This window comes from Triturus cristatus, chromosome 3_1 (genome assembly GCF_964204655.1).
Source record: "Triturus cristatus chromosome 3_1, aTriCri1.1, whole genome shotgun sequence".
NCBI classification, from domain to species: Eukaryota; Metazoa; Chordata; class Amphibia; order Caudata; family Salamandridae; genus Triturus; species Triturus cristatus.
Window position 1 is genome coordinate 556,631,473 of NC_140583.1, and position 144,179 is coordinate 556,775,651.

Sequence of the window (144,179 nt, forward strand, 5' to 3'; positions counted from 1 at the left end):
CTGACGTCATCTTGATGTAATCAAAACTGTAATGCCTAGAGAATTTCCTTTAGAAATTACATATATGAGAGGGTCTTATTTGCATCACAATTATGGTTAGTGCTCTAAAAAACTAAAATGAGGACATATTTTCTGAGTTTTCAAATAGCGAAAAAGAACTTTTAAATTATTTGTAATCTTAGTTTTTTTATCCAGTTGACCACTTGATTAAATGTTGCATCCAAGGGGAGAGGGTATGGTGTTACTTCCAGAGCTGCAGACTTTGCAACTGGGGAACCAGGTTGGAGTTTCTGCTTCAGCTCAACATTCTGTGATTCTGGTCAAATCACTTAATCTCCCCATGTCTACAACCAAAATTAATTTGATCTTGTGTGATGTAACCGATGCTCACGTAAAGCACTCCAATACCTGACAAGTCTGCACTATATAAAACTGCAAATACACAAAAAATAAGTGTTTTGCACACTTCTGTCATTGAGCTACATTTGGGCTACATCTGGGTGATATTTGGGCTACATTTGGGCTACATTTGGGCTCTTTTGTCTCTGGTGGCCATTTTAGGAGATTTATTTGTTATGAAGTTTCCTAATTTCCTCATTTACTGCAGTCTCCTCAGTAGGAAATGCTTTCAGTTTTTTACTTTGATTCCATCAAGAAGGTATTCAGATATGTCACACATTTGCCATAAATTCTGAATGTTAGCACTCTAGTTGCTCATTAGATCACTGTAGTACAGCTACTGCTCACCACGGAAGTCTGCTGCTAGTATTAGAAGTGCATGTTTCAGTCTGCATATCAGAATTTTTTATTGAAATAGAAGAGGATTTGAGAAGTCACTCAAAATGTGCCCTAATTTTTCTTTCTTCAGCACTAATCATAATTTCTATGGCAAAATGAACCCCCTCATTGTGTTCCTTTTTAAATTAAATGTTTTAAGTGTTACCAGTTTATTCCAATCAAGATGGCTTCAGGTGTGCCATACTTTTGTCATAAGTAAGACAGTAAGCGCTCTAGTTGTTCTTAAGAACACTCTGGGACATTCTGTCATTGGGCTATACTTGGGCTACATCTGGGTGATATTTGGGCTACATTTGGGCTCTTTTGTCTCTGGTGGCCATCTTGGGAGATTTATTTGTTATGAAGTTTCCTAATTTCCTCATTTACTACAGTCTCCTCAGTAGGAAATACTTTCAGTTTTTCACTTTGATTCCATCAAGAAGACATTCAGATGTGTCACACATTTTCCATAAATTCTGAATGTTAGCACTCTAGTTGCTCATTAGATCACTGTAGTAAAGCTACTGCTCAGCAGGCAAGTCTGCTGCTGGTATTCAAAGTGCATGTTTCAGTCTGCATGTCAGAATTTTTGTATGAAATTAAAGAGGATTTCAGAAGTCAAAAGGTGCCCTAGTTTTTCTTTCTGCAGCACTAATCATAATTTATATGGCAAAATGAACGCCCTCATTTTGTTCCTTTGTAAATTAAATGTTTTAAGTGTTACCACTTTATTCCAATCAAGATGGCTTCAGGTGTGCCATACTTTTGTCATAAGTAAGACTGTTGGCGCTCAAAGTAAAAAACTGAAAGTATTTCCTACTGAGGAGACTGCAGTAAATGAGGAAATTAGGAAAGTTCATAACAAATAAATCTCCCAAGATGGCTACCAGAGACAAAAGAGCCCAAATGTAGCCCAAATATCACCCAGATGTATCCCAAGTATAGCCCAATGATAGAATGTCCCAGAGTGTTCTAACGAACAACTAGAGCGCTAACAGTTTTACTTATGACAAATGTATGGCACACCTGAAGCCATCTTGATTGGGATAAAGTGGTAACACTTAAAACATTTAATTTACAAAGGAACAAAATGAGGGGGTTCATTTTGCCATAAAAACTATGATTAGTGCCGCAGAAAGAACTATTAGGGCACTTTTCGACTTCTCAAATCCTCTTCTATTTCATAAAAAAAATCTGACATGCAGACTGAAACATGCACTTTAAATACCAGCAGCAGACTTGCCTGGTGAGCAGTAGCTTTACTACAGTGATCTAATGAGCAACTAGAGTGCTAACATTCAGAATTGATGGCAAATGTGTGACACATCTGAATGCCTTCTTGATGGAACCAAACTAAAAAACTGAAAGTATTTCCTACTGAGGAGACTGCAGTAAATGAGGAAATTAGGAAACTTCATAACAAATAAATCTCCCAAGATGGCAACCAGAGACAAAAGAGCCCAAATGCAGCCCAAATATCACCCAGATGTAGCCCAAGTATAGCCCAATGACAGAATGTCCCAGAGTGTTCTTAAGAACAACTAGAGCGCTTACTGTCTTACTTATGACAAAAGTATGGCACACCTGAAGCCATCTTGATTGGAATAAACTGGTAACACTTAAAACATTTAATTTAAAAAGGAACACAATGAGGGGGTTCATTTTGCCATAGAAGTTATGATTGGTGCAGAAGAAAGAAAAATGAGGGCACATTTTGAGTGACTTCTCAAATCCTCTTCTATTTCAATAAAAAATTCTGATATGCAGACTGAAACATGCACTTTTAATACCAGCAGCAGACTTCCGTGGTGAGCAGTAGCTTTACTACAGTGATCTAATGAGCAACTAGAGTGCTAACATTCAGAATTTATGGCAAATGTGTGACACATCTTAATGCCTTCTTGATGGAACCAAAGTAAAAAACTGAAAGTATTTCCTACTGAGGAGACTGCAGTAAATGAGGAAATTAGGAAACTTCATAACAAATAAATCTCCCAAGATGGCCACCAGAGACAAAAGAGCCCAAATGCAGCACAAATATCACCTAGATGTAGCCCAATGACAGAAGTGTGCAAAACACTTATTTTTCGTGTATTTGCAGTTTTACATAGTGCAGACTTGTCAGGTATTGGAGTGCTTTACATGAGCATTGGTTACATCACACAAGATCAAATTCATTTTGTTGTAGACATGGGGAGATTAAGTGATTTGAACAGAATCACAGAATGTTGAGCTGAAGCAGAAACTCCAACCTGGTTCCCCAGTTGCAAAGTCTGCAGCTCTGGAAGTAACACCACATCCTCTCCCCTAAGTGCGACATTTAATCAAGTGGTCAACTGGATAAAAAAAACATCAAAGATTACAAATAATTTAAAAGTTCCTTGTCGCTATTTGAAAACTCAGAAAATATGTCCTCATTTTAGTTTTTTAGAGCACTAACCATAATTTTGATGCAAATAAGACCCTCTCATATATGTAATTTCTAAAGGAAATGCTCTAGGTATTACAGTTTTGATTACATCAAGATGACGTCAGGCGTTCCACACTTTTGTAATAAATATAGAATGTTAGCAATCTAGTTGTTCATTGGGATACTGTTGAGAGGCAGAGGCCAGGAGCACGGACTCTGAAAATCGAAGGCAGGTAGGAGAGTGCAGAGGCAACAATTTGACCACATTGGGCAGGCAGGAAGGGCAGTGGCAGCACAACAGACTATGGTGGGCAGTGAAAAGGGGGGCAAGGGCAACAAACCAACAATACAGGACTGGAAAGAGAGGCTGTGGCAATATAATAGACCATTGTGGGCAGAAGGAAGAGGCAGTGGTAGTACAACCATACATGCCAACAGACCCATTTCAGCCAAGAAACGTCCAATGTTTTAAAGCTCAAATGAGCTTTATTTGATCTGTCTCCTGTCTACAATCTCCTCTTTTTCAATGTAACTCAAAGGGGAAAATCAATACCCCAGTTTTTTTTCAAAATCTCCCTCTTACCAAGTTCAAAATGTTAGCAAGTATGGTACATTGGATCATGGTAGGCAGGAGGATTTGGGGTAGGGACATGGACTCGGATAACAGAGGACAGGAGGGACATGGAGAGGTGCACCAAACTGACCCTACAGGGCAGGCATCAGGGTTTGCAGCAGCACAATACACCACACAGGGCATGCGGGACGAGAGTGCAGCACAACAATCCATAGAAAGCAATAGGGAGGGGACAGGACCATACACATCGACAACAGAGAACAGAGGGGAAAGAGGCAATGGTAGCTAGCTGACCATAATGGACAGACAGGAGAGAAAGCTGCAGCATAACAGACCATAAAGGGAAGGAGGGACGGATCAGGGGCATTACAATGGAACAGACAAGCCAGGGGTGAGGGAATAGGGGTCTGCACATGGAAACAGAGGGCTGGGTGAAAGGGGGCAGGGCAGGAGCAGCAAGATGACCATGGAGGTCAGGCAGGATGGGCACTAGAAACAAGAGACACCATGGAGAGCAACAATGAGACTATGATGGCATACACACAGACCATGGAGGGAAGGTGGGAGGGGATCAGTGGCAGCTAGCTGACCACACAGGGAAGGTGGGAGGGGCCATGGCAGCACAGATGACTATGTATGGCAAGCGGGAGGGTTAGTGGTAGCACAATGGCTATGATGGGCAAGAAGGAGGGTGCAGGGGCATGCACAAAGGACCATGGAGGATAGAAAGGAGGGTCAGGAGCGGGGCACAGACAAGAGAGTTCAGGGGAAGGGGCCTCACAACAGACCGCGTGGGGCAGGCAGGAGGAGCAGTTGCAGCACAACAGACCAGGGAGGGCAGAAGGGTGTGGCAGTAAAATGGACCATGGAGGACAGGAGGAAGGGGATAGGGGCATGGCATGTGGACAGGCAGGGTGGAGGTGGCTGGGACAGGTTACAGTCATCTGACAATACTAGGCAGGTGGGAGGGGAGTGGCAGCTCAACAGAACACTCAGACTAGATAGGAGTGGTAGGTCCAGTGAACATGGTGGGCAAAAAGGATGGAGCAGGGGCATGCACAAAGACATCGGAGGGCAGGGGGAAGGAGAAAAGGGGCAGCAAGCTAAGCACAGAGGCTAAGCAGGAGGTCAATGATGGGCCATAGAATTGGGCAATGAAGGGCTGGAGGAGTGGACTGGTACATCATGCTAAATGGAGGGCAGTGGCAGCACATCAGACCATACATGGCAGGAGGGAGGAGGCTAGTCCATGGATTCAGACAACAGAGGATAGGGAGGAGGTGGATGGGGCAGCAAGCTAATTGTTCAGAGAAGGTGGGTATTGGGAATGTTATTGTTTTTAAAATGTGTGTCTGTGCGAACTACTTAAAATATGAACAAGTATGCAGCATAATCTCACTTTTATTCAGGAAGAATAGGACGTCTGTGACTGTGACTCCGGGCTCACTTGGCACAAACACCCCCTGACCCTCCACCCCCCATCGCAAAATGTAATGCCTGTGAAAAGGGTAGGTGGACGCAGTGTTATATAGAACATAGTCCTGAGAGCACGATTGAAAATGAAAACTAGCTATAGTATATGATATAAACTATGCACCAAAAAGTGTGATAAAAGATGAACCGGGGCGTGAAAGATAATATGCAATACATTGTGCGCAATGACAGATTCATTGGAGAGCGCGCGATAGCACAGGCACTAGCGCGTGCTATGCGATATGCGCCTTGGAGTGTAATATGCACAGGGCAGTGTTGTGTAACCTAACTAGTCTCTAAAGTTGTAATATAAAATATGTGCTGGGGAGTGTAACGTTGCATATGCACTGTGACAAAGATATGGATCCCAGATTGTAATATGTATGGCATAGTGCTGTGCGTTATAACATAGGCATCAAGGAAGGCACGTTAGATTGGGCATAGGCACTCGGCAGGCACTGGTGGGTGTAACACAGCATTGGGCTCAGCCAGGAGCACGCTGAGACTCTCAAGTGAGGTTCGTCTCCTTTCCAGAGAGTAAAATAAAAGTATTACACATCTGGCGGTGGATGTGTGTTTTATTAACCTTGAGGGGGGTTTCTTGCATAGTTTGGACACATTTTTGTCGAATCCCCTTTGAATGGCTTGGTGTGCGTGTGTATTAAATGTGCCCGTCAATAGCTACCCTTGTTTGTATAAATAAACGACAAGGGTGTCTACTTGGAGAGTACCCACCGGCGGGGGCGCCGGGATTAGGCACGGTAGGGCATCAGACACGTCAGAGCTTCACTAGCGGTGTAAATACATTCCATGTGGATTCATTGAATGCATAGTCGCCTTTTAATAAATATCACGCAAATCGTCATGGTGATAGGTACATACGGTTTGTCCAGCATGTCCTAGGTGTTTCTATAAACATTTTTTTTTTTAAATAATAAAAAACAAAGGCCGGCCCCGGGGGATGGGGTCCCCAGTGCCATATGTGGCCTGAGGAGGCAGGCAACGCAGTCCTCCTTCTAAAGAATGTAGTTTTTTAAAAAAGGCCATGACCCGGTGGTTGGGGTCCCCGGGGCAGATTAAGGCCTTGGGAGGGCCAAATTAATTTTTTTCAACAAAAGAAATTAGGGTGCAGGCCCTGGGGATGGGGACCCCAGGGCAAATAAATTAGAAAAAGAAGGGGGGCCACACAGCCCTCCTTTAAAAAAAATAAAATAAATAAAAGACCGGCATCGCGCCGGAGGCCACGCCCCCTCCTTGCAGCACTCTGCAAACGCGCCCCCTGGCCAGTTATAAGTTGGGGAATTAAGTCCCCTTCAATACTGAGGGTCCCTGAGGGCCAACTAGCCCAAGAGGTATCTCCAGTATGCGCCAGGGAGCTGCGTTGCAGACAGGTGTTCTGAGGCCACGCCCCTTTTTACACCTCTATACAACGCAGCTCTGTGGTGCTTACTGGAGGTACCTAGTGGGCTAGTTTGACCCTAGGGACCCTTAGGATTCAAGGGGACTTAATCTCTCAACTTAGAAAGGCCACAGGGCGCATTTACACTGTGGTGAAGGGAGGGGACGGGGCCTGAGGTGACGTGTGCAAACGCGCCCTTTGGTGCGTTTTAAGTTGGGGAAATAATTCCCTTTCAATCCTGAGGTACCCTGGGGGCCAACTAGCTCACCAGGTGCTTCCTGTAAGCGCCACTGCGCTGTGTTGCTCAGAGCTGGTCTAGGCCGTAACCCTTTTTACATCTCTCTGCAACGCAACTCTGTGGCGCTTACTGGAGGTACCTAGTGGTCTAGTTGGACCCTAGGGACCCTCAGGATTCAAGGGCACTTAATCGCCCAACTTAAAACAGCCACAGGGCGTGTTTACACAGTGGGGAAGGGAGGGGACGGAGCCTGAGGTGACGTGTGCAAACGCGCCCTGTGGCGCGTTTTAAGAGGTAGTGTTAATCCCCAGCCCTATTATATACTAGGGGCTTACCTAGGAGGTCATGCTAATCACAGGGGGACCCCAATGCATAGTGTTCCCTAGTGTATGTAGGTGTTTTCACTGTATTCTGAGTGTCTTTTAACATAGCACTGGCTCTAGGACTGGTTAGTCAGACTCAGTTACCACCAGTATCCGTCTGAAAAAGTTGAGGGTACAGGATGATTTTGCAACAAGGCTTCTTTCTGCTCTTCTGTTTGTTCTTTCTGCACGTTATCCTTCTTCCTGCACTTTTCTTTGTCTTTGAGGACTTCTGTTGCTTCTTTCTGCATTTCTATTTTTTCGTTCTGTGCGTTTTTTCTTCTTTCTTCACATGTCCTATCTCTGTAGGCATAGTTAGAAATTAGCATTTAGAAAACCTTTGAAACTCACTGAAAAAACCATAGGTTTCAGGCACGTTATAGTTAGGAATTAGCATTTAAAAAACCTTAGAAATTCACGGACAAAAACATAGGTTTCAGGGGCGTTATAGTTAGCTGGACTTTTCACTCGTACAAAACCATTAAAATTCCCCTGTTATAGTTAGTTCAGCTAACTATAACTCACGCGCCCGCAATGCACTGCTGATGACGTCACATATTACATCACTCATGACATGGTCAGTGACATCACTCATGACATCACTGATGACATCTCAAATGACATCACTGATGACATCACTGATGACATCATCCTTGTGATAGAGTGGCAGACCTCCTCTCCCCCTAATATAACCTTTGATACACACATTCAAAAATAGAAACTACAATTTTCAAAACAATAGACATACCAATACCAGTTACAACAATCTATTCAGTAATTCTAAGATCCACATACACATCCACTCATTCATCAACAGTCCTATACATTCACTCATACATGTACTCACTCATCATATGTACTCATACACCTATACATCCTGTTACACAGCGCCACTCATCCATAGAGTTACTCACACACATAGTCATTCATGCTAATAAAGAATCAAACATCCATTTACTTGCATATACAGTTATACACACACCACCACACTTACTTCTAGAGAAACTTACACATACTTAGTCTCTTAAACAATCACTTATAGAAACACATACTTATTCATACAGGAACTCTTTCAATCTCTCACTCTCACATATACTCACTTATATACACCAAAAGTCACATATACTAGCTTAAAAAAAGACACTATTGAGACAGTCATTCACTCACTAACACACTCATGCACACACTCATCCACCCATACAGTCCTGCACACATGCTGTCTTCAACACATTCAAACAGTGAGTCACTCATTCATGCACCTATGCACTACGTAATACCCCCCACCGAACCATACAGACACTCAGACACTCATACTGATACTCAAAAAACCAACTAATAACCTATATAGACACTCATGTAGCTACTCACCAACCCATGCAGCTACTTATACACAAAGTGAGAGACTGATACAGATATTTACATATTTAAACAAGCCATGTATTCACTAATAAACACTTAATCAGTCAGTTATACAATCAATTTTTTCAAAAACAAATCATCCATTTAGACACTTATATACCCATTTATTCTTCCATCGACCTTGAGATATACATATATAAAACATATGTAATTTTCAGAAAAACACACATTCACTGGATGATGTCATCAGTGATGTCACCATGAGTGATGTCATGAGTGATGTCACTGACCATGTCATGAGTGATGTAATATGTGACGTCATCAGAAGTGCATTGCGGGCGCGCGAGTTATAGTTAGCTGAACTAACTATAACGGGGGAATTTCAATGGTTTTGTACGAGTGAAAAGTCCAGCTAACTATAACGCCCCTGAAACCTATGTTTTTTTCAGTGAATTTCTAAGGTTTTTTAAATGCTAAGTCCTTACTATAACGTGCCTGAAACCTATGGTTTTTTCAGTGACTATATATATATATATATATATATATATATATATGTATTTTCACTGAAATAAACAAAGGTTACAGAGATATTATAGTTAGGAAAAAGAATTTAAAAAACATAGAAATTGACTGAAAGAAACAAAGATTAAAGGGATGTTGTAGTTAGACTCAGATTTCACTCATACAAAAAATAGAACTTTAGCAGTTATTATTACCTGAGCAAACTATAACGTATGCGCCCGCAATGCACTGCTTATGACCTCACATATTACATCTCTAATGACATGGCCAGTGACATCATTGATGACATCTCAAATGACATCACTGATGACCTCATCCCGTGAATGTAAGTGCTTTTTAAATCTTTTTAGAGACTTACACGCATATACTAAGCTACAGAGTAAGTTAAATTACTATTCTTTGTGTGCTGGTAATTAGACATACTATTTCTAACATATATCATCTGAGTGGCTGTGTGACTGTCTCTATCAGTGTGTAAATGAATGTCTGAGAGGCTGTGAGGGTGTGAGTGGCTGTATGGGTGTGTTAGTGGATATTTGAGTAGCTGTCTAGATGAGTGAGTAGCTGTATTGGAGATTGAATGGGTGTGTGAGTGGCTGTATGGGTAATTAGTGGCTTTGTGAATGCTGCATAGGTGTGTGAGGGGGTGTGTGAATGGCCGTTTCGGTGATTAAGTAGTTGTGTAGTGAGGGAGTGGTATGTTAGTGGCTGCATGGGTGAGTGAGTAGCTGTTTGTGTGTGTGTGTGTGTACAGGTAAGTGAGTGGCTGAATTTGAGAGTGATTGTCTGTATGAGTAGTTGTAAGGGTGAGTGAGTGGGTGTGTGAGTGGTTGCATGGATGTGTAAATGAGCATGTAAGTGGTTCTGTGGATATGTGAGTGGTTGTATGGGTGAGTGAGTGGCTGCATCAGGGGTTTTATAGGAAAGTGAATGGGTATGTGAGTAGCTATATTGGTGAGTGAGTGGCAGAGGTGAGTGATTGTATGGTTGAGTGTGTGGGTATGCATGTGTGTACCTGTATGGGGGTGAGTGGCTGTGTGAGTTTATATAAGGGTGATTTAATGGCTGTGTTAGTGATGTAACTGTATAAGAGTGAGCGTGTACATGCCTGTATGACTTGATGTGTGAGTAGCTGTATTGGTGAGTGAGTGGGTGCATGAGTGGTTGTATGGGTGAGTTATTGGGTGTGTGAGTGGCTGTATGAGTGAGTGGATGGCTCTATGGATGAGTGGTTGGTTGTGTGAATATTGGTATAGGTCTATGAAGGGGTATGTGACAGGTTTTGTGGGAGTGGGCATACGAGAGGTTCTATTGGGTGACAGTGGGTGTGTGAGTGGAACTGTGGATGATGTCATCAGTGATGTCATTTGAGATATCTTCAGTGATGACAAATACCATGTCATGAGTGATGTAATATGTGAGGTCATAAGTAGTGCATTGCAGGGACATACGTTGGAGTTAGCTCAGGTAACAGTAAGTGCTGAATTTCTATGGTTTTGTAAGAGTTAAATCTTAGACTAACTATAACATCTCTATAACCTTTGTTTTTTCATTGAATTTCAATGGTTTTTGAAATTCTATTTCCTTACTATAATGTCCCTGTAACGTTTGTTTTTTTAAAGTGAAATTTTACGTTTTTTTAAATTTTATTTCCTAACAGTGACCTGTAACCATTGAGAGTAAGTGTGTGAGTGAGTGCACGAGTGTCTCAGTGGGTGAGTGAGTGCATGAGTGTCTCAATAGCTGTGTGGATGGGTGTGCGAGTATCTGTGTGGACCTAGGAGTGGCTGCATAAGTGTCTCACTGGGTGTATGAGTGGGTTACGTGAGTGCCTGAGGGGGACAGTGAATGGGTGGATGAGTGTCTGATTGGGTCTGTGAGTGGATCTGAGCGTGTCTAAGTAGGTTTGCGAGTGCCTCCATGTGTGTGTGGCTCAATCTATTAGTGAGTGTATGAGTGTCAAAGTGGGTCTATAGCTGGGTGTGTGAGTCTCTGAATGGGTCTGTGAGTTGGTATGTAAGTGTCTGAGTGGACCTGTGAGTTGGTACATGAAATTTCCGAGTAGGTCTGTGACTGGGTGTGACAGTGTATGAGCTGGTCTGTGAGTAGCTACATGAGTGTCTGGACTGTGAGCAGGTGTACTTATCTGAGTGGGTCTGTGAGTGGGTAAATGAGTGTCTGAATGGGTCTGTCAGTGGCTGTGAGAGTATCTGCGTGTCTCTTTGAGTGGGTGAATGAGTGCCTGAGTGGGTTTGTGAGAGGGAGTGAGTGTCTGAATGCATGAGTCTATGAGGGGGTCTATGAGTACATGTGAGAAAGTCTCAGTAGATGTGAGTGGGTTTGCGAGTGTCTGAGTGGGTCTTTGAGTGGGCGTATCAGTGCGGTTCTGTCAGTGGTTGTGTGAGTGCCTAAATGTGTGAGTGAGTGTCTACGTGTCTGTGTGGGTGTGTCAGTAGCTGTGTCAGTGACTGGGCCACAACAGAGCTGCACCTACCTCTTTATCCAAAAAGATCTCCAGTAAGCCCCACACAATGGGATTGCTGAGAGGTGGACGCAGGCCATGGACCCTTTCTCCACCATTCTGCAAACATGCCTCCTGGTGCACTGCTGCTTGGGGGATAAAGTCCACTTTAGTCCTGAGGCCCTCTGGACTAAAACGGACTTCATCACCCAAATAGTAGGTGGGGGTGACGTGAGTTCATTTGGAGAGGTCCAGGAAGAGTCTGGCTGCAGGATTGTGTATGGTCTGGAGTCTACTGAAGACCTGGGTGGAGATGCCGGCATAGAGGGCCTAAAGGATCTTCTCTAAATCAGTCTCTTTTAAAATACTTAACGTAGCAAAATATTTAGTTTATGAAGTGATTACTCTCTCATACTGTACTTGAGTTCCAATCTTTTTACCACTTACTGATGTAAATTTTAACTGCTCACTATTGACACCTTAGGCACCCTCCTCCGATTTGGCCAAATCGTGTGCTAATGCAGAATCACTTTTTGTACTTTTTCTTCAGCTTTCATTTTATGCTACATCTGAATCAGCCTAAATCGAAGAAATAATACCCGAAGCATACTTTTCAGAAGAGGCCCAGCATGGCTCTGTTCACATACGCAGGACTTTAAGTGTTCCAAAAGGCAAATGTGTCGCTGGGTTGTGAAGGACTCCTGATGAACCTTCTCCATCCCAGTCATGCAATATACAAGCGCTTGCTGCACACAGTCTCCTCTTAAAAGCTCATACAGGGCAGAAAGAAAAGAAGGCATCCTCGTGCCAACCTTTTGGATAGCTCAGATTCAACTGATGGCCTTATGTCTTTCTTTCCTTGGAAATAGAAAAATGCAGTACATCTGGCATGCCATGCCAGCTCACTGGGGGCAATGGGACAAACCACCCAAAATGGGGGACAGACGCAAGAAAACAGGATGGTTACTACCCCGTACAAAATTGCAATGGTCCTTGTGTCTAGTAGAGTATTTCTGTGTGTTTTACTTCACATAAGTTCTCTTGTCAGAAAGCGTCTCACAGCAGAAACGTAACGGACTCCCCTTAGCCTTGGCTTGTGTTTGCTTAGCTGGACTACGCTATCTTTTTAATAGTCCGCGTGCTTCACGCATTTGTGCAGCTGACTGAAGTTTAAAAATTGACAAAAAACAAGTGCAATCGTTTTGGAGAGATGTTTTGCTTTTTTGCAGTTTTAAATAGTGCAAACGCAACTTGAAGGTATTGAAGCCCTTTACATGAACACCAGTTACATTTCACAAGATCACATTCATTATCTAGATGCTTGGAGACTAGTGATTTGACTTGAATCATAGGATTTTCTGGGGTATAACACAAGCCTGTGCAGCCGTGTAGCCCAAGCAAAGCCGCACACCCCCAGCCCTTCAGAGGCTTCCAATGCCTTCAGGGGGGACCCATTCTACCCGACTCCAATACATATTTCGGTCATGGAAGCCTTAGGGGGCCCTCTTCACATTCTGTAGGGGGGCCCCATTTAAACTTACTCCACTGTGTCACAGCACTTCTTTGATGTATATGATTTGCACTTTCTTTTTAACAATGTGCTACTTCAGTACTAGACTTTTATTTCTGTATGTCATCATGTAAATACCCCAAAACTCTGAATGAGCACTTAAGTAGTTATTCATTCACCCAGTGGTCCACTTTTCTCTCACAGCTGGTGCACCTCTGTGGTGGCTCGATGTCTCTTATTTTACGCTCCTTTCTCTTTCTTCCTTGCCGCAGTCATAGCTACTGCTTACTGCTATTGTATTTACCACTGCAGGGAAATTTGTACCAGCATTGGCAATACCAATGGTAGTGACCAACCACTGTCAAATGCCATTTTTGACTTCCAAGATGGCTTTCTTTGGGGGTTCAGCCTTATCGCACCCAGAATTACTGTTACTGCGGGTATCGGTAATTATGAAATACAAATTTACTGCACTATTATAACATTTGCATTAAGGAAGTGAGACATATTGGGGTTATTGGTGTAACAGACACAAATTCCGCGATTATTTACTGAATTTCGGGCAGTATTGCGGAGACAAGTGCCTGCCATGATTCACCAGATGCAGTGGGGCATATTCAAAAGAAAATGTCAGAGCACAGAGCTGCACCAAATTTGGCAGTGCCGCGCTCGGACATTTTCAAAATGCAGGGAAGCGCCATATTCACAAGAATACAGTGAACCCCTGTGTTCCCCTAGCACTGGTGCAAAAAAAGCTGCCTAGCACCAGCGCAAGCACCCTGCCCCTGCAGGGACGATTCCTTATGTGCAGGAAGGGACACCTTCCTGCACATAAACAACCATTAATGCCGATTTACACCTTCTATGTGGGGTGCAGATTTGCAGCACACATGGAAAGAGTAACAAATGATGAGAAATTATTAACTTTTACTTGTTGCGCCATTCTAGCGCCTGGTATACCATGGTGTTAGATTTTGGTGATGCTTCAACCTTGTAAATCTTGAGCAGCGTCAAAAAGCATTGGGTGTTGTGGTGGAACGCTTACAGTAACACCCATTGCACACCCCTTCACCATAGAGGACTGTGACGGAAAAGGGTATATTTACAAGGTGACTTAAGCCACACTAATTGGCTTAGCGCCATCTTGTAAATATGGGAAAGGGTGCTGCGCCTCCAGGAGCGTCAAAAAAATTGTCACTCAGGTAGCGCTGAGGGGATGTAAATATGCCCTTGTGTGTTCTCGGAAAATGGGCAGGGGTGAAATGGCAGGTTTGGGATGGGACATTTGAGTCTATAATCCGTTTGAACAAAATGTTAATAGGTCACGGCACTCCATAAAAGTGTCATTTGATAAGCTAACTTCCTCAGACCATCTGTTCGAAGATAATAAATATGGCATCAACTGAATAGAAAGTTAAACAGGTTTTCATCACTTGAAATTCAAGCTTTTACAAAGCGTTGCATTGCTCGAAAGTTCTGCTTTAATAGTTTCGCGTTCCTGACTCCGTAAGAGGGGCTTATTGCATTAAGAGTAAGAGGTAAAAACAGTTAAAATATTTCAAAACTACTACTATGTTTCAAATTTGACTGCGAAAATCTTGCAGTCCAAACACATTCTAAAACAGTTATGAAATAAGTAATATGAGAATATTGAACATATTTCTACTCGCATAATATTAAGAATTATGGAGTATATTCTTTTTGCAAGAGCGCCGCCATCATTCACTCAGTACTGCAACCACCAGATGCTGCTACACCAGTTTCCGTGCAGCTAACAGCTAGTGAGCATGGAATGCTACATTCACGCAAGGAATTCTAATTTAGTCGCACATTTTTCCAAACACTCCATAAAACATGTTTGTATGCAAATGCTGATACGCTAGCGAAAGCATCCCACCTGTTTTCTACTTTATAAAGATGGCATGCTGCGTCAATCCTGCCTGGAATGTGAACCGTTTGACCTGTAGATCACAGGCGGATCTCACTAGCTAGCACTTAACTCACTTGAGGAAGGTCAAAGTATATCATATATAGACTGGACACAGTCCAATTAACTAAATTAGAAGTGCTAAAGTATTTCAAGCTATATGGCACATTTCTATGTGCTTATTTAATGTCGGTAAAGCTATTGAAGGGATGACTTTTTTTAAAATACAAGTTTAGGTACGATTTTGAATAGTTTCTACATTCTATTACCTAAAATAAAAAATTCAAGTCACGGCTGGTTGCATATTGTCTCGTCTCTGTTCAATCGAGTTGCAAGCATATTTAAGAATCCCTGTTTGATGATCTCCATAAACCATAATGAAAAAAAAGCACAGCACGCAGGCCACAAGCCGCAGAACTGTCATGCTGACAGGGTAGGTTGAACAGAAAGCAAACATCGCTTGACACATGCACACCAGGTCACTCTCAGCCTCCAGTAGATCGCATTTCACTCCGAGGGAAGCGAGCCTGCTGTCTGGAAAAGAACGTCTTACTCCGCAGTTACCAAAGTGTTCCTTTCCCTGGGGAGCAGCTTCTTTATGCAACATTATTTATTGCTGTTATTTATTGCTGTCTTCAGTCTTTCATTGCAAAGCGATGCTTGTCATGTTTGTGTGCCTGTGCCATTCTAACAATCCGCTTTGAAATAAGGGTTGACAAAGCAGATACGTTACGGTTGCCGAATCTGGCAAAGACCAACATGACTGGACTGTAAGGTCACACACTGATGGTACTCGTTTTATTTCGTATTCTAGACATGAAGGGTGAGTCATAAAAATAAAAAAATTAATAACCATAATAATAATAAATAACGAGTCTGAGACCACATCTAACCTTAGCACCGCCATTACCACCACTGCCCATGTCAAGCGCCTCCCTGGACACCACACACAGCCTTCGGGTCTCTCACTATCCCCTCCCCCGAGTTGCTTGGTTGGGGGATCAAGGTTGTGTGAAGTGGCATTTTATATTTTAAATCACGATTTTGAATGTTGTTCTGCTGATTCACATGACAGACTAAACCATGACACATCTGACAAACTTGAAGCAAAATAGTCTGTCTCCCTTCATGCAAAGTGAGCAAAATCCAGCATGATGGATCAATGCCGGAACTGACCTTTCTGAGTGGTGGAGTGTAATAGTTGATCGGAATTGCAGCTCGCAGGCAAAGTGAACACACAGATAATACTAGTACTTTCATGGTGCGCCAAGCATGCTTTACCAATCCATGAAGTTTTCCAGGTCACACAAAACGAGGATCATTTTGTGAAAACAGTTGCAAAATGGTGCATTTAGCAGCACAATTTCCCTGCTAAAATGTCTAAAAAGACACAGGTCATATAAGCGGTTCAGAAAATTCACTTTCATAAGGCTTAGCATGTACTATAGCATGCATCTATAATCTCAATCATATAAATTGTGTAAAGAAAACTTGGCAGGACCCAGGTGGAAAATTGAAAACATACATAAATCTTGTGATATTTGGCGGTACAACAAAGCAAAGTCACACAGGTGTACAGGTTCATACCGTAGATACCATGGTCAGGTTATGGAGACCCTAAAAGTTCAAATGGCAGAGGGCACCAACCTTGCAAACTAATATCTTATGCAGCAGTATATAACTGTTCTAAGTATATATTTGGAAATACAATGTATTTTCCCTTAACCCTCAATTTTAAATGAACGCAGATTTTGAAGTCAAATGAACTTTTTTCTTTCTGTTCAAATGCATAAAGATCCCCCCAAATAAATACTTTTTTTTCGTGAAATGCAAACTTTTCATATTTAGTAAATGAACGGTTGCTCCTCAACTATTTATCCTGTTTGTCGCATATTCACACATACTACGGCCAAACATGGATAGTTGCTACCTGCATTCCCTCTGTTGAGGAAAAAATGTTCCTCACATGATGATGGACGGGTACCCTTGTCCTGAGTGTCCCTAACAACGATGTCTGGATCCCTGATCCTGATTTGTGTTGTCATGGGGGAACACGTATCATGAAAGTGCACCTAGATAGAGGCCTGTCTCATGGATTGGACCGGGAGGGGCGTCGAAAGCGTTACTCTTATAGTGGTGAAAGGCTACTGCCTTTGCCAGAAGTTAGGGCATCGAAAAATAAAGTGATGTATGGAAAGCTTGAATTAATCTCAGTCACTAGTGATCACTCGAGCGGCATCCCAATCCATTGTTTTTCACCAACCATGACATCTCAGCTTGGACTCAGCCAAATCCAAATCAGCCTTGACCCTGCTCCAATGGGAAAAGTCCATCCTGAACTGCCAGGCTAGGTCCTCCCTCAACCGGAATACAGGGAACCCAAGACTGATTTCCCCCTTATTATGTGCTCATCAGCCAGGTGTAGCTTGATTCCAGTGTGATAGTGTAGGACAGTGTCTCTTTGGACATGGTTAGACCCCACTTATTGCCTGATGTCTGATGTAATTTCAAACTGTTAGTGTACTGGGTCCCTGTTAACCAGGTTCCCAGTGCCAGATCTCTTTCGCAAAACCTGTACCATGATTGGCACCACTTCAATTACACTTGTACGTCCCTAATAACTGCTACCCCTGGTACCTAGTGCATGAGTACTGCAGAGGGCCCGCTGGGGCTGCAGCACTGGTTGTGCCACCCCAGGGACGCCTCACCAATGCTATGCCATTGCAGGCTATGTGTCTTGTTGCAGAGAAATCCGGAGTCAACAAAGCACACCATGTTTAAAGCCACACTGCATACAATCAATTAATCATCACAGTAAACAATCCAGTGATGTTGTAAAAAGTAATTTTCATCCGGTTTTGTCTCTCTTAGATCTAAAGTCCTGGTCAGGGAAACCGATCGCCCACCGTGTAGCTCCATCCTTGCGGCTCTGCCCCTGCACCTTTCTGGTTCCAGGTAGGTGTTCAAGGCTCTCCTCCACCTGCAGGCTCCTGCCTCCACCCCATCCCTTGTGGTCTAGTGGGAGAGCCTTGCTCCTCTGCTGGTCCGCTATGCCAGCCTTTTTTTATGTGTGATCTCTTTTCTATTTTTCTTTTTTCTGTCCTTTTGCCTTTTTTCCTCTTTTTCACTGTTTTCCTGTTTTCCTTTTTTCCTGTTTGCCTCTGTTTTTCCTACCGCTGCTGCCCCCACAGGGGTCCCTCCCCCCACTGCGTGTCACCGCTCCCGCCTCCCAGCTGCTCTCCCTCCCCTGACCTCTACTTAATGGTGGCCGCTGCACGACAGGGCGAGTAAGACCTCTGACCTCCTGGTCAGTGAAACTGATCTCCCATCATGCAGCTCCATCCTTGCTGCTCTGCCCCTTGCACCTTTCTGGTACCAGGTAGGTGTACGAGGCCCTCCTCCACCTGCAGGCTCTTGCCTGCGCCTCTTCCTTGGTGGTCCAGTGGGAGAGCCTTGCTCTTCTGCTGGTCCGCTCTGACAGCCTTTTTTCTGTCTGCTCTCTTTTCTATTTTTCCTTTTTCTGTCCTTTTGCCTTTTTTCCCTCTTTTTCACTGTTTTCCTCTGATTTCCTTTTTCCTGTTTGCCTGTTTTTCCCGCCGCTGTTGCCCCTGCCCCCCTTCATGTTCCCACTCCTGCCTCCCAGCTGCTCTCCCTCCCCATGACCGCTACTTAATGGCGGGTGCTGCACGACTTTGCTGCTGACACGCCAAAGGCAAGCCCATCTGTGCCCATCTATGACCAAACAGTGACCAGCGCCAGGGACCCTGGTCCTCCCACCCCGATGCTATGACTCCAGCACTCTCCACGCACTGAACCCTGCCAGCCTTCAATGGCAAGCAATGCCCAAGGCCCATTCTCCTGCCGACACTGCTGCCGCACCTTCACCCACCTTAAACCAGACAGCTACCGCCAACCCTCCAGACGCCAACGCACCCTAACCCCGGAGCTGCATCCTCCTCAATGTATGCTCCCTGCACAGACATCCAGTAGTCCTCCTCAGCACCCTCTCGCCTGATGTTGCCATCCTCACAGAGACCAGCGCCAGCTCAGGCTCCCGACATCGCAACCACCATCCCTGATGGGTACAAAATCCTGAGGAAAGACTGCCCCAACCACCCTGGAGGAGGCCTCACCATTGCCCACAAAAGCTCCCTCCGACTGACAACGTCCATTTCAAATGGCGCCTTGCCCCTCATGGAACCTATCCATTTCCATATCCAGCCTAACCCCAGAACAACTCTAAGCAGAACTCTCGACTACAGACCTCCCGGAGCCCACTCCCCATTCACATACACCATCGCAGACTACATCCACGCCATGCCCTCACCTCCACAGACTATGTACTGATCAGAGACCTGGATTTCCACCTTGAAAACCTCAGCGACCCCAACTCCACCGCCCTCCTAGAGAACCTTGCGAACATCGGAGTGAAGCAACTCGTCACCACCCCAACCCACATGGCAGGAAACTCTCTCAACACCATCTTCACCAGAGGAAAGAACATTTGCTTCAGTCACAAGCAGGCAACCTCTCTGGACGGACTACCACTGCATCCACTTCTCCTTCTCGAAACCCACCACACACAAGCCAACGCCACGCTTCCCTAGCAGAAACTGGAGCAAGATCACCGAAGAGCACCTCACCTCTGCCCTCAGCCTCACTCCTCCCCCCCACCATGACAGATGCCAACTCTGGAGCCAACGACCTCCACCAATAGTTTGCCAACTGTGCAAACATGCTCACCCCCCTCCAGAACTCTGACAGACAACACAACACGAAAGCCACCTGGTTCACCACAGACCTCTAAGAATCCAAGCGCTCGTGCCGACGTCTGGAGAAAGCATGGAGGAATTTCAAAACCCTGGAAGCACGCACCCCCTACAGGGCCTTCACGATGGCACAACACCAACACATCAGATCTACGAAGAGAAACTTCATTCAGGACAGAATCCTCTTCAGCTCCCAAAACTCCAAGGAACTCTTCAAAATCATACAGGAATTCACCAGACCCCACAGCGAAACCTCCGATGTCCCTACCTCCGAGTTCCTCTGCAACAAGCTAAGATCCTTGTTCCACAAGGTCAGGGCACTCTACAACAACTTTGACGACCAAGACCAAGGCACTGACCCAACACCATTCACCAGCTATGCCACTCAGCTGACTCTCCTCACCTGGACCTCTGTCACCACGGAAGACACAGCAAAGACTTTGAGGAGCATCCACTCTGGAGCACCCACTGACCGCTGCCCACTGCACATCTTCCTCAGAGCCACCTCCGCCATTGCACCTGAGCAAACTCCAGACCATCCAAAACGCCACAGCCAGAATCATCCTCAGCCTCCCAAGACACGTCCACATCACCCAGCACCTCTGAGACAATCAACTGCACCCTTGAAACAGGAAAGTTCCCTGATGACCGGAAATGCACCGACGTCAAACCCCTCCTCAAGACACTCTCCGCAGACCCGACGGCCCTCAAGAACTACAAGCCCATCTCTCTCTTCCCCTTCGCCGCCAAAGTCACCAAGAAATTTGTCAACACCCAGCTAACGCATTTCATAGAATCTAACAACATCTCAATCTAGATTCTGCAGCAACCACAGCACCGAGACCGCCCTCCTGGCTGCCACAGACGACATATGTGCACTCATCTATCAAGGCCATGCTGCAGCCATCATCCTACTTTCAGCAGCCTATGACACCATCTTACACTGCACACTAGCTGCCAGACTCCACAATGCCAGCATACACGGAACGGCCTTAGACTAGATCAGCTCTTTCCTCTCCGGGCAGAACACAAAAGATAAGATTCCTGCACTTCCTCTCCAAATCCACAGAGATCATATGCAGAGTACCCCAAGGATCCTCCTTCAGCACGACACTCTTCAAAACCTTCATGGCCCCCATCATAAGGATCGATATAAAATATGGACTCAGCATAGTATCCTACACCAACAACACCCAGCTCATCCTCTCCCTCGAAAAAGAACCCAACATCACCAGAACACAGTTTCCAGGAAGACATGAAGGACGTCACATCCTGGATGTTTAGTACTGCCTAAAGTTCAACTCGGAAAAAACAGAAGTCCTCATCCTTGGATCCACCCTCACTGCGTGGGACGACACCTGGTGGCCCCCAGCCCTCAGAAACCCTCCCACTCTCACGGACCATGCCCAGAACCTCTGCATCATGCTCGACTCCTCTCTCACCATGAACCGACAGATCAACGCTGTATCCTCCACATGCTTTAACACTCTCTGCATAATCTGCAAGACCTTCAAATGGGTCCCCTCATCCAGGCAGACCATCCCCATGCACTCATCACCAGCAGGCTATCCCTGTCTGCCAGTCGTCTGCTGAGGCCAACCTGCTGCAAAACGGCCCCCTTCGGCCAGGGACTTAGGCACAGGGGGGCATATATGCTGCCCCCTACATATCCCTACAACATGTGGTAGGCACCGCATGGTGCCTACCATGTAGTGCAGGTATATGTGTGGGGTACAGCACCCGCCGCAATACAAAACATGGGCAATGCGTCCACCACGGTGGCGGTCGCATTGTAATTTGCCCTGTGGAAGGGCTGCCTTGTAGGTGTGTGGTCTCAAATACGATACAATATCCATCTTTGTAATGACCACCTAAGTATCCACCCAATGCATTTCGGGCTACAAGCCCTTCGTCAGGGGTAACTAGAATTTAAAAACAGCCCATCAGAAACCATTTATACATTTTAAGCACTTCTAAATTCATTGATTATGCTGTGCATAATGTACTCAGACATCTGTTGTAGCAAAAACATGCATGTCTGTTATAAATTAATAAGAAATTACCCATGCTGTGAATATGTGTCTCTACACCAAAAAGTCAATAAAGCACCGAAATGTCAATAAAGCAAAAGTCAATAAAGCAAAAAGTGAATACACCATGTACTTAAATGAAACACTGTGTGTAAAAAATATGAACCAAACACCCACCTCAATAGTGCTACAAGCATTTGCTTTAATGCACCTCTTACTCAGCCCTACATAAACACAATGTATTGTGAATAGAAAGGCAGCATATTTGATGTCAAAACATGGCTCTTGTTGAGCTCAATACAATTTGGCTATCTCGAATAGATTCAGTGATGGTATTTTTCCTTTTAGACTTATAGGGTGCAGACATCCAAAGGGTCAGCCATGTATTATACCATAAATGAAAGATATGTAAACCACACTACTTTCTTTTAGCTTCAAACAGGTTTTGAACAGTTTTAAATGATGCACAAGGCAAGTCATTGAGTGCATGCTCAAAAGTTTGCTGTGTCCCTTTAGCATGAGTTGAATAGCAAAGAATGCCTGGTGCGTTGTCAACGAGAGGGAAGGAGTGTGGACTACCTATCTTTCATTTATGACACAGCCCTGTGTGCCATGCCTTCCATGCACTGCATGGGATATAGGTAAGTCCCCCTCAAACAGCAGGTCTTTAGCCCTAAGGCAGGGGAGACATTATCTATCCTATGTGTGGGCATATCAGCATGAGCAGATATGCCCCTACAAAAGTCGAGATCATTCTGAGATGTTGTGAGTAAACTAGAAAGCCATAAAGTGTACATGGTCTGAATACTTGTCTACATGAGTTTCCTAGCTCCATGATGGCTTCACTGATTTCTACGGTGTTTGGTACCAAACAGCTTATCTTAATAAATCCTCACTGATGCCAGTGTTGGATTTATTAATACATTCACACAGGAGACCTTTTTAGAGGGTCCCCTGAAAACCTAACAAGTACTGGTGTGATTCCTGACTTGTTTTTACCAGCCTGCCACTACCAGACATGTGTCTGACCTTATGGGGTGAAAGCCAGTGTTCTCAGAGGACAGAGACATAGCCTGCTCTGGGCGGACATGCTTCACACCTCCTCCAGGACTGGATAACCTTCCTGGGTGGAAGCTTCAAAGCCAATGCCACCTTTGAAATCCAACCCAAGAACCTCAATTTAGTGAGGAGGACAGAGCCCCTTTCCCGTTCCACCTTTGGTGGAAGGAAAGGTGAGAAAATTGTTTTGTTAAGAGGAGGGTTCCCACTTAGCCTGCTACACCTCTAGGATAGGGAAGGTGAGGTAAACCCCTCTTCTGGAATTCCACCATCTTGAGAAGGTGAGAAAACCTCCTATCAGGGCTAGAGTAGTGCCTCTTCTCACTGGAAGGGGTCCCTAGAGGGTGCAGGCATCCTCAAGGTAAGTAGACCATTGACTACTACCTGTCTTCCCTTGTAACAATCCTAAATTCAGTATTTAGGTGGCACCCTGAAACCTGAACATCAGATGCGACGGACAACAGAAGGCCAGGACAAAGAGGACCCTCTGCTCAAGAACTGAAGCCCTGCTGCAGAAGGAAAAGGCACCAAAGACCAAAACTTGAGACAAAATCCTAATTTAAGACAAAATCCTAATTTAAGACAAAATACTAATTTAAGACAAAATCCTAATTTAAGACAAAATCCTAACTTAAGACAAAATACTAATTTAAGACAAATTACTAACTTAAGACAAAATACTAACTTAGGACAAAATACTAACTTTACTACTACTAAATGCCTTCTGTGAATACCAAAAGTAGTAAATTTAGGATTTTGTCTCAGATTACTTCTGTGAATGGGCCCCTATCACACTGCACCCTACACCATTCCAATGTATGCCACTCAACTCTATGCCGCACTATGCCCCTACACTCTTAGGTATTCCACTTTATGCCACTCTTCTGTATGCCACTCCACTCTGCGTTATTTCACTCTATGCCATGCCACTCTATCCCATACCACTCAATGTCACTCCACTCTGCGCTATTCAACTGTTACCACCTCACTCTATATGACTGCACTTTACGCTACACCACTCTATGTTACTGCACTCTACGCCCCCCCGCAACTCCACTATATGCTACTACACTTTACTCCACTCCAGTCCATGCCACACCACTCCACTCCATGATATTCCACTCTGCGCCACTCCACCGTATGTTGTTCCACTCTATGCTGTTCTACTGTACACTGCTCCACTGCATGCCACTCCACTCTACACTATTCAATTCTACACTACTCCAATTTATGCAGCTCCACTCTATGACACGCTGCTTTACACAACTCCACTTTATGCAACTCCACTTTACGTGACTAAACTGTATGCCACTTCACTTAATGCCAATTCACTGTGGCCCACTCTACGCTATTCCACTCCATGCTATTCCACACTACACCACTCCACTCTACGCTACTTCACTTTACCATTTTCCGCTCTACCCCACTCCACTCTATGAGATTCCATTCTAAGCCATTCAACTATATGCCACCCCACTCAATGTCACAGCGCTATAAGCTATTCCACTTTATGCCACTCTACTCTATGTAACTCCACTCTTCACTACTCCACACAGTGCTATTCCACTCTAAGCTACTCTACTGTACAGCACTCTACTCTACATTACTCCACTATACACCACTCCACTCAATGCTAATACACTCGTCTCCACTCGACTCTCTACCACTCTACTGTATGGCTCTCCACTCTATGGTATTCCACTTTATGCCACTCAACTCTGTGCCACTGTATTCTACTCCACTGTATGATATTCCATTGTACGGCACTACACTTTATGCCACTCCATCTATACCACTTCACTCTATGCTATTCAATGCTAGGTAACTTAACTCTATGCCCCTCTACTATACTCCACTCAAAGGTATTCCACTTTAAGCCACTCCACTCTATGTCAATCCATGTTATTCTATACCATTCTATGCCACACCACGCTATGCTATACCACCCTATGCCAATCCATACTATGACACTACAATCTACACAATTCCATTGTTGCCAATCCTCTTTATGTCACTCCACTTAATGCTACTCCACTACACTCTATGGCACTCCACTCTACGGCACTCTATGTCACTCTAATCTATGCTATTCCACTCAATGATATTCCACTCTATGCCTATCTACTCTACATCGCTATACTGCACACCACTCCACCCTATGCCACTCCACTCTATGTTTTTCCACTTTATGCTCCTTCACTGTTCACCACTTAACTGTAAGCCCCATCCATTGTACCCACTCCACTGAAAGCCAACCCACTGTATACTATTCCACTGTATGCTATTCCACTCTATACCACTTCACTCTATGCCCCTCCACTCTATGTCATTCAGCTCTACGCCACTCAACTCTACATGATTCTACTCTACTCCTCTCCACTCAATGCCACTACATCATACACCCTCCACTCTATGCAACTGCACTGCATGCTTTTCCTCTCTACTGCACTCCAATCTACATTTCTCCGCTCTATGCTATTCCACTCCACGCCAATCAACTATATGCCACTCCACTCTATGCCATACCACTCTTGGCTATTCCATTATATGGCACTATCTGCTACTCCAATATACCCGACTCCACTGTAGGCTATTCCTCGCTACTCAACTCTACACTACTCTACTATATGACATTCAAATCGACTCCAATCCATTTCACTCTGCACTATTTTAGCCTATGACACCCTGATTCCACGCCACTGTATGCCACTCCACTTTTTGATATTCCACTCTATGCCTCTCCACTCTGCACCACTCCAATCTATTTTTGCAGTCTATACTGCTCCATTCTATGCCACTCCACTCTACAACACTCCACTCTACACTATTCAACTCTTCACTGCTCCACTCTATGCCACTTTACTGTACACCACTCCACCCTACTGTACTCTACCCTATGCCACTCGACTCTACCTTATTCCATTCTACTCCACTCCACTGTACGTCCTCTACACCACTCCACTCTAAGGTATTCCACTCCATTCAACACCAATTCACTGTACACAACTCCATTGTAACTATTCCACTCTATGACACTCAACTCTGCACCGCTCTATGGTACTCCACGCTGTGCCTTTCCACTCTATGCCATTTCACTGCATGCCAATCCACTCTAGGCTATTCCACACTATGTCACTTAATTCTCACCCACTCCACTCTATACTATTAGACTCTACACCACTTCACTCAACACCATTGTACTGTACACAACTCCACTCTACGCCACTCTACTCTATGCTACTCCAATTTACACTACTCTTCTATACATCACTCTACACCACTCCACTCTGTGGTAGTCAACTCTATGCCACTCCACACTACACTTCCCCATGTTCCACTCTACACCACTCAACTCTGCACCATTTAACTCTACTCCACCCCACTCTATGCCACTGCACTGTTCACCACCCCACTCTCTGCCACTCCCCTCTGTGATATTTCACTCTACAACACTCTACTGTATGCTGCTCCTCTCTACACCACTCCACTCCACGTGACACTACTCTATGCTATTCAACTCTATGCCAGTGCACTCTACAACATTTCCACTCACTGTATTCCTTTCCACCCTATGCTAATACACTCTATGCCACTGTTCCAACTGAAAACAGCGGCGGGCCCCTCTTGCCGCACCTCACACCAGTTCCTGCGATAATTGTAGTGGTTATCGTGCAATCTACCCCAAAACGCCAGCCGCTGTGTGGCGCTACTGTGCTCCAGATCAAATGTCAAATAAAAAATAAGAAACGGGGGTGCACGAAAAAGATAAGTCCGAAAAGGATTCTTTAAGTTAAGTGTCCACTTTAATTTTCATTTAAGTTTTGTATGTAAAAGGTTGGTCAGCCAACGCGTTTCATTCTCTCAACGGGAACTTCATCAGGGCTTGAATCAATATGTTAAACTTCCGTAAGAGGACAAGTCTTAAAATATCCATGAAGTCAAGTACTTCAAGTTTCGGCAGTAACCTCAGCGGAGTGACCAGTACGACGGCGTCTTCACTCTATGCCACTCCACTCTACAGTTTTGCTCTATTCTTCACTCTACACCAATCCACTTGAGGGTATTCAACTCTTCGCACTCCTCTCTATGCCAATGCACTCTACACCACTCCATTTTATACCAGGCTGCTCTTCACCACGCTACTGTATGCCACTCCACTCTATGCCATTCAACTCTACACTATTCAGCTCTACACCACTCTACTTTATGCCACTCTACTCTAAACCACTCCGGTCTACTCCACTCTATCCTATGCCATTCCACTCCACCCTATTCCACTCCACTCCACGCCACTCCATTCTACTTTACTCTATACCACTCTACTATAAAATATTCTGCTGTATGCCACTCAACACCACTTCACTGTATGCCAGTCTACTGAATACCACTCCACTGTAAGTTTCTCTATTCAATGCCACTCACTGTATGCCAATCCACTCTATGCTATTCCACTCTACCCCACCTAAGTTTAGGCCACTACTCTCTATGCCACTCCACGCTATGGTATTCACTCTACACCACTCCGCTCTACACCACTCTAGTGTACACCACTCCTCTCTACGCCATTTTACTGTATGACACTCCACTCTACATTATTCCAATGTGCACTACTCCTCTATACATCACTCAACACCACTCCACTGTAAAGTATTCCACTCCCAATACTCCACTCAATGCCACTCCACTCTATGACACTCCTGTCTATGCTAGTTGACTTTTCACCACTCTACTGCACACCACTTCACTCTGCACTACTCTTTGCCACTCTACTCACTTCACTATACATGACTCTACACCACTCGACTCTACGGTATTAAATTCTATTTCTCTCCACTCTACACCTCTTTATTGTACACCATTCTGCTCTACACCATTTACATGTACTCCACACCACTCTACTCCACTGCGCCATTCACCATTCCATTCTATGCAGCTTCACTTTAAGCCATTCCACTCTACAACACTCCACTCTATGCCACTCCACTCTGTGCAATGCCACTCGGTGCATTTCGACCCTATGCTACTTCACTCAGCACCACTGTACTGTATGCCCATCCACTCTATGCCACTCAATCTACACCACTCCACCTTGCATAATTACAGTCTACGCCACTCAAATCTACAACACTCTGCTCTATGGTATATGGTATTCCACTATACTTCACTCTACACCACTCTACTCTAAGGTATTCCACTCTATGCACTCCTCTCTATACCACTGCACTCTAGGCCACTCCAGTATATGCTATTCAACGCTTGTCCACTCTACTGTATGCCGTCCCACTCTACAGCACTCCACTCTATGCTATTACACTCAATCCAATTCATTCCATTCTGTGCCACCTCACTCTACTCCATTCTACGACACTCAACTGCACAATTCTACACCCTACAACACTCTACTCCACTGTACTCTTTGACAGTCCATGTAACAACACTCCACTCGAAAACACTCCACTCTAGAATTTGCAACACTTTTTATTTAAAAAAAAAACCAAAAAAATAATTCAGTAAAAAAACGAAGCTTAACATTACGTTTGAGTTAGGGAAATTATTCTTTCTATACAAACAATCGTAAGCTACACAAACATTAGGAATTCTAAAGTTATAGTCTCCTTCAAACTATTACTTTATATATTCTTTCTTATCCAACTGAACTTAAACTATGCAATCATTAGAAATTCTAAAGTTATAGTTATACCTTAAATGTGTAATTTACACAGTATCTTTGAATGACCATAACTTTGTTTATTCTTTCTATACAAAACAAACTTAAATTACACAAACATTAGAAAGTTTAAAGTTAAATTTATACCTTAAATTTACAATATTCGAACCACTTTCAAATTACTTTAACATTATACATCTGTACACACTGTTGTCAACTTACTAGCCAGAGTACATCATTGTTTTTCATTGACTTTTTCTTTTTGGGGAAACCTCTCCAAGCCTCTTCATGTTATCAATTTACTCTTAACTTCGCTCTACCACTAACAACCACTAAACCTTAAAGTTAACCTTACCTCCCTTTATCACTAACAACCCCTGCGCCCTATAGTTTACCATTGCCCACCCTTGAACCTTAATATTTGCTTCACTTCTTTTTACCACTACACATCATTGCCCACTACCCATACCCAAAGCCTAAAATTAGCGTTGCCCCCATTTACAGCATCTTTTTGTAAACCATACAGTTATCCTTACCTCGCATTAATACTACCTGCACTCAAACTACTTTTGTCGTTAACATAATTAAGTTATTTTTAAAAATGCTTACGTGCATGGTAAAGGCATGTGTGGTAAAGATGCAAATACCTGCGTGGCAAACCCTGCATGGTAAAGGCTTTGGGTTGTAAAGCTGCTGCCTGTACAATCGCCTCAATGTGGTTATTCATATGCATGTTTGAATGTTTTATTAATTTTTATTATCAGAGCCGGACAGACAACTAAACCTTTAAGATCCTCTTGAAAGGGTCTACCAAAGATTATCAGCATGCAGATTGTTCTACTCCCAAATTTTGCTAAAGGAGGTATTAGACACCATGAGCCAGGTGTACAAAGAAGCATTTTACTGCTCACAAGTGTCCCATTGGGCTGTTTGCAACCGGTAAAATGATTTTGGCCATGTACCAACCCTATTTTGCGGTCAGGAACCTATTACCGACTCACAAAAAAGGGTTTGTGAGTCGCTATTAGTAAGTGGCATCCATTCCTAATTGCGAGTCACACTGGTATATAGGAATGTTTTGTGACCGGGAATGCTGTTGCAAAACATTTGCAGTTACCACCAACTTCATGTTACCCATTCGCAAACAAAGGGGTCCCCTGGGGGCCCCTTCCCTTTTTTGAATGTGGGCACTCAAGGACATCAATATGTGAGCAGAACCAAAGCCCCTCTCTAAATAGTGCTTGTGAATGTTCTTCTGTTGATCAAACAAGATATGGTGATAGCTGCGCTGTGAAGTAGCGGTGGGCGTAAGTAGTGTAATTTGCTATAGTGTGATTAATCTCTATCACAGCAAAGTATCTTGGGATCACACGGAATTACACAATGACTACAAGCATGTGTTTAGCGCTGTGTTCTTAGCCAAAAATACACCCTGCATCCAAAATGAACCCAGAGATGAATTTGTGCTAAGAAATGGATGTAACTGTGTAATTTTCTGTAATTTTTTGCTACAAAAACAACGCAAGATTACTGATATAACTCCAATTACTCCAATGTAATTACATTTTCTCCCAGGTCCAGTCTGACCTAAAATTCTATTAGCAAATGGTGTTCCACCAGAAAACGACCTGGAAAAGGTCCCAGCAACGTATAACGTGTGCACTGCCTTGGGCACTGTTCTATCACATAGAAGAGAGATGGCAGCCCCAACAGAGATGTTCCGGCATCGTACACAGAAAAAAGAGAGTAAAGAGAAACTGCAGCCAAAGCAAAGTGATCTTCGGGACTGCAGGGTAAGCGCAAGTGCATCAGACAGTGATCCCAGACTGAGGAAGGAAGGCACAACTGCAAAGGAACCGCATGGTGCAACAAACAGACAGTCTCCCTCTCCACAAATATTAATGTGCTCCTCACACCACTGGGTCCCAGTGGCACTACACCTGTGGCATTAATGATGAATGCATTGGCTTAGTAAAGTCAAAGCAAAGCTCATAGGTTTAGACCATAACTGAAAATGGGCATTAAAGAGGCATTTGAGAGTCCCCACATGTGTTTTTTATATCAGTAGTTCCCACCATGGTTTAAACAGGGTGTGGTCTCACCAGTAGACTGAGCCATTTAATGGCATGTACCGTCTACATTATTCCACTGTAGTTTTGGTGAAGTCTAAAAATATTATCAGGCTTTTATTTGCAAGAAAGGCTGTCTCTAGATACCAGTAAAATGAATCTTTGTAATGTCAAAAGAGTGTCTCTAAACCATTTCTGTGCGCATATGTGGCCTTTTTACAAACTGTACTTTGTAATATGTCTATTAGCACTATAATGTAGCACTACAATATCACTTCTCATGTACCTCAAAATGTCATTCACTAATCTATGTGCTGAAGTGTCAGCATCTGCCTTTTCTATCTTTCTTGTGCGATGATCTTTGCCCTGCCTCCAAGAGCTCTGCACACGTACGCCTACAATTTAGTGATAACTGTGAGAGGTGCAGATAGAAGTCACTGGAAAATGGTAAAAGGAGTAAGAAGAGACTTAGAGGGGGTTAAGGAGGGGTTAACCCACAAAAGGCCATTCCTATTCACACTCCGCATTTCTGAGGTTACTACAGCTCAGACATGAAACATGAAACACACATTCCCAACCACTGGCACCACAACACCCTCACATAGAAAATAACAGAAGGAGGGACTTAAAATATAGAATCATGTAGGAAATAATGTTAATTGAAATAATGTATCTCTGCTTTAAAAAAAATGTATACATTCATTTCATTAAAAAGATCATATATATGAATACAAATATATATTGTTTAAATTCCAAATATTTTAATTAGGCTTTCACATTTTAGGAATAAATGTAACTATGTTTAAAAAATGTAACTAGTTTTCATAAATTCTACACACTACATTTTGTGTGTTTGAATACATAATAAATAAATATAAACATATTACTTTAAATCTTTAAAAAAGAACCATAATTTGATATGATATATTTAAATTAATTACATTTGTAATAAATATTTAATATAATAATGCTGTGGTATTTGTACATATTTTGTTCTACATTTAGAATAAATATAGTAAATTAATTTGCGTTATTATGTAACATAAAAATATTTTTACTGATTTTTTGTTTAAGAAACTTTTTTAGAGTTGCCTATATTTTAACATAGGGAATCTATGCCCTGGAAAAATGTTTAAAATGTTTGCAGTAGTATTAACTCTGCACTTCAATTCAATTCAATTCAATATCTTTATTTGGTCTTATTAGTACTAGACCATAAAAGTACATAGAAATATCGCATGTAACCATGATCTCACAAAAAGATAAACATAATCTTACATTGAGCTTAACCATGGTATAGAATAGGCCTTGTCTAGCATTAATTGGTCAAGTATAATGTCCTTACAAAGCTAAGCTGCTGGGTTCAACCAAATCCTAACCCATAGTAGAAGTGGCGCCAGCTGAACCGTATCCACTATGAATCACTGGTTTAACTCAAAGTGGGTAATTAGGTTACAGGTGTACTGTGGTAATCGTTGCAAAAAGCGGTATTCCTCGGCCTGTAAAAAAACATTTATTAAATCCCCAAACTCCTGCACTATAAATAGCAGCACTAACGCACTGCGAGTTATATACCTTCAGTGGTGGTAGAACAGTTCCCTTGATGTCTGATCTGATAAGGTTACAGATTGTACTGGGAGATTTTCTTGGTTCAAGGCTAGACTGAGCAAGATGGGGATTTCACGACCCTAATGAACTGAAGGTTAACCCTAGATAACAAAAGTTATCAACACTCATCAATTCTTGCTCGTTGATAAAAATTTAGTTTAGCCTTAATTTACCCGGACCAGAGGACATAATGTGCAACTTAGTATAGTTTGGTTTTAGCTTCAGGTATTGCATAAAGGAGGCAAAGCAGTCCACCTGATGTCTCAGCGCGTTTAGAGTGAGGGCTTGCATTACCGCGTCATCAGCATACAGTAGTACGGGAATTGGGGAGGCTGCAATTTTAGGTATATCTGGATGGGCTGGAAGATAAATGGGCTGTTTAACCGTTAATACGTAAAATAAAAAAAAAGGTGCCAATATACACCCCTACCTCACTCCTCTCTTCAGCGAGAAATCAGAAGAGAGCTCACCATAAGATTTTAGGTGGACTCTAGCTGAGAGATCTGTATGTAGAGAGTACAGAAAGATTACCAAAGGAGGGTCCACGCCTTGATCCCGCAACATTAGCCAGAGTTTGGTTCTGTTCACTGAATCAAAGGCAGGGGATAAATCCATAAAAGCTAAGAAAATAGGGTAGCGCCTAGCCTTAGATTATTTGGAAATTGTCAAAGCCAGGTTCAGACAATGATCGTTAGTTCCTAATTTCAGCTGAAAACCAAATTGAAATGGGGAGAGTATATCCTTGTCAGCTGCCCATTTAATGAAAGGGTCATAAATAACTCTTCTGATGATTTTAATAGTGATGTTGTTAAGTGAATTAGGCCAATAGCACTTAGGTGACATATGGTCCCCCTTTTTAAATATCGGCACAATCGTTTTGTTTTATTCCAGGAAGAAGGAATATTAACTGATAAGCAAATATTAAATGTATTACTGATAAGGGGAGCCCATATCTCAGGCATGGATTTCAACAGATCCATAGGTACCTCTTCTGGGCCTGATGCGTTCGCACCCTTGCTATGGAGGATGGCTAACTCCTCTTCTTGCGACGTTAATAAAAGTGGGGAGGGAGTTCTTCAATCTGTTGCACAGAGCATCTGAAGTAGGTAACCCAGTCCGTGCCCAAAATGTTATTTTGCAGGAGAGGGTTGGTAGGGGAGTTCCTAGATCTAATTTGTTTTACTAGATCCCAGAAGGATTTGCTATCCTTTCACTGGGAAGCATGTTCCAATAGCTCCCAGTCATGTTTGTATACTTCCCTCTTCCTGTTTGTGAGTGCAATTTTATACTCAGTACGTGCCAAGGAGACATCACTCCTTTCCCTGGGGCAAGCATTTAGTACTTTCCTCAGATTTCGGCCTGGGAGCAAGCCTCAACGAACCATCTCAGGTCTGCATTAGATATATTGATTGATTTGAGCATGGACTCCCTGATTGTGCATGTTAAACTATTGTAATACGAAGCCATCGACTCTTGCTTGCTCTCCGCTAGACAATTGAGAAATGTATCTAAGTGTGACTTGAGTAAGGCTGCTAATGTGTCTTTGGGCTTTATCAGGCGCCAACTGAATCTTAAAGCATCCCAGGAGGCACACAGGGCATTGTGGTCACCCTACTCTGTGGGCACAATCTCTCCTTTGGAAAACCAGGGTAGCAAATTGGGGCTTACAAACATGTAGTCTGTTGTGGAGGCTCTCCCCCCCTTGAAAGGACGTTAACGTGTTGGTCGCTTCCCCCAGTAGGCTCTTTAAGGTAATTAAGGAAATCTCAGAACCACCCCAGCAACAACCTATGATTCCCTCCCAAGATTTCTGTGACAACGTAGCAATCTATTTTCAGGAGAAAGTCCTGAAGCTCTTCCACGAGCTTGCTCCTTCTATAGACAATGTGTCTGTTAGTGAGGAAACCACGGAGGGCAGTGCTGAACCGGGCATGGAGAAACTTCTACAGGTCACAAGGAAGACTGTTTTGTCTTCTTTTTCACCTATTTCGATTCAACAAACTAAAGATCTTCTCCTTGGTCTTAAATCCAGAGCTCCCTCTGACCCTTGCATGTCCTCCACACTTAAACTGGCACCGGATTTAGTAGCTAATTTTCTGTGCGAGGTATTCAATGGAATACCCTCGTCCGGCTTCTACCCAGCTATCTGGAAGGAAGCCATTGTTCTTTAGCTCATAAAGAAACACAATGCTGACCCCTTGGAGCTAAATAATTTCCATCCTATCTCCCTCCTCCACACCCTTGCAAAAATCCTGGAGAAATGTATTAATATTGGAATTGATGAAGTACATTGACTCACAGGAAATCTTAGATCATTCCCAGAACGGATTCCGCACCGGTCACAGCACCGAATCTGCCCTTATTGCAGCCACTGACTGCATTCGGCTGCAGGTAGACCAAGGGGGCTGGGCGGTGTTGATTCTGCTTAATTTATCCTCAGCATTCGACACCGTGTCCCCAGCGCGCATGGTCCAACATTTGCGGGAAGTGGGGCTCATGGGAAAAGCCCTGCAGCTTCCCCATGCCGTTTTAACAAGTAGAATGCACACAGTCAGCTGCTAAGGCTTCAGAACGAAATATTTTACCCTCCCATGTGGGGTCCCTCAGGACTCTTTGCTTGGCCCCACTCTTTTTAATCTTTATGTGACCCCTCTGGCTAAGCTGGTGAGATCCTACAGATTCCAGGTGCTCTCCTACGCAGACGACACCCAAATTATTGTTTCCATTAGAAACAACCTGCATTTAGTCACAGAGAATGAATGAATCTACATTTCTAAAGTACATGGCTACCAGAAGTCCTCCCAGCGCTAGCTGTTTAATCTATGTATGTCAAACATCATTCGCTGGATGAAGGTTAATTCTTTAAAGATCAATACAGACAAGACCGAGGTACTAGTTTTTGGACCACAGAACTCCATCTGGTCTAATGCCTGGCGGCCTGCAGAATGCGGGCCTCTTCCAGCCCCAAAAATCTGGGGGTTATTTTTGATGAGGTTCTGGCCTTTGACGCCCAAGTCAATCGTACAGCTGGTACATGTTTCTATATCTTAAGAACCATCAGAAAGGTGCTTCCACTCATTCCCTCTGAACTGCATCGGCCCACTATCATCACACTGATTACCTCTCGTCTTGATTACTGCAACGCCCTGTACCTCAATATCACTGCAACATTACTGAATAAGCTCCAGGTGGTACAGAACGCAGCAGAACAACTGATCTTAAATATTCCCAAACATCAGTCTGCCAGAGAGGGGATCAGTACCTTACACTGGCTCCCTATCAGGAAGCGTATTTCATTCAAGGTCTTGAGTACGGTATATAAGGGCATGCATAGTTAAGACTCGCCCCAACTCAAATCCTTGTTTCAATTGTATACACCAGGGAGGACTCTGAGATCCTCCATACGGAAAAAACTGGTCTCGCCCAGATTTCGCAGCTCCAGATGGGACAGCTGCTCTTTTTCGGTTGCTGCTGTCAAACTCTGGAAGTCACTCCCCCCTTCCATTGCCAATGCAAGCTCTTTTTCGGTTTTCAGTAAACTTCTGAAAACATGGCTATTCCCCTCTAAATCAGCTTTTGCTCTTCTCCCTCCGCTCTTGTCTGCCCAGCGCCTTGACACCTTTGGGTATAGTGCGCTTTAAAAATCCCATCCTATCCTATCCTATCCCTAGGGTCTGAGTAGACCAACCAAGCTGTGAGTAGTAATAGACTTAAGAAGCTCTACCACCCTTACCTCCTGAGTGTTGCAGTGACCTTCCATGTGAGTATCTAGTGACCTGAGGTCCCCACTGAGCTTTGTATTGAAATCACCACAAAGAAAAAGATGATCTTGAAGATCACGGTTATCAGCCTTAGTTTGTAAGTGGGATATAAAATTAAATAGGCTAATAAAATGTGCACAACTAGCATTAATGCAATCATTATTATAATAGTTTATCAAATAAAAAAACATATTTTTCTTTGGGACGTGAAATATTAACGCTAAATAAGAAGACCCAGATTTAATCTGTATTACCTCTACCTCGAGACTTAGACTGACCCTATTAGCTCATCTGCCATCTGCACAACCACGAGTTGAAAGAATAGCAGGACTAGAATAACAGGCATAACCCTCAAAATATGGAGCAACAGTGAACCAGGTTTCCTGCCACGCAATTATATCAAACTTGGAAACAAATATCCTCCAGTCCTTATTAATATTCTTCCCTTTAAGACCTGCTACATTCCAACTAAGCGCAAATAGAGTTCTGTAGTGCATGGTCAAAGTAAGAAGTATTTTTACTGATGTCCTTACATAGGGGGGAGCAGTGGATGATACTAATGATTTATAAGTCATAAGTGTACTGCAAACAGTAACAGATGTTAAGACTGCTTTTGGATCAGTATGTCAATCCAAATCAGAGAGTACGTCAAATCTATTAGATGCAGGTAAGGGGCACAGGGCAAAAGATGCATGCAGTGAGGCCTCAGCTAAAAACCAGTGCATTAGCGGATGGTATGCTGACTATGTCTGGCTGTTCGGAGTAGTCTGAATGCGCGTTAATGGCCCCATGGTAGGTAGCTAGGCTTATGTCATGTGCACCACGACCTAGAGATAAATTACATGGGCATTGCCTAAAATTGAAAGGGAGTCTATAGAAAAAACCTAGCAGGACCAGGGTGATGCAGGTACTTGCCAGAGCACTGGGTCTAACATTAAATAACAGATGATGTACCAGGTTTAGAGATCTAAAATTGACCACAATAGAATTTCCGTGGGATTCCAGAGGATTTGGCCCAAACCATGGACATCTACTTACATGCAAGATATCTTTTACATGAAAGAGTGGCATGCCTCTATGTCATACCAGCCAATCGAAGGTTTTATTGAAGAGTTGCTCATATGTTTCACACTGTGCTGGAATGACTTTATCCACTGTGCCCCTCATGGTGTAAGAAAAATTAGATATTGAGGTAGGCAATTGGACTACATTCTGCCTGGTTTGAATATTTTTGTTTCGAGAATGATCTGTATAAACTGATCGGTTACTAAAAGCAAGCGGAGCTTGTGTTGATGAAATATGCTCTACCAAAGATTCATCGGGTATATTGTTCACAGTACACTGCTTATTGGGAGCATTATTTATGGTGCCTGAGTAAGATTGCAATTGGCCAGTACCAACTGCAGCCAATTTGGAATCAATAGCATCCAGGCGTGAGGCCAGGGGAGAATGTACATTATTAATCATTGTACACAGTTTCTCTGAGAAAATCTCCAGATGACTAACCAAAAGGTCATTGATGTGAATAATAATAGAAGACTTGTCTTCCTGTGAAGGCAGGGGTAAAACTGGGACTCCTGTGTTTATATTGAACTAGTCACCGGCTCTGGCTCGAACACTTCTATAGTCTCAGGGGGAGATGGAAGAGGACTAACCATCTGCTTGCATGCCTTGGCGCGTTTGGATATCTTTGGTAATGTAGTGATCACAGACTTATTGCTTGCCTCGTTAGAGGTAGAGGAGGGAATGGCTGTGGGAGAAATAGCCTCACGATTCATTGTAGATACTTGGATAGTAAGAAAAACTGCACCATTTGAGGGTGGAACTGTGGCCGTGTCTGTAGGAGAAGGAGGGGAGAGACCAGATAAACCCGAGCTCTTGCCATCCAAATTTATGGAATGTCTCCATGCTGAATGGGCAATTTTGTTACTGATGGCACTAATGGCCCGTTCTAACATCCGATCAAGTGAGGGGGTTTTACCAGCGGAGATGAAAGTGCTGCACAATCGCCCGCTTTTTTCCTACCCATAATCAAGGCAGATGACCTGTATACTGGGAGACAAAAAAAAACAGCAAGCCTTCATACAGTCAAAAACTTCTGAGATGGGGAGTAGGCCACTATCTAAAGTTATAAGTTATGAACAGTACCACTCAGTTGAAGATTCAATTTCCAAGAGTAACTTAAATGACTTGTGAGGCTTTAATTCAAGTTGAAGCCGTGACATTAAAGGACTTCAAGATTGATCCCAGTCCCGCCTCAAACAGAAGGGCCACTGCTGCAAGAGAGCAGGGCTGCCTTTTCGGCACAGGGAGGACTGACGTTGCCTCCTGCACCACTCACAGGGAATGCTGGGGGATCGAGTCCCACCCAAGCCAGATGCTCAGCAGAGTCTGGTACGCACGGGTTGCGAACGGCCCTTCACAAGGATCCCCGATTTGTCCTGAGGCAGAGACGATTATCTCCGACCAAGATTCCAGAGCCATAAGACCAGAAGGGGGGACCGAGCTTGGCCTCTTCCAGTCTCTGACAGGTATGGAAAGGCCAGCCATTGGCCAAGGCTTAGCCTGGGCGCAGCCCGCATGCATCCCATGCCACTTGAGGCAAGCAGCGCTTTTGAGTGTGTGCGACGCAAGGAAAGCAACAGGCTCCTCCTCCAGGAGAGGCACTCTGGTATACTGAGTCCCCTGCTCCCTAACCTCCATCGGTTCCAGGTAAGAATATGTCCCGCATCGTGGGAGGCAAGCAGCACTTTTTAGCGTACACAAAGTGGGGAAAGCAACAGGCTCCTCCAGGCGAGGCAATCTGGGACTCAGAGTCCCCTGTTTCTAAACCTCCACCCCGTGCAGGTCAACTTTGCACTTGTAAATTAGGCTCCACTCCCTGAATTCAGGGCTAGAGACATGTAAGTCTACACTTTGTAGTAAGTTTACACTTGGAAATGGTGAATAGCCAAAAGTACTAAAGTTACTTTAAAGTGCAGTACCAAATATACATATGTAGCTTAAATCATACGTTACTGTTCAAAGGCCCCAACATATTGAAAGATGTGTTAAGTTAAGATTAGTGACAGCAACAGAATCTTCTGCAAAGAAAATTGTACATTACCTAAAGCAAGTACATTGTAAGAGAAAGATGTCTCATATTGCACATGAATAGTTACATATATAATAGTTTCCATTCCTACAATCCCCTTAAGTACGTAAGAATGTATAATGCTGTGTGAAATTGGGTTGTTGGCTAACTGGGGTTTGAGTCCTGTTAAGCAAACACACAATCCCTTGTGAACCACAAAAAGTCACTAAATTGACCTGTGCTTAACCCAGGGGAGTTTGGCACAAAAGCAGTCAGGCTTATCTTAAAAGGGAAATGACAGCAAAAGAAAAAATCGCTAACCAATTTATAAAAATAGAGCACATTTTAATAAATTATGCAATACCAAAATGACAAAAATCCAATGAGTAAAAATGGAGTTACCTAAATGATCAGGCATCTAGTCGAGCGAGAACGGATGAAAGTCGAAAGATATGGCTGACCGTGATGGATCACGGTTCGGACAGAAAAAGTGGATTGGACCCGGTCAGTGCTTACCTTCAGAATTAGAAACATTTTCTGAGATGGTAAAGTTCAGCAGGGCAATGCTGCAGGAGGTGTGCGAGAAAGGAGTCATTGGGCATCCTTGGGTCAAAGCCACTGTAAAGATTTCTAGCTGAAAATAGTTCCACAAGGCTGGATACTGCTTTGGCAAAGAATCGCTGAAACAGATTTGCTGCTGTGGAGGAGAACATAGTGGGAAAAGCCGTGAAGTGAATCCAACTGGCGATGCACCTTGTGCAGTTAAGTGAGCAGGTTGGTCCCGGTCACCTACTGGTTCTCAGTGTAGTTTTTAGTTAGTTAGATTTTGGCTATCTGGTCACCTTCACCACCACTTCCAAAAGGGTCAGGACTCACTCAGGCTGGGTTCAGGTATGGATCAAAGGTGAAGGGATCCTTTTATGTCCCTGAGGGTCTGCTAAGGAGGCCAGTAATCTAGACCTTTGGAGTCATTCTGGTGGTCCTGGGTTCAAGTTGCAAGTCCAGTCCTTTCTCCACAGGCAAAAGCACCGCAGGGCAGAAAGGCAGAAATTCAGCAAAGCATCAGCAGGACAGCAGTCTAGCAGAGTGGCAGTCCTTTCAGCAGCACAACAGTCCTTCTTCCTGGCATAGTATTCACAGGTCCAGAAGAGTACTAAAGAGTTGATGTCTGAGGTCCTCTGTTTATACCCTGGTGCCCTCCTTTTGGAAAGTGGGAGAAGCTTTTAGACTGTGACTGTGAGGTGCATGGAATTTCCTGACTCCAGTGCATTAGGGTCATGCCGTTCACTGTGATTTTGAGTGCCGGGTGTTTGTCCCACACTGTAAAATCAACACGAACTGAAGGTTTCTCAACACAAGTAGTCTCGACCTGCCACGACCACTCGCATTGAGAAATCCAACCACCCACATTCAGAAATTTTTCCAGGAGGTTGATTTTCCTCACTCACCTCACCAACTAGACTTTGGCAATAGCGACCAAGGAAAAATCTCGGCGAGAGGTGAATTCTCCTCACTCGCCAACTTGACATTGATTAGTGCGAGGGAGGAAAAAAACTCTTCATGCTCCGTGGAGTGCGGAAAACACTGCATACTCCGCAAACAGAGCGGAGCTCATGCCCAGGCTTAGCGGGAACCACACATAGGCTGACCGGTCACTCAAATGCTTTTAGAAAAACTGACCTATTCTCAAACTGCACTTTGTAGTAAATTTAGTATTACTACAACAGTACTACTCGCATACTACAAAATGCTATTTAGAAAACCTATGTGTGCTCTTTATTACTGCTACCCAGTGTTAAAGTGCATGTACTTGTAAGTCCCAGGTAAAGTAGCACTACCTGTGCCCAGGACCTGTAAAGTAAATGCTACTACTTACACGCCTGGGAGGTTGAAATGAGAGGGGGGTAGTTGACGGGGGTTGGTTGCAGGGTAAGGGGGAGGGGGCAGTTTGGGAGCCAGAAGTGACATTTTCTGCAGTTGTTACAGGGCCTGACTGCAAGAACTGACACAGCGCCAGCTAGCCGGGGTGTACACCTTGAACTGCAGTTGATCTGCCATCCTGTGGCTACTGTTTCATGCTACTTTTGTTACAAGTAACTTGTTGCTCAACTGAATGGTTCACTGGGGCGAGATGCCACAGACTATACTCTTTGGGGCAGATTTATGTTTCCTGGCGCATCCCTGCAAATCAGCAGGGATGCGCCAGGAAAGATGTGTCACGAAAGTTTACCCTTGCGCCACAATAGATACGCCGCATTTACAATGCAGCGCATCATGGCGCAAGCATAAACAGATGCGTGACGCATCTGATGGCAGAAGGTTGGCAAGCGTGACGCAGCTCCAGCAAGGCTCGGGGTGCCCTATTGTTACAATGCTGCGTCAATCCTTACGCCTGCTTCAAGCAGGCGCAGGGTTTTGACGCAGCATGGCCGGAAAAGTGACTGAGTGAAATCTTGTAGATTTCACTCAGCCACTTTTCGGAGGCGTTCCTGCGCCGGAACGCCCCCCCTGTGCAGGCACACCCACATGTGGCGGAAGCTTTACAACGTGACGCATCTCCCTAGATGCGTCACGTTGTAAATGGGGCGCAACATGGCACAGGATTTACGTCGCCGCTGCGTCACAACGGCGGCGTAAAAGTGGCGCAAGTCCATTAGAAATCTGCCCCTTTGTATGTAACTCAATAAAGTCTGTCTAAAAAAAAAAGTAAATGCTACTAGTGGGATTGCAGCATTGATTGGGACCCAACACCTCCACTTAAGTAGCACTGTAAACATGGCTCAGGTCTGCCATGTTGACCCTGTCTCAGGTAGGTCGCTCCCCACGCCGCAACAGCGCCACCTGTTGTGCCCGTGTACTCCAGCCCGCTGCTGTTGCCTCTGCTGCAAGTTCGAGGCCATAGGTATCAGTGCGCTCGTTCTGACCCTTTTGTGTCTCTGCACTCGGTAGCTAATTTTGTTCTTTTTTGGTGCTATAATCTGTTTCTTTTCACTCCTCTGTAGTTCATTATATTCTGTTTTGTGCTGTACTCTGTTCTTTTACTCCTCACATTCCCTGCTTTGCCTGTTTTCCCGCCGCTGCGTCTCTGCGTCCCCGCCCCCCGCTCACCCATTCATCCGCTCCCACCTCCCAGCTGCTCCTCCCTCTCACCTCCCCCTCTTATGGCGGCCGCTGCTCGGTGAGGAGAGCGTCCCTTGACCGTGTCTCAGGCAGGTCGCTCCCCATGCCGCAACAGCACCACCTAGTTGTGCCCGTGTACTCCAGCCCGCTGCTGCTGCCTCTGTTGCAAGTTTGAGGCCGTAGTTATCGGTACACTCGTTATGACCCTTTTGTGTCTCTGCACTTGGTACCTAATTGTATTCTTTTTTGGTGCTACAATGTGTTTCTTTTTACTCCTCTGTAGTTCATTGTATTCTGTTTTGTGCTGTACTCTGTTCTTTTACTCCTCACATTCCCTGCATTGCCCATTTTCCCGCTGCTGCGTCCCCAGCGGCCCGCCCCACGCTCACCCATTCGTCTGCTCTCACCTCCCAGCTGCTCCTCCCTCCCACCTCCCTCTCATATGGCAGCCGCTGCGCGGTCACACCGCTGGCGTGCCGAGGGCGCGCCTAAGGCAAGCCCGTCTGCGCCTGTCCACACTTGGACCGCGCCAGAACCCCTGGCACCAGCAAACGCCACGACACCCGTCCCCGCTACGATGCCAGCACCCTCCTGGCACTCAACACTGGACGACCGCACACCTGCTTCCTGGCCGCCCGAAGCACACCAAAGAACGCAGGGATCCGAGACAAAGCTCTGGAATGGACCAACTCCTTCCTCTCTGGCAGAACCCAGAGCGTCCGCCTTCCCCCTTTCCATTCCGAAGCCTCTAAGATCATCTGCGGCATACCCCAAGGATCATCCCTCAGCCCGACATTGTTCAACATCTACATGGCCCCGCTCAACCACGTCGCCAGTCTGCACGACCTCAACATCATCTCCTACGCTGACGACACACAGCTGATCCTCTCCCTCACCAAGGACTCCTTCACCGCCAAATCAACCTCCATGAAGGAATGAAAGCCGCCGCCGAATGGATGAAGAACAGCCGTCTGAAGCTGAACTCGGATAAGCCGGAGGTCCTCATCCTCTTCTCCACTCCCTCAGCGTGGGACGACTCTTGGTGGCCGACCGCCCTGGGAGCAGCACCGACACCCACCGACCATGCACATAACATGGGATTCATCCTCGACTCAACACTCTCTATGACCAAGTAAGTCAACACTGTCTCATCCTCCTGCTTCAACACCCTCCGCATGCTCCGCAAGAGCTACAGGTTGATCCCCACCGACATAAGAAAAATGGTCACCCAGGCCCTCGTCAGCAGCAGGCTGGACTATGGAAATGCCCTCTACACAGGAACCATGCCAAATTGCTGAAACGACTGCAACGCATCCAGAACGCCTCTGCCCGCCTGATCCTCAACATCCCTCGACACAGCCATATCACACCCCACCTGAGAAACATACACTGGCTGCCCATCAACAAGAGGATCACCTTCAATCTCCTCACCTAGGCACACAAGGCACTCCATGACACCGGACCATCATAACTCAACAGACGACTCACCTTCTACACCCTGAACTGCCTGCTCTGCTCCACCGACCGTGCCCTTGCTACCGTCCCCCACATCCGAAGAGCGACCTCCGGCAGCAGGTCGTTCTCCTACTTCGCCGCCAAGACCTGGAACACCCTCCCCATTCTCCTACAGCAGACCCAAGACCTACTAACCTTCAGGAGGCTTCTCAAGACCTCACTATTCGATCAGAAGCAGCACCCCCGTGCCTTGAGACCCTCACGGGTAAGTAGTGCGCTCTACAAATGTCCTGATTGATTGATTGCTTGATTAATTGATTGCCATTGAAGCCTATATTAGTGCACTTTTAAACTGCCATTTTGCCCTTCTAAACCTTTTGCCACGCTAAACCTTTCATTTAAATACATATAAGCCACTTCTAGGGTAGGCCCTTGACCGCCAAGAGGGCAGGATGCAATGTACTTGGAAAGAGGGACATGTACTCTTGAGTTTTACATGTCCTAATAGTGAAAAACTCTTAGACACATTTTTCACTACTGCAAGGCATACCTCTCTCATAGGATAACATTGGAGTTGCCTTTTTACATTTTATGGGTGTAATTTCCAAATGGGAACAGGTGACCAGTGCATGTTTGTTGTCTCTGACATTGGATTTCAAAATCCTAACTTATGGTGAAGTTGGATTTTACATTGCCATTTTGAAAATGCCACTTTAGAAAGTTTGCATTTTCTTGCCTTAGCTATTTAATGTTTGCAGCCTGTCTCTGGCTCACGTGAGTTGGTGTAGCTGACAGTTCGGCATTGTATTTTCCTCCTAGACTGACACACACAAAGGAGAGCTAGAAGAGACTGGATGGGCCAACACTGGCAGGATCATAGGAAGGAACTGGATTCAAATTCACTTGAACTTAAATAGGCGGTGCACTACCTACACAGAAAGGGCTGCATACCCCCTGTGGATAGTCTGGAGCCAGGGCCAGGAAGGTAGGGCACATGTGCACTTCAAATGCATGAGTCTAGAAGCTGATCCCCAGTTCAAAGACACCTGGATATTAGTACTGGACCTCAGACACTAACTCTTCAGTACACTTCTAGGCCTGTGGTTACTCTGCCAGGAAGAAGGACTGCTGTGCCACTGACTGCCATTCTGCTGGGCTGCTGTTCTGAAGAAACTGCTTTGCTGCAGCCCTCATGCCTGGGTGAGAAGAGACTTAGACCGGCCATTTCACCTCCTGATCTAAGCCTCTGGGTTATAAAAGGCACACCAACATCTTGCACCATCCCTTGGACTCAGCTATAGAGAGTTCCTGACCCCCAAGTGGTGCCCTTCAGGTCTTTTAACCTTGGTGTGGCTCAAAGGAGCTGAATTCAATATTTTGGGCTCTTTGTGACCACGATTGGGCCTGTTTGCAATTAGACCTCGCTGCTCGCACCGTGATTCAAAGCAAAGCTCTGGCAGCCTCCTCTTTGTCCTACAGGATCAACCTCTAGCAGAGGACTGCAAACGGGAAGCTCCAGCTAGGCCAGCCCATGAAGCCGGCAGGCTCTTCACGCTACGCAGACAGCCTCCTGTGATGCTCTCCCTGCTCCTCACAGCCCATTCTATCAGGAATGGAGCTCTTGATACAGATTTGAGAAGGTAAACTTCAGCGGGCGTAATCTTGGTGACTGTAGCCAACCTGTGCTCCATGAAAGTGTAACTTTCACATGGTCCAGCACAACCAGACATCCAAAGTTGGCACTTTGTGCTTTTTGGCTCTATTTTTACTAAAATATTTAAAATGCATATCTCCAGTTCTATTGATTGGAATTGTGTAGTTTTGGTCTTGTTTTATTTATTACATTTTAAACATTGTTTACCTTGATGTGGGATCCTTTTTCTGTGGTGTTTTTCACTTTATTGCTGTTTGAAGTGTTGCACAAATACTTTACACACTGCCTCTTAGTTAAGCTTGAGCGATCTGTGCCAAGCTACCAGAGGATTGAGCTCAGGATAATTTGGGGCTGACTTGTTCCTCACCCTGACAAGGTTTGTTGTTGCTGCTTGACCAGGGCTCATATCCCAGTCAACAAATAACCCAATTTCTCATACTACACCTAGGGCCATATTCTCAAGGAGCTATCACCGAGTTAACAGCACTTCAGCGCAGCCAAAGTTGCGATAAATTTACTGCCCCATTCACAAGCTGGTGCTAACAGCCCATATCACCAGTTTTCCGGCGATAGCAGCCGCAAAAAACATCGCCACAGATGACCCCAGCTACTATCGCTAATGAGATGCAGAGTAGGCGTTCCCGTGCAAAAAGCCGCAACAACACCACTCCACAACATTCTCATCGACCAGCCTGATCTGCGATAAGATCACAAAATTGGCAATAAGGCGCGTTAGCACCAGGAAACTAACACCTGCTCTGACCTGGTGCAAAGTCGGACTACAACCTGCACCAGAAAAGAGAGCCCAGCCCAGAGCCACACCTGAAGAACAACAGATGCCATGGAGCCACTGAACATGCGTGCTGGACAAGAGGGCCACAACACCCACCGCCACCACCCCCACGACCCCCCCTCTCCAGCACCCCCCTGGCCAAAGACATTCCACATCAACTACACAGAATGATGTACCAAATAACCTGCATGATGTTGCACAATCACATCTGGTGACATGCATGTGTCATCACAAAAATGAGCATCACGCATTCACCTTCGAGGCAACAAATGATAATTTATTAAAATAAACACAGAACAGAAATGAAGACACATGGCGCCTCCCCTCGGGACAATACGTAGGTCACAGCCTGCAAGACAAAAATCATGATGAGAAGGTGTGTCCTGCACATCAAGGGACAGAGAGAGACTGAAGGAGAGAGAGAGAATGAATGAAAAAGAGAGATAGACAGACAGAGAGTGGGAGAGAGAGACAGACGGACAGAGAGGGGGAGAGTGAGACAGACAGAGAGGGGGAGAGAGACACAGATGGACAGAGAGGGGGAGAGAGAGATAGAGAAAAGAAGAGAGGGACAGGGAGAGAGGGTGCCACCGGTGTGTCTCCAAACACGTGCCGGTATGTTGTGCAGTTCACCAGGTCCCACATCTGAGACAGACCCGTCATCTGAAACAGAGTCCAGATACCTGAATGGCAAAGTACATGCAATTGCACGCGACGTCATCGCCTGTCTGCCCCTGCGCACCCAGACAGCTGTACCCCAGCCCCTCCTGCTGCCCAGAGGTGCATGCCCGCCCCTGTGCACCCAGTCAGCTGCACCCCAGCCGCTCCCGCCACCCAGCGGCACATCCCCGCCCCTGCGCACGCAGGCCTCACTGCTCACCTTCCGCCACTGGCGTGTAGAAAAGAGGGCCCACCACATGCCGCTGCAAGCCACAAGCCCAGGGCCCGCAGGCATGGCACCCTCCACATCATACAGCTCCGCTCCGCAGGTCACCAGGTCTCACATTTGGTGCTGGGTCTTGATTACCACATGGCCTTGGACATACCAGTGCACCCGGCATCATCACAGGCTGCACAACCGCTCAGCCTCATGGGTGCCACTAAGTCTGTGATCCAGGAGGCGACACCACGCGGCGGTAGGCCCGCGCTGCCTGTTGGCTCAGGCCTACACTGTGGTCCAGTAGGGCACACAAAACCTGAACCGTCTGGACTGCCATAACGGGGCATCATCGCAGGCTGCAAACCCGCTCAGCACTTAAGGTGCCCCTACCTCAGTGCACCCAAAGTCACCATCCCGTGGCGGTGTGCCTGTGTCGACTGCAGTGTATCCGGTGCCACCAAGTCTGTGCCCCGCTAGTCATGGACCCTCTATGATTGGGTATCGTGGTACAGAGGCCATCATGTCACCTCCGGGCCATGGGATGTGATGTCGCAGGCCACTGGGCCACCATGCCTGCATGCACACCACACAGATACACCCTGAGAGAGGTTGGAAATGGTGTCGTGCACGTGCGACTGGCCATAGTTATTGGCAGGGTCACATGTGCTGTGACGCATGTGCTGGATCGGTGTGATGTGGGTGGAAACCAGCCGTGAGGGAGTGGTCGTGGCATGCTGACAACTAGACCTGTGAGCAGCAGATCTCCACAGGGGAGTCCTGACACATGTGGCGTTGTTGTCCCCCCCTGGAGCGTAAGCTTAGTGGGCTGGTCTGACGTATGCCAGTCCAGCGTAAGGGTTTTAACAATGACCCAGGGGCACTGGGTGTGGTTCTGTACGGGGCTGGACAAGGAAGTAACAAATGCGTGTGTCGCTGTTGTTGCGTCGGCGCCACCCGGACAACAATAGACAATGTGTCACCCTGCGACCCAAGTCCAATGATTTGAGCCACATGGACGTAAGAGGAAATCACTAACCCTACATTCATCCATACTACCACACTTGAAAGACCATAGAGACAACACATCTGTGTGATTCAAAATGTTTAATGCACATTCAGTGGAGTGTTTGATCTGGAGCAGTACAGAGCCATGCAAACCCCACTTTCAAATGCTGGCCCGTGGAGGGCCAGCCAGAGTAATTCAGGGAATGACAAGTCCAAAGGAAGTGGAAGAGTTCAGTCCGCAGTCTGTTCGCTTTGTCATTGGCGATCAAACAGAATATGGCAGTCTATTGCGAGGTCCAAGGTGAGTGTCGCAGAGTGCATCGGGGGACGATGGAAGGTGATGATGCAGAGGGCCGAACCAAGCTGAAACTGGCCATATGGCCGAGATGAATGCTACAGTTTTCTCCGTACCAGTAAGGCGGTTTCACCCGCATCTTCATCCTCTGCTGTTTTATGGGCCACACGTGTGGGTGGTGCTGGCCTTTCTCCAGCACTGTGTGGCAGTGAGACCTCAGGAGCTGGAGTTGGGATGTCTGCCGCACTGTGTGGCACTGACACTTCAGGGGCGGAGATGTGGATGTAGTGGTAGCAGCAAGATGCATCGGTGCCAAGCCTTGTGGCAGCAATGCCATAAGGATGGTTTTGAGGTCATTGTGGAACCTAGCTATCTCTTGCTGGTGTGCAGCCATGGCAGCTGCTCTTTCCACATTGGCCCGCTCCATGGTCTCCGTGCGCCTCCGCATGAGTCCCAACTCCTGGGCGAGCTCGCTGGAGCCACCCTGACTAGGCCGTCATTCATGTCGCACAGTCAGGACTCTGGCGATGTCAGCCATGGTTCGTTGGAGGGAATGGAGCGGACTGTTGGTGTCCGTTAGGGACTGTGAGTGGTCCCTGATGGGACTTAGACACCCATGTCTAGCATCTAGTTTGTCTGCCATGCAGTTGAATCCCACCCACACCTGTTCAGACAGCTGCTCCTGGCATCCCAACACACGGCATTGGAAGGCCATGTGTTGTTCGTGGAGGTCCTGGGAGGCAGCCGTGGTGGTGGGTTCTGCATGCTGCATGGTCTGTGCAGGGGGTGGAGTGTCCCCGTTGCAGCTGAGCTGCCCTGCTCCTGGAGGTGGGCTGCGGAGACTGTTAATAAACTCTTGGAGGGCGTCGGAGTCGAAGCTGTGGTGGTCCTCTTCGTCATCAGAGAAGAGAGGTTCGGGCTGCTCTGCATTGCTGCCTTCCGGTTGTTGCGATGGTTATCACACGTTCTTGAGAATATACACCCTATACTCTAGTACTAAATGTGGAAGGGACAGGATGAGTTTGTAGAGGGGAGCGGTTTAGGGAGGGTTTAATGGGTGGTTTAGGGAGGGACATTCACCCATCCATAGAAGAGTAAGCACATTCCTATTCACAAACTACACTTCTAAAGCTACTACAGTCAAAAAGGACCCAAAACAGTTGTAAATGTACTCCAAGTCAGTTCTGGAGTAAAGTCAAAACCACACATGGCCATCTACTGGTATTGCAACACCCTTCCACAGAAAGTAATGGAGGCATGAACTTATTATAGAACACCAAAGAAAATAACGATAAAAGGAAGTCATTTATTTCTATGATTTTGAACTATATCTACATTTTATATCCATTTAATGGAATGTTTAAAATATACATAATAAAAAAAATAATTAATAATAAATATTTTAATACCTTTTTCTATTTAAAATAAATGTAACTTTAAACAAAATGTCTAGATTAATGTAATGCATAATCAATGCACATAGAAATTTACTTTAGGTGTATTTAATAAATACAATTAATTTAATTTAATACTGGTAAATATTAACTTCAAAATAAACTTAATTGTGCTGTAGATTTTTTTCTTTTAACTTAAAATAAATAAATACAATACATTTTCAATAATATGTAAATATGTAAATGTTGTCAATGTAACAAAATATTATTACTATTCAGTGTAACAAAGTATTATTACTATTCAATATAACAAAATATTATTATTAAGTTGACCTCTCCTAGTGTGGAAGGGACTTCTGCCTTTATGTGAAAAGTTAATAGTAGTAACTTACAGTTGTAAATTGGGCTGCACCCCTAAATTCATGTAAGTCAATATTAGTAAAATGACTACGAAGTGTAATAGTTAATGTGCATATGTGTGTTTGCTCATGTGTAACATTTCTTTTGTTAATAGGCCCAAAAGTATTTAACAAGTTGAAATACAGGCTCAATTGATAGTAAGAAAAACGGAAAAGATAATAAACCTTGCTGTTACCTTCCTTTTTAGGTCTCGCCTAGCGTTGCAGCGCGAATGCGATGCCATCGCTTTGCGAGGCATGCAGTATATACTGTAGTGTGGAAGCTTTGTGGAAGCTCCGCCCACTCTCTGCCCATTGGCTTTTGTCTTAAATGCTGCCTTCCGATTGGTTTGAGACTTGTTAGTCCCTCCTTATTCATCATTTTTATCCTTCCATGGCTATTAGTCCCTTTACTCCTGACACTATTTTCTTTTAGGTCTCGCCTAGTGTTGCAGCGCAAATGCGCTGCCATAACTTTGCAAGACATGCAGTATATACTGTAACGTGGAAGCTTTGTGGAAGCTCCGCCCACTCTCTGCCCATTGGCTTTTGCCTTAAATGCTGCCTTCCGATTGGTTTGAGTCTTGTTAGTCCTTCCTCATTCATCATTTGTATCCTTCCACGGCTATTCGCCCCTTTACTCCTAACTCTATTTTCTTTCTTGTCTCCCCACCTCACCGCCCCCTCCCTCAGTCTGTGACTTCTCACCCTCCCCCGTCCACCCCCACTCCCATTTGTGTTTTCCAGCCTGCCAGCACTTCCGTTTTCATCTTTATTATTGTCACCTTGAAATATGCGAGTTCAAGATGTGTGCTGTACAAAAACTTCTCGTGTTTAATGAATTAGATTTTAATGTTACTCTAAATATAATAAGACTTTAGGCAACATTCGGGGTATGCATGGCAACTGACGCCTCTTAGCTCACAAATGGCATTGTTGTCGGGCAGGAGGAGCGGCAGTGTTTTAACTCATGCTTAAAACAAGCACTTTTAATAACTTCCTCACAAATCAGTGCTATAATCTTGTGTACTGAGGTGACGCGCTAAAGAAATGCACTTTTTTGAATTCTGAAGAGATGTTAGCGCACATTTACATCATGTTTACTGTATGATTAACATGCCGATCTTTTTCACAGCTCGCCCACTGGCTTGTATAAACTTGGCTCGTCTCCGGCTGACTGTACCTGTTTATTAATATATTGGTTCGCGCACCTCTAACAAAGAGAGATGAATGGATACATGACAGTGAGCCTGGTAGATGGTAGAGAAATAGACTGGTGCAGACAAACAGACAAAGTCAGTCTCCATTGCGTCACGTCAGAATCATCACTTTCAATAACCTGGAAATCTGCCGGCAACTCCCACATGCCCAAACCTCAACCCCCTCACCTATTCTTTGCAGAAGCAGCAGATTCTGAGCTGTGCTCTGCTGGTACAGAGGAGCTGGGCAGAGTCTGTAGAAGTGCTGGGATCTCTAGCCTCTCCGGGCGGGCACCTAAGCCTTCCGGGTGCCTTCACACTCAGGATAAATGAATACATTTTGTTCTGTGCTTTAGTCGCCCCTCTGTGAGCACTGTCTGGTAGATGAAGCTCTGTGTTAATAAACACATTCAGAGAGGTGGTTGTGTACAAACGAACAACAGCCACAATACCGTACGTTTTGAACATGTAGTTAAATACCTGCTCATCGAGTACCTCATTGGCTGATCATTCCATGGCACTAACAAAATTACATTTAGACACATTCGCTCAACTGTAAAACACTCCCTTCTATGGGTCATTTAACAACTTGGGGCTTTGGGGTTAGGTAACCTACTTTGGATGCTGTGTAAAAGAGTAAATACAAAAATGAATGCAATGAAACTAAGCAACCAGTACTGTCTAAAACAGTGAGAAAACTGACACGCATTCTGGCATTTTGCTTAGTTAATGTCGGTTTTCTCATAGATACGATAGATTTTAATATCTTAATGAAATCTACACACTTTTAACCAATAGCACCGGGTGACCTTTGACAACTAGACAATGAATACATTTTCATGTACCCCCGAAGCCCCCATGCCCCCGCCCCCTTGGCAAACTTCATTGCCTTCTAGTGTTTGGGGGATAACCAAGATACAGGAGAGTGAGTCAAATTGTCTAGAAAATCAAAGCGAAGCCGGGATTCGGATTCACATGCTCCGATCCCGATGGTTAGTCTGTAAACAGTACTTTTATTAATGAGTTTCGCATTAGTAAAGCACCACGGTGTGCATGTGTGGTGACACTTCACCCATGAGGTACATGCCAAGCAATTGTTGACACAATCCACACTTTGCGTGTTTTTCAATATATTTATTATGAAGTGCAGGACCTTTGCAAGGGATTTTGCACACTACATACATTCACTCCAAAAATAAAATGTGTAGGTAAAAAACATTGCCATTTACAATGTCAATAGCTCTAACTCATAAATGCGAGACCTATTTGCATTCCAAATGCTTGTTTCATCTGTTCCTGCTTCATGTCTTTTGTTCTTTAAACACGTTTGCATTTTGTAATTCCAGGTGATGCTCATTAGACAACATCCAACACGTTTCGCTCCTTCATTGGCTTGTAGGCATGTTCGATGGAATGATTCTGAAGAGAGAGTGGAGCATCACCGGCAGAAAGGAGCTGTGGAGTACCAGAAAACCATTCCAGACCCACTAGAAGACATGCCACACATACCAATATGAGACTGACTGCTAGGCGGACTCAGTGACCCAAGACGTCATATCCGATACTCTGAAGCTCCTTTCTGCCTGTAACACGGTGTTCTATCTTCAGTATCTTGCATCGATTTAATAAATCTCCCTTCTTTCCTAAGGTTTGCTGTCTTCGTGCAACAACCTTTTAATTATAGCCCATAATATCACCCACCAGTTTGCTCAATCCTGTAGGGCTTTTATGTCCCTTAACATGTCATGATATTTGCAAGGAGACATATAATCCTGATTCGGGAGCAAATGATGGTTGGGCTTGAACTGGAATTACAATTAAAGATATATAATATTTTTCTCCCTTCCTTTCCACCAGATCCAACCCAGCAGAAATGGTGTTGGCAAAATAATGCACATTGCATGTTTTGCAGCCAGTAATAGGGGAAATCTTGCTGTATTGTCATGAGAGCCCACATCCTGAGGTGACGCTTAAGGAGGTAATCCTCCCCTTTCAATACCATATCTGGACGTGGAGGTACTTAGGAGGTGCAGTCATACCACCCAATATTCTGATGCACTCAAAATGACTACCTTAGTTTGATGACCCACACACATTTATAATCTGCTCAGTCAGTTCACTCCGATCTGATCTCACTTCTGGTTTAGGAAAAATCAGCAGCATTTGAATGCATGCCTACTTTATTTTATGATGGTATCTTTGGGGTCTTAAGTCAGGTTTTCCATGCATGGTTTCTTGCAAGTAAACTGCTTAGTTTGTGACAGAAGGAAGACACCTCTTCTCTGTCTGCATGGCAGCGTATCTAACGGCCAAGTCTCGTGTGTGTGCAGCTGTTGTAACGCAGTGTTCCTTCAGGTTCGCCAAAATGTAATGTAAGTAAAGAGTACGGGCTGAATCTTGTGTTAGTTTTTAGATGACGGCTGCTTTGTACTTAAAAGCAGGTGGCTGTGTCAGAGCGATGTAATAGGACCCCAAAGTAGAGCACATGTAAACCGAGGATCAGCTCTTCCCTTCCCTGGTGGGGTGCGGAGCCCTAAATATGTGAAGTGAATAATAGCTTCCCAAAACAAATTAGGTTACACTAAGACCCCATATAAATATTTAAAGTATAAACTATGGAGAGATGGTACTATGCCAGGCCCTGTGACCTGTCTTTGCCCGATGCTTTTGAAGAATTGGTTTGAATCGACAGGTCATTATATACAGGGATGGTAGATATAGGAGGTTTGCCTGTTCTAGGTATTCCTATATTTCGGGCTGTATTTACCATAATTATATTGCAGGGAAGAATTATGCATTCTATAAAAATCTGCTTCTTCACAGATATCATTATAACATTTTAGAGCCCCTTCCCACACCTAGATCCTGCAGTGTCAATTGTTTTCTCTATCAGCCTAAATAGAGCATAACCTGGTCAAAGTTAAACAAATACACTGGACCCTAGAGAGCGACAAATGTGTCACACCATTTTGCATAGTTGCACCTCTTGAAAAATTCCTGCGTTTGAGTTGTCATATTTAGACCTGTAAGTCAGTGGCCTCAAGTAACAATCCCCATACATGATCTCTCCTTAATAGTAAGAGTTAAGACCTATCTAGGAAACCTTCAACCTTTAGCAAAAAGAAACGTTATGCTAATTTTCCAAACTGTGACACCAAATAGAGTGCTTGCCGTCTGCTATTATAGCTTGGAAATGACTAGCAGTGCTGACATTCACATCTTACAATTGTAGAAGGCGAGCCTAGGTGATGAATGTCTAACAATCTGTCTAGCAATCTGAGTACCGTTCTTTGTCTAGTTCGTACATTTTCATCATTTTTATCGACTGTTAAATCTAAGTTTTAAACAGTCAATCTCTTCTAGAATCCCTAAGCAGTCAGTGAACATTTAAACATTCTGTTTGTGATATATACCTTACCAATGACTGAAGACCTTACTTGGATATTGGTAGGCTATATTCGATTCCACCATGGCAGTGAAGGGATGTACTCCCCTAGCCTGTCAGACTACAGCCTGCAATACTTAGACTTCTTTGTCAGGTAAATGTAAATCTCTGTACCTTCAAAGGAGCCATTGTGTTAGGGGCTCACCTGAAACTTTGTCGTGCGGGAACCATGTTCAATGTGCGACATTCCTAAATCAAGAATTTGTTTTTCAAAAATAAAAACTAAATGCCCCTGGTACCTTGACATTTTTCTTCCACTGTTCAAGGGTCATTTACATTTTCCAAACATGAAAAATGTATGTCGTATCGTCTCCTAACAACAAAATGAATGTTATGATGAGCGTTGATTGACAGACAAATATAGGCTTCATCCAAAGAAAGATGATGGTTTCCCTGACTCTAAACAGAAAGGAGCAGCAAGGGTATATGTCACATTTGTGAGTCAAACAGTAAATAAGGCCTACGATCATACATTTGTTTGAATGTGAGGATAACTATCTAAAGGTACAATATGTCTCAAAGGATGAATGAAAAATGTAAAATGAGTTTTCAGTGTGTGTGATACGCTCTGTGCCATCAGCAGACAACATGAAGGGTCTGGTGAGCCACTTTAATGGTTCAACATCCACTTGGAGAGCCAGGCTAAAATACAATGTAAATTGTGCATAAACATTTCGAATAACATTGGGGCCACCATTCAAATGTGCCTTACTTCCTTGTTAATGGTGAGGCTGTTGGTTCTTTCTATACTTTACCCTACCATTGTTTCTGTTTTATAATGCAAATATAGTGCATCAGCATTGATACTGGAATCAACAAATAACTTGTATTATCCTAAATTGAAACCCTATCAACTTTGACAAAAATTGATTCGAAGTCTAGGAACATCAAAATAGTCTGTTTCCTCTCAGCATAATATATTTAATGACCAGTACATTACACTGAATCCTTCGTTGTTCCTATGGCCTTTCTGAATCCTGCTTGGCCATCTATCAGGTAACATGTAGCTTCCAGAAAGAAAGACATGCTATCACTGGGTCATTTTGGGAAAGGTTTCTCAGTTTACTAGTTGTTCTATGCAGGGAGATCAGTCTGTAATTTTTAAAAGAGATTTTGTCAAGTTTTTTCAACAAATATTGGAGCATATTTGCAACAGGCAGCGATAACTTGTATACCGCATTTTTTTCTATCGCTGGAATATTTTGCCAGGCTAGCGCTGTATTAACAATGCTTAGCGCCATGGCGATGTATATTCCAGCGATAGCGCCCTTTTCCATGGAACATCGCTGGTTTTCCAGCGATGTTCCATGTAAAACGGCGATATGCTTGATGATACGACCCTGTGGTCGTATCACATGAATCCACCTTCCATGTTACAGACGTTAAATTCCTGCGTTAAGGCATACTTAGCGCGATTAAAATAATCGCTTCCCCGTATTGTAAATATCATCAAGCTGCCTTTGCGATATTTACCCATGTTGTTTCCACAGACACGCCTACTTTGCATCTCATTAGTGATGCAAAGTTAGGCGTGCTGGAAACGGGAGCAAAATCAGCAAAACACGCAATAGCGTGTCTTTGCTGATAAGGCGATAAAATTATCGCCGCTTTTCGGCAGAAAACGGCCGCAAAAGCGGCGATAATTTTCTATTGTCGCATTGTTAATATGCCCCATTGAATCTTTCCAAAAATCTAGGACAGACCCAATATTTAAAATGTGTTTAAGAAAAGCAGTCAACAGTAATATCCAACGTAAGGATCATACATAAAGAAGTCCATGGGGGCTAAATGGTTCTGGTTTTTAGTTTAGTTTAAGTGCCTCTGTGAAAGTAAAGCTAGCGATATCACAGTTTTGGTTGTGAATATTTTATTGTATTGTGGTCAGTAAAGGGATTATTAATTTGTGAGGGGGCACCCCTGCCAACTCAATAAACCCACTCTGGTTAGATCAAAACACAGTTCTGAGAAAATGTTAAAGTAAAGAACACATCATAAGTAAATAATACATCACAATAAAATCCCCAACCAATAAAAAAAAAGAAAATTATAATGAGCAAAAATACACCATGATCATCCAAAATAAGAAGCTTTAAAGAAATCAAGCACTATGGAAAAAGAGCAGTTTGTGGTGGGCATAGGCACAATTTCAGGCAGCCGTGGTGAAGCAGAGATCAGATACACCAAGCTGACTGTCCCGACCAAAGGTTTTTCCTTAGAACATAGCCTCCAATTGCTGGTAAAGAGGTTTTTTTCTGGTCTGTGCTGCAGCCCCTAGCTTATCAGAGCAGGCTTCTGGGTACCAGATCTCTCCAGTCAGGACTCCTGTATGGTCTAGTCCTCTTCAGTCAGCTCTGCCCTCTTTGAGACTTGTGTGCCTAAACCAGGTAAGTAGGAGATCAACCACTTGACAGTTGGAGAGCATTTCCACTGCCTGGATGCCAGCAAGATTCAGGGGTCCTTGAGCAGGTGTCAGGAGTCTAGATTCTTTTACCAGCAGGGCCTTCTTCATCTGATGGAATTTCCCCAGGACCTGGATAGTTCTAAGGAGGCGATGGAAGTGGGGACTGATTTAACATATGCATTAGCTATGACTCTACTGCCTAATACTAATCATTTTCTCACAGTTCCCCATCTCGTCTTGCAGGACTTCCTCTTTGCCTTACTGTAACATCACCCAGGATTCCGTGTTTCAAAATGTCAGGACCAAGCTGCCACCAGCCAAGCCTGTGTTCAGCTTCTTTTCCACTCCCCTATTTGGAAGGTTCAAAACTGTTTTTTTCCGGCTAGTGTGGGTCAACCCTGTCTAGAAGGGCCCTGGAGATAAATGGAAGGAACCCTCTTCGGCATCAGGAAGTCAAAAAAGGTTGTGCAGAAGCTGATGACTGACCCTATTTACTCCCAGATAACTAGTGCCTACTGAGTGGTCAACACATTGGCCTTTTCCTAGGCACTGAGGCAAACCAGTGTGCTCTGAGTCAGAGTTGTTACTCTCCTAACCAAAGTTGTGTATTTCTGCTCTGGAGGTGTCATGAATGTCAGAATAAGTTTTCAGCTAGTTCTGGCTCCGGCAGCCACAGGTACATATTTACTTTTTTGTTGTTGTCGTTTTTATTTTTGATAAGCCAATAGATAACATAGTTACACAGAATAAAATAATTTGAGATAAGAACATATCAATTATACTGAGAAAATACATTAGGATTATGTACCACCATTAATTGCCAAAAAAATCATACATTATATAATTAATAAAAAGCAAATTAAGATAAAACTATATATTTCTATGTCCAATAATACTAGCCGAGAATGTCATGTCATAGAAAGTGCCGTATGATCTGCCATAGCCCCCCAAATCTTTATACCGAGTCTCCGTTTTTGGAGCCCTTTAAGGGCATAGAGACTATGCTCCAAATTACATATAGCATACAGCCTTCCTCTCCACATTTCAAATGACAGCATTTCTTTCTGCCGCCAGAGTGCAGTTATACATAGATGGGCCACGGCTACTGCAATAAAAATTAAATACCTTGATTGATATATCCCGCAGCTAACCGTGGACTCATCCAGGACTCCCAAGAGCATGACTGTTGGTGTAATCGAAATCTGTTCCCCAATTATTCCAGTCAAGAAGTTTTCCATCCCCACCAATCAACTGGCTCAGCTCTGGGCATACATAAAATATGTGAAGACTGTCTGCTTGATCAGCCCCACAGCGGATACATTTACCATCATCTGCGCATCCCCATTGAGAAATTTTAGCAGGGGTATAATATAAATTGTAGATAGTCTTGTAATGCTGTGCTTTGAGGTTGGAGGATATCAGAATTTTCTCGCCTAAAGCAATGGAATCTCGTACAATATCGCCTCCTTGAGAAAGTCTCGTGTTCCACTTTTGATTTTGTACCTCTAAATCATCAGACTGTGTTCAATAAGAGCTTGATATAGAATGCCAATGCTCCCGTGCCCCTTAACTGCCTCTATAAGATTATTTTTTGGAGCTAATGATTCTAGATATGATTTCCTCTGCAGATAGGCCTGAATCTGCGAATATTTTAAAAAAACTGTTTTAGGCAAAATATATTCCACAGCCAGGCACGAGTAGGGCAGAACACCACTGCCATTGTAAAAGTCCCCCAAGATAACTATACCCTGTCGTCTCCACCTACCCAGAGTAGCATCCCAAAAAATAGATGGTAATAGTGATGTTGCTGATGTAGGCATATAGTGGCAATTCCTATTGATCTACAAGCGGCTCCGAACCTGCTGCCATACCTTACAAGCAGCTTCAGTGACCTTAAACAAGTTTTGTTATAGTAGCTAGGTTCTAAATGCTGAAAAAAGCCTCCCTCAGCCTCTGAACCCAGCAACATTCTGAAAATCGACAGAGCCTCAGCTACCTTGACTTCCCCTACATCTATGAGTAGAATACGCATGTGTTGGAGCAGACAGGCCCAATAGCAGAACATAAAATTGGGTACAGCCCAGCCCCCACGAAATCAAGGTAACTTCATGTACTTCAATGCACGGCATGGTTTGCCCTGTGCCCACATAAAGCTACCACAGATGGACTGTAATTTCTGGAGTTGGCTTCTGCTAAGCTCCATAGGCACATATCTAAAATAGTAAAGTACCTTTGGTAAAATATTCATTTTTAAGGCATTGCATCTTCCCACTATTGAGAGGTGCAAACATTCCATCCTAGCTAAGTCACTTTTAATATTTTTGGAGCATAGAATCCAATTGGCTGATACAATTTTATCCAAACATGCATTAATTCGTATACCAAGATATATTGCCTCCTCTGTAAATCTAGGATCAATAAAACATGCATTTTTTTGTACATATAATTTGAGTCTTAGCTAGATTTAATTTATAGCCAGACTCCTGCTCAAATTGCATTGGTAACTGTTCAATCTCTAATAATGCTGAGGCTGGTTCAGGGGTAATAATAGCTATATCATCGGTGTAACCTAGGACTTTAAACTCCTCCAATCCATGTTGCACCGGCTTAATAGTGTGGCTGTTGTCTAGCAGATTCAGAAATGAGTTAATATATAGGGAAAATAACAAAGGAGAACATAGACAGCCTTGTCTGGTCCCTCTAGATATCACCACAGGATAAGATTCAATATCAAGCGCACATATTCGAGCCACAGTAGATCTATACATGGCTCCGATTACCTTAATAAAGCTTGATCCAAAACCTTGCCGGCACATGGCTGCCCATAAAAATTCCCAGGAGGCACAGTCAAACGTTTTTTTGGCGTCTAGTAGCACAATTCCAAATGTAACTTGTTGTACATTGGCCAAATCCAGCAGGGTGACAATCCTGTTGATGTGATTGACCATGCCTTTTCTTGGGAAAACACCCGGGAACTGCAGCTGCTTTATAATACAGATATATTGCATTATGATATGAACTCAGTCATCCAGAATAAAATTTGTAATAAGTCTGAGATAACTACTGATATTACTGTGACAAACATGTGTTTCAATGGATTCTATGTGGATCTATGAACTCTCCAATGTTCTATAAATCTGTACATATTTAGACAGATAGTGTGAATGGACAGATAGATGAATGTGGTATGTATGTGGTTGCGTCATTGTTATTTTCATTTTCATGACAACAATAATTATCTAAAATATTATTATTAAAAACAATGTTTGTATTTTTCTATCACCAAAGTGTACGTCTCTCCTATATATGTTTGTTTGAAAATATATTGATGAAGTTGCCCTAGGAACATTACAGTATGTACAATTGCCCTGCCTAGAGGAACTTCTGATCGATAGCAGGGGCTCCTTTAATCCTTACAGTGTATTCCTGTGATAAAGCCATGTTGACAAACAGAAACTAAAGGGTAAATAGGTCTAGCTAGTTGCGTGGCCAAGATCTTTGCATAAATTGTTCCATAGCAATGTAATAACGATATTGGTCTATACAACCCAGGTAAGGTGGGAGTTGTATGCTTCTTTTAAAAAATAATTATATTAGCGGAATCCCAGGATGCAGGGGCCTGCCCTTTTTGTGCCTCTAGAAAAGTTATGAGCATATCTGATTTTAGCTCTGGTAAACACGTTTTATAAAATTCTAGAGGCAGCCTGTCTTCTAGACCAGCAGCTTTGCCTGAGGCTGAAGAGCTAACAGCCTCCATAAGCTCCTCTAATGTGATGGTCTCCTCCAGTTGCTCCCTGTCTTCCAGATTGAGAATATTCCTATGTAAATCCTTAAAGTAGGGCTTGTGTCTCCGATTCCCATTCTGGGCCTCAGTGTATAAATCTTCATAAAATGTCCTGAATAATTTCAGAATCTCCCAGCCGAATCTTCAATCGCCGAGATTGTGCACTTGGCCTCCTTACACCTCATCTTTTTTGCCAAACAGTTACTAGTTGCTTCCCCTAATTCATAACATTCCCTTTTAAAGAGATCATATTCCTTAGCGTTATCCTTAGACCAATGGGAATTTACCTTAGCCTTGCAGCGGGCCACATCAGTTTGCGCCTGAGTCATATCTAAATTCGCTTGAAGAGCTTGTATGAGACTCTTTTCTGCCTTCCGAAGATCCTCGTACATATTTTGAATTAACTGCCTTTTCTGTTTCTGAGTATATAAACTGAAACTTAGAATTTCCTCCCAGGGCCCTTCTTTCAAGGCATCCCAGACCCCTACATGAGAGGCAGAGATCCGATTAATAGTAAAAAATTGATTCAGTCACTGACATATGTGGCTAATAAAGAATCATTGAGTAATAGCTTCCTGTCAAATGAAAAGGACTGATGGGGCCGTACCAGGACACGTATGTCAAGGTTCAGCACCCGAGGATTATGATCCGATGTGATTCTGGGAAAAACCTAGATATATGCATCTGCTAGATATCCTTGGGTTACAAAAAGTAATCAAGTCTAGCCAATTTTCGATGTTGGCATGAATAATGTGTAAAGCCAGGGTCTGGGTGTTTAAATTTGGCCCAGATATCAACTAAACGGTGGTCATGTAGAAACTTCTGGAGGGCCCCGAAAGCTTTGGGTTTGTGCCCAACATATATATCCTTACCTGCTCACACTGTAATATGTGCAAGACGAATATTAAAGTTCCCGCATAATATCAACGGAGTGTGCCAGGACACCAGCTGTACATTAAGAAATTCTAATATCTGTGCCTCGCGAATATTAGATCCATACACAGAACATAAAACAAATTTGTTGTTACCAGCCACACATTCCACTATCACCCACCGGCCATATTTATCAACGAGCACTCTGCCAGTACATTGTATAGTTGGTTTTGCAAGAATGGCCACACCTCTAATATTAAAACCTTGCTTTGTACAAGCAAGCAGTGTATACCCTAACTCAGACAAAACCCTGTGTGTCCCCCAAGGTATGTGGCACCTCCTGAAGGCACACCACATCCGGTCGCTTACCCCTTAAAAGTAAATCTTGGAAAATGTACTTTTATTAAATCCAATAGGACAACATTTTTGCAACCGATATTTAGAACACAATATTATTGCAACGATATGCTGACAACAATAATATTCTGGCCCTACAACATTAGTTTCTATTTAAAAAAATAGAAAAGAGTACCTCTCCAGGGTTCTGGAATAGCGTGTTAACTAATGAGTATTATAACTGTAACAATATCTGTTGTTACCACTGAGGTATAGCTTCTCATAGCTCATACCCAGTAAATAAACCTCACAAAAATTGCTTTGCCTTTTCCTAGCAGACAAGATTCGAGGGTAAGGTACAAGAAAAAAACACTATGTTGTTGTTGCTTCTATTATACCTATTTGATTCTTTTTCAAGAATGCAATCAGCCTTTCTATCAAAACCCTATTAGAACATGGGAATGTTGGGAGCTCCATTGAAAACAATGAAGTGCTCCGGGCTTCTAATGGTCACTTTCAGTTCAGGCCTTTAATCCTGGAGCAGGCCTTTAATGGACGGTATAGTCCGCTACAGCATGCTATAAGGTTATATTGTATCCCCCCATCACGTTATCTTTCCCGATGTTAAAGTGAATGTGTTTTTATCTTGGCTTGTAATATACGTAGAAGGCCAGCCGGCAGGATTTAGCATGGGGTAATAGTTAAGGTGTTTTTAACTAATGAAATGGAATGTGCTGGAGCCAAACTATTTACTTTGAATTGAGAAAGGCCCATGGGGTCGCACATCCATTTGCAAAATATTGTATACACTTGCTTTCAAAGCAGGTAATTTCTCAATAAACACAACACCCACAACATTTCACCCAAATGCAAAATAGAAATGATGTCTGTAGAGCCACACCAGCTCTGTGAAGTGGAAAAGAGCCAATGGGAACCCAAACTTTCCTGGCTCCTGTGATGCTGTATGTGGGTAATAAAGACTGGCTCACCAGTGTTAGGGCTGCTAACTCCAGCAGGTGAGATGTGGTACAGGTGACACCCCTTTCCATTGTACAGAATTAGTCCCTACCAAACCTACAACACAGCCAGGAACCAAATCTACCAAACACTAACTATGGGAGGAGGTTTAAAGTATTCATGTTTTAACAAATGCAATCGACATCTCCCCATCCAGTGACATGGGGAGATTTTAATTGCATTGCATTAACATAAAAGAAAAACAGGAAAGAAATGTTCCCCTTTGGCTAATTACCAAGGAATTACATTTCATCACTCAAGAATGCAATAGCCATATACAGCCCCTCAGACTGCATGATAGCCAAGTGTGAGACCTCTTTCGGAAAACATTGTAGTTGCCAACACCCAACTAGAGAACCTAAAACAAAAAAATGAAAGCCCTAGTTCAATTGTGATTGGAAAAGACTAAACAAAATTCTGGCTGAGACAATACAGACTGCTCTCCAAGATTAAACAAAACTGGGGGACCTAAAAGGACCCATGGCTATGATGATAGCAAACAAAGCAATCCAGCCTAGAGACCAACCATCACGAAGACTCAGGCTTGAGCGGAATCCCTGCCAGGGATACCGCAATAGCAACTTGCATCAGGCTAGTGAGGCTTGTGAGCCTTACTAACAAATCCTCCAGTTGGCAGAAACCAGTGTTTAACAGCAGCAAAAACAATATGGGAATAAGCTGGGCAACCACATTGTCCCTTAGGCATAAATATGAACTTCTGAACGTTGATCAATCAAGTACCTGGATAGAGGAAATATTGTAGGAAGGAACTGCTAGAATAAACTAGATATCTGGGAATGTCATCATAAATATTATATTGCCTATCTGTTTGCAGACTCACTGGTTGCAGAACATGTCTTCCCAGCATGTAAAGTTACTTATTATATATGCAAGTGCCTCAGGAGGGCATACTCTGTTCACAAATGTGATACTCATGTCCTTACTTCATGTGCTCATACTACTTCATGTCAACTCATGGTTTCAAGAAGTAGGGGAGTTTGAAAATGTTTTTAAGTCCCAATCGGAGAAGGGACTTTGTTGTTTTTCTGAGGTAAAAGTCTTCTTCACACAGGACAAACCGGATATTCTATCCAATGCTGTGGACTGCTGGTTGGGTATTTTTTGAGGTCCGTCCCCTCAAAACTCTGGATCTCGGGACCAAGTTTAACAAAAAATTCAAATTTCTTTTGGAAGCCAAAACAACTGCAAAAGTACAAGGCCCTTAGGACCCCAGTGGAGCACTTAGAGACTCTCAGGGTGTCAGGCAGAAGGCAACAGCAGAGTCCAGTCTAGGTCCAGTTGCTACTGATAAGCTGGGATTCTTCGCAGGAATGGCATCTTCATCTTTTTTATGTTCCAGGAGCCAACCAGCGGATCAATCTTATGATCCTTAGAGATCTTTCTGTCCTTGGATTTCAAGTGAAAGAGGGTCCGACTTCCTCAGGTCTTACTCACAGGTCACATATGTCAAGTCCAGTGGGTTCAGTCCCCTGGTCAAGCAGTGTTCTGATGAACGTGCCTTGGTGTGACTCATTTATGCTTGGCACCAGCTAATAGATGGGGTACTGCCTAACCAATGTGGTAAAAGTATCCTAGATCAACCCTACCCTCTTTTTTAGCAGTACCTGTTTGCCCTTCTGAAAACATAGGCATAATATGGTATGTGCCAGGACATTTAGAGGATGGCAAAAGTCTTTGGCCACACTAAACTTGGGGTCAACGGGCTTGGGATGTGTGTAGGAATGTCATGTGTAAATCACCCATGTCATCTCACTGGTAACATTAAAATCTAATTTCAAGAGGGGACTGTGCCCTCAACAAACCTAAGACAGTAGTCTTGTGGGAGAAAAGCTGGTCTTTCACAACCATGCAAGGATACATAAGAATTGTCTTGATATCCTGTTCACTCCCTTTCAAGTGCATCCAAGTGCTACATGTGGCTCAGAAGACCTGTCAAGCAGGATTTGACAGTGTGGTGTTGATAGGATGTACATGGCCCACTCTGTGGAGTTCAGAGGACTCATCTCTATCCAATGAGTTCAGTCTACTGTGTGCTCCTGGGAGGCATTTAAACCTCTTCCCAGGCTAAGCACAGGCTGGAAGCTGCCAGAGGATTGTGTTAATTATCATTCTAACAGTTCAGACCGGTTAAGGGTAATTTTTGATAAATTACTTTTAATTAATATTTATTAAAACTCTTTAATTGGATTTTTAATAACTTTGATAAATAGTGGTTTCAATATTTTTATTAGCTTGTCCCTTTCCTGATATACAGTATTAGCATTTTAATCTGTACTCTGGTTTTCTACATTGTACAGATATGGTCTTTTCACTGTAGGGACATGGTAATATTAATCTACTACATGTCCCACTTTTAAATACCATACACGCTACGTTGTAAAATCCAGAGTTTACATAGGTCTGATTTACTAATATTTAAAAGGGAGGTATTTACCTGTTAAAAGGGATTATTTAACATGTTGCATTGCACGTTTTACAATGCAGCAGTCAGGCTACAATGGTAGGCCTGAAACTATCCTTTCCTTTGTCACACTAGTGGATGGCACAATTACTGTTGCAGTCCACAGGTGACATTTAACTTCCATGCCATGAGTGTATTTCTGCACTATATACTATAGCCTTCTAGAAAAGATAAACCAAATAAGGGATTAGCCAATTTCTACATGTTTTAGAAGTCAGACCACATACACTGGGCACTGAACAGCAGTGTCTCAGTGTGCAAAGTATTACAGCCTGCAACTAAATCCATCTAAAATCAGGGGTGACCATGCAAAAAGGAGCATTTTCTCACAAAGGCAGCAAATAATTAGCCAGTGAAAAAGCCCATGGCACAACTATGATGCTTTCTGAGGTATTTATACATTCAACAGAATTTTGGAGGAGCATTTAAGCAGCAACATTTACAGAGACCCTTCTGTTGAATGTCTTTCCCCTTGCGTAGCTAAGCAGCATAATCATCCCATTGTACAAATAATTCCTCAAAATGACTTGAAAACATATAGTCCCTTTTAGTCCCATTGACTTTAAAATGTACTCCAACTTGCTACTAAGGACGCGGAAAGACTGGATTACAAAAGGAAATATTTGAAACCCAATCTAAGGGGTTTTAGGCAAGGACAAGCATACTTGAGTTCCATAGAAGAATTCAAACTCGTTCCAAGGCACATATCTGGATGAAATTTACTGAAATGGGTGTGAACCCCGTACAACTGTCTCTTATAAAGATATTCTATACAGATACAACATCCCAAGTTAGGGTCAACCAAAAAGGTCGTCTCAGTAAACAGTTTACCCTTGCTAATGGATTTAAACAGTGAGGTTTATTCACTCTTCTACGTTTGCAATACATCTATGATCTCTACAAGGAAGAACTAAGAGCCTCACAAGACATGCCTAAAACTGGATTTCAGGATCTCACTCTTCTATATGTGGATGACTTTATTTTGGTTAGTCCAACCTTGAAGGGCCCTAAGGCTAAATTAACAGCAATGTATAAGTATTGTCAAAACTAAAACAATCGTTTTCAGCCTTTTAGTCCTATTGACTGTAAAATGTACTCCAAATCACTTCGTAGAACCCTCAAAGACTGGATTAGAAAAGAAGACATTATAAACCCAATCCAAGAGGAGTTTAGGCAAGGACCATCTATAGTTGATACATACTCACCTTCCTCCATATAATCCACAAATACAGTGCTTCAAAAAAGATGTGGATCTATGAAGCATACTTGAGTTCCATAGAAGATTTCAAACTCATATCAAGGCACATATCTGGATGAAATTTACTAAAATGGGCCTGGACCCAGTACAACTGTCTCTTATAAAAATATTCTATATAAATACAACATCCCAAGTTAGGGTCAACCAAAGAGGTTGTCTCAGTAAAATGTTTACCATTGCTAACGGATTCAAAAATAGGGAGAATTATTCTATCTCCACTGTTTGCTGGACATCAATGATCACTACTACGAAGTATTAAAAGCCTCACAAGTCATGCCTATAAATGGCTTTCAGGTTTCGACTCTCCTATATGCGGATGACTCTATTCTGGTCACTCCAAAATTGAAGAGCCATCAGGCCAAATTAACAGCAATGTATAAGTATTGTCAAGAAACTGGCCTGAATAAAAAAACAGCTAAAAAACAAAGACGGCTTTGTTCAGGAAAATCAGGAGAGAAAACAAAGTGTTCATCATAAATGGCAAAATCCTGAAAGAAGTTGACTCCTTCACATTTCTGTGTCTGACCATACCATGTACCTTTAAGTGGAATACACATATCAAACTGGCAACAAAGAATTTCCGAAGCCTAGATGAATGCCATCCTCGGCCTTGCTCAGTCACATGGGCACCAGTTCTCTTCTCATATTGACTATATAGCTCAAGCAAAGGTCAGAAGCCTAATCTCATCTCAAGTGCTCTGTAGTATCTTGTTATGTTGGTTACAGTCATGTGAGGTTGTCTATTAGATACAGACGTCAGTGAGGGAATGATATGTAAGGGTTTCCATTGTGAGCCCAAGGTCTGTGAACATTCTGGAGAATCATGATGGATGAGCACGGATGTGTGGTGGTGGGAGTGAATTTGTCCTACTTAAATAGACCTCTGCTTGTTCATCATATATGGATTTCTTCTTCATTTTGTTGGCGATGACTTGGTGCAGAGCAAACTCATCTGCCTAATGAATGCTTCACTTCAAATCACATGCAGTTTGCTTGGAACACCCCATGCAGACACTCAACTACTCTGGATTTGGTTTTTGGTGAGCGTCTGTACTACTGATGGTGAGTGTTTGGCACTCTTTCTTTTAACTATTGCAAATTTGTAAAAGGCAAAGGCGACGGACGTGAATTCTTACCATTACACGCGCACTTGCTTTATGGGAATCCCAAGACCTGCGTGAGCCTCACGATCCATTCGACATCTGTTGTACTCTCGCGTCATCTTTGCTAACATTCCTGAGCCCAGTAGAATCCTGACTTCAGAAGCGAGCAGAACAAGCACATCCTCAGCAGAAAACAATCACAAATTTCGCATTGTCACATACTGGCAGCAATTTTGACAAGTTGGGAAGGATCACTACCACGTTTATACAACCAACGAGCTTCAAACTCGGTGACAGGTACACCATCAATGCAGTTTAATGCATGTATTTCTCAGCCCTGATTTCAACGACTTTGAATGCTCGTTGACCGGCCCACCATATACGCTGAAAAATTAGTGTGCTTGGTGGCTCTTACTTTGACAGCACAGCCTGCACACACCTTTATACGGCACTATCGTAATGAGAGTGATGCTCCTTTGAAGTATTTCAATCGCGGATTCTTGAAATAAACACTTGTTTATCCTGTGAGGTTTTCCAGTTCACCCATTACTAGTGCTCATTAGAGGTTTCTGCTGGGGATATTTGTGCATAAACCAAGCTAAAGAAACAAGTGGAGTGACTACTTCCTTCAGTGGTTTAAGTTTCAAGTCACAGTCTTTTATTATCTCCTGGAATAATTTCGCTTTGTGCCATCATGCAAAACATCCCTGCACCACCATTCTTTCTGATGAACTCCCTTGATCCTCCCATTGCTTAGAAGGAATGGAAAAGCGGTTTGCAAATTATGTTAGGGTTTGTGGTATATCTCTTTGTGCCGAATGTAAAATGTCATTATTGTTACATTGTCTGGGCTCAGAGGGCCATGAAGTTTTCGAACACTTACCTGAACTGCCTGTAGACATAAGTAACAATTAAAATGAGTACGAAATATGTTTAAAAAATTTAGATTTACATTACTTGCCCAAGGTTTCAAGGGTGCTTGAGAGATATCAGTTTGGCAAACACACGCAATGATCTAGAGAATCTGTTGAAGAATATGTGACTACACTAAGAAAAACGGCCTCTTCTTGTAGCTTTGGTGCCTCTGGTAAGGAAAGATTACAAGATCAGTTTATGTTAGGGTGTTGCATGGAAAAAGCCAAAGAAAGCTTTTGGCAAAAAGATGATCCCACACTTTCAGAAATTGTCACTATTGCAAAATGTTTAGAGCACAGTCAAGTATGTGTAGAAGTGATACAAAAAGGTGGTACTAATGGAAAAGATGATATGGTGCAACCAATGTCTGTGCACAAAAAACAAGGCGATGAAAGTACTAAGCCTTTTTAAAAAAAAAACAAGATGGGAAAGATGGTAAAACAAATTTGGGGAAGTGCTACAGGTGTGGTGAATATGGCCCCTCTGCTAATTTTAAAGGGTGCTTTGGTTGGAAGGTCTTTTGCAAGAAATGTGAGAAGAAATGTTATGTATCAAAGTGTTGAAGAAGTGGTAATAACAAAAATAATCCTGTCAGAAAGAAGATTCATTAAGTCCCATTTGAGGTTCTGGGTGACTCTCAGGTGAAGTGATAAATTTACAAGTGCATGATGGTACTTGTGGTCCCTGAGAGAAAGTACAAGTTGATGGTGCATCAGTATTGATGCTGTTCGACACAGGGGCAAAGATATCTTTAATACCTAAGGAATTCTCTGAAAACAATTTGTCAGGAAAAGTCAAATTATTTAAACCCGACATTTGTCGGAAAGGTTATGGGGGCCAGCCAATAAAGCTGATTTGGTACTTCACTGGTTCCTCACAGTTTAAAGATAGACTGACAGTGGATAAGGTATATTTCTCTAAGCGTGGTGACTCTCTTGGTATCACCAGAGAGACCTAGGTGTTTACCTTGACCCAAATGAAAACCCAGCAGTTAGGTTTGAGACAAGTTGAACAGGTAAATAATGTAGGGTATGTCAAACCAAACTTTGAAAAAGAGTTTCCTGAAGTTTTCAAAACCATATTAAGTTGTGTAAAAGATTATGTGCATAAGATAAGTGTAAAAAGGGCTGCTATACATGTAGTAAGTAAGATGAGAGGAGTTCCATTACTAGTTGAGGACAAGATGAAGATAGAATTGGACAAGATGAAGTAAAGTGGCATAATTGCAGAAGTGGAAGCCACGGAGTCGCTCGATCCTGAGGTTATGGCAAAGAAGGCTAATGGCAAAGCTCACCATAATGTGGACTTGCGTGAATTGAATAAGAATGTTATTATTGATCACTATCCATTACAAAATACCAATGAGATGCTGTCAATGTTGAAAGTGGCAAAGTATTTTACGACAGTCGATCTTACGCCAGCGTATCACCAGGATAAGCTACATCAGGACTCACAAGATTTGACTGCCTTCGTTACCCCATTTAAACTTATAAATATTTACGCATGTCTTTTGGTTTGATCTCAGCAGCTGCTGTTTTTCAATGCGTAATGGAGAGGATTTTAAGAGGGATTTCTGGTATCAAGATCTATCATCATGATGTGTTGGTGTATGGCGAGAATGAAGATCAACATGAAAAACGTGTGCATGAGATGTTGTAAAGATTTAAAGATAGTGGTGTGACGTAGAAAGCAGGAAAATTAAAGTTCAATCTAGACCAGCAGAAAATAACCTCGGATGGTTTCGAGCTGAAACAAGAGTAAGTTGAGACCATTAACAATTTAGTCACTCCCACTTCGAAGGAAGAACTAGTCAGGTTCCTGGGAATGAATGAATATTATAACAAGTTTATTGAATATTTTGCAGAGAAGACTAAAAATTTGAGGATACTGCTGAAGGAGGGTGTTCAGTGTCTGTGGAATGATTCATATGAGTGTGAATTTATGTCATTGAAGTGTTCATAAAAAAATGCTTTGTGTCTGCAGAGCTTTGAGCCTGGGCAAGAATCTATCATAATATCCGATGCCAGCTTTAAGGGTCTAGGAGCAGTTCTTCTGTGAAAACACAATGGGGTAAAAACATCTATTTTATTTATTTCCAGGCGTTTAAAGGGTGCAGACTTAAATTACTCAGTCATTGAAAAAGAGGTTTTGGCGGTGCTTTGGGATGTGCAAAAATTAAGATAGTTTGTGTCGGGGAGTAAGTTTCTAGTAAAACTTGATCACAAACCCCTTCAGGAAATCTTTGAAAAATGGGCTGGCTGCTTTTTCTGCATGGATAAGACAGTGGTTGATTGTATTGCAGGAATTTAATTTTAATGTTGCATATTTTCCTGGTACATAGAACTGTGTGGCATACTATTGCTCTTGCTTAAGTGAAAGTTAGTGGATGGAGTTAGAGAACGAGTGTGGTGATGAAGAGGATTTTGAGGTGTGTCTGATTAGAGAAGGGACAATCACGGGGGAATGGTTGACTGAGCTTGACAAAGATGAAAAGTTAAAAGATGTTGTTCAGAGAATTAGGTGTGGGTGGACCAATATCGACAAGTATCAGTCACAAATGCAATCTTTCTGAAGGGTCAAAGATGAATTGTCTGTTCCAGGGGAGTTAGAGTTCAGAGAGACCAGGTTGATTCCTCCAATTTCCTTAATGGAGGTGTTAATATCCCTAGGGCATAACAGTCATCCGGGAATCTCATAAACGAAAGAGAGATTTAGACAAATGTATTGGTGGCCAGGAATGAATATCCAAGTAGAGCGTGATGTGAGAGAATGTTTTGAGTGTACTAGTGCAGACAAAACATTAAAGTGTAGAGTGCAACCTATGGTAATCAGGGAATTGCCCAAATAACCTTGGCAAGAAGTGACTCTGTACATATTGGGTCCCATTCGATATTCAACACTGACAAGTATGTGTTAGTGCTTACTGATACGTATTCCGGGAAGCAGGAAGTTGCAGTAACCAATTCCATTGAAACACGTGATGTGATAGGATTTTTGGAACACTTTTTTGAGAGAGAGAAGGTTTCCCTTTATCGATACTAAGTGATAATGGTGTGCAATTGATTTAGCGTGATATGGAAGAATGTTTGTGTGAGAGGGGTATTAAGCATAAAAAGCCAGCTGTATATCATCCTGAAACCAATGGTATGGTGGAGAGGCTGAATAGGGTCATTAAAGAAACAATGCAGAGGGAAATCCCTGGGAATGCATGATGGAAGAGTGAATTGTTATACAAGATTAAAAATTATAGGGTCACTCCACATTCCACTGCAGGGTTCTCACCATTTGAACTCTTCAAGAGAAGGAAAGCCAATACTTCAGTATGCCCTTTGTGGGTCAACAATAAGATACGTGATAATATGAGTATCGATCAAAAGGAAGAGATAAAGAACCTGAGAAGATCTCTGAAACGAAGTTGTGGTTTGATTCTCACAAAGCTGTGAAGAAAACAGTGGTTGCAACAGGGGATTCTGTGAAAATTAAGAATCCCTGGTTAGGAATCTCAAAAACATTATCTAAATATTCATCTCCTATGAAGGTCATCAATGTTTTTGGTAATGCTGTGAGAACTGATGATCATAGAATTTGAAATCTAGGGCGCGTGGTAAAAATAAAGGAGGGAATGAAGGAAAATATCGGAGAAAATGTGAGGTGTGGTTATTCCATTCTGAAAAGAGGGTTAAGAAGAAGTTCTAGGGTCTCTAGAAAACCACAGTTTCTCAAAGAATATTTTAATGACCCGTGTACTGCTTGTTTATTTTCTTTAATGTTATTGTAAATAATGTTTTATATTGGGGTACAATTCTTACCTTTTGTACTTCTTTGTTTTCATTGTGTTGGTAGGATGGAGGTGTGTAGTATCTTGTTTTGTAGGTTACAGTCATTTAAGACTGTCTATTGAATACAGAACATCAATTATGAAACGCTATTTAAAGGTTTCCATAGTGAACCCAAGGTTTGTGAGCACTCTTGAGAATCAGGACAGGTGAGCACAGATGTGTGGTGGCTGGAGTGAATTCATCCTACTTAAATTAACCTCTGCTTGTTCATCATATATAGATTTCTTCTTCATTTCATGGTCCTTTTGTAAATTGGATTATGGATTGGTGTTTCCATGTTTGGCATATATGTTTTACTGATAAGTCCCTAGTAAAGTTCACTGAGAGTGCCAGGGCCTCTAAATGAAATGCTGCTAGTGGGCCCGCAGCACTGATTTTGCCACCAACATGACCTTTCAAAGGGTTCTTAGACCTGCCACCGCACTGTCTGTGCACAATTTTTACTGCCATGTCGACTTGACAAGTGCACCCACTTGCCAAGACCTAACCTTCCCTTTTATTATATGTGAGTCACTCCTAAGGAAGGCCCAAAGTTCCCCTTTTGACAGGGTGCAGTGTATAGGAAATGTAGGACATGTCCTGATGAGTGGGACATGCCCTGGTAGTGTACTGCAGTATGATTTGTTTTTCACTGTTGAAAGGCTATCTATCCCATAGTATAAAATGGGGAATACTTAGTAACATTTTACGAGTAAATCTGCCTACTGGGACAGGATAAAGAAATAGAGTTTGGTATGCCTGAACTCAGAATGTAGAAATGCATCTTCTAGTAAAGATGATTTTTATGTTCTGTGCTTACAAATACCACTTTTAGAAAGTCTGTATTTTCGTGCTTAGCTATACTGTGTGCCTCTGCTGGGTTGTGGATTGACTGTCTGACTTTGGAGTGACAGGGGCTGGGGATGTGCATTCTCTTCAGACAGCCACTTGGGGGTTTTTAGGTTTGTCCTGCCTTTCCTGGATGAGTTAGAGCTGGGCTAAAGAGACCTGGGCTGCATTTAGAGTGGTGGGAGGGAATTTCCTGCACATGAATTGGCCTGGTCTGCCTTGAACAATGCTGCCTCCACCTCCTGCTAGAAAGCTGGGCCAGAGAGGACCAAACTGGTTTGGACTGAGCATAGGCACTCTATGCCCAAGAGAACAAAGATAAATGCAGTATAAATATTGGGGCCTAGACCCCAGAACTTTATAACTTGCTTGGATCAAGGAACCTGCCAAGAAGAAGAGCTGGAAGAACTGCCAGCAGGAGTACTGCCCCTTTGCTGTGTTGTTGCTTTGCTGGATAGGTCTGCAGTTGTTGCTACTGCCTTGGGTAGGGAAAGGACTGGACTGAACTTTCTTCACTTGTTGCTGAGTATCCCAAAGGCATGAAATAGAGCTTGCCTGTTCACAAAGACTCAGGGACAGCAAACACTTCAATTACCTCTGGTTACCGCTTCTGGAACCATGGGTTTCAGTTGCCACAGAGGGGGAAAGCAGCTAACACTGTCACCAACACTGATGCAGACTCTGTGTCCTGAAGCCACTGCAGTGGGCACTGCTTCACTTAGCCTCGCAACCCTGGTCTCACCAATGACAATGACCATGACCGCCGCCACCGAGCCACTGCTTGCAACATGACCTGTGGGCACCGCACTCTGCACTGCCTTGCTTCACTCTGCCGTCCTAGTCTCACAAACAGCGTTGCTGCTCACTGACCTTGACACCCGTGACCGCACTGTTGTGTGTAACAGATGAAGCAAAAACAAATGCGGTGCAGTCAGTGCATTTTTGTAAATTTTTAGTCGAGCCCTGAAAATATCTGCTTTGTAACTCATAAAACAAACATCACATAAATATGCTAGTGTGTCCTCAAACTTAAAACAATTGTATTTCTTTAACATAGGGAAGCTTGGGCATTATTAAGACGCGAGAAAGTTGACATGTAAAGTCTTGTACTCACCCAGATTATTATAGTCTACAAAATCAAACAATATGTTTTTGTACAGCTGGTATTTTGAACTCTCTTATTTGGAAGTGCTTTCATATGCCAATAGTGACGAAAAAGGAGTTTGGTAAAGTAAAATATGTGCCTAAGATCACACAATTTAAGCAGAAAAGCTTTGATTTATCCAGATTTTCCCATTTCACTATGTACAAATCAGCCACTGAAAGGTATCTGTCTTTCTTTTTTTTGTTAATGCTGGGTGTTTTTGCAGTTTTCATATTGTTCAAATTCTACCCAAATGTATTGCTGTGCTTTAGTGAGCACCAGTTACATCACTCAGGGTCACTTAAATGAACAATGCCAAGTAACCACATAATCTTCTAGACCATATCTAGCATCACCTCTCACTTCTTATCAAAATTAAACACTCACACAAACCCATTTGTTTCAACCAGTATTCCCACTTTCTAATCCTGCATTGTCACATGATAACCATATGGACACTATAGACAAACCTATTCATCAGCTACCAATGGTTAAATAGCAAGAAAGGCTGAAGGATCTGAAATCATTTGCAGGCAGGTGACCACCATTTCTATCACCACTCACAGTGTCTTGAGCACCAATAATTATTTTAAGGATGTGTGTAAACTTGGGTGACTTCCAGCAGTAACTGAAAGTGCATTCCACTGCCCACAGCTGACTACTGTTTAATATTATTGTATTTTGTTTTATTGCTGTAGTGTGCCAGCTTGCCTGCAGTCGGTTTTACCTGCATTTTTGTTGCTGTTGACTTCAAGGTGTGCTCTTAGGAGTGTTAGCTCCTGCTGCTCTGGCTAAGCCGTTCCAAGCAGAAATGCAGTCATACATAGAACTCGCATTTCCACTGTGACGAAGCAGGATGGCAAAATTAGCATTTTGTTAAATGATGGGTCATGTAATGTGGAATTGCCATTATGTTACTCCCTGTATTACATACAGCTCTTTGCCCTATTTTTAAGTGAAATTTTGATGAAATACCTACTATTTTGCAACTATGTTTTTACATTTGTCTTTGGGAAGTTGAACTCCAACATGCGGACAAGGAGTTGCATTTGCCTGGCACACCACAAAAAGCACTGGGCTATTTCTTTCAGCACTTTTGGATTTTTAGCCAATGTATGGAAAAAACTATACAGTAAATTACTGCAGTTGGTCGTGTTTTTTCAAAATGTTGTTGTAGGACAGAACCTCCTGAAACCTCGTTTATAGTGCTAGCTTGCTCCAATTCCAGGTACAACTAAGCTCTCTACTGTTGCCTTGTAATTCAGCATTGGATATCTTTGTCCAGAGCAGATGCCAAATGGTCTCAATAAAATATGGTTTGAAAAGACTGACAGCTTGGAAGGAGTATTTCACACTTTGCCTCAAGCCTAAATTCATCATCATCTGGAAGAAGGCAGCAAAACTTCTAAGTCTCATGCTGACTAGCAGTAACCCCAGTCTGAGGCGTATGTATGTAAAAACTCAACACCATTATCAGCAGAAAGCTTTAAAACTTGGAGTCCACATAAAGCTTAGAGCCTTAGAAAGGTATAAACCAACTGACCAAGCCTGTCTTTTTGATGCTTCACAGTGCATTTATTGCCTTCTAGTGAAACTAACAAACCACTAGGAGAAGAGACTGTTTGCCTTAGCCAGAACATTTTCCCTTTCTCTGAGAACCTTGTAAAAGATAAGAAAGAAACCAAGGGGCAGAGTTATCATGACTTTGCACTGCCCTTGAGTCGCACATGGAGTTGCAAGGCCAAGGTAATACCTGAGTTAGATTTACCTTGTGTGGCTCTGTGTTGCCTGGTAAATCTGGAGTAATGCAAGGTAGCACAAGTTGCTGTCTTGCTTTACTCTGCCCTTGTAAGGTGTTCCATGGATGGAGTGTGGGAGGAGCATGGTTGTTCTCATACATCCATCCATGGATGTTGGCACATTCCCAGATTTGTGAATACTGGCACTCCTGGGAATGCATCAAAATGCTACACTTTCTCAGGGGAGGCAAGCACACTTAGAAAGAGGAAAAAGCTTCAGGGGATTGTTTTTGTGCAGTAAGGTGTCCCTTCCGGCACAAAAGCAAACCTGTCTACAGAAGAGGCACCCTTACACCATGGCACAGGTTGCCTTGATTAGTGCTAGGGACAAGATTGCATGCTAGATATGGTGCATTCCTGATCCCTCCCTTTCATGAAGTACAGCTCCGCAAGTTGTCCGCTGCATTGCGTTGCATGAAAGAATGATAAAACTGGCCCTGATTTTTTTCTGCCAATTTCTCTTGTGACTTTACTGATGAATTGAACATCAAATCTTCAAACTAATTCCACTGCAAGTACAAAATTCTATGCTTAGACATTATTTAAAACTGTACAGTGAAACACAGATGGAAAATTAGAAAAATGTTGAGCAAAGAAAACCTTTCTCAGACAAAGGTGTGTGTATTTGTAAAGTTCACATCTCAACCTGGGGGATATACTGGGACTGAAGCAGGAGATATATGGGTCGAGCCAGGATCATGGCTAGGGGTAGGACCAGGTCTTCAGTTTTTTGTGAAATTCAAGAACTTAGTGGAATGCTCTGATAAGGAAAGGTTGTTCCAGGCTTTAGGAGGGAGGTAGAATAAGGCACAAAAGCCGGATCTGGTTCTGCGTATGCAGCAGGGGCGAGTATGAGTAAGATTGTGTGGACGTATCTATTAGGTTTTTAGAAGTTTTTGCAGATATTGATGTACATGGGGCCAATGTTTAACATTGTTGTGTAAGGTTTTGTATGTGTGCCTGAAGAGTTTGAAGAGTGCTCTTTGTGTGTTCGGAGCTAGTGGAGCTCTTTGAGGTGTGGGCTGATGTGAGAGCAGCATGGACGTTTCAAGGTGAGCCTGGCCGCTTAGTTTTTAAGCCTTCTGCACAGCTGAGCATTGGTTCCTGCATAAAGTGCATTGCCATAGTTCTACTTGCTGGTGATGAGTGTTTGTGTGATGGCTCTGTGAGTATTGGAAGGGAACTATATGAAGCTCTACTTGAGCATCTTTAGTGTGTGGAAACAAGAGATGGAATTTGTGTTCACTTGGCCGGTCCTGGTGAGCTGGTTGTTGATTGCTATTCCTAAGCTCTTTGCATGGGTTGATGGGAGTGGTACAAGTTCAGCAGGCCACCAGGTCCAGTCCTGGAGCAAAGAGTCTTCATCAAAGAATACTACCTCCGTATTTTCAAAAGAATAATCAGGTTAAACATTTTCCTGTATTGACTGACCTGACTATACAATGTATCCATGATACTATGACACTGCGATCCCTAATTTACTGTGACGATGGCCCTCCTACTGTTAATAGACTACTCATTGTTTTGGAGCTGAGCACTAACCTGAGTGTGGATAGTGGACTTAAACCTAAATCTAGATGGACACCCCAACTGGCATCTGGTGACAATATTGATCTCTTTTACGTGGTTGTAAACCTTGAACTGGATAAATAGATTGACTTAGACATTTTCAGGATAATCTTACAATATCAGAGCACTTTCCCCTACGAAAACTTGAGAGCAATAGAAATCTAAATATTAGAGAGTCTGACAAGGGAGGGAACATGGTCTTAATTAACAAAGAAGACTATGAAAATGAGGTGTACTCTGCAGGAAAGTGCCCCGTTTTGCATGGTTGTCCCCACTTATTCCCAAACTGTTGTTGTACTTTGACTGAGTGTGCCCTAGGTTCCTGCCAGCCAGGTACCCAGGGCCTATGTTCTTTCCCTAAACTGCAGTGATGTAAAATCCAATTGGCACACTTTGGCCACATGTAAGTCCCTTGTAACTGCTGCCATAGGTGCCAAGAGCACTGTGACCAGGGATGGCCTTTAAGGGCTGCAGCACTTATTGTGCCACCCATAGAGGCCCTGCACCTTTCCACGCACACACTACCCTTGCAGGCTGCGGGTGTTGGTGCAGAACAAAGTGAAGAGTCGATATGGCACACATCCCTGTGTGCCATGCCTGCAAGCCACTGCCCTGGCATAGGTAAGCCACCCTTCTAGCTAGGTGCACTTTACCAGTGGTGAGGGTACAGGTGCATGAGCCCTGTACCCCTACAGTGTCTAAGTCAATTCTTGGACATTGTAAGTGCAGTACTGCCATTAAGAGTATATGGTGCTGGGAGTTTGTCATTACGAACTCCATAGCACCATGATGGTTTTGCTGAAAACTGGAAAGTTTGGTATCAAACGTCACAGCACTTTAAACCCACACTGATGCCAGTGTGGGATTTAATGAAAAATGCACTCAGAGGGCCTCTTAGAGATGCCCCATGAAAAACGACCTAACTCAAGTGACCTGGCTGACTGCTCACCAGCTGCCACCTCCAGACATGTTTCTGGACCCTTGGGTTGAGAGTCTGGTGCTCTCAGGGCCCTCAAACAATGTATATCCGTGGACAAGGTACCAAGCTGGGCGGGGTCCACGAAGGGCAAGCTTTAAAGGCTTTCTGCCTTTGTGAGCTACCCCAGCCATATGCTGCTCCCAGAAACTGGCCCCTACCGGTTCTGACTTCCACTTTGGGCAGGAGAATCGGTGGGAAAACCAAGTTAGGAGGAGAGGTCTGCCCACCTTTGCAAACACCACCTCTCAGTTGGGGAGGCGAGGTGAAGCACAACTCTTAGTCCCTACCATCTTGCAGATGGGGGACTGAGCCAATCACAGAGAGGCATATGCCCCCTCTCATTGGAGGGTGGCATACTAAGGGGTGTACCCACCCCAAGGAAGGGACTCATTGGTCATGACCTTTACCTACCTGAAACGCCCCTAAATCTAGTATTTAGGGGCAACCCCAAACCTTGCCTCCTCAGACAAGAACCAATAAGAAGAGGGAAGAAGAAGGACTGAAGAAGCCGTGCTGAACTAAGAAGAGGAGGACGCCCACTAACTTGGCCACAGCTCGACCGGCCTGTCCCCACCTCGAATCTGCTCCTGTGATATCCCGGCATGTTCTGTGGCCAGCAGCCCCCAAGAACCTGGAGGACCTACCCTGCCTTCCCAAACCAAGAGGTTGATTCACAGAACTAACTTAAGACAAAATCCTAAACTTACTACTTTTGGTATTCACAGAAGTTAGGATTTTATCTTAAGTTTGTCTTAGACAAACGTAAGACAGACTTAAGACAAAATCCTAACTTAAGTCTGTCTTAAGTTTGTCTTAAGTCTGTCTTGTCTGTCTTAAATTTGTCTTAAAACAAACTTAAGACAAAATCCTAACTTCTGTGAATACCAAAAGTAGTAAGTTTAAGATTTTGTCTTAAGTTAGTTCTGTGAATCGGGCCCATTGACTTTGTCTCCTGTGAGCACCGGATTTGCTCACCCACAGACTCTGACTACGGCCAAATCCACAAGTCTGCGCCACTCTGCACCTGATGCCCATGGCCCGAGTTTGAGTGGCTCAACACCATAAGGAGGTCTCCCCAGTGATCCTGACCAGAGATCTGGTGATCTCTGACCTGCTTCGAATCTCCAATCAACGTATGCAGTCCCTTTCTGGAGGATCCCCCTGACCGCGACCGGAGCTGGTAAGAAAAAGCCGACGACTAAAGACACCCCTGCACCCGACATCCCACGGCCTTGGGTGGCCCAACCGATGGTGTCCAAGCATCCCCAGGCTTACCTTTTCAACTGATGGTCACCTCCAGAATATCTTCGTCCCCGAGCCTGCAGTATTTGTTGCAACCTGAGAATCCCCATTGAAAACAACAGGGCACCCGATGCCAAAATAGCACCCTGCACCCTGTGACGCTGCGGGTGCGCCTTGTGTACTAAATCGTATCCCCTTTGCCATGAGCCTCACACCAGGAGCTTTGCTCCCACAACCTTGTGGCCTGCTCCTGAACAGCCACCAACCGGAGGCCCCTTATCCCCCTTTTGATAACATTGGGCCTCAGAACTCTGCATCCGGCCACCCTAGTACGCTGAGGGTGCTTTGAGAGCGCATCTTCAACCCTGGGAGAACCATGGTTCTAACCCCAGAAACCCAACTTCCACAAACAACTACTTACCTATAAACCGATAACGTAATTTCCTCCCATAGGCTTGCATTGACTGCTTTTCTTTGAAAATTCTTCTAAGTGTGGAGTTGGTCTGTATAAAACTTTAAAAACTGCAAATGTACCAAAAGTGAGTTACTTACCTTTTGCCTAGGAAATGTCTCAGTGTGATATCTAGGCATATCAAACTGATTAGCAAAAGTAACTTAAAAAGTAATCCAGGAAGTATCCTCACAGTCATATACAAATTACCTGAAAAGTAATTCTGATTATTGACTTACCTGTAAATCAACCAACTGCATTTGAACCTGCATTCAACTGTAATTTATTGCATAACTATTGCAAAGTATTATTTTGCTTACCTGCACCAGGCCTGGCTTGGTTCTAGAAAATAAAATACCTGAATAATATTTGTATACAAACAAATTGGTCTGAGTTTAGTCTTTGAGTGTGTGACATAATTTTTTGCCTGAATTTGTACAATGAATGCTTAACACTACCCTCTCCCATAGTATCTGGCCGAATTTTGTGCCAGGCTCTACTTAGGGAATGTTGGGTGGTGTTTCTGGTCATAGTTGATTTTTTTGTCATTATTTGCCTGTTCACCGCCCAGTGGTCTGACCAAGTTAAGGGGAAAGATGGGAGTAACCTGATATCAGAATAATTGGAAAAAATCCCATCCAGCATTTGCAGAGCCTTATGAGTTTGACCTTTGGTATCTAAAAGCAGACCAAACATATTCATAGTGTCAATCACTTTTTCAGAGTCAGGGTCTGATTCTATTTCCAGGTGAAAATTAAAATCTCCCAATACCAGAAAATTCTCATTAGTAATAGCTGATTGTATTAGCATACAAAGCTTATCTGCAAACCCGCATCTGGATCCAGGGGGGCGGTAGACTAACATTCTCTTGATAACCCGTGAATCTACAGGCTGTGCAGAAAATGCTATGACCTCGAAACCTGATGAGATGAGTGGCTCGAAACTAGTTTTATAGAGCTTGCAGTAAAAAACGGCCATAGCTCCTCCCCTTTTTTGTGATTGTCTATCCAGATGATAAACTACGTAAGCAGGAGGAGTGGCCGCAACAATATCTGGACCCAAACTGGCGTCGGCCTATGTCTCTGTGACAAATGCCACGTTTGCTCTTTGTGTCTGTATTAAATTACAGAATTCCAATTGATGTTTAACCAGAGATCTGGTGTTAAGTAGCATACAATATATGGTTGCTCCATTGTTACTGGAGTCTTTTATGTGTTGCTGAGAAGTTATCTTAATAGACGTTGGGTTGCTAGCTGCATGGAGTCTAGGACCTCCTGTCTGGTTAAAGTCAGGTAGCTGGCGGGTAATCGTGATGGGAACATTATACCCAAGAGCCAATAATGCATCCCGCGAGTATTTGATTGTATCTTAGCTTATTTGTGTGGAAGGACCAGGGGGACTGGCACTGGCCACGGGCCAGGTGCGGACGGGTGCAGACATGCTTGCCTTTGGCGCCCTTTGGCGCCCTTTGGCGCCCTTTGGTGCGTCACCGGTGCGCTCGCTGCGTGCGTCCACTGTGCGCGTCCGCTGCGCGTTGGCACCATCAGCCTTATTTGTAGCTTGAACTGACTGGATGGAGGGAGAACTAGAACGTATCACCTCCAAGATCGCGGAATTGGCGTGGCACACCGGAAGAGAGTATTCCGGTGGAAAGACCTCCTGTTAGGGACCTCCCTCCACTCAATCAGCAGTTAGTGGCTGCGATGGACCCGGGGAGAAAAGAACACGTAATGCATGCAGCAAGGTGCTCGTTCCTAAAGTTAAAATAGCCCAGAATCAATGTCAATGTTACCCCCAATTCAACTGTACATATTTAAAAAACACGCGAAATTGAGTTAAAATATAATTAATGACACTCTATAGATGGTTATCAGTACATACAACCGTAGTGATGACTATGTATATTTGTACTTATTTTCCTTTTTTCTATTTTGGTCTAATTATGAATGCTCTGCAGTGGTGACTTGGCTTGCTGCTTTAACAATTTTAATAGACTTAACATTTATGTGCACCATGTCATGTATTCCAAGTTACTGTGATTTGACCTTTAGGGATAATTGTGACAGTTACATACCCATGATTACTTACATTTGAATTCTGTTACCGATCACATCGTTATTACAGCTTTTGATTTATTATTCCTCACCAGTGGGGTTTGTCGTCCCCCTCCCCCTCTCCTTTATTGCGGGATTTCGTACATACTCGCGCCATGATGACAATATCCTTGGAACATTAGTTCATGTCACCACAATATTGGTGAGGATTTTTGCATTTTAGGCAGTTTTAGCTGTTACAGCTTTATGTATTTATTTATGTCATCATTTTAAGATACTTGATTTTCATATTTATTTGTTTCTGTTTACTTATGTAGGACCCAATTGTTTACATGACATCTACGTATTGAATGAATTTAATTAGCGCTTCATAATGAGCCAGAAGAATATTTTGCCTGATTTCCAGTATTTATTTTTCTTGTTCAGTATTTTTTGACTGGCACAAAGGGGTGAGCACATACATTTGGGAAACTGCATGTATGGTCCTTTGCAGTCTTGCACCTATGTGATGTTGGTGTTTTATTCACTTGATAATGTTATTATTTGATATGATCCTATAAATCCTGTAATCGTTGTACTTGCTTTATATGTCCCTTGTGACTTATGACTTACATAGTTGCACTGTACTTTGCATGCTTCATTCCCATTGGACAGAATGCGCCAGGTTGGAATTATTGGCTTATGATTTTATTCAACTAAGTGTTGGCCTGCACAGCAAATGGTGGGTGACGGTACACAAATGCTGAGTACCTATAGGTATTTTTTCTTATGGTTTGTTTATTATTTGCAGCTCTGGTGAAGTCGAAGACTAAAAGCCATGCGATGAAACATGTGTTGTCTTTGTAAAGTGCATTACCAAGGTAGAAAGATTGATGTGCAGAGAATTAAAGACTACGCCTCACGACTCCTTTATGGACATTTAACTTTTCTTGAACTCTGTGAGCTCGGACAATTGTTTTGTATTATTTTAACCCTCGTGTTGTGGGTTATATTTGGGGCTGCTTGGTAGCCAATCCCTGCTACTGAGCACCAATCATTTGTAACAATTCTTTCACTTTTTCCCGGGTATGTACGGCGAGCACCCTGTTTTGGCCTGGCTACCGTGTTTTTTCTGTTCATACCGCTCCCTTTTCTGTGTTGGGCTTGAAGGAGCTGATTTTCATCCATCTGGTGACTTCAGTCATTCAGGCTTAGAAACTGGTCTGTGTGTGTTTGATGTCTTTGAGGAGAGGGTGGGTGTGAGCTGGCTGTCAGCATAGGATATGATGTTGATTCCTTGGGCGTGTGTGATGCTGACGTTATAGAACATGTGATGAGTGATGTAATATGTGGGTAAATTAGCTGGGCATGGTAAGGATGCAATTCACACTTACCTCAGGGCATGATCATCAACACCAGGCCAGGCTGTGTGGCAAACCAGTCCTGGTGCTGCAGTTAACCGCCAATGGACACACCCGAAGGCTGTGCTCGCCAAGGGTTTGTTTAACATGTGGTAAAAATATTTTACTTTATGTTAAAGATACAAAGAGATTCACTAAAATAACAAAGATTAAAGTGACTTTACAGTTAGGTGAAAAGTTCAGTGCCAAAGTAATGTTGTAAAACCACTGAAATTCTACAGTTTTAGTCATAACTAGTAACAATAACTTATAACTTATGCCGTAACCATAACTCGCACCCTCTCCGTGTATTGCTAACTACCCCCATGTTACATCACTCATAACATGTTCTATGACATCATTGATAGCATCACTGAAAAGTGAGATGTCCCCGCCATGCATAGTGTTGTCATTAATGATGTGATTTCAGATGTTGTACTGATGTTATCATTGATGTCATAGAACATGTTATGAGTGATGTAATATGTGAGGTAATTAGCAGTGCATAGCGAGAGCACAAGTTATAGTTATGTGAGGCCACAAATTATAGTTACTTGCAATACCTATAACTTGCGAATTTCTGTGGCCTTTTAGTTGCCAATATCTTTTAACACAGCCACAGCACTGAGTTGTAAAAGAAATATGGTTCACGGGTTCAATGACCCAGGAGATTTACTATGGTTTTCTAATGTTGCAGGGTGGATGCTGCATTTCTGCAGCGCTTTACAACATTGAAAAAATGCTTTGGGGTGACCCGGCCTCTTCTAAGGGCACCATCAGTATCCCAAAAATTAGACTACAAAACCCCTTTAGACTATTATGGGGCACTCCTTCTTAGAGCAGTGAATGTTCCTACATTATACTATGCAGATTTGTGCGGCTATAAGGGTATCCTGGCACTGGGCAGATATCAGTTCAGTCACAACTAGAGCCCACTTGAAAAGCCGGGACTTCCGCTTCTCAAGAAGTGAGGAGGCGGCTCCTATTTGTAGTAGCAGGTCATTCCAGGCTTTAGGAGCACTGTAGAAGAAGGCTTGACTACCAGACGTGGTTTTCTGTATGCTTGGGATTTGTACAAGTAGGAGTCGGGATGATCGGAAGTGTCTGGAAGGTTTGTGAAAGCAGATGCGATAGTTGAGCTATGCTGGGCCAGTGTTATGTAGTGCCATGAAATTGTGGGTGAGGAGTTTGTATTGTGCTTGTTTGTGAATGGGGAGCCAGTGGAGCTTCTTCAGGTGCGGTGTGACCCAGGGCATCCACAACATAACTAATCATTGGGAGGCTGGGGAAGCCCCAAGGTCTCCGTGGCCAGCTCCACACCCGGCATCCACTGTTTTTCTGTGGCTGCCCTTGTAGATGCCCCTGTATCCACCTGGGACACTCACAACATAATCAAAAGTTAGGGTACTAGTGGGGAGACCCAATGCCCCATTCACCATGCCGCCACACCAGCCAGCTTCCATCCTGGGTGTGTCAGGAGGCTCCATTACATTCTTCCTGCTTGCACAGGAGCAGGTTATGTCTCTGCTACCGCCTGGGCCGCAGCAAAGTTGTGTTCCATGATCAGGCAGGTAATTAAATGTGAATTCCCTGCCTGCATTCTCCAGAATAGAGAACAACAGTGTCTAAGAGGATGGGGTCCCCTGGACACTGTTGTCATCAGGCCCTGCTATATGGAGTCCCTTGGTTCATAGGATGGCTTGAGGAGGGGGGCCCTGTGCCCCCTCCCCATTTAAGAAAATTGCTTCAGTCTCAGGGATGGAGTCCACAAGGCCTAAAAAAAGTTTCATGGAGAGAAGGCTCGTGCTCCCTTTCCCCAAAACGCAAATCAGCCTTGAGAGATGTGGTCTCCAGCACCTAAGAACAGCTCAGGGAGGGAGGAATGCACACCCCCATGCCTTAAAAAGTAATATGGCCCAACCCGCCCCATTAAAAGTAAATAAGTCCTATGGGGCTCTCTGGAACTGAAAATAGCTCAGAGAGGGGGGCTAAATGCCCCCCTTCTCAAACAAAAACATTGTGCCTACCCATGAAAGGAGGACCTGGCTTGGCAGTTCAGTCTGGACTGTTCCCATAAGGCACAGGGTCAAGACTGATTTGAATATAGCTTGGTCCAAATTGGGGTGGCATAGTGGGCCAAATAACAATGGATTTAACACAGATCTCTTGACTGGGGGAGAACGTTTGAATCATTCAGCATTCCCTCCATCATTTGTTGCAGTTACACTACCCATGAAACATGGCTCACCTCGCGGGGCATAAAAAAGTTAAGGTAAAATGTTAAGTTTAGATCCACAGTACCACAAAAAAAAAATTGTTGCCTCTGTCAGGCCTAGTGGGGGCAAATTATCCATACCTGGCCCTCCAATATGTTTTTCCACTTATTTTGTTAGAACGGCAGACTGAGTCCCAGAGTCTTCAAATAACTACAGCCACATCTTAGTTGATGTGGGGGTAGCCAATCAGATCTTAATTCTGTAGGCTCAGCATAGCCTCCGTGTCATGATAAATACATACACTTTGAACCTTAAATCCTGCTGAATGGATTACACCAAATAACAAAAAGCATGCTTTCTGGGCTAAGATCTAGCTATCTGCCAAAGTTGTAATGCTATTCAGTCATATTTTGCGGTATCACAATTTAATTTTCCTATGAAAAATGACTTAGTGAAAATGTGAATTAATGAATGAATGAATTCAAATTTATAACGCGCTACTAAGCCCAATGGGAGTCAAGGCGCATAACCAAAAAGCTAGCTAAGTAAAAGATGGAGGAACTTACTGATAGGCCTTAGTAAAACACCAGGTTTTAAGGGCTTTTTTAAAAAGTGCCAAAGAAGGTTGGGACTTAATCTCCAAAGGGAGAGTATTCCATAATAGCGGAGCAGCGATGGAAAAAGCTCTGCTGCCCCATCCAACCTTCTTGGAGCGGGGGACTACCAACTGATTAGAGTCTGAGGAGCGAAGACGCCTACTGGGAACATAGCGGGTTAGCAAAGACCCTAAAGCATCTGAGGAACCAGCCAGAAGACCTCTATAGGTAAGACAGAGGAGTTTTTCTTTTTTTTTTTTTTTTGTTTATTTCAGTTCATGGTATACACGTTGTCTTATACAAAATACATTAGAATCAAAAGATAAGTTATCAGTATTTGAAATTTTACAAAGTCGAGTATAAACGAATGCAGATATATTAACGAGTTGGCAGCAAAGAACAGAATAAAGCAGTGTAGTGTCGTAAAAAAATAAAAAAAAAGAAAGAAATCATACAGCAAATCCAAATTACAGAGGGAGAATAAAGTTCTCAATCTTTCATATAATCAATTACTAGCCCCCAGATTTCCTTACCGAGCTTTTGTTTAGTCAAGCCTTTCACAGCATATAAATTATATTCTAAATAAAAAATATTAAAGAATCTTTCCCGCCATTGTTCGAACATTGGTGCCTCTTTTTGAAGCCACATAGAGGCAATACATAGCCTAGTAATAGCAGTGGTTAAGAAAATTAAATAACGCATTTTATATCGGGGATGTGTTGGTGGAACTTCTGTGTCCATCCCTAGTAGCATGGCCACCACAGATAATTTAATGGTTACTCCTGATATTTCCAGTAAAAACTGCTCAATATGAAGAAAAAAAATGTCTAATTCGCTGCAGGTGTAAAAGATGTGCACAATGGAGTTTGAATGAAATCCTATAGTGGATAGGAAGCCAGTGCAGGCTCTTCCTGGCCATTGTAGCCGAAGAAGCGTTTGGAAGTGCCAGAACAAATCTGGCCGCCCCATTCTGCACGATCTGAAGGCGCCGGACAAGGTACTTATTGGTTTCAGCATAAAGTGCGTTACAGTAGTCTAACCTAGAGCCTACCAGAGCAATCACTGTCTGCTTACGCGCCTGAGGGGACAAATAATGAAGGATTCTTTTAAGAATCTTGATGACTCCCCAACAAGTGGCCACCGTTCTGTTGACCTGAAGATTCATGGACAGCGAGGTGTCAAATATGACGCCGAGGTTCCTGGCTGATTGGGAAGGAGTGGGGCAGGTTCCTAAAGATGAAGGCCACCATTCACTAGACCAAATGTCCTGGTCCTTACCAAAGACCATGACCTCTGTTTTATCACCATTCAGTTTTAGGGAGTTTAAAATCATCCACTCCGCCACCATCTGCATGCATGACCTAAAGCCGAGCGCGGATGTACTCACAGAATGGGCCAGGGACACCATGATTTGCGTGTCATCAGCGTATGACACCACCTACATCCCCTGCGATCTTACTAGTCTAGCAAGGGGGGGCCACATAGATGTTGAATAGAGTCGGACTTAAAGCCGACCCCTGAGGCACCCCACATTGCAAAGATTTGGCAGGGGAGAGGAACTCTCCAAGCATGACTCTTTGCTCTCTGAGATGTAAAAAAGAGTCAAGAAGACTCAAAGCCGGCCCTGCCACCCCTACCTCGACCAAACGAGATGTTAAGATAGAGGGAGACAAGCTGTCAACCGCTGCAGTAAGGTCCAATAAGACCAAAACAGTCGTCTGACCAAGATCCACCTTACGGCGAATGTTATTAACCACCATGGTAAGGGCAGATTATGTACTGTGAGATTTCCTGAAACCATGCTGCGAACTATCCAGGAACTCAGAAGCGTCTAGGAAAGTGGATAAATGGACGTTCAGGTGAGATTCAAGCATCTTTGCAGGGGCCGGTAACAGGGATATAGGTCTGAAGTTTTTAAGTGATCCAGGATCAAGGGAGGGCTTTTTAAGAAGGGGCTTCACTATCGCCTTTTTCCAGGCCAAGGGAAAGGTACCCTGGGCCATGGCCCCATTCATTACTTCCAACAGCGGAGGCAAGAGGATGTTCCTACAATCCTTTAGAACTTTCAGGGGACAGGGATCCAGAGGGGAGGCAGACTTAGTCCTGTCTAACAGGAGATTGAGCCCCTCAAGGGAGAACGGCGGAAAGTGAGTGAGAGTCTTCGTTGGATCTCTCGTCCAAGATTCTGAGATCTTAATATCAAGGGAAGAGTGATCGCCGAGCATACTCCTCTGAGTTTCTAAGGCGAGGTAAATATCTGCAATTTTCTTATAAAAAAACTCCGAGATGTTATTGCATAGCTCCTGTGAGCCAACAACTGGATCGGGTATCTGAAGGGAGCAAAGAGAATCCACAATCTTAAACAACTCTTTAGATGAAGTAAGAGAGGTCGTAAGATTCGAGAAGAACTCCTGCTTCTCTTTAATCACTCTAGCTTTATACTCCCGTAACAGCCGTTTATGATCCTCTCTGTCGGAGGTATCCCACGACTTGCGCCATCTTCTCTCCTTACTTCTACAGGTTTGTCTTAAGAGTCTAAGAGGCTCCGTAAACCAAGGCGCTGAGGGTTTCCGCCGAGCCACATATCGCAGAGAGGCGGGGGCTAGCTCATCAACCGCTATAGTGATGGAGTTGGCAAGATCTTGAGCCGCCTCACCCGCATCTCGCGCAGACCAAAACTCAGTACCTCTTATAAAAAGAGCAAGGGTTTCATTAGTGATATTCCTGAAACTTCTTTTAGGACCTCTGTTGGTGGCAGCAGGGTTATGACGCTCTCCAGAAGGGGATGTAAATTCTAGAGGTATTGCCAAATGGTCCGACCAAACCAAAGGCAGGGGGGAACCAACTGAGAGTCTAGAGTCGTTGGTGAATACCCCGTCCAGTATATGACCAGCCCGGTGAGTTGAACTCTTCACCAACTGAATAAACTCACAGGCTTCCAGCGAGTCCAATAGCCGAGAGGTATCCTTTGCCCCCAGATCATCCAGATGGAAATTTAGATCCCCAAGAATGGTAATATGTGATTTGCCAAAGTAGGGCTCCAAGATTCTAAAGAGTTCGTGTGTTTTGGGTCCCCCCTTCTTTTCTTGTCCCCTCAATTGACTGATCACCGTGAAACTTTCCAGGAAGAAGCTGAGGTGAATGAACTTTTCTGGGAAAGTTTCGTGAAGATTCGTCAAAGGGTGCCAAAGTTATTACCAAACCAAAGAAGTCCATTTGTCATGTATACATAGTCCTAACTATAAGTACCCAGTGTGTAAAATATATTTATCTATTTATATCTATATATTTATATACCTATATATCTATATATTATCTACTGGCGGTCGCCAGTAGATAGTTACAGTTAGGACCGAGTTCCCATAGGAAATCTGAAAATTCTATTTTTAATAACTTTGGCGCCGGTTGACTTATCTTTGTGAAATTTTCAAAACTAATGGGGCGCTCCGCTCAGCTCCTACAATGAAAGTCTCGGGGTGATTCATCAAGCGGGGGCTGAGAAAAAAGGGGGTTCCCAAAACGCATTTTCCCCAAGCATTTTCCCATTGGACCTTTAGTCGAAGGTATAGCCCGAACGGCTGAACAGAATTACTTGAAATTTGGCAAAGAGGTAGTCCTCAGGTCAGGCATGTGCCTTTTGCATATGTGGTGTCCATCTGTTCAGTAGTTCCTGAGAAAATTGCTGTTAAAAGTACATAAATATCTATATGCGCGCACCGTGCGGGCACCGTGCGCGCACCAAATGTGCGCGAGCGTAATTCTGATTGGTGGTTAGAAGGCAGTCAACATTCAAATCGGTCGAAATCAGGAAGTGTCGGACGCCATTTTGTGTGTCGCAGTGAAAAAGAAAGGTGGAGAACGTGAAAAGGGGGCAGGGTAGAGAGTTCCTGACCCCTTGGCCTTTGTCAGGGGGTCCCTGAAGGACCCAAAGGGTGAATTTTCTTTTTTTTTTTTTTTTTAAATCGCGGGGTGCGCGCACCGTGCGCGCACAGTGCGCGCATGGTGAAAAACCCTTAAAAAAAAAAAACATTTTAAACTGTTTGTAAGTTTATAGACGATATTAACTATGCTGTTCAACTTTATCCAAATAAAAGAAAAAAGAGCTGAGCCATTCCATATTACAGGATACAGTCAATCTATAACTATATACATAGGTAATTTATTGTAAAATAAAAAAATATAATAATACATACATAAATTAGCATTTAAAAAACCTTACAAATTCACTAAAAAAACCATAGGTTTCACACACGTTATAGTTAGAAATTAGCATTTAAAAAACCTTGCAAATTCACTTAAAAAACCATAGGTTTTACACACGTTATAGTTAGGAATTAGCATTTAAAAAACCTTGCAAATTCACTGAAAAAACCATAGGTTTCACACATGTTGTAGTTAGCTGGACGTTTCACTCGTAAAAAACCATTGAAATTCCCCCGTTATAGTTAGTTCAGCTAACTATAACTCGCGCGACCGCAATCCACTGCTGATGACGTCACATATTACATCACTCATGACATGGTCAGTGACATCACTCATGACATCACTGATGACATCTCAAATGACATCACTGATGACATCACTGATGACATCATCCAGTGAATATGTGTCTTTCTGAAAAATAAATATTTTTTATATATGTATATCTAAAGGTTAATGGAAGAATAAATGGGTAAATAAGTGTCTAAATGGATGTTTTTTGGGGGAAAATTAATTGTATAACTGACTTATTAACAGTATCTTAGTGAATACAGTGATGTAATATGTGACGTCATCAGCAGTGGATTGCGATCGCGTGAGTTATAGTTAGCTGAACTAACTATAACGGGGGAATTTCAATGGTTTTTTACGAGTGAAACGTCCAGCTAACTATAACATGTGTGAAACCTATGGTTTTTTCAGTGAATAGATATATATTTAAAGACATATATATACATACATACATAAATACACATATACATACATACATATACATATATATAAATCTGCCAGAAAAGGAAACAAGACTGTGCGGGAGGAGCAGTGCTTTCTCTGCCATCGTAGTCAATGCAACTGAAGCATTGCATTTAGTGCGCACCAGACCCAACCCTGTAAACCTGTCCCCGTAAACTTGCAGCAGAGGGAGGGTCCGGTGCAGAGAGACGGGACAGAAAGCTGGAGCAGGACAGCCAATGCCCCAGAGCAGGAGTGGGATATTTCTGTACACTCTCTGCATGGAGGCGCATGACGGCAGAGAGGATGTCAGTGTAGTTGGGGCTTGATCAGCTGGATGCAGTTGGTGAGGGCGTGCTGGTAGGTGCATAGGCTGCTGGTACCCTAAGCGGTGCAGAAGTGGAAGGCGTTAGGCCGGTGTGGCTTGTGCCTTACGGGGGCCTGCATCTGGCACATATATTTTCTAACGCTTTTACCCTCAGCCACATTTTCACCCTCTATACATTATCCTGCTGCTTTGGGCACTTTGCTTGCAGTAAGATGTACTTTCTTACCTCCGTTCCTATTTTCCTGCCCATTCGTCACTCCAACACTACGCTAATTATTTCTGCAGGAATTTTTAGAGGCAGCCTATTCACGGCAACATGTCTGTGAACTCTGGGAAATCCTTAGACTACTAGAAAGCTTTGGTTCGTGTGTTCGGTATCGTAGTACTGACACGATTTTGGTACCAGTGAACCGTAAATGATCCATTTAGTAGGTGACAGTGTTTTCGCTGTGGGCCGAGCATGGATTCACTGAGAAGTAGGGCATTCTGTTGTAAAATTCATGGCATCCATCTTAGATACGGCATCCATTTTGTTTCTTGCCCTCACATAGTCAATGGACAAGCAATGACCCTGGCTGAATCACCTTGTTAAGGACACGTAAGCTTTAGTCCAAGGAAGCTGATGCTGCGTGACTAGGTAGAAGCTACCTCCCTTGCCTGTGGCCAATCATGCTATACTGGTTCTTGTGTTCGTTGGCCTGATCACGATTAGGAGGCCGAAGACAGTAGCCATGCCCGTTTATGACCCACAAGCATCTCTTATCCTACTTATCAATCTTTCACACCTGGCTCCGCTCCTCTCCTTCTAGGCTTTTACTATGGGGAGGATACAATTTTTATGATGGGGAGGATCGGTCGAAGAATGGAAAACTGACATGAAGACTTGATCGAACACTGGAAACTTACAAATAATTATCGTTTGGTATATGTTTATTGTTTGTTTGGGATACCGGGGTAGGCATGAAAGATATTTTTGCAATGCTGCCTGAGGACCCATTTGGTGTATTTAAGGAGCGACCCACTTTACACAATTCGAACAGTCTCCTAGATTCTGCCTTTGTGTGGTTCCTACGACTTCTGTGTCCCTGCAGTAAATAAACCTTGGTCTCTGACGCCACCATCGAGAAGCCCGTGTCTCTGTTTATTTGTGCACCAAGGCATGGAGGAACTCAGGGGTCTTTTGGGTGTTGTTTCCCTGACACCTCTGGACTCTAGGAAAGTCCAGAACCCCAATTGGCGCCGAGCGTGGGGCGACGTCAACCGGTACCGGTCCAAAGCCTGAAGATTTCGAGGAGCTTCGTGTGAAGATTCCGGAGGGGGGTACCCCGCTTCATCGATCCCTGTATGTCGTAAAAGTGGCCCGACGATCTCTTCCAAGAAGGTTCCCGCTCCCAGATGGCTACAGAGGACCGCTGCCCTGACTGTCGCCCTGTCTTGGACCCGAGGTGCAGACCTTAGTACGGCGAGACGTAGGCGGGTTCTCCTTGGTGACGTCTTCGACATTTCAGTTAAGTATTAAGTGGGTCGCGCCCAGTTTGATTGCTCTTAGTTGCTCTTGTAAGGATTTATCACTGGTTGCTCTTGTTCGGATAATCCTTTTGCTCTCTGCGTACGTTCGTTTTGGATTTGTAGATTATCATTGGTTGCTCTTGTTAAGATAATCTTTGGTTTGGTATTGGTTCATTTGGTAGGCCTAAGTTCTTTGCGCATTTTGGTTAGAATTTGTCTTTATTTTGTAATGACTAGCCGTAGTAATTGTTTCCTGTCCTGGTTAAGTTGCAACAGGGATTCCCGGTTGGAGGACTCATGTCCGGTTCCTCCGATCGGAACTCCTACATATGAGCTCTATTGTAAACATGGTGTGGGTCCTATCACTTATAATGGAGTGTGGGTCCGTTACACCAGGAAAGATGGTGTCCTTAGTTGGCCACCACATGGTAGCTTTGAAACTAAAATTCTAGACAATCTAGAAGTGAAGCTGTTTAAAAAGAAAGCCCGGCCGGCAATGTTCGATTCTTTTCGCTTTTGGCGTAAAGAAGCTAGACAGAGAGAAATTAGAAAAATGAAGAAGGAACAGAAAGAGAAAGGGTTGACTTTAATGCAGTCCGCTAAGCAGTTGCATGTCAACGAAACTGAAAAAGCAATAGAGGTAGCGAATAGAGAACATAATTTGGCGATTGATAAGTGCTACCCTGCCTTGCCATCGTGTCCTGCTAAGCCAATAGAGGACTGTGAAAAGGATCCCCTGTTGTCTTACCTATTGAGATCACCTCCACCGTATGCACAGGGTATTACAGCACCACAGTTACCACCTGTTGTGCAACCGGCTGCTGGTCAGCCTGGAATAGTTGTTCCTTTTCCTTTGATTCAAGCTCCTATTCTTCCTGTGGTTAATGTTCCTCCGGCACCCCCTCTACCTGGGTTGCCTATTCCGCCTTTGCCTGACGTTTCGCAAACTGCTTTACCTACTACTTCTACCCTTACAATTTCATCTGCTCCAGCTTCCTTGTCCCCGAACTCTGTAGACATTCTGACTCCGCTTTCTGTTCGTCGGAAAATAACTGACTCTGTAACTAATATCTTAACTCCTCTCTACAGGTCTTTAATTAAGACACCCGTTTCTGACTCTACACAGAGACGTAGTCAGCTTCCTGGTCCCCAGGAACGAGGAATATTAGATTCGACAGCTCTTAGGTGGATGTCGAAAGCTGCGAAGTATGATGCACGAAGAGTGTTGGATACATTTATGCAATGGAATGAACCAACTCAGCGTTATGTCTTTGACGTGATGTGTTCCCTTTTGCGTGAGGAATGGGATGATGATGACTTAGATTCCGTTCCCGCTGACTTGATACATATTCAGAGAAGGTTCACTGCAGGAATGGTAATAGGTTCGGAAGTAAAGGAAGCGATAGAACTGATTTTAGCATACAGGTCTGATTCTCCTCTTCGAGCACCAAGGGACTCTGATGGTTCTCCGATTACTAGGAAGAAGCGAGGTCAGTATCCGATGAGGGAAGTTCCACCGATATGGCGCGATGCAGTTCAAGCTGATGCGGCTAATAATATTTTAGCTGCTCCAGCACATTTCCATAGAGTATGGATACATATCCCTTGGAAGCGGGCCGAAGTATTAGCAGTAAAACAGGCGTTGCCGGACCCGCGTAAGAATCCTGCTGGGTATTATAAAGAGTTAACCCAGACAGTTCAAGCGTGCGTCATGAATTTGGCAGACATCGAAATGCTATTTGGCAATGTAGTGCCACAGCCTATATGGGCCAAAATTCGCCATGAGAATCACCAAGTTGCTTTAGGAGGTGATTGGCCAGCTATTATAGCGGCAGATGCACAACAAGTTGGTGGTGCTAAACCTGAGCCTCTGATTGCTGCTTTGCCTGGCAGAATAATCAATTTGATGAAAACGCTGATGCCAGCGTTACGGGTCAACTGGGATAAATTATCAGCGTGCAAGCAAAAGAAGGACGAAAGCGTCTCTGATTTCTTCACTAGATTTGAAGAGACCTTCGTAGACCACAGTGGGCAAGATATGAGTACTGAGGGAGGTCAGAGGTTGTTTGTCGACAAGTTTGTGTTTAATTTATTGCCTGAGCTTAGTAACAAGTTGAAGGATTCTGAGAGTGCATGGGCGGTGTCGACGACAGCACAGATACTCGCAACTGCTCAGTACTACGAAAATAGAGAAAAAGAAGAGAAGGAAAAGTCAGAAAAGAAGACAAAAGACTTGAAAACTAAAGTTCTTTTGCAACAGGCGTATCCGCCTCGCTCGAATCAGTCAGATTCACAGCAACGACCCCAGTTTCAGCAACAGCCACAATTCCAGCAAGGGATGTCTCAAAGATTTGACTATGGTTTTCCCCGACAACAGTTAGCATGGAATCAGTGTGCCTATTGTAAAAAGGAGGGTGACTATAAGAATGAGTGTCCAGTTCTGCAGTAATCCAAAGGGAGGGACAGGGGGCTTTATTTAAGGAGGTCCAACGTACATGCCCCAGAAGCCTATTTTCAAAACGGGGTACGGAGTTCCTCAAATACAGGAAAAAGAGATGGGGACCAAGAAGGGACCCAATTAGTCACCAATTGGTTGTAAGGAAAAGTTAAGGGGAGGGCCAGGGGAGTGCCCTTTGCGGAACTAGAGCTCTCACACACCCAGCAAATTAGGTGTCATGCTTCATCATATGAGCACTGCCCCTTGTCAAGTCGGCGCTGCAATCCTTGACGGGCTCCCGAAACCGGGGCTCTTTAACGGGGATCTTTTGTTCCTGCCGATATGTGCTTGTGGGTGAGGGGCCTAGTGAAATGGATGTAGCAGGAAATGGAAATGTTAAAAAAGGTTAGTCAGTCCTAATCGTGTTTTTATTCTGAAGGTAGACTACCCTATTAAAATTGGTGTAGAGTGGCTAAGTCATAGAATTAAGGTGTCTAGACGTGAAGCTCTACTCTAAAGGATCGACATGTTTCTTGCCAAAAATGTCTGGAGGATCAAGGCAATTCATCAGGATCAAAAAGCTGTCTACATAAAAGTGGTAATGTGAACTCTACATACCACGTCCTAGGTTGCTGCCCTGTAAAGATAAAGTGACAACATGAAGAAAAATAAAAACATCATCTCTTTATCTAGTACATTATTGGTCAAGGGTGGCGTTATACAAATCACCGTGCAAAACGTGTATAAAGCAACATGATAATAGGTGCACTATTACAAAGGAACAGTGAAGGGGGTGGTAGTGTAGATCTATAGCTACTAATAAGCTAGTGATACAATCAAGGACAAGCAGGGATTCACTCACCTAGTAAATTGACTAGATAAGCTAGCAACGGTGCTGGCGGTTATAGAGGACACCAATTGGGTCCTACAATAAAAAGGTACATAGGAAAAAGGTACATAAGAAAAAATCTGTTTGTCAAATTAACCCACGTGATCTGTCATGGTGCCGATTGGACACATTAAGGCGTTTTGCATAGTAGTAGCACATAGTGTCCATCAAGAAAACAGATATGTTCTGACATGGTTCAGACCCAGTAGGACCGGAGAACAGGACCAGAGGTCTGTATTGGCTCGTGGTACCCAGCGTAGTCAATGACGGGGGAGAACGGTACAAAGTAGCTAACAGACGAATTAAGGATTGTACTCACCAACGTCAATAAACGTTAATCGCGAAGACCTACCCAAAACCGCCAGGGACCGGGGTGGTGAAGTACGTCTGCCGCCATGGGTAAATATAGTGTTACTGAAAGTAATCGTGACGTGTTAGTCGAGCGCCGTTACGCAGCGCGGTGACGTCCGCAGTTGCCAGGTGATGGCCTGGGACGCTAAGGTGATGGAAACGTCGCGATACGAATGAGTGTCCAGTTCTGCACTCACAAACTAGTGGTGTCCCAGCTCAGAGAGGTCGTGGTGGGTTTATGCAAGCTCTTAGAGGTAGAGGACGTGGTGCTATGCCTCCACAGACTGATCGCCCATCTAGTTATTTCGATCAGCGAAATGTACAATCTACACAATCAGGTAGATCTCCCCAATACCATGTTGAGGATTATTATGAAGGTAGTGAAGAAGTTCAGCAAAGTGAGTACTAGGATAGCCACAGGCAGAGAGAGGGAGTAGTATCAGTTCCAGTTGATCAGAGTGGACCTTATGTCGCAGTAGCTACATCAGGCGTGATTGAACCGTTTCTGTTGGATACTGGTGCAGCAAGAAGTTCAAATATGCACGCGAAACTCCCTGGCACACCTTTGTCTGGCTCAACGAACATTTCAGTAGGTTTCTCAGGCGCCCCTGTTCACAACCCTGTTTCTGGTCCTTTGTCAATTTCTGTGGGGCCATGTCAACTAGAAGCACCCCTTATTCTGACCACCGGTTGTAATGAGAATCTGCTTGGTTTAGATCTGTTGAAACGCCTGCATGCGACATTGTACTGTTCTCCTTCGGGAGTACAGCTCACGTTGGGTAAGAGAGTCATCTCTCCAATGTACTTGTCGATGGATAAGCTCCCACCGGAGCTGCGTTCTCTCCCTGATAATCTTTGGGCGACTGGTCCTAATGATGTAGGTCTTCTGGAAATTCCCCCTTATGTGTTGAGTCTGAAGGCAAATGTTTGATTCCCACGAATCCCACAGTATCGGATTTCAAATGAAGGTGAACATGCGCTTTTACTGATCGTGCAAGATTTGATACAGAAAGATGTGATAGAAGAAACTAGAGGAAATGTCTGCAATAGTCCTGTCCTGCCGATTTTGAAACTCACTGACCCTTCCAAACCTCCAATCTACAGATTTGTGATTGACCTCAGAGAGGTTAATAAAATAGTGGTTCCACAGTTTCCTGTGGTCCCAGATATCACTGCATTATTGACGTTGATTCCTGCCTCAGCTACATGGTTTACAGTGATCGACTTGAAGAATGCCTTTTTCAGCATTCCGATAGCCGAGGAAAGTAGGGATATTTTTGGTTTCTCCTTAGGTGGTCGTAGTTTCAGATTCAAGCGCGCCCCACAAGGTTATTGTGAAAGCCCTTCAATTTACAGCCAAGCATTAAAAAGTCAATTAGATGCTTTTGTACTTCCACCTGGTGTTGCTCTGATCCAATATGTAGATGATCTTTTAGTGGCCGCTGACGACAAGGAAACTTGCAAAACAGCTACAATTTCTTTGCTGCGTCATTTATCAGACTTACATCACAAGGTTTCACCTTCTAAACTACAATATTGTTGCCAAGAAGTGACCTACTTAGGTCATCTTTTGTCAAAGGAGGGAAGAAGGTTGACCCCAGAGAGAATCAAAGCAATTTCACAGATGACTGTACCAAGCACACAGAGAGAAGTGCGTGCGTTTTTGGGTATTACGTCATGTTGCAGACAATGGATCCCAAATTTTTCTCTCATGGCAAAACCATTGGTGGCTCTGACTGGAAAAGGTGTTCCGAGTCCTTTGCCATGGTCTGATGAATGTCAACAGAGCTTCTCGGAATTGCGGGTTGCGTTGTGCTCAGCTCCTGTGTTAGGTACTCCTGACTACAGTAAGCCGTTTACACTATATGTCCATGAAAGAGAGGGTTGTGCGTTGAGTTTCTTGACGCAACAATTTGGTGACAAGCAGCGACCCTGTGCGTATTTCTCATCCACATTAGATCCGGTAGCCAGAGCGTTGCCAAGTTGTTTGAGAGCTACAGCAGCAGCTGCAGTGTCTATTCGACAGTCTGCTGGATTGGTCATGAACAACATGTTAGTAGTCATGGTTCCACATGCTGTGGATACACTCATGAATCGAACGAAACTCAGCACCTCACCAGTGCTAGACTATCAGGCTATGAGCTGACACTTTTGGCAAGTCACATTCAGATCAAGCGATGCAGCATATTGAATCCAGCAACGCTGTTGCCGACTACTCAGGAGTCGAATGATTCAGAGCCCCATGACTGTTGTTTTAGAACTGAGGAAGAGACAAAAGGTAGGATTGATTTAAAAGATACTCCGTTACTAGATCCAGATGGTACTTTGTATGTCGATGGATCGTGTTTCAAGCTACAGACTGGTGATGTGACGGGTGCGTATGCAGTTACGACTTTGAGTACGGTTGTCGAGACTGCAAGAGTGAGTCAGAATTCTGCCCAAGCTGCAGAATTAATTGCATTGACAAGAGCGTGTATTTTAGCTGAGGGAAAGAGAGTGAATGTGTTTACTGACAGCCAGTATGCCTTCGGCGTAGCACATAGTTTTGGTCGCCTGTGGAAAGAAAGAGGTTTTCTCACGTCCCATGGGACTAAGATCCAACATGAACAGTTAGTCAATGACCTGTTGGAATCTCTGGCCTTACCGAATGAAGTTGCGATTGTGAAATGCAGTGCTCACCGGAGGATTACGGATGATGTTGGCCGTGGGAATGCGTTTGCTGATGAGGTCGCCAAAGAGACGGCCAAGAACATGATGAGCCGGATGTACGTTGCAACGTCTGCAAGATGGATTGCTGAATCAGGAATGTGTGAGAATACGATTGAAAGTGTGAAGGCAATCCAGAATGAAGCAACTGAAAATGAGAAGAATGCATGGAAGGAGAAAACGGGTAAAATGGATTCGAGTGGATGCTGGATTGATTTGTCTGAGCATCAGCGTTGGATGCTACCTGATGCGTATGTACTTGCGGTAGTCACTATGGCGCATGGAGCGGCGCACATCAGTTCGAAAGGGATCTGTAAGATGTTAGCTCCAGTATGGAAGAACGATGGAATTACTAAGTGCGCGGAGAGAGTGGTGAAAAATTGCATGGTATGCCTGATGCATAATCCTGGCAAGGGAACCCCAACCCCAGCTGGTCACTTTGCTTGCCTTTGAAGTGATTCAGTTGGACTTTATCCACATGGACAGATGTAATAATCTCAAATATGTCCTAGTGGTAGTCTGTGCTTTTTCGAGATGGATTGAAGCGTATCCGTTAAAGGATAACACTGCTATGTCCACTGCCAAAATCCTCCTCAAAGAGTACTTCCCCAGGTATGGTATGCCACGGATTGTATGGTCGGACAATGGAAGTGAGTTGGTAGGGAAAGTTATGCAGAGTGTGTGTACGGGTTTGGGAATTAAGCAAAAATTCCATAGTGCAAATCACCCACAGTCAGCAGGTTTGGTTGAGGGGTACAATGGTACCTTGAAGCTGAAACTTGCTAAAATCCAAGCTTCCACTGGTTTATCACGCACTGCCTTTGGCTTTATTGTCCACCAGAGCGACTGTACACTCTCGAGTAGGGCTTAGCCCATATGAGATTGTGTTTGGTCGCCCTGCTAATGTCTGGGGAGTCCCAAGGCCCAAGGAGTTCAAACAGATCGAATATCCAATGTTGATTGATTACCTTTTTGACCTGACTGCTAAATTGAGTCTTATTCACCAACAGGTATTTGAATCCTTGCCTAAGCTGCCAGAGAGTCCAGGTCACACATTGAAAACCGGTGATCTGGTTGTGGTGCGGAACTTTGGACGGACCCGGAACCTCCAGCCAAGATTCGTGGGTCCGTTTCAGGTGCTCCTGGCCACAAGAACTGCTGTACGCCTGGCTGGCAGGAAGAATTGGGTGCACGCTACCCATACGAAGCGTGTGCCTCTCCCACTCCCCTACGACAACTGGGTTAGACAGGGATTTGGTGTATCCAAGACAGAACCTGTTCCTAGGCTTATCCCCTTCAGTGATGCAGAGTACATGAGGGACAAACGATCTGAAACACAGAACTCTGATACTGCACCAGGAACTGTTCCTTTGAACCCTGAACAGAGTGTTGTACAAAGTGAACATTTGCCACCTGTGGATTTGAACATTACTGCACCTGCAGATCACCTGTTTCAAGATCAGACAAGGCCCGGAAAGTACAGATATAACCTACGTTCTCATTCCATGAACCAATAACATTGCATAATCACCTTTCCGTGTGATAACTGTTTTGATCTTATCACATTGCATTCAGTCAGGAAGTTTGCTCTATAATTTTTTGTCCTTTTGTTTTTGTTGTTCTCTCGCCTTGCCATCTGGGTTGCCGTAGGGTCGTAACGTGTGCCTTGTTTTAACTTGCAGGGGGCCAGACACAAGGTCGGTCTCTTCTGTTTATTTTGGGAACTCCCAGGGTAAACAGAGGCAATTTTTCAACAGGTACAAACCATCCGTTGCGAACGGTTGTAGAAGATGGAGCTTCCTGAACTGAGCTAACGTCATAAATGCTCGTAAGACAAAACTGTATGAAATTTTGCATGGCAAATGTTTCATGATGCAATGCGCTCTGACCTTTCTGATTGTTTTAATAACTTTGGTAGGCGGAATCGTTTTTGGTATCCAATTGATTTTTGCACCTGTCACATCTACAGTGCCTCCCCATGTTTCTGTTTCTCCGACTGTTGTTTCTCTTCATTCTTTTCCCCCTTTTCCTGCACACGAGCAAGCTCGACGCTCTGAGTTTATAAATAACACTTTCATTCAGCTCTTGCACCAACACCAACTAGTAGTAAATACAACGAACTGCTGGGTGTGTGGTCTGATACCACATACCATGAACAAGGGTATCCCCTATCTGGTTCTGCCCTTTAGTTATAATGGATCATTTTGGGCATTCCAGACCATGTTCGCCTATGCTCTAGAGACCTATCCCCCGCGACCTCCGCGTTCCACTAGGTATAACTCTGCTAATAGAGCCTTGGTAAAGGGAATTACTGACATGGTTAGAGATGTCAATAACACTCCGTTTATTCCCAAGGATGAGTTACGAGTTTATATGGGTTGGAATGCTACGGAGTATGGCATTAGTTTGGGTGAAAACAAGCGTAAAAGCTCGACTCCGATTTGGGTTGTACCCAACCAAGGTCAGGTCTGTTTACAAGGGAATGGGAGGAATCCGAGAGCTCGACTAGGGAAGAGTGACTGTACTGAAACGTACGTTTTTCCATCACAGTCTTCCCCTGCATTCTTAGCTGCTAAGGGTACCTATTTTGTCTGCAAAGACAGAGCATATACATGGCTGCCTGCTGACTTTTCAGGCTCATGTTATATCGCCCGACTACTACCTCCGACATACACTGCTGCACCAGATTATCACAAGACTAGAGTTGTGAGAGGTGTCTTCGACAAGGAAGATACAGCTGGCCAAGAAGCAGGAGACTTTTTCAAAGGTTTCCTTCCGTTCTGGGGGCCCATGGCCAATAGTAGGAACTTGCGTCAACTAACACGGGTAGTTGAATCCACCATTACTGAAACTGCTGGTGCCCTTAGTAACCTGACAGCTGAGCTTCAAGCGGATCGCCTCATGACGTTGCAGAACCGTATGGTCCTTGACGTATTACTTGCAGATCAAGGTGGAGTATGTAAGATGATCCAATCGAGTTGCTGTGTCTTTATCCCAAATAATGCGCCAACAGTATATGAGTCCATTTCTAAGTTACACAAGATCACTGACTCTATTCATGTAGACAAAGGTGATTGGTCACTGATGGGATGGCTCTGGAATCTGTTATCTGCGTGGGGATGGAAGGTTCTGATAGTCATTGGTGTTTTGTTGGTATTGTTATTCTCATGCTGTCTCATCGTTCAGTGTGGTCCTGCCTTATGTGACCTTTGTGCTGCAACATGCGTAAGAAGACCACCTGTTTTAGGAGATACGCCACGGGATAGAATAATGCTACAGCAACATATCAGTGACCTGATGAATATAGAGATGGATTCTGACTAGAGTAAGTTATTGCCTATGTAAGGGCAAAAGGACGGTCTGAGGTTCTGTAGCGATCCGAACCCGTGTGTTCGGTATCGTAGTACTGACACGATTTTGGTACCAGTGAACCGTAAATGATCCATTTAGTAGGTGACAGTGTTTTCGCTGTGGGCCGAGCATGGATTCACTGAGAAGTAGGGCATTCTGTTGTAAAATTCATGGCATCCATCTTAGATACGGCATCCATTTTGTTTCTTGCCCTCACATAGTCAATGGACAAGCAATGACCCTGGCTGAATCACCTTGTTAAGGACACGTAAGCTTTAGTCCAAGGAAGCTGATGCTGCGTGACTAGGCAGAAGCTACCTCCCTTGCCTGAGGCCAATCATGCTATACTGGTTCTTGTGTTCGTTGGCCTGATCACGATTAGGAGGCCGAAGACAGTAGCCATGCCCGTTTATGACCCACAAGCATCTCTTATCCTACTTATCAATCTTTCACACCTGGCTCCGCTCCTCTCCTTCTGGGCTTTTACTATGGGGAGGATACAATTTTTATGATGGGGAGGATCGGTCGAAGAATGGAAAACTGACATGAAGACTTGATCGAACACTGGAAACTTACAAATAATTATCGTTTGGTATATGTTTATTGTTTGTTTGGGTTACCGGGCTAGGCATGAAAGATATTTTTGCAATGCTGCCTGAGGACCCATTTGGTGTATTTAAGGAGCGACCCACTTTACACAATTCAAACAGTCTCCTAGATTCTGCCTTTGTGTGGTTCCTACGACTTCTGTGTCCCTGCAGTAAATAAACCTTGGTCTCTGACGCCACCATCGAGAAGCCCGTGTCTCTGTTTATTTGTGCACCAAGGCAGGAAGGAACTCAGGGGTCTTTTGGGTGTTGTTTCCCTGACACCTCTGGACTCTAGGAAAGTCCAGAACCCCATACCCCCCTCATAACTGGTTGAATTTCACTTATTAATAGTGCGCTGCTAGTGTCTAAAGTTTAGTATACCATGTGGGAACAGCTTTTTTTACCATTGCCAGCTGCCTTCCCGGGGCCAGCCCAAGGACTCAGACGCTGTCCTGGTCAGTCGCTTGTCGCATGCAGCTTGCCAGGGAGGTCAATCTAAGTGGAGGCTGTGGTGCTAGGAGATAGGGAGAGGTACCATTCTAAAATCCACCTAGTGAGAATCTACCACCCAGGTGCATGAGAGATGATAGCTCTCCTCCTGACAGTTGTGCCAGAGGTGGGTGGAAGTGGCCTGGCTAGGACAGCGGTGCGGCTTGCTCATCGACGTGTGCTCACCGGCATGGTTTAATCTCAGCACAAAATTATGCACTCAGGCAAGACCAGGGAGCCACCGTCAAAATCGAGGCACAAACCAAGGCACTCCAGCGCCCCTAAATATATCGCCTCTCTAGAACCATCCCCATCAATGGTAAATCTATCTGAGCTAGACGCTGAACCTCTCCTGCCCCAATCCCTGAGGCCAGGTTTCCGCATTGCTTTCCCACAACAAAGACATACAAGGTTTTCAAGTACCTATTCAAACGCACTCTTCGTCTACAGCTGATCTGCCATTGGTAGAAGTGTATGATAGCAATTGCATGCAAAAACCCACAGTGCCCAAGAGAAAGCCTCCTTTCCACTGAGAGGAATGGGTTAAAAAGAGCTATCTACGGAACCAGACAATTCGGAAGAGGCCATCAGCTTCATTGCTGGAGTCTTTCTGGCCCCGACACTCAGCTGGCCATCACACCAACTGTCAGAGGGGCATCATTTCAAGTCATCTCTAATTCTAAGGGCCCCAGCGTTATGCAAACTTCCCAAAGAAAGTAAGGTCCAAGCTGTTGCAGCTGAGAATCACTGTCCCCCAACTTAAACCCCACTGAGCTTTATTCCCAGAAAACTGGGTAAAGTGGTGTTTCCTCCAGCAATATCCCTGTGGTTCACAGCCCAGTCTCCATCCAATAAGCCAGTAGAGCACAACCAGTTAAGAAACAGTCAATCAATCAATCAGGTGTTTGCAAAGCGCGACTACTCACCCATAAGGGTCTCAATGCACTGTGGAGGGGCGCAGGTTCCAGGTCCATCAAGGAGGGGGTCTGTCGAAGAGCCAGGTTTTGAGGTTTCTCGCGAAGATGGGGAGTGATGTTGTCTGTCTGAGGTGGAGCAGAAGGGCGTTCCAGGCTCTGGCCGCGAGGAAGGAGAAGGAGTGGCCTACCAATCTGGTGTTTTTTGGTGCGGGGGACCATGGTGTGCGAGAGCTGGGCTGATCGTAGGGTCCTTTGGGGTGCGTGGAATTTGAGTCAGCTGTTCAGGTATGCTGGTCAGGTGCCGTGGAGGGCCTTGTGTGCGTGGGTGAGAACCTTGAAGGTGATTTTAGCCTTAATGGGGAGCCAGTGGAGTATGCACAGGTTCTGGGAGATGTGGCAATGTCTTGGCAGGTTGAGGACCAGTCTTGTGGTGGCGTTCTGGATGTTTTGAAGCTTGCAGGGGAGGTTTTTGTTTATTCCGGTGTAGAGTGTGTTGTCGTAGTCGAGTCTGCTGGTGACTGAGGGCGTGAGTGACAGTCTTTCTGTGCTTGAGGGGGGTCCATTTGAAGGTCTTACGTAGTGTAGGCGGGAGGTGTGGCAGCAGGAGGATGACGGAGTTGATCTGGCAGTACATTTTGATCTCTGAGTCCAGGATGATTCCAAGGTTGCGTGCATGGTCCATGGGGGTGGGTGGGCTTCCGAGGGCGGGGGGCCACCAGGGTTCCAGACGTCGGGCTTTGGGCCCATGATGAGTACTTCTATTTTGTTGGTGTTGAGTTGGAGGCAGCTGCTTTTCATTCATTTGGCGACGGCTTCCATGCCTTCTTGAAAGTGTTGTCTGGTGGTGTTGGGTTCATTGGATAAGGAGAGGATGAGTTGGGTGTCATCAGCGTATGACACAATGTTGAGTCCATACGCACTGACGATGGGGCGGGCGGAGCCATGTAGACGTTGAAGAGCGTGGGGCTGATGGAGGACCCCTGGGGGACTCCGCAGCTGGTTGGTGTAGGGTCCGAGAGGAAAGGGGGGAGTCTGACCCACTCGTTCTGCCAGGGAGGAAAAAGTAGATCCAGTCGAGGGCCTTGTCCCGTATTCCAGCGTCATGGACTCTGCATATTAGGGTGCGGTGAGAGACTGTGTTGAATGCCGCTGAGAGGTCAAGGAGGATGAGGGCTACTGTTTATCCTCTGTCCAGTAGGGAGCGGATGTCGTCTGTTGTGGCGAGGATGGCGGTTTCTGTGCTGTGGTTTTTTTAGAAGCCGGATTGGGAGGAGTCGAGGATGTTGTGCTCTTCGATGAAGGTGGTGAGTTGGCTGTTGATGGCTTTCTCAATGACTTTCGCTGGGAACAGGAACAGGGAGATGGGTCTGTAGTTCTTGAGGTCGGTGGGGTCTACCTAGGGCTTCTTCAGGAGGGGGTTGATCTCGGCGTGTTTCCTTTCGTTGGGGAACGAGGCGTTCATCAGGGGGTGGTTGAATGTGTGGCGGAGCATGGGTGTGATGGTGTCGGCAGCTCTGTTGAACATGTGGTGGGCGGGGGTCTGTGGGGGCCCCAGAGTTGATTGACTTCATTGTCTTCAGTGTGTCTTCAGTGGTGAGGGCTGTCCAGTTGTCAATCATTGGCTTCAGGGTGTCAGGGATGGCTGGTGAGGGTTCAGTGTGTTGATTGTCTTCGTCGAATTTGTCATAGATGTTCTTGATTTTGTGGTGGAAGTAGGTGCTGAGTTTGTTGCAGAGGTCTTGTGAGGGAGGGATGTCAGTAGACTCGCTAGTGGGTTGGGCAAACTCCTTGATGAAGCTGAAGAGTTCTTTGCTGTTGTGCACGTGTGTGGAGATTCTGTTTTCAATTGATTTTTTTCTTGTTTTTCTGATGAGTTGGTAGTGGGCGTTGGTGGCACCTCTGAAGTCGTTGTGGGGCTCTATAGATTTGGAGTTTCACCAGGTCTTTTCGAGGGGGCGGCACATGCGTCTGGACTCTCGAAGTTCAGTGGTAAACCCTCTGTCTTTCTTTGCGTGAGTGTTGTTGTTTTTCTTGAGGGGGGCTATGGTGTTGGCACTCTCAGAGACCCATCTGTGCAGGGTTCGGGCTGAGGTGTTGGGGTCGTCGTCCTCCACGATGGTTGGGGTGGAGCTGCTGAGTGAGGAGGTGAGTTGGTCGTTGGTGATTTTGGTCAAGTTTCTTAGTGGGAGCAGGTGCTGGTGCCTGTGGATGGTGGGTGTTCTGAAGGTGAAGTGGACGCATCGGTGGTCTGTCCACGGGAGTTCAGTGGTGTAGCTGAAAGTGATGGAGTTCCCTGTTGTGAAAAGGGGGTCGAGGGTGTGTCCTGCTGAGTGCGTGGGTTCGGTCACAATCTGGTGGAGTCCAATGTTGTGGAGGTTGTCCAGGACGGAAGTGGTGTTGGGGTCCAGTTGGTTGTCGAGGTGGAAGTTGAGGTCTCCCAGAAGGTTGTAGTTGGTGGATGCGATGGCATGCAGGGAGATGATGTCCGTGATGGAGTTGGCGAAGGGTCTGCGGGGTTCAGGAGGTCGGTAGATGAGGGTTCCCCGGAGGGTGGTGTTAGGGCTGGCCAGTATCTTGAAGTGAAGGTGTTCCATCAAGTCTGTGGGCTCGTTGGGGAACATGCTCAGGCGGAGGGTGGATTTGTGGACAATGGCGATTCCTCCTCCAGGGCAGGTGGGGTGGTCCTTCCTGGAGATCTTGTATCCTTGGGGAATAACGATGGCGATGTCTGGTCCCGAGGTGGTGTTGGTCCAGGTTTCGGTGAAGAATGCTACGTCCGGGGTGGTGCTGTCGAGGAGGTCCCAGGTTTTGGTGGCGTGTTTGTGGAGTGATCGGACGTTGAGAAGGATGCATTGCAGGGTCTTTGGTTTGGTTGTGTTATTGCAGGTGGGATGTGCTGGGTCAGTGTTCCCGGTGGTGCTGCAGGAGTGCCGGCAGCGCTGACAGCTGAAGGGTGCTGAAGGGTCTGTGGGTGTCTGCTGGTGATGCTAGCTTGCAGTTGTTGCGGCCTGGGTTGAATGCGTAGAGTGCCGCTGGATTGTAGCGTTGGTGGTGCGGAGGTCCAGGGTTCCTGGCGCTGGTCGTGGTCTGGTCGCGGACGGGCGCAGACGGGCTTGCCTTTGACTTGCCTTCAGCACGCCAGCGGCGGGCCCAATGCGTGCGTCCACTGCGCCACCGAGCAGTGGCCGCCAAAAAGTAGGGGTCAGGGAGGGCTGGACAGCTGGGAGGCAGGAGAGGGGAGGGGAGCTGGATTGGGCCGGTCGCGCTGGTCATGCTGGGGGGGATGGTCCGCGGGGGCAGCAGCAGTGGGCAAAAATGGGATAAAAAAGTGTAATAAAACAGAAAAGTGCAGGAAAAGATGAGGATGGCGATGGAAAGGAGAGTAAAGGGAGAGATAAGAATGAGGGTGACAAGCGAATAAAACAGGGGGAGGGGCCGCGGGGGAAAAAACGGGCAAAATAGAGTGGTATGAACCGAAAAGTGCAAGAAAAGTGGAGGAAGGAGGTAGAATTGAGAGTGACTATGGGGAGATAAGAATGAGGGTGAAAAACGAGTAAAGCGGAGCAGGAGAGGAAAAGAGGAGCGAAAGAAGAAGACAGAGGTCCACCAGACCACCAGGGATGAGGCGCAGGTATAACCTGTGGGTGGAGGAGGGCTTGAACACCAACACTCGAGAGTGCAGGGGTTCGGGGGAGACCTCACTTAATGGTGGAGCTGCGAGGGTGGGAGAGCAATTTCAGCAACAATAAGTCAGTGGTCTTGCTCAGAACTTCCTCCTCTGAATGATCCGTTCCCCCACTTTCCCATGCATCTCCCCAACTTCAAGCCACATTCCAGGCAGCTTCAGGGTTCAAGAGGCTCTCAGTAGACATGCATTTATCATCTAATCCTTTGATAAGCTAAGATTCCATTCAGATGACAGCCCAATGCCATGGCAAAAAGACAGGACAAGAAATATCTACGGAACTCTGCTTCGGTCTTTCCAATCAGTCATTAATGCCTTACTATACCACTCAAACAAGTTAGACTTGCAGGTTGATCTTATCAACTCCATGGCAATCTATGTCACAACATTTTAAAAAAGAATCAGCACATTCAGGGGGATGTGTGCAATAGAAGTGGCGGAGTGAGGCATTAGTGATGCATTTCCCCCTGCGATGGCGCAGTGTAGCGTTAAGCCACGTTAAGTGGCTTAACGCTGCCTTGTAAATAAGGCTAAGCCCCTCTCACCACCACAACGTTGATAAAAGTGAAGTTGTGGTGGCGATAGGAGCTTGTACATATGCCCCTAAATTTACGGGTTAAATGTGCTCAATCCAAAGTCATCCAACTGGCTTCCTCTTGGTCCTGCGACCCAGATCTTGACAGGCTGGTTGTCCCCCCTCAATATTTTAACCTAGGCGTTAAAAGAAATTAAACTTGAACTAAACCCAGCCCTTGAAGAGAGCAATGCAAACATACAACCTGTAGCTGCCTGCCAGGCAGCTCTCAAAAGCTCTGTAAGAATCTAGGGCCCCCTGCTACTAATGAGAAGCTCCTCTAGGCAGGGAAATAACACATACTGTAAACTCCTAGGGCAACTTCAAATGCTATTTTATCTTACACCATTAAAATAAACATAAGGAGAGACAAGAATGATAAGAAAATACAGAAATATTATTTATTGATATATATTTTTTCCACAATTAAAAGCATAAACAAAACTTCATACACACCACATTCTTCAATTCATACATCCTCATCATTCATAAGTATCCACATGCACAGGCATCTTCGAAATATGAGGCTTTATTCATTAAGCTCTTATCTACATAGTCCTTTACATTTGGTTACTTGAAAACACTAATTTGTTTTTTTTTTTTATTCTCAAACTTAGGCCTTGTTAATAGGCATAACATTTAACAAAGCGAGCATAATATTCTGCTAATCCCAAAAATGTTCAAAGGGTATCTTTATCTTTATTCTTGGGAGGAGCAGAATGGCTGATGGCTTTAATTAGGGATAACTTGGGTTTATTCCTCTCTTGAGACAACGTGTGACCTAGATAATCTAACTGTTGAGTGCCAAACTGACATTTGTCCATCCTAATGGTCATCCCTGCTTCTTCTAATTTGCACAAAACTCTATTTGTTTAAATGTGTTTCCCAATTATTTGCAAAGACCAGGATATCATCCTGGTAGACCTGGACTCCTGGCATGTCTATGCCCGACATGTCTGTAAAAAGATTATCCAAAAGATTATCCATTATCTTTTAAAACCACTGGCCGCGGAGGCCAGGCCAAATGGAAGTCTGAGTTATTTATACACGCTGAAGGGTGTAACAAATGTCGTAAATTCTTGGGAATCCTCTGTCAAAGGTATTTGGTGGTAGGCTGAGCGAAGGTTAATGATTGAAAAAAACTTTGCACAGTCTGCACACAACTTAACCTCTCCAGATTTTTTTCTGACAATAACAATGGGAGACACCCATTGCAAGGAGTCACATGGTGCAATGACCCCTTCGTCACACAATGACTTGAGGACAGATTTGAGCTCATCCCTGGCAATGGACATACTTTGTGAACCATGGGTTGAGCATCAGGCTTAAGTCGAATTTGATGTTGGAAACCTTTAACAGTGCCTAATTTATTTGAGAACAATTTGGGAAAACGATCTAAAACCTTTTTAATATCAGTGGTGTGGTCTTTAAGACCTAGGCAGTCCACTTTGGCATGTTCATCTTCTAAAAACCCAGCTCCAGTATTACCTTGAGGAACATCACCAAGAGCAATGGGATTTTCAGAACCTGGAATGAGGAATAATCCCATTTTTGCAAGATCCTGCCATCCAATTATGTTGCGTCCCTCGAGTGCAACATAAACTTGCAAAAATTGATCTGCCTAAACATTACAACCTTGAATTAAAGTAACCCAACATTTCTATGTCATACTCGCCAAATGCTTTGGGGTTAATATCTGTTTGAGTTAGAGTAATAAAATCTTGGCACTTATCATAAAACATTACATCTGACAATATTGTGATAGGCGAACCAGAGTCTGCCATGATTAGGATCTCTATTTTCCCAAAGAGTGCAATACCCAAAGGAACTTTGACATAATGGTAGTTGAAAATAGAATTGCATTCAACTGATACGACAACATCATGCCAATGCTCTACACAATCATCAAGAGCCTCAGAAAATCCCTCACTGTTAACTCTGGTGGATTTTCTGCCCGATCTATAAACTCCTTGAAAATCGCCTATCTTTTTACAAAATACACATTTCTTCACGAGAGCAGGACACATTGGAAAGTTGCTGAGATGTGATATTGAACCACACTTATAACAAATTGTATTTCCCTTTCTAACCAATTGCTAAACAGGCTTGTTAATGTTCATAGCGTTGATAGAGTCTCCATATTCATGTGTAGAGGTCTTGACTAAATTTAATGACTGATCACTTTGAAGTGCTTTAGAAGTAATAATGGATCTCTAAATGCTCTTTGCAATATCAATTGTTTTGAGGAGTGTGGGTTTCCTGCAACTAAGAAGACGTTCTTGCATTTTCCATGAAAAACAAGAAAAAACAAATTGGTCACGGATGTAGATATCAAGATTGGCTTCAAATTTGCACATGGAAGCTAGAACTCGTAGATCTGCAATGTATTCATCTACTGTTTCATCAGCACGTTGTTTTATTCTGAAAAAAATATGTCTCTCTAACATTATGTTGGGTTCTTGGTCATAATGTCTCGCCAAATGAGCTAAAGCCTCATTGTAGGAATTCTTCTACTGCTCCACATCACCAGCCTCACCCAGAGGTGTGGGAAACAGAGGTAAATTTTCAAAGACGTGTTGCGCGGAAAGACCTAAACAACCATAAAGAATTGCAACTTTGAGAGCAGGTGAAAACTGCGTCAATTGCTACTGAATGATTCATAAATGCTTTCACCCCTTGTCTCCAGGGAATGTTGGGTTTACCTGGATGTTGCATGAAATGAGGCGGTTGCTCAAATTGCTTAGAAGAAGCCATGAGAACAATGAAAATGAAATACAAATTAAAAACTGTACTTTAACAGTATTTGCATGCAAAAAGTTAAAATGGAGAAAGTGCAAAATAAAGAAGAACAAGTAAAAGCACAATGCAAGTTAATATTCTCGACAATAGGATAAACAAAATTAAATGTAAGAGCATATGCAGGTAAATGTTGTTAAAGAGGTGAGCCTATCACTGAAGATGAAGACTCAAGTTAAAGGAAAAGTCAAAAAGGTTAAATAACGTATGACAAATAAACCAGGTGAGCCTATCACCGAAGGCTCCAATTGTGAGAAATTGTTAAATTTTATAACTGCAGAAAGGTGTGCCTGTCACCGTAAACGTGGACAGGCAGGGCCTACCTGTATAGAAGAAGCGAGGCAAACCAACTCAAAATGGCCGCATGCGTAAAGGCGTGATGATCCAGCAGAGCAGTATTAGGCAGCTCAATTCAATATGGCCGCTTGCGTGGTGACGTGATGATGTGCAGCATTGATGAGCTGCATGATGTTATCAAGAGATCTGGTCCGATGAAGAAACTCCCGACGATGAAGGTGCGGGCTTGTAAAACATGCGCCGGACACCGCAGAGAAGGATGGAAGAGGAGCGGGGAAGGCCGACTTCACACCAGGAAGAAGGGAGCAGCAAGCACTCGTACGGAGACAGGAATGGGCAGGTGTGGAAGAATTGGCCGGTGAATGCTGGACGCGTGGGCTTCACCGATCGTTGCCAATTGTGGTAAAAGATGAGACGTGAGGCCTTTCAGTAACTTGCTTGTAGAATTATTAAAATGGTACAGTACTCCCCGAACGGGGGCTCCCACTGCTAACCAGGTTCACTGCCAATTGATTAACTTTCACAGAATCCTGGCACGCATTGTTCATAGCCCGATCGTGGAACCAGGTTTAAACAATGCACAACCACGAGGCATCCTCGCACAGTGCACAGCACAAGGAAGAAGCCAAACACTACACAGGCCCAGGAATTCTTGGCAAAATGATTTCCCTTCTGATGGCCCATCTGGAGTTAATTTTGCAGTTTGCTCATGGAACATCGAGGGCCTCCAAACCGAAATTCAAAGATGTGCACTTTTTAGACTTCACTCAGCTCCACTAATTAGTCATTTTAAAGGAAACCTGGGGCCTCCAGGCTTTAGATCGACCAGGATCTCTTTGCTTTAGTAAACCGCCAGTTAAAACACACTTGCTAGGCCGACCTGATGGGTCTTCAGGGCTTTTTGAAAATTTGATCCATCAGTAAGGGTTCTTAGATCCAGTGGAAGTTGGTTCCACAGCTTCACCACCAGTACCACAAAGAAGGCACCACCTGCTCTGCTGCTTTTTTCTAAAACGAGTAACAGCAATCAGATGTGCATTTCTGCAGTGCAGAGTCCCATCTGGGCAATATTCAGTGATCCTCTCATTCAGATATCTGGGTCCAGTATTGTAAAATGCTTGATATGCCATTATTAGGGCTTTGAACATCACTCTCTTTCGGACTGGCAGCCAGTGCAGTTGTTATGTAACGAGGGACCCAGAAGAACGTTTAGGCAATTTGAACTGCACCATTAGCCAGCGGGATAATCTGGAATCCCCAGGTGAGGCACATTGACGTAGTCCAATCAGGACAAAATCAGTGCTCTAACCACTGTTATCCATGCCTCCCATGGCAGGATGTCTAGGAATTTCCTCAACATTCGTAGGATCCAGAGACATGATTTCACCACTGTTGCTATCTGGGTCTTAAAAGAAAGCTGATTATCAAACATAACACCCAGGTTCCTAGGAACCTCCATCAGGGATGTGGTGGAACTCCATTGCATGGCCAGGCACCTGTCCATCCCCGAATATGACCAGGGCCAAAAAGCAGTATTTCTCTTTGTACGGGTTGCATTGCAGGATATTGGATATAAGCCAGTCCATCACTGCTATCAGACACGATGCAAACGTTTATTTAGCAGAGGCCGAGTTGTGTTTGGTCTGCATACAAGATGATTTTAATACCAAATGGCTCTACTAGAAATGCCAGGGGTGCCATGTAGATATTAAAAAGGGTAGGGCTCAGTGTAGAGCCCTGTGCTACCCCGCATTTCAGCTCTTTCTCCTCTGAGTGGAAGGGCCTCACCCAATAAAAAATTTAAAAAATCATCTCTGGGCTACGGGATGGCGCTCTAGGCCCCATGGACTTCCACAAGCCATCTTTAAAGAGAATTCCCAATATTGGGCCAAGCATTTGTCTTTCCTGTATAACCATGTCGTTCTCAACCAAGTAATTCCTGACTGCTGGCGGGGGTCAATTAAAGCCCCAATTTACTAACTGGCACATGCATCAAGCAAAAATCACCTCGCAAAAATACCGAATCGCAAAAATCTCCCGTTAGCGAGTGGCAAACAACGGATTCCAATGCATCAACACCAATAGCGCAAAAATAACCTCCGTTAAAATAAAGAATCGGAAAATAAAGAATCGGCAATACCGAAAATACAAATAGAGCCTGGCATTAGCGAATCGCAAACAAAGAATCGCTAAAGAATGCATCAAAACTCGCAAATACCGAAAATCTCAAAAATCGCTATTTAGCATGAGCATATTAAGGGGAATCAGAACCAGAAGGGGGATACCCATAGAGGTGGACAGGAATGACAACTATCGGGATGATCAACCACCCGCACAACACCGACAGTCACACGTTCCAAACACAGCTGAAGGTCAAAGGAGGCAGACATACATCACACAATATAATTTCAGAGCCAGGTAAGAATGAGCCATGACGATATCATTAGGAGTGCTACTGTTTACTTCACATGAGCACTTATGTGAATAATGTTAAATTAACATGCTAATTAGAGTTCCCCCACACGTTGTGGGCAAAAACATGACCGTTGGCATCACGGGAGTGCTAAGGCAAAATTAAAGTTGCCCATGGTTACCCCACCATGGTCAGGGATGCAGGACTGAATGTCTAGTGGCGCTTCCCACGAACACCCAGCCTCCTATCGCGTGTCTCCTCCACCTCACCACGCTGTGTTTCTGTGGCTGTGGAGCAGCATGAACTGCGCCTCCTGGTGCAGGTCTCCAGCAACAACACACTGCTCACACTGGATGCAGCCTCACTGCCCTCCTCTCCTCCCAAGTTGCTGCCACTGAATGTCCCTGACTGCAAGTGTTCCACTGCAATGGTCACCTGGCCTAAGGCCTTCGCCACGTCCCTACTGTAATGGCCGATGTCCACCTGCAGTGACACTGATCGATGGGACAAAACAGCAGTGCTATTGCAGAGCTTTGTGATGGCCCTGGTCGATGCTGTGGTACGGAGCAAGTTCTGCCTATGCCTCCTGCGCTCGCTGTGTTGGCCTGCTCGGATGGCACGGGTGAGCTCCTGGAGGTTCTGACTTATGTCCCTATTGCCCTCTGCCTCAAATGTGGTCATGTGCCGCACAGCGTCAGTTAGAGTGCACATATGCTTAGCAAGTTTGGAAATATTGAGGTTCATTGTCCCCATGTGTCTCCCCTGCAGGCGCTGAACACGCAGCATCTGGGCCTCGACACCACCATAGATGTTCCTTGGCTGGTCTCCTCCCTCGGCAGTACTGCGCATGGACCTGCGCTGCTGCGTGACTCGGCCACGTGCTGGTGGTGGTGCTGGCGCTGGCGGTGTGACACATGTCTGACTTTGGCCACTTGTGGGTGCAGGACTCGGGCCTGCATCCATCACCTGCAGGGAGGGGACATGTGCCCTGCGTCTTGGTGGTATTGTCGCTGGTGGTGGTGGTATTGTCGCAGGTGGTGGTGGTGGTGGTGGTGGTATTGTCGCTGGTGGTGGTGGGGATTGACCTTCCTGCGGAGTGTCGCCATCGGTATCTGCCGGTGTCTCGGAGATGATGAAGCGCTCACTATCATCAGAATCCCCAGGAGATGCATCTGTGTATGAAACAGTGCATTGTTCGTTTTTTTGGTGACTACATCTGTTTGTCATTCTGCATTTATTTCCTACTATGAATTACATGATTTGACACTCTGTTGGCCCTGTACTGCTGATCTCATTTATTGTGCATTGGTGACTATACAGGCACACTTGGCTGACATGACTACGACTCCCATGATGCAATACTAATGTGAGGGCATATGTGTTATGCACTCCTCCCTGCACACTGTGATTGACCTGGGGGGATGGGTATGGGTATACGATATGCAGCGTATGGGCGCAGGCATGCATCGTACCTTGTTCTGTGGTAGCTGCACCGGAGGTGTCCATCTGCGTTACTCCGACGACCGCCTCTGGCTCAATGGTCCCCTCAACGAGCTCCTCCAGGGCAGTGTTGGCAGGTACTGTGGATGGCCCCCCTCCTGTGCCAGCTGCCTCCATGACCCTTTCAGCAATTCATTCCTTTGCCCTCTTCCTGAGGTCATACCACCTCTTCTTTAGGTCGTCGATGCTGCAGGGCGTCACTCCTACAGCATTCACCTTCTCCCTGATGCGAAGCCAAATCTTCCTCTTTTCAGCTTCGGGCACCTTGAGTGACAGCTTCCCAAACAGCTTGCCATGCTTGCTGCTCACCCCTCGATCAGGTGCTCAAGTTCCCTGTCAGAGAACTTTCTCTATCTCTTCCTGGGCGTGTCTGAAGTGGCAGGTGCATCCTTGTCCATCCTGGATGAAGGTAGGGTGGATGGTTCCAGGGGGTGAAGTATCTTGCCTCAGCCTGTATGCTCTGCCTCCTCCTGTGAGCTCCTCAGGGCAGTGAATGAGGATGGGGCTGGTTGACTTCCTGGTTGTGATGTCATCAGCCCGCTTCTAGAGCGACCCGTTTTTAGCGAATTAGCTAATACCGATATCGCTAATACCGAATACGGTAATACCGAATTCGGTAATTGGTAATCTTTATTTTAAGGAATCGCAATTGAGTTTTCGGTAGATTTTAGCGATTTTTAAGGAAACGCTAAGATTTACCGAATCTTTTCATGCATTCCGAAATGCGATTACTTATTAGCGATTCTTTATTTTTTACTATTAAGGAATCGGTTTTCAGGATGTTGATACATGTGCACCTATGTTGGGAATAAATCTGTACCCTCAAATAACCGGTTAATCGGCCTCCTAGATGGGGAGGCAAAATATTTTGCCAAGCTTTTACTGATGGGCCTACCATCTTGGGTTGAGGTTGCCTCACTGATTTTGTTAAATCAAACCAGGTTCACCAAGAACACAGGCACATCAACCAACTTTCTAATGCCCACTCTGCTCATAGACCAAGTCACACGTCGCTCTACGAATTTACATTTGTGCTTTGTGGACTTCAGCTGTGCTTTTGATGCAGTCCGGCGTAACATCATGTGATCCAAACTACTAAATTCGGAATCTCCCCAATAGTCCTCAGCTGCATTCAATTACTCTATACTAACACCTGGTCTATGGTGAGTTTGGGTTCAGGTGCATCTGTTTGAAGAAAAATCTAAACACACAACAGCCTCAAGCAAGGATGTATCTTAGCACCGTACTTGTTCAATCTAGATCTGGCAGAGCTGTCTTCTATACTCAACAACGTCAACTCACATTTTCCCAAACTAGATGGTTTTAGAGCCTCTCACATTTGTACACCAATGACATCATCCTGATCCAGCATACAATGGTTGGCCTGCAGTGGCTTATTGATGCAAAAGCCATATATGCAGCAAAACCCATGCTCCAAATCTGTCTCAGTAAAACTAAGATCATGCTAGTCAACCTGAGACGATCTTCGGCGCCCACGTTTTGCCTTGACGGCTAAGCCTTGGAGCATGTGACAGAATGGATACAAAGGAAACACAACTCTCATACATCTGCCTTCTGCTCCTTAAGGAACTCTTTGAAAGGACTGTCACTTCAACCACTTGTACAAGTGTTGTCTGCCAATCATGTCCCTTCCATAGCATATGGTGAGGAAGCCCTCACGGGGAGAGCTGATAAAATGATATACCATGCCATAAATGGTACTTAATGGTGTGTGTTCAGTCTCCCACGTCATGCCTCTCCAGCTCAAATGGCCTTCGGAGACAGATGTAAACAGCCTCAGTGTGTTCTTAAAAACCTGCTACAAGTTGAAAAAGGAGCTGAGTTCAACACTCAGATGTATTGTGTGGAAATCCATTTCTAACCCAGGAACACCTTGGCACACATCTATTTAAATCAAGCTTCAATGACGTTCCAGGTAGAGTCTATTTGGAATTTAATTGTTACCCAGCCAACCTTCAACAGAGCCATAAATCCAACAGCGAAAAAGCTCCTCTCTCAAAAAGGAAACATGCCTGGATGTCTATAGGCTCATTTAAAGCCTCAACGGAACCTTAGGTATTTGTTTGGTCTAAAGGCAAAACTGAGACAGTTGAATTATCAGGTAGGCAGCTTCTTCACACGCTACAATCTCCCTGCCTGGAGAAGAAATGCCTTAGAGACTGCTTGCTGGCTCGGCCGCGACCCAAATGAAGTCATTTGCCATGTCATCTGCACTTGCCCCACCTTAATTCCAGACCGGCGAGGGATGTTAAAACAGCATGTTATAAGGGACGAAACCCGCACATGTAGGCAGGCAATTATAGCTTGCCTGCAAGGAAAGAATGTAATGCTCTGTAGGAAATTCCTGAAATGTATGACCCATGTTGAATCAAAAATGACCATGCTGGCACCACAGAGTATGGGTGCCTAATAACTGTTCATTCTTGCCGCATTCTGTCCACAAAACAGCCCTGGGGCATTTATGCTGGTGGTACAGTTTATTTTTTCCTACTTTTCTTTTCCCACATACTCCCCAACCTAGAAACTTTCATTATTCGGTTTCATCCAACTAACTACTGGTAGTCATGGTCCAATAACACGTATGCATTTAACTTCTGGTTCTAAAACATGTATCACATACCTTCGTCCTTCTTGATACCTATATTTTATAACCAGCTGCCCTGTCCCAGCACTTCCCTGCCTGTTTAATGCATGCACTACGTACTTTTTCCAGTGCTCTACTTCATGCTTTTATTTGCATGGCAAAATGTACTTAGCACTCAGCACTTTCCTTTACATTGATTCTACAATAATGCTACTAAAGTTGCATTGGTTTGAAATAGGGAACTATGTATGCTATATGATCTTAATATGTGACTGAACGGACTCTTATTGTGTTTTTTTCAACAGGCATTTTTTATTGTCAGTTTTAATTAACTGAACAATACAAATTCATTCAGTCATTCAATATATATAGATATATATTTTGAATGAATGAATTAATGAATCTTTATTGTTCAGTTAATTAAAACTTACAATAAATAAAGAATATATATATATTCACTAAAAAACAAAGATTATAGGGACATTATAGTTAGGCTTTGGTTTCACTCATACAAAATCAGTGAAATTTAGCAGTTATAGTTAGCTGAGCTGACTATAATGCATACCTCCGCAATGCACTGCTTATGACCTCCCATATTACATCACTTATGACATGGTCAGTGACATCACTGATGGCATCACCGATGACATCTTAAATGACATCACTGATGACAATATCCACAAAATCACTTATACACCCACTCACACCCCCATAGAACCTTTTATACACTCACTCCCACAGAACCATTCACAAACCCATTCACAAATCCATACCAGTACTTACACACCCACTCAATGATTGATAGATCTACACACACATCCACTCATTTACCCATACACCCACTCACTTACTAATAGAACCACTGACACTATTACACCCATACAGCCACTCACACGCTGTCAGTCAACCATAGAGATCTTCAGAGACCACGCCTCCTTCCTCCACCACTCTGCACACGCACCTCCTGGCACACTGCTGGTTGGGAGGTGAAGTCTCCTTGGCTCCAGAGGGTCCTTGCGTGACAACAAGCCCCCCTGCTACCTCCAATAAGTCCCACAGAGCCTGATTGCTAAGAGGACTTCGGAGGCCACATCTTCTTTCTCCATCAAACTGCAAACACACCTCCTGGGGCACTGCTGGTTGAGGGATGAAGTCCCCTCGGCTGCAGAGGGTCCTAGGGGCCAACTACACCTCCTATTACATCATGAAGTCCCACACAGTGGGATTGCAGAGAGGTTGCTGGAAGCCACCTCCCCTTTCTCCACCACTCTGCAAATGCACCTCCTGGCACACTACTGCTTGTGGGAAGAAGTCCACTTTAGTCCTAAGGCACTGTGGAGGCTAGGGGACGTTATCCTCCCCAGATATCTATATTTTTTAAACGTAAATATCTCAGAAACTACTGAATGGATTTACACCAAAAAGCATGCTTTGTGGACCAGCATCTAGCTTTCTACCAAATTTGGTGTAATTCCATTCAGCAGTTAGGCTGTAGTCATGTTAATAAAAAAACTAAAAGTCCCCGTAGCCATAACTTGGGGAAAACATGTGTTGTGTGTCCCCCTTTTTTCTCAGTCCCCACTTGAGAGATCACCCTGAAACTTTCAACACATCAGCTGAACCAAAAAGGGGAAGTAATGTGTTAATTTGTGAAGATTTGTCCAGCAGCACCAAAACCAAAAACACTTTTCCTATGGAAACTTTGGTCCTAATCAATAAATAAATAAATAAATATATGTATATTATCTACTGGCGGTCGCCAGTAGATAGTTATAGTTAGGACCTATTTTCCATAGGAAATCCGCAACATTCTATTGGGAATATCTTTGGCGCCGATTGACGAATCTTCGCGAAATTCTCCAAACTCCTGAGAAAATTAGGGTAAAAAAGTTAGTGATATCTATGGCCGCAGAGGATCCGCAGACTCTACCCGCACCGTAAGCGAACCCTCCCCGAACCGAGCGAGCACCCTCACGATCGCGCGCTGAATGCTAACTGGCTGTCGAGCGTCTCTCTACATTCGAAACCAGGAACTGTTGACGGCCATTTTCTGCCTCGGTAGAAGCGAGGTTGAAGATGGAAGGGGAATAAGTGTGTAAAAGATATAAAGGGGGCATAGTGGAAATACTCTGACCCTCTAGATCTGCTTAGGGGGTCCCAGAAGGACTCCCTGTGGCCCCCCTTTTTTTTTAAAAAAAAAGCGGCGAAATGCGCGCACGGTGCGCGCATCCTATCGTGTTGGATGCACGGATTCTCTCGCGGTGGGTGCGCGTATCCACGGCAACGTTTTTTGAAAAACGACAAGAAATCATTGGTTGTATAACAACTTTCTACACTGAAAGGTAGGGTGTTTATTTTTGTTTTTTAAAGGTATGATTGTTATTGGTTAACAAAAACAGATTGTAAGGAACATTATATATGATAAGCTGATATGTTGAAAAGTCAAGCACACTTCCTGCCTTGTGTAGGAACATTGTGTGCTGAACTTGTGACCTGTGAGCTCAGTGCAGTGTTCCATGAGCTGTTTCTATGGTAACAGGCAGAAGGCAGATTGGGGAAAGGGTTGAAATGTATTTCAGTTGGAAAGGGTTGAAATGTTTAACCAATAGAAATGTGTGTTTGCCTTTGAGTTTATGTGCGAAGGATTGTGATTTGATGTTTACATGTATATGTGTGGAAAATGAAAGGGAAACTTTTTCATTCTTTGCTTTTGCTGAGAGGTGCACAGTGCAGAGATTCTGTAAAAGAAAATATGGTGAGTGATTGATATTCTCCTTAATCTACAAAAGAACTTGAAAGATGAGTTATTTAATTGTGAGGGGATGTATGTGGATTATTTTGATTTTAATCAGACTAATGTATTTTTCCTGCTAAAGTGTAGGGAGTACTTTTTTTCTCTAAAATGTGTGTGCATGTAGAAACCATTCTGTGATTGGCATTTGTGTTTTTCATGTGTTTGTAGAGAGATAACTGTGCAGTTTTTATATTTTGGTAGAATTAGAAACCAGTCATTGTTTATGAATTTGTGAAATGAGTTATGTTATGTTTCTATACTAAAATGTAGTACTGCTTCTAGATGAAGAAATGTGTTTTCATATAGTGCAAGGGATAGTGTTGTTTGTCTAGAATCACACAGTGAGTCTGTGTGCATTTGGGAACCACTGTGAGAGAAGCATTTGGTAATATTGTGTTTTTGCTGACAGATAAGTGTTTTAAAACCAGCCAGGATGTCAAGTTTTAGTAGCATTAGAAGCCGGTCTTTGCTTATGTGTTGATTAAATGAGTCAGGCATTGACACTGAAGTGCAGTCGTGAAATATGTAGATTGTGTGCAGTTCCCTTATCACTTCCAGTGTAGTGAATGAGTTTTGGTAAACTCCTAGGAATACTGGTGCTTGTCTAGAATCACACTGTGAGTCTTTGTGCATTTGGGAACCACTGTGAGAGAAGCGTTTGGTAACATCGTGTATTTACTGAGAGAAAACTGTTTTAAAACATGTCATGTTGTCAAGTTTTAGTAGCATTAGAAGCCAGTCTTTGCTTATGCGTTAATTATGTGTTGATTAAATGAGTCAGGCATTGACACTAAAGTGCAGTCGTGAAATATGTAGATTGTGTGCAGTTCCCTTATCACTTCCAGTGTAGTGAATGAGTTTTGGTAAACTCCTAGGAATACTGGTGCTTGTCTAGAATCACACTGTGAGTCTTTGTGCATTTGGGAACCACTGTGAGAGAAGCGTTTGGTAACATCATGTATTTGCTGAGAGAATACTGTTTTAAAACCTGTCATGTTGTCAAGTTTTAGTAGCATTAGAAGCCAGTCTTTACTTATGTGTTGATTAAATGAGTCAGGCATTGACACTAAAGAGCAGTCGTGAAATATGTAGATTGTGTGCAGTTCCCTTATCACTTCCAGTGTAGTGAATGAGTTTTGGTAAACTCCTAGGGATACTGGTGCTTGTGTAGAATCACACTGTGAGTCTTTGTGCATTTGGGAACCACTGTGAAAGAAGCGTTTGGTAACATTGTTTATTTGCTGATGGAAAACTGTTCTAAAACTTGTCATGTTGTCAAGTTTTAGTAGCATTAGAAGCCAGTCATTGCTTATGCGTTGATTAAATGAGTCAGGCATTGACATTAAAGTGCAGTCGTGAAATATGTAGATTGTGTGCAGTTCCCTTACCACTTCCACTGTAGTGAATGAGTTTTGGTAAGCTGCTAGGGATAGTGTTGTTTGTCTAGAATCACACTGTGTGTCTGTGTGTATTTGGGAACCACTGTGAGAGAAGTGTTTGGTAACATCGTGTATTTGCTGACAGATAAGTGTTGTAAAACATGTCATGTTGTCAAGTTTTAGTAGCATTAGAAGACAGTTATGGCTTATGCTTTCATTATATGAGTCAGGCATTGACAGTAAATTGCAGTTGTGAAATATGTAGATTGTGTGCAGTTCCCTTACCACTTGCACTGTAGTGAATGAGTTTTGGTAAGCTCATAGGGATAGTGGTGCTTGTCTAGAATCATACCGTGAGTTAGTGTGTATTTGGGATCACTGTGAGAGAATCATTTGGTAACATCATGTATTTGCTGACAGATAACTGTTTTAAAATCTGTCATGTTGAGAAGTTTTAGTAGCATTAGAATCCAGTCTTTGATATGTTGATTAAATGAGTCATGCTTTGACACTGATGTACTGTACTTAAATATGTAGATTGAGGGCAGTACCATTAACTCTTCCAGACTAGTGAATGAGTTTTGGTAAACTCCTAGGATAGTGTTGCTTGTCTAAAATCACACTGTGAGTCTGTGTGCATTTGGGTAAGGATTGTGAGAGAAGCATTTGGTAACATCGTGTATTTGCTGACAGATAACTGTTTTAAAATCTGTCATGTTGTCAAGTTTTAGTAGCATTAGAAGCCAGTCTTTGCTTATGCTTTGATTATATGAGTCAGGCTTTGACACAAAAGTGCAGTCATGAAATATGAAGATTGTGTGCAGTTCGCTTACCACTTCCATAGTTGTGAATGATTTTTGTTAAACTCCTAGGTATAGTGGTTGTTGTCTAGAATTACACTGTGAGTCTGTGTGCATTTGAGAACCACTGTGAGAGAAGCATTTGGTAACATCATGTATTTGCTGACAGATAACTAATTTAAAACCTCTCATGTTGTCAAGTTTTAGTAGCATTAGAAGCTAGTCTTTGCTTATGCATTGATAAAATGAGTCAGGGTTTGACACTAAGGTGCAGTACCATGTACTATTCTGTTCACTGTGGCAGAACTGAAAATTTAAAAGTTTTACCTAAGCACTGTCCTAGAAGTAGTCTAATTATTTAGTCAGTTTCTAAGTACCAAATAGATTGCTTCAAATAAAAGTGTTCTGACATACTATACACTTGTCTTTTACACCTTCAATTCCATAGTCAGTATCCATACACTTCCAGGAAACATCCTGTCACTTCCTTTGCAGTCCTCTAGAGACCCATTCAACATCATGTACTAATCCATTGACTGTGCCAAAACTCAAACACTTATAAATTCACCTAGACACTGTCTTTCCAGTACTCTAATGATTCAGTCACTGCCTAAGTATTCATGCACTGAGCCAGTTCTTAGCACGTGATCTAAGTCAAACCCATATCCACTATGCATGCAGTCCTCTAACCACTTACACACTTGTCTTTCACACCTTCAATTCCCCAGTCAGTATCCATTCACTTCCAGCAAACACCCTGTAACTGCCGTTGCACTCCTCTAGTGACCCATTCAGCATCATGTACTAATCCATTCACAGCGCCAAATCCTAATAAATTCACCCAGGCACTCTCCTTGCAGTACTCTAATCATTCAGTCAGTACCCAAGTACTCATCCAGTGACCCAGGCCGTAGTATAACAATTGTCTTTCACACCTTCAATTCCCTAGTCAGTATCCATACACTTCCAGGAAATACCCTGTGACTCTCTTTGCAGTCCTCTAGTGACCCATTCAGCACCATGTACTAATCCATTCACTGTGCTAAAACCCAAACACTTATAAATTCACCAAGATACTATCTTTGCAGTACTCTAATCATTCAGTCAGTGCCTAAGTATTCATACACTGAGCCAGGCCTTAGCACATGGACTGCTTCAAACCCCTATGCACTATGCATGCGGTCTTCTAACCACCTAGACACTTGTTTTTCACACTTTCAATTTCCTAGTCAGTATCCATACAGTCCAGCACTTGTCACTGCCTTTGCACTCCTCTAGTGACCCATTCAGTACCAAGTACTAATCTATTCTCTGTGCGAAAAGCCTAGCACTTATAAATTCACCTAGGCACTCTCTTTGCTGTACGATAATCATTCAGTCAGTACCCAAGTAGTCATGCAGTGAGCCAGGCCTTAGCACATGGACTGCTTTAAATACCTATGCAGTATGGATGCAGTCCTCTAATCACCTACACAGTTGTGTTTCACACCTTCTGTTCCCTAGTTAGTATTCATACTCTTCTAGCAAACACCCTGTGAGTCACCAAGTGTGTCTCCTTATACTACTGTAATCATTTAGTCAGTTAGCATGTAGTGTTTTAGTGAGGTAGGCTTTAGGGCATGAACTGCTTCAAAGTAGTATGCACTATGCATGTAGTGTTTTAATGATCGTCACACTTGTGGTTCAGGGCTATAGTTTCATAGTCAGTTTTTATATTAAATGTGTTTGTACAGTAATGGAATAGTATAAATTTGAAAGTTATTAATATACATTTATTTGTGATTCTTTTTTACAGATACAGAACAGGAGTGTTTCTCATCTGTTTGCACTCTTCTCGTGTAAGATTGTTTGGATGAAGGGTCCTTAGGTGTTTCATCATACTTGCTGTGCCGCACGAGTATTTTTTGTTAGGATCTCCTGGTAACAGAACTCTTTGGCAAATCTTGCGAGTGACGAAGGTGGCATTGGTCTTTGTTTGCTCCTTGGAAAAAGTAAAAAATGTCCTCACCACTGAAGAAAAAACGTTGTTTGTGTGGTGCCTTCTGCAAAACATTTTCTTCAGATTCGGTAAATATTTTAAAGCGGCAACATTTACAGTTTTTGTAAGTTAAACTTATAAAATGTTGTTAGCTGTATGCATTTTATATATCTGTGATTTGTTTCTTGTGGTATTTTGTTGAGAATACCATGTTGGTTTTTTTTTAACAATCTTTCTTATTTTCCAGGTCTGCCGTCGACATCCATTGTCCCCACAGTAGTGTTCCGCCTTGTTGTTTTTAATTATTGTTGTTACATTTTGTTTATTAGTTTATTGTTCATATATATGTTAATAAAAAAGTAAAGTTTGAAAATAGTTTTTCGTTTATATATTTATTATTATAAAAAATAAAGTTTGAAAAAAAAATTATTAACGTTTTTGGTTGTTCTCTTAACTGCTGTTTGACTCTTTCTTGTTCTTATTACTGTTATTTGATGGAGTCCACCATGGTGTTAAATTTTGGGGGACTTATTGCTGGAATACTGGTGATATCTGCAGTTTGCACTAACTTCTGAATAGTGTGTTAGATTTATCTCAACTTTACTTTCGTTAAAGTGCTGATAATCAAATGCAGGGTAGCCGTTCCCGTCCAAAAAGACACAAGGTGCACCTTTCCGATTTATTCTAAATACTAAAATCCTGTATTGAATTGCACTGAGGTATTGGCTGCAGTTACAGTGTACACACAAAATCTATTAAGAAATCTCATTGTATTTATATTGATTGGGAATAGTGCGTCAGGTGCTGGATCTTGATGAGATACACTGCTCAGTTCGTATATTGTTCTGCACACGAAAAAAATCCCATCACAACTTTCACACCAATTGCAATGCGAAACAAATTCCGGCGATAAGACACGTTAGCACCAGGGATTTTACACCTTCTTTCTGCTGGTGTTAAACAGGACAACTACCTGCACCATGAAAGGGAACACAGTCAAGAGCCACACCAGAACACCCACAGGTACCATAGAGTCAATGAGCATGATACAGGGATACCCATGAGGGACAGAAGCCTCATCTCAACAACTCCAGGACCGCCAATGCCCCCCAAACCCACATCTTAGTAAGTGTGTCCCTGTGGTCATTGTCTTAGCATGATAGGCACGAGCCCTGCAACATCATAGTGTGCTGTCACCTCAGCGTTGGCAGTGAGCCTTGATGTGTAGCTATGCACGCATCCTCCTGCATGCACAACTGGCGTGTGCTGGTCTGGGGTTCACAGGTCAGTGCAGGGGTGTGCCTATCCGGCAAGCGAAACGGGGTGTCTTGGACATGTCCGTGTACAGGAAGTGCGGTAAGTGTGTCTCTGTGTTCTGGTGTGGCCTGCTACAAGAGCCGCAGCAGTTGATGTTGTAAACTGGCATGCACCATCTCCAAACGACACTGTGATGTTGTAGTTGGAATGTAGCAGGACATGCGCAAATAGGCATTACAATGGTGTGCTGTACGAGTGCACAAGATACAACAGCGCACCGTACAAAAGTGTGAGGGCTCGTGGGAGGGAGGTGCAGCCGTTTGGCAACATAACACACAGTGAACTCGACCATGTGCCACATGCTGGGCATCTCATCCATGATGACCACGGTCGCAGACATCCCACAACACCAACGACTGGCCTTTGTACACAACCTGTATGAATGCAGCGTGGTTTTCACTTCTATGCTCGTTCAGTGGTGTGATGTTGGCGGGTTGTGTGACTTGTGCTGCTTGTTGGTGTGTTTCATTTTGGCCATTGTTAGTCTATATGTGTGTTGTACTTAATTGTGCATGTGTGCCATTCTGCCCATCTCCCCCCCACCCCCACTCCCTGCTTCTTCCTCTTCCTACTGCTGTTGTGTCTATAATTTTGTTGCTGCACACATAAATACATGTAAAGAATAAATTAGAATAGTTCCTTGGTTTCAAAACTTCTCTATTGATTTCTTTTAAATTTTCCATATGAACCGTTTTTTTAATATTGAACAACACATAGAAGTCAGAAGTGCAACGTATTCTATCAACACACTTTCTAGAACATTCTACAACACGTGCAGTTTAAAAGTTCATCAATTTTTTAAAACTTAACGATATTTTATTGTGACATTTTCTTGAATATTTAACGACACTTGCAGGTTAAAAGTTGACGATTGTTTTAAGTTTGAACAGTGCCTTTCAAATGCAAGTAGCAGGTGTGGTTGATCTGAGCAAATGTTATCCTTTGATATGTACTCCACGTTGAAACTGCTTTTTCTTAACCAATCACAAAGATGCTTTTCCACAAAACGAATGTGCACCCTACTTTTAAAAAATAATGCTTTTCATGATATCTTCAGAGATAAGTTATAGATAGGAATTAGCATTTAAAAAACCTTTGAAATTCACTGAAAAAACCATAGGTTTCAGGGGCGTTATAGTTAGGAATTGGCATTTAAAAAACCTTAGAAATTCACTGAAAAAACCAAAGGTTTCAGGGGTGTTATAGTTAGCTGGACATTTCCCTCGTACAAATCCCTAGAAATTCCCCTGTTATAGTTAGGTCAGCTAACTATAACTCGCGCCCCCGCAATGCATTGCTGATGACGTCACATATTACATCACTCATGACATGGTCAGTGACATCACTGATGACATCACTCATGACATCTCAAATGACATCACTCATGACATCACTGATGACATCATCCATGTGATAAATTAGTGCATCTTCTCACACCCTAATATAACCTTTGATACACCGACTCAACATTTCAGACGGCCATTTTGAAAATCATAGATACTCCAATACCAATAACTACATACCCACTCATTAACTCTTAGGTCTACATACACCTCCACTCACTCACCTGTACAGTTACTCATACTTACAGTCACTACGTACAAGACTATCATATGCATTTATACACCTATATAGACACTCACACACCGCCAATCATCCATTGAGGTACTGACACACCTAGTCAGTCGTGCAAGTAATTAAACACAGTCCAATTTACTCACCTATGCAGTTAAACACACTCAAGTTCACTTACTCATAAAAATAGTACCACATTCTTACGCTCTAATAGAATCATTGATACAAGCACACACTCATCCATACAGCCACTCTCACAATCACACACTCTCACATATACCCACTACAATACTCTTACACACATATATACTGCTTTTCACATATATAATTAGTCACACATGTACCACTGAGATATACATTCAATCCCTAACACACCCATACATACACTCACCCAACCATACAGTCCATCACAGATGCACTCTTAAAACCATGCACCCATAGAATCACCCACTCACACATCTATGCATAGAGTCACACACACCCTACCCACACAAACACTCAGGCACCCATACAGATATCAGACAACCAATCAATAACCCATATAGACACTCATATAGCTATTCACAAAACCATGCAGCCACTTATACACCTACACACAGACACATACAGACATTCACACTGTTTAGTCACTAGTCTGCAGTACATTTAATGACTCACTTAAAGAGTCAGTTACGCACTTACAAAATCATCCATTCACACACTTGTACACCCACTCATTCTTCAACAGACCTTTCCCTATATATATTAAACATATTAAAACTGTACAGAAACACATACCTACTGGATGATGTCATCAGTGATGTCATGAGTGATGTCATTTGAGATGTCATCAGTGATGTAATTCGGAAACAAAATTATCGACAATCTCCCCACCCCGTGTGCAAATGTTTCCCAATGTGCACCCTTTGTGCATGGCATATTAAAAATAATATGAAAAATAAAAGAATCCCTTTTCCAACGAAGCGCATAATATGTCCTCCATGTGCGCAGGGTGCGCGAAGCGCATCGTGCGTACATGGCCCATCCAGCGTAATGTGGGCACGCGGTGCGCTATGCGCACCGCGTGCCCACCGAGCGTGCACGGCACTAACTGCGTGAAGTGGGCGCGCGGTGCGCGAAGCGCACCGCGTGCTCACTGTGCGCGCACGGTGCGCTTCGCGCACAATGCGCGCACGGAACGAACTGCGTTAAGTGGGCGCGCACGCCACGAATGGCGTAAAGTAACTTAGCATTTAAAAAAACGTACAAATTCACTGAAAAAACCATAGGTTTCACACATGTTATAGTTAGCTGGACATTTTACTGATAAAAAACCAATGAAATTCCCCCGTTATAGTTAGTGCAGGCAACTATAACTCACGCGACCGCAATCCTCTGCTGATGACATATGTGTCTTTATGAAAAAAAAATATTTGTAATATATGTATAGCTAAAATTTAATGGAAGAAGACATGGGCAAATAAGTGTCTAAATACAGTATTAGCATCAGCAGAGGATTGCGGTCGCGTGAGTTATAGTTGCCTGCACTAACTATAACGGGGGAATTTCATTGGTTTTTTATCAGTAAAATGTCCAGCTAACTATAACATGTGTGAAACCTATGGTTTTTTCAGTGAATATATATATATATATATATTCACTGAAAAAACCATAGGTTTCACACATGATATAGTTAGCTGTACATTTCACTCATAAAAAACCAATGAAATTCCACGTTATAGTTAGATCAGGTAACTATAACTTGCGCGCCCACAATAAACTGCTGATGACGTCACATATTACATCACTCATGACATGGTCAGTGACATCACTCATGACATCAATGATGACATCTGAAATTACACATTGTGGATTGCGGTCGCTCAAGTTATAGTTACCTGATCTAACTATAACGTGGAATTTCATTGGTTTTTTACGAGTGAAATGTACAGCTAACTATAACATGTGTGAAACCTATGGTTTTTTAAGTGAATTTGCAAGGTTTTGTAAATGATAATTCCAAACTATAACGTGTGTGAAACCTATGGTTTTTTCAGTGAATTTGTACGGTTTTTTAAATGCTAAGTTATGTATTTATTTTTTATTTTTTTCTGGTTTTTCACTGTGCGCACACCCTGCGCGCACGGTGCGCTTAGCGCGCCGTGCAGGCGCTGTGGGCGCTCAGTGCGCTTCGCGCACCGAGCGCCCACGTTGCGCAGTCCATGCCCTGCGCGCCTCCCCTTTTTTTACACAGTAACATTTGTTTTCTCCCTTGTGGGTCCTTTAATTTATTTAATAAATGTGATTGTTACTTCGTTATTTTTTTTTTTTTTTTTTTTCCCGTGCGCGTACGGTAAGCTTACCATACGCGCACTCCGCGATTTTTTTTTAAAATTATTAAATGTCTTTTTCGTACTTTTGGGTCCTTCTTGGACCCCCTGACAAACACTAGGGGGTCTGCAACTCTCTTCGTTGCCCCCTTTTCACGTTCCCCACCTTTGTTTGTCAGTGCGAGAGACAGAAAATGGCGGCCGACACTTCCTGATTTCGACCGATTCGAATGTTTACAGTCATGTAACCACCAATCAGAATTGAGCTCGCGCAAGGCACCGTACGCGTACGGTAAGCTTACGGGAAGCGCACGGAGCGCGCTTACAGATATATATATTGATTTAAATGCTATTTTCTCAGGACCTACTGAACAGATTTACACCAGACCTACAAAAGGCACATCCTTGACCTGAGGACTACCTCTCTGCCAAATTTCAAGTAATTCTGTTCAGCCGTTCGGGCTGTAGCTCGGACTAAAGGTCCTATGGGAAAATGCATGGGGAAAACGCGTTTTGGGACCCCCCTTTTTTCTCAGCCCCCGCTTGACGAATCCCCCCGAGACTTTCAGGGTAGAAGCGGCCCAAAGTTATTCCAAATAGAATGTTGCGGATTTCCTATGGAAACACGGTCCTAACTATAACTATCTACTGGCGACCGCCAGTAGATAATATATGTATATATATATGTATATATATATTACCTACTGGCGGTCGCCAGTAGGTAGTTATAGTTAGGACCGTGTTTCCATAGGAAATCTCAAAATTCTATTTTGAATAACTTTGGCGCCGGTTGACGAATCCTCGCGAAATTTTCAAAACTAATGGGGCGCTCCGTTCAGCTCCTACCCTGAAAGTCTCGGGGTGATTCGTAAAGGGGGAGGCCAAGAAAAAAGGGGGGTCCCAAAACACGTTTTCCCCATGCATTTTTCCATAGGGACTTTAGTCGCAGCTACAGCCCGAACGGCAGACCAGAATTATGTGAAATTTGGCAGAGAGGTAGCCATAAGGTCCATGAAGTGCCTTTTGCAGGTTTGGTGTAAATCTGTTCAGTATTTCCTGAGAAATTAGCATTTAAATCAATATATATTTGTAAGCGCGCATCGTGCGCGCACTGAGCAAGTCCTGTGCGCGCACCTTGCCGATCGCGAGCGCACTTCTGATTGGTTGTTAGATGTCAGTAAACATTCGAATCGGTGGAAATCAGGAAGCGGCGACCGCCATTTTGTCTCTCGCATAAAGAGGGGGTGAAAAACAAAGGGGGAGAACTTGAAAAGGGGGCAGAGTGGGGAGATATTGACCCACTAGGCATTGTAAGGGGGTCACAGTAGGACCTTGTAGGGCAAAAAAAAAGATTTATATTTTGAAAAAAAATATCGCCGAGTGCGCGTACCCAGCGCGCACCCGAAAAATTTTTAAAAACAAAAAAATTAAAAAAAAATCGTAATTAAGTAAAAAGATATAAGGTGGCTCTAAAAAGAGCCCTTGTGTTTATTGTGTGTTTTTTGGTACCTACAAGTAAGTACCGATGCAGAGTCTAAAGTTCAAGAGGAAGACTCTGTTCCCTTCATCATTGAAGTGTACACCATCTCCTCTATAAATGTCTTGCATGTTGTAACACAAGTTGTTGTGGTATATAGAACCCATACCATAGTCTCTGAGGAAAGCAGACATAGATTTGTTGACGTGCTTCCTTGCTTTGTCAATCTGCGGACAAAATTGGTTGGACCAGTTCCACTTTTGCCTTTGGCATATGTTAGAATATACAAAGGCAGTTTGTGGAAAAAGCGACATCAATTGCACAAAGGTGTCCTTAATAAGCATTTCCAGACCTACTCCAGTTAAAGTGCCTAGGTCATTTCCACCACAGTGCACAATAATAAGGTTAGGCTGTGGGAGATGTAGAAAGGTTTTCACCAAAGGCATTCATTGGTGCCACTTTAACCCTCTCTGACCAATCCATTTAATGTCTACATTTGGCAAAGCAAGGTCTCTCACCATACCTCTTTTTTCTGCAAATTTTTCACTCCAGAAGACATAGCTGTGACCTACAATCCACACTGTGAACATCTTCAAAGGAGATCTGGATGCACTCAGAAGGTGTCTTTCAGTAGAAAGGCAAAAAGAAATGAAAGACAGTTGAAAAATGGGGGCACACATACTTTTTTTATAAAAAGAACTCATTGGCTGATTCAAACCATTCTACACTAAAAACTAGGCTGTATGTTTAAATTTTAAAAAGCATGTTTTGTATTGGTTCAGAAAAATGTGTGAACAAAGAACATTAGTTTGGATTTGCTGTTAGGTTTGAAAAGTCAAGCACTCTTGCTCTTTGGAAATGAAACATTGTCTGCTGAACTTCTGACCTCTCTGCTCACACCTGTGTTCCATGACCTGTTGCTATGGTAGCAGGCAGAAGTCAAGTTGGGGGAAGGGTACATTTGGAAAGGGGTTGAAGTTTTCAACCAATAGAAATGTGTGATTTCATTTGAAAAAATGTGGGTAGCACTGAGATTTGAAATTAACATGTATATGTGTGAAAAAAGAGAGGGAAACTGTGCCATTAACTGGTTCTGCTGAGAGGAGAGAGGTGTTCAGCTCAGAGATTCTGGTCTGATAAACTGCTGTGTGACTGCCACATTTCTTTCACAACTAACTAATTTTAAAGGTGAGTTATGAGTTTGAGAGGGGGTGTTTGTGGTTAATTTAGATATAAAAAAAAGAATTGTGATTATTTGTTTAAAGTTGTGATTTACATTTTCTGTTTTGGGAGATATTTAACTGTTTTGAATATGTAAAACATTATGGAGTATGTTTTCACCATAAGTTAATGTGTACTGGTAACAATGAGGAATACTGTTTTGTGCCTACCATCAAACCATGAGTCTGTGTGCAGAGAAGAATTGTTGACAGAGATTTAATTTGTGTTGCTGTTGAAAAGTAAGACTTGCAGTTGAAAGAAAAGGACAGCTTCTTTTTAATTGTGATGGTTAGCATTTAGCAGAAATCACTTTGAAAGAAAAGAGAGGAAAATGGCAGCACATTTGAAAAAAGCATTAGTTCTGTAAGAATTGATAACCCAGGAAAGGGGCAGCCTGTGTTTTGTGCCTACCAACACAGCATGAGTCTGTGTGTATATAGGAATTGTTGTCTGAGATTTAATTTGTGAAGTTGTTGTTCAGTAAGAAATGCAGTCCTAGGAAAGGGGCAGCCTGTGTTATGTGCTTAAAATGATGGCATGAGTCTGTGTGCACACAGGAATTGTGGGCAGAGATTTAATTTGTGAAGATGTTGTTCAGTAAGAAATGCAGTTCCAGGAAAGGGGCAGCCTGTGTTATGTGCCTAAAATGATGGCATGACTCTGTGTGCACACAGGAAATGTGGGCAGAGATTTAATTTATGAAGTTGTTGTTCAGTAAGAAATGCAGTCCCAGGAAAGGGGCAGCCTGTGTTAAGTGCCTAAAATGATGGCATGACTCTGTGTGCACACAGGAAATGTGGGCAGAGATTTAATTTATGAAGTTGTTGTTCAGTAAGAATTGCAGTCCCAGGAAAGGGGCAGCCTGTGTTATGTGCCTAAAATGATGGCATGAGTCTGTGTGTGCACAGGAATTGTGGGCAGAGATTTAATTTGTGAAGTTGTTGTTCAGTAAGAATTGCAGTCCCAGGAAAGGGGCAGCCTGTTGTGTTTACACAAATTATCCCTTAGCACACATGCACTGTTACATACATCCCTGCAGTCTTCATGCAGTTCTGGAAGTCTCTTTGCTCATCTGTCTTGCACCAGACAATACACAGTGTTCAGAAACACACTCTTGGCACACACGCAGCAGCTTCTCCAACACTCTCATGTGTAGTACTCAGCTCTGTGTGCTGTTTCAGATAGCACTGTGTAATGCAAACACATTCAACGTCACCAAGGCCTCATTTAAATTGATCTAGTCTAATCACTCACCCTGTAATACATGGTCATGGTCTTAAGGAGCTGTTAGGACATGTGCTGTTTTCTGCTTCTGTAAATGATATGAAAAATGTGTCAGGCAGTAACAGTAATTTGGTACTATTCAGGGACACTGTTTTATTCCAAAAAACATAGCATGAGTCTGTGTGCGCACAGGAATTGTGGGCAGAGATTTAATTTGTGAAGATGTTGTTCAGTAAGAAATGCAGTCCCAGGAAAGGGGCAGCCTGTGTTATGTGCGTAAAAAGATGGCATGAGTCTGTGCGCCCACAGGAATTGTGGGCAGAGATTTAATTTATGAATTTGTTGTTCAGTAAGAAATGCAGTCCCAGGAAAGGGGCAGCCTGTGTTATGGGTGTAAAATGATGGCATGAGTCTGTGTGCGCACAGGAATTGTGGGCAGAGATTTAATTTGTGAAGATGTTGTTCAGTAAGAAATGCAGTCCCAGGAAAGGGGCAGCCTGTGTTATGTGCCTAAAATGACGATATGAGTCTGTGTGCACACAGGAATTGTGGGCAGAGATTTAATTTATGAAGTTGTTGTTCAGTAAGAATTGCAGTCCCAGGAAAGGGGCAGCCTGTGTTAAGTGCCTAAAATGATGGCATGAGTCTGTGTGTACACAGGAATTGTGGGCAGATATTTAATTTGTGAAGTTGTTGTTCAGTAAGAATTGCAGTCCCAGGAAAGGGGCAGCCTGTTGTGTTTACACAAATTATCCCTTAGCACACATGCACTGTTACATACATCCCTGCAGTCTTCATGCAGTTCTGGAAGTCTCTTTGCTCATCTGTCTTGCACCAGACAATACACAGTGTTCAGAAACACACTCTTGGCACACACGCAGCAGCTTCTCCAACACTCTCATGTGTAGTACTCAGCTCTGTGTGCTGTTTCAGATAGCACTGTGTAATGCAAACACATTCAACGTCACGAAGGCCTCATTTAAATTGATCTAGTCTAATCACTCACCCTGTAACACATGGTCATGGTCTTAAGGAGCTGTTAGGACATGTGCTGTTTTCTGCTTCTGTAAATGATATGGGAAATGTGTCAGGCAGTAACAGTAATTTGGTACTATTCAGGGACACTGTTTTGTTCCAAAAAACATAGCATGAGTCTGTGTGCGCACAGTAATTGTGGGCAGAGATTTAATTTGTGAAGATGTTGTTCAGTAAGAAATGCAGTCCCAGGAAAGGGGCAGCCTGTGTTATGTGCCTAAAATGATGGCGTGACTCTGTGTGCACACAGGAATTGTGGGCAGAGATTTAATTTATGAAGTTGTTGTTCAGTAAGAAATGCAGTCCCAGGAAAGGGGCAGCCTGTTGTGTTTACACAAATTATCCCTTAGCACACATGCACTGTTACATACATCCCTGCAGTCTTCATGCAGTTCTGGAAGTCTCTTTGCTCATCTGTCTTGCACCAGACAATACACAGTGTTCAGAAACACACTCTTGGCACACACGCAGCAGCTTCTCCAACACTCTCATGTGTAGTACTCAGCTCTGTGTGCTGTTTCAGATAGCACTGTGTAATGCAAACACATTCAACGTCACCAAGGCCTCATTTAAATTGATCTAGTCTAATCACTCACCCTGTAACACATGGTCATGGTCTTAAGGAGCTGTTAGGACATGTGCTGTTTTCTGCTTCTGTAAATGATAAGGGAAATGTATTAGGCTGTAACAGTAATTTGGTACTATTCAGGGACACTGTTTTGTTCCAAAAAACATAGCATGAGTCTGTGTGCGCACAGGAATTGTGGGCAGAGATTTAATTTGTGAAGATGTTGTTCAGTAAGAAATGCAGTCCCAGGAAAGGGGCAGCCTGTGTTATGTGCGTAAAAAGATGGCATGAGTCTGTGTGCACACAGGAATAGTGGGCAGAGATTTAATTTATGAATTTGTTGTTCAGTAAGAAATGCAGTCCCAGGAAAGGGGCAGCCTGTGTTATGTGTGTAAAATGATGGCATGAGTCTGTGTGCGCACAGGAATTCGGGGCAGAGATTTAATTTGTGAAGATGTTGTTCAGTAAGAAATGCAGTCCCAGGAAAGGGGCAGCCTGTGTTATGTGCCTAAAATGACGATATGAGTCTGTGTGCACACAGGAATTGTGGGCAGAGATTTAATTTATGAAGTTGTTGTTCAGTAAGAATTGCAGTCCCAGGAAAGGGGCAGCCTGTGTTATGTGCCTAAAATGATGGCATGAGTCTGTGTGTGCACAGGAATTGTGGGCAGAGATGTAATTTGTGAAGTTGTTGTTCAGTAAGAATTGCAGTCCCAGGAAAGGGGCAGCCTGTTGTGTTTACACAAATTATCCCTTAGCACACATGCACTGTTACATACATCCCTGCAGTCTTCATGCAGTTCTGGAAGTCTCTTTGCTCATCTGTCTTGCACCAGACAATACACAGTGTTCAGAAACACACTCTTGGCACACACGCAACATCTTCTCCAACACTCTCATGTGTAGTACTCAGCTCTGTGTGCTGTTTCAGATAGCACTGTGTAATGCAAACACATTCAACGTCACGAAGGCCTCATTTAAATTGATCTAGTCTAATCACTCACCCTGTAACACATGGTCATGGTCTTAAGGAGCTGTTAGGACATGTGCTGTTTTTTGCTTCTGTAAATGATAAGGGAAATGTGTCAGGCTGTAACAGTAATTTGGTACTATTCAGGGACACTGTTTTGTTCCAAAAAACATAGCATGAGTCTGTGTGCGCACAGGAATTGTGGGCAGAGATTTAGTTTGTGAAGTTGTTGTTCAGTAAGAATTGCAGTCCCAGGAAAGGGGCAGCCTGTTGTGTTTACACAAATTATCCCTTAGCACACATGCACTGTTACGTACATCCCTGTAGTCTTCATGCAGTTCTGGAAATCTCCTTGCTCATGTCTCTTGCAGCTGACAATACATAGTCTGCAGAACCACACTCTTGGGACACACGCAGCAGCTTCTCCAACACTCCCATGCGTACTACTCAGGTCTGTGTGTAATGCAAACACATTCAACGTCACCAAGGCCTCATTTTCTTTGCTCTACTCTAAACACTCACCCAGGTTGCAGATACTTATGGTATGAAGTAGCTGTTAGGAAATGTGCTCTTTTCTGCCTCTGTGATTTTCCAGGTAAAATGTGTAAGGCTGTAACAGCAATTATCACTTGATCTACCAGAGTAGTAAATGTGCTTTGAATTTGCAAATCAAATTCTGTTTTCTGCTTAGAAGCACACCATAAGGCTGTGTGTGCACAGGAATTGTGGCCACAGATATAATTTGTGTTGCAGTTGTTCTGTTAAAATATGCACTTGCAGGAAAGGGGCAGCTTGTTTTTTTTCAACTGTGGTGGTTAGTACTGTGCACAAATTAGTAAATCTGAAATGAGAGACAAATGGAAAAACATTTGAAATAAATGAAAAGTAAAAAAAAATATTTTAATGAATTATAATTACAAAAAGGATTTTTTTTTAGTTCCTTGCAGGTATTGCTGAGCAACAGTGAAAAAAAAATGCCTTTAAGGACAAGAAAAAGGAAAGAAAAGCAACAACAAGTATATCTGGACAAAACTGGGAAAAACAAAATAGCAGGAGAAGCTAGTGATGGCAAAAAGAAAAAGTCTACTGGTAAGCAGAGCAGAGATTTCTTAAAAAAGATTTTCAAAAAACAAAAAAATGGCAAAAATAAATGTAAAACAAAGAGAGTTTTATGTACAAAGCAACAACACAGTCAACAGCAAAAAAAAAGCTAATGTACAATCAGAAGTATGTCAAACTGATTTAACACGAAAATTAGATTTTAAAAACATTCGTCGAAAAATGTTTCATAGAAGAGTGATGTTAAATTTGCTAAAGGATGTGAAAAAATATAAGAAAAAAACAAAATTTATTAAGAATTTTTTTTTATAGAAAATATTGTAAGTAAGGCTTTGGATATAAAAAGAAAACTTTTTATTCTAATTTTGAATAGGATGCGTAGATTAGAAAAATTAGTGAATGCAATGAAGTCACAAAGCAAAAGGAAAAGAGAAGTGAAAAAAAGTAACTTTTGTAAAGTGTTCTTGGGAGAATGGAAACACAGTTCAAGTACTGAACCATTTTTTAATGAAGAAAGTTATCTTCAAAGTAATAGTTTGTTGCATGCAGTTGACACCAATGGTAGAGCATATGAAGTTAAGGATGGTTGTGTGATGCAAAAAGAGAAAATGGTCCCAAGAAATGAGGAAGAAGTAATGGCTGCTGAGGCTATGGGGAGACGTCCAAAAGCCCCAGTGTACACTTGGAACTGTAGAAGTATTTGTACTGTGCATCAGGAATCTATTGATAAATTACGTGACTTTCTAAGAGAATATAGTAAAAAGAGTGTAAAACAGAAGATGAAGGTGCTTCAAACACTAGATCCATGCAGAGTGAGAGAAAATACTGGTTTGCAGGGACATTCTCTGGCTTGTCTATCTAGAAAAGTGTGTAAAAGTGTTTTTCATCATTTTACGATGCTGGCTGTTCATCATACTGAAATGAGAAAGTTTGTGAGAACATTGTATTTTGCTAAAAGTCCAACAGTAAAGTTGAATGAGTTGAATAATGCTCTGTTCCGTGGATCTGTATCAGATGTAGTGAAGGTTACTGGTCCAGAACAAGAAAGTGCAGAAAAGGACACAGTAAATGAGGAAAATGAGGAACAGAATGTAGAACTCATTATTACTAAAAATTTTGAGGATGAAATGACAAAATTTACTATCACCTCTAATGAAAGACCAAATATTACTTGTATTTGTTGCCGCAGAAGTCATTATAAAATTCAAACAAGGAGTGTTGATCTGTATAAAAAAAGTGAAAATGAAGATAATTATAAGTGGAAGGATTTTGCAACATATATATTTCTTGAAAATTGTTTTGAATTGGGTGAAGATCAGCGTATTTTTAAATACTGTTATAATAAGTTATAATAAGTTAGAAGAAAATAGAATGCCGTCCAGAGCTGTACATAATAATTTAGAATTGGATGCTATTCCTGCCGAACTTTCTGAATTAAATACATATGAGTCTATACTCATTCAATGTGTTCATCCGTTCCAGACCATAGTACGTATGGAGCCCAAAACTGGTAAATTACCTCCTTCTGATTTACTGAGAGGTTTAAAAGGAAGAGTGGTGTATTTGCCCTTGGATTTGTAAAAAAATATGGAAACTATTGATGCAGATACTTTGGAAACTGAACCATTAGTAATTCTGGTTAATGGTGTACCTACAAAGAATAAGAAGATTTGGCAAGAGCTGGTGGATGTACGAAAAGTACAAAGAGCAAATTTGTATTTGAAAAAAAATAATAAATGGTATGAATCAATTTATATAGAAGAAGAAGAAGATTTACAAGAAGACACAGAAACACCAACTGGTCAAATTGAAAAAGTGGACAAGTCAAAGGAAGAAGAAATTTATGAACATTTTAGCATACATCCTCTTCATTCAAAAGAAGTTATGGGAGACACTATTGATCTGTTTCAGATGAAGAAAGCAAAAGGAACTCCCGTGAGTGTATGGGAGGAGAGCTTGGAAGCTCGATGTTTTCCCCAGCTGTTTCCTACAGGAAAAGGAGGACGATACGATGAACGTCCAGAACAGATTCCAGCTTCTGAGTATCGGACTACAAGACTATATGCAGAAGATCCAAGATTTCGTCAAAGTATTCCTTATTTGTTCCATCTTTTATTTGAAAGCGACTTGTCTGCATTATCTTATGCAGTAAATCACATTTTAAAAAGTGGAGTACATTTACAAAATGTGTCTGCTAAGGATTTTATGGAGAAAGTGCAGCACCGAGATGATCATTTGGAAACACAACTGATCAATCTGATGGCTTGTCAGCGTGGGACAAATGAATATTGGTACCGACGCCATGGTGAATTAAAATGCATGTTACGGAATTTAGGAACTCCTACATGGTTTCTAACCCTAAGCTGTGCCGAGTACGCTTGGGATGATTTACTGGATTTTCTAGGAGAGGCAAATTCAAACATTAAAAACATTGAATACAAGACAGCTGGAGAACTGTGCTCATTGGATCCAGTTAATGTTTGCAGATATTTCAATCATAGATTCATCTGCAATAAAAAAAATCCACCTCTTGGAGAAGTAGTGGATTTCTTTTGGAGAAAAGAGTACCAGGCAAGAGGTGCTCCTCATATTCATATGCTGTTGTGGATCAAGGATGCCCCAAAGTTTGGAACAGATACTGATGAAGCAGTGTTATCTTTCATTGAAGAATATGCAACATGTGCTATACCTAAAAGCACAGAAGAGAAAAAGTTAAAAGAGCAAGTTTTACGTTTCCAAAGTCATCGGTGTGGAAAATACTGTCGACGGAAGTACAAGACGAAAGATAAATTCTACACAAAGTGTCGATTTGGATTTCCTAGACCTGTTCTTTCAAAAGGAAGAGTCAACAGTTTTATGTCAGCTGTGCGACATACTATAACCAGAAAATCTCCCAAAAATACCTACAACCTAAAAAGAAATGAAGAGTCAAAATTTATAAATAACTTCAACCCAGTCATTTTATCCATGTGGAATGCTAACATGGATATTCAGTATGTGGCAGACAATTCTATTGCTGTTGCTCGGTATGTGACATCTTAAATCACTAAATCTGAGAAAACAGAATTGAAGGAAATGTGGGAAGAGATTTCTCACGAGAAGACTGTCAGTAAGAAGCTGTACAGTTTCAGTTTAAAGATGTTATCGCATCGAGAAATTGGATCCTACGAATGCTCAGATAGGTTATCATCTGCAAGTCTTTACTCGAAATCCAGAAGAATAATTTGGGTAAGCTTAGGCCTTGCAGGAATGAGAAATCGGGTACTGAAATCTGTTGGAGAAATTGAATATTTGGCCGAGAATGACCCAGAAAGTACAGATATTTTGAAATCAAACATGTTGGACACATATTACCCAAAGAGAAGTCATCATCTTGAGAACATGTATCTCTATGAAGTGCTGCAGAACTACATTTATTCACGGAAAGCCACAGAAGACATCAACAATGGAAAATATAAAGTCATTGGTGAGGAAGGATGTTTGGTGAAGCAAACAAAAGGAAGTTTGATAAATCACAGGAAGCTCAGTTGCGAAACTACTGACAAAAAAGAATTTTACTACTTGACTCTTTTACAGTTGTTTAAATCATGGCGTTCAGAGGACGAACTACTGGGAGAATTTCAAAGCTATGAAGATTCTTTTAATGCTAGCAAAGACAGTATAGAATGCAGTACTTTCACAACTTATGTCCAAATGTTAAATGAAGAAAATGAACAGGAAGCAAAAATTGCAGCTGAAGTAGCTAGAGACAGTTCTCAAGATAGCCAAAGTTCAGTAACACAGTCAAGATCCCCTAGGACAACCAATCATAGAAAATGAAGCTGCAGTAGCCATGACTGAAGTAGAAACGGCTATGAATCAAGCACAGGAAGATTCAATCGACTTACTAAATCTGGAACAACAACTGAATGAAGAACAAAAAGAAATTTATGATGAAGTCATCAAAAAAATTGATCATGGATTACTACATGAAAAGAAAGAGTGCTCATGCACATCATTTGAACCAATCAGGATGTATGTGAGTGGACAAGCTGGAACTGGTAAAAGTTTCTTAATAAAAGTAATCAGAAGCTACCTACAGCAAAAAACAGCTTCAAATTTGTCTTGTGTGGTAACTGCTCCAACTGGGTTAGCAGCCTATAACATAAAAGGAATTACCTTACATCGCTTGCTAATGTTACCAGTGGAGCATGAGAACAAAATAGAATACCACAAGCTAACTGGAGAAGCATGCCTCGAAGTTTCAAGAGTGTTGAAGAAGATGCAAGTTCTCATTATTGATGAGGTGAGCATGGTTTCAAATTTAATGCTTGCCTTTGTGCATTTAAGAATGCAACAAATTCTTAAGAGAGACTATGACGTGTTATTTGGAGGAAAACATGTCATAGTTTTTGGGGATCTTCTGCAGCTTACTCCAGTTAAAGGACAACCAGTGTTTAATACTGTGACACATGAAGACACGAAGAAGTCATTAGTAAGCATTGGTAATGCGAATATTTGGTCGTTTTTTGAGTACAAAGAACTCACTACCAATATGAGACAAGCAAACGACGAAGATTATGCAAGTATTCTGAAAGATATCAGAATTGGACTACTCACAGAAGTTGGCAAAAAAGCATTACAGTGTCGGTTGCTACATAACTTATTTCCAAATGAAGAAATAGTTGCAGAGAAAATATACCAGAACATTGCAGAAAAAAATACTGTAATCTGCTTAATGCCAACACTACGTGAGTGCTCAATATTCAATGAGAAACTTTTGAAATTGGGAAAGGAAGAGATTAAGAAAATGGAAGCAGAGGACAAAATTCAGCATGAAAGAATTACTTTTACATTAACAGGCAAACTGAAAAATAAATTGGATTCACTAAAGAAGAATATTTCCAAAACAGCTGGATTAGAAAAAAATCTATATGTTTGCATGAATTGTCGAGTGATTTTAACCCCTTCCATGCTCATGACGGAACGGTTCCGTCATGAGCATCGGTTGAGCTGTGCTCATGACGGAACCGTTCCGTCATGGCCCCGCCCGCGCTCGAACCCTTCAGCACCGCGGGGGAATCCGCGCCGCGCTGAAGGGGTTAAGGAGAAATTTGGATGTAGAAAAAGGTTTAGTGAATGGAGCTATGGGAAGAGTTGTGGGTTTTATTAA